The sequence below is a fragment of the Rhinopithecus roxellana genome, chromosome 3, assembly GCF_007565055.1.
Source record: "Rhinopithecus roxellana isolate Shanxi Qingling chromosome 3, ASM756505v1, whole genome shotgun sequence".
In the NCBI taxonomy this organism is placed as follows: Eukaryota; Metazoa; Chordata; class Mammalia; order Primates; family Cercopithecidae; genus Rhinopithecus; species Rhinopithecus roxellana.
This window is the reverse complement of record NC_044551.1, coordinates 63680664-63802559: the sequence shown is the minus strand read 5'-3', so window position 1 is coordinate 63802559 and position 121896 is coordinate 63680664. Positions and strand designations below refer to the sequence as shown.

Below are 121896 nucleotides of genomic sequence, written 5' to 3'. Positions count from 1 at the left end.
GCCTTGAACTTCTGGGCTCAAATGATTCTCCCGCCTTGGCCTCCCAAAGTACTGGGATCACAGGCATGTACCACCGCACCCAGCTATCCTTTTCCTTTTCTTTTCTTTTTAAGCATAATTTTAATTGTTCCTTCCCTTCGCCTCCCAGTTTCTGTCCTTAGATGCTCACATCCTCTAGGGTTTGGCTATAAAAGTTAATGAGGTAGCAGTTGCAAGTATTAGCAAGACCCTTTCAGGAGTTTGCCAAATGCCAGGGAGCCCATCTTGAAAAGCATGTAGTCAGTCCCTGCCGTCATGCCCTGACTGCCCAGCATTCTGCGTGAGTGGCAAAGCCCAACTCAGGAACACAAAGCAAAAGACAGCACAGCACACACATGAACTTTTGCCACTTTTGTATTTTATTGTGGAACTGAGTTTTTTTTTTTTCCTTTACATCAAATATCCTCAATGGAAGAGGGGATATTGCACACAAATATCATAAAAGCACTACATATTACTTTCACTGGAAACTAATTTTCTACATTAGATATGACTGGATAGGATAGAAGTGATGCAGGATTTTAAGACATAATACCATACACAGCTGCAGACTGACACAAACACCATTCAGAACAAGAGAGAGGAGTGTGAAGTGCTTCTCAGCCGGGCTCAAGACCACTTCTTTCCAGTGCTGGAAAGAGGGGCTGCATGCAGTGTAGGAAAAGCGTGTCTCTGAACTGCCACAGGGTGTTCTTGAAAGGGCAGCCCGGTCTTGATGCCACTTCTCCATGGCTCCCGTTTTGGGGAGCTCCAAACAAATGCAGAGAAGCTGCTTATTTTTTCCCTTCCTTTTCAGTTTTTGATGCTGCCTTTAAAAATCAACTTCATGAAGTCACAGATTTTTTAACAGTAAATAGTTTTAATACCAGGTGAATAACCTAATTGCTTTCAAAGAAATGCTCATCCCTAGGCTGCTTTTGGTGTATTGTTCAGTTGGTTAAAAGATAAAAGCTTACAGTTCCTTTCAAATGGAAACAGGATCTTTTCTTCTAAATCTGAAGCACAAAAAAAAAGTTATTATCCTAACTCACAATATCATTACTGAGCAGGAACCTCCTGTGACAGGTGACTAAAGAGAGGCAAGAAAAGCAATTCAGAATTGTAGAGCAGCTCCTAAGAGCTGAAATTTGGTAATAGAGGGAAAATGAAAGGTGGTAAGATTTCCATTAGCAAATGATTAAATCTTAATTAAATGAGTATTGGAAAGCTCCTAGACTGCATAAGCTATTGGAGACACTTAAAACATTCATATACACTGGGGAAACCATTCACTATGATATGTAACGTTAAGGAAAAAAAATTTTTTTGAACTCCATGGAAAATGGTGTTTAAAAGGGGGAGGAGGGGAAGTTAGTCATTGTATCCAGTCCCACCACAAGACTGAGAAAGCATGCACAGGGCTCAGGGTTTTGAGAAAGGGGACAGAACTGGTTAAAATTGAAAATGGAGGATCATCTCTAACATTTAGTCTCTGTAGAATTTTGTTTAAGAATACTACCAAAAAGGTCATGATCATGAGTGCTATCTCGATACAACCCCATTGTTTAAACAGAGTGTAAATTCCTTCCACTCAAATATTCAATCTATACAATTGGATTAAGTAATCAGTATGAACAAAGCTCCTAGAAGTCTGTGTCAATCTTTAGCTCTCACTTAGAATGTACATGGTACATTGTGATGGCTGTTACTAAACTAATCATGTATTTATGGAACTAGCAAAATTAGGTTAGTCACACAGGCAGGAAAGGTGTCTGGAAGGACAGGAGCAACCTGTAATGCGAATATTGGTTTTCTTGGTATACTCAGGCTCTGTGGTCATTATTGAGAACAATGGATGGAGAAAGGTATTGATAGATTTCATAGGAAAAAGAGCCAGCTGACTAGTGACAGTTTTTATATATTTTTCCCATTAAATCCCATAGCAAAAAAAAAAAAAAAAAGAGAGAGAGAGAAAGTGAGGGGGGTGCAGTGGTTATAACTGAAGACTGGCTATAATTCTCCTACAATGCTTATAGTTTTTAAAGCAAAATAATGTACATGTTAAATACATTTAATTTGGGAAATTGGAAAATAACTTCATCTTCTGTCAAAGAAAAATCAACCAGAGGTCTGGATTTGGCAAGAAGGCTAAAAATCTGGTTTTCTTCCCACGCATTATGTAGACCAATTCAGCTTAAGAGCTAACCATTAAATAATTATCTCGAGTATCTTAGGTTGTCTTATAAAGTTAAGTTTGAAGTAGATGAGTTTATACTCAATGAAATTCATTTGCGTCACAATGACTTTTCCATCATGTGTTAATTTCTTGTACCCTTAATATGTTATTTTTCAAGGACTTGAAAGAAATGGGGTAATAAATAAAAGCTGCATTTCTAGAGAAGCCTAACAAAAATAGAATATTAATTTTCTTTAAAAAATTAAACATTTGAAAAACGTAATTCACAGCATTAAGTAGACTGCATAGGTCCTCAGTGAAAGGACCCTGAAGAAGCATTTTTTTAAACCCTCATTGTAGTTAGCAGTGCAAAACATACACTTATCAGACAAAAATAAACTAAAATGTTAATTTTGAAATAAATAACTAACATAGAAAATAAAATGAGGTCATTGTTCTCTACTCCGTAGATCTTAGAGTCTGCAGGAAATGTAATGTGACAGAGCACAACACAGTTGTCACGGAGAAGTTTGCCGCATCTGAACACTGGGTGCATTGATCTGCAACTTGAAACTTGATGTCAGTTTTAATCATGATCTGGCTTCCCAGGTTCACAGTTCAATGATGACAATGATGGAAATTTTCTCTAAACTCTACATGAACCGTAGGAGTTGAGAATTCATTTGTTTTCAATGTACTATTTCTTTTTTTTTTTTTTTTCCAGAAAAGAAAATCCCAAAGCAAATTTGTGCTAGGGTTCTTTGAACTTGGCTCTTTTACCTCATGGTTGAAGATCTTGAAAGAAGTATGTAGGATACCACTGGGTGATGTACTTGTCAAGGCCCTGAAAAGTAGCCTACCATGCCATTCTCCCCCACTCTCAAGTAGCACTTTTATGTTATGGGAATCAAGGGGTGGGAGGTATCATTATTCCTGGTAGTTACGGGTTTTTAATAAATATCATTACTGCAATATCAGACTTCAATCTTGCCAGAACTTCAAAAAACATTATTCAATTTTTGTCTTACGAAACACTTAAAAAAAAGACTATCACTTGAGAATTTTCTTTGCAATTTCCTGTAAATGAAAACATGTGTTAAAAAGTTCATCTATGAAAAGTTCTCACATATCTTAAAAAAAAATTCTTCTGTACACTTGTTCCCATAATTATGTTGAAATTAATGGAAAATTTAAAAAGCCAATGTAAGACAAAGGTAAATACTGTACACTTGCTGAGAACCTCTTCCACCATAAGATTCACTATTTTCCCAGTTCTGATCATAGAAGCCATTTCAGTCTTGAACTTGCAGTAGTAAAGAAGCTGTGAAAGGCACAACTTGTTTGACTGAGAGGCCACAGGTGCACTGAAGGGGGATTCAACACACATGACTCAGCATCAAACTGTTGGACCAATCAGACCAGCTTCTAGTACCCCCACACGCGCTCACCCACGTGCTCCTTTAAGTATCTATAATCCTATAGGGATGTTTTATAAACTTGCTGTCTCACATTAAAAAATAAGTGCATCAAGTATCTTTGTACATTCAAGTCACTTCCTAAGGCAAATTGTCTACCATATGTACTCCCAACTGCTTTGGTATTTGCTTCAGTTAATTGGGGTGGACTTGGGTGTTGCTGCATGCAGGTTAATCGACTCAGAGTGGACTAAGTGGGTGGACAAATGCTGGGAGCATGCCTTAGATCAATCTACTTGTGTGTTTAGAGTCTGAGAGTTCTGAATGGGGCCCAAACCACTTGCATGGCCAGTCTACACTCACTACATCATGTCAGTGTGCAGCCTTCAAACTGAAGGAGCTTAATTAAGATGTGAAAATATCACATGCCCTCATAACAAGTTTTGTTCTTTTTACTTTTCTTCTAGCCAACTTGTTTTAGAAAATTAAGACTCTTTTTGATGACTCAGACTGACAAAAATGGAAAACTTTGCCTATGTAGACTAAAGAATGCCTACTGCCTGAGAAAATACAGACCTAATTGTTGGTTATTTTCTCCTCCTTACCCCACCCTGCTCTCTCTTTTTCTCTCTGGGTATCTCACCAGAACTCTCTGTCATTACATCTCCTTCTCTTGCATTCCTTTTCTTTCTCATCCTTTCTCTGTCTCTCTCCTGCGTTCTCTTTGTGCTCTCACTCTCTCTCACTCTCTCCTGCGCTCTCTCTCTCTCTAAGACAAATGCCTCTACCTAGCAGAAGTCAGTTGGGTTGGCTAGTGCATGGTTTCCAAATGGTCAGCAGAGATGAACTGGGGTAGGTAATTTTGCAGGAACTTGAACCCTATTGTGGGAATACTGTTACTTCCCTTAGCAATCAGCAAAAACTGAGAAATTTAGTGACTTGCATCACCATGACACAGTATAGCATTTGGCAGGTAATTGTTCAGCGACTTAACTAGATGAATTGACTTTTTAGAAAAGGTGATTTCAAATTGAAGAATTTCTGGAAACAAAGTTCAGATCCTGTGGTGTGGCTGGCCTTGGTTTTTACAGTTCAATCTTGCATGCAGGGAAGGATTCATCTTGCATAACCACTGTGCTGCTGCTTGCTAAAACCATGATGTTGAGGTCTTGCTGTTTCTCGTGGGTCTCCTGGTACCATTCCCTCATCACTTCTGAGTCATGAGTTGGAATCAGTGTCACCTGCAGGGAGAGACAAAAAAAATAGCTATTTAAGGGCAGAAACAGAAACCATACAAAAAAAAAAAGAAAATGAACAGCTAGGTATTAGTTAGACCACTGGAAGAAGAAGGGAAATGAGAGAAAAACTATTTTCCTCAAGAAATGCAAAGGATTTTTCAATGTATATTTTCCAGGAACCAGAATAAAGCTGCAAAGAAAAGCTATTATTTCTAAGGGAAATTGAAGGCTGGAACCAAAAGCAACTAATCACTTGTCAATTCGTTCGTCTACATTCACTGTCAGTTTCTCAGTTCTTTACTGTTAAGAAAGTGCTTCTGTTAGGGTACAATTTCTTGTATTTCCTTTAACACAACTGGTAAGTTTTGCATAAAAGATATTGCATATTTAATCCAAGGAGTTTTATCGTGCACTTCAAAGCCCTCAAAAGCCCACTCATTGTGCGTAACTAACATTTTGTCCTGAGAACAAAGATCTGCACCTTTACTTTATGTGTGTGGTTGGGGATGGAGGTATGGGGTGGGTAGGTAATGTCCTGAATAGTATAAATTCCATCTAGCATTCAGTAGGAAGCCACTGGGTGCCTCTCATTTGATTTCATATGATTAAATAACAAGTAATTCTATATAATATGATACAAGCACAATTTACTATGTAATTTTGTACAGAACCACAAATAAAACTTGATAAGCAAAGATCAGAGCTGAATTAATAATGGCTCATTCTAAGAATCATTTAAGGCCAGGAGTTCGAGACCAGCCTGGGCAACATAGAGAGACCCTGTCATTGCATAAATAAGGGATGGTTTGTGGTCAGGCATGATGTTTGGGAGTTGGGAGTGTCCTGTGAGAGACTATATTCAGCAATGCTCCTACTGTGGAATTTCACATGGACAGCTGTTTTTCTAAATGGCCCTATTCCTAGCTGCAGTCTACTCATAAAACACAAAGGAAGAAAGGCAATTCCTCAGCAGCTCTCATATGGAAATATGACCGCTTTGATTCACACACACAAGACTCTTGGCATACTGGAGGAAGGGCAATTAATCTTGGGCCCATTCTGCAGAAAAATGGTTTCTGCTTTAGTTAAGGTGGCTTTCCTCCAAGGCTGTGGTTGCTGGTGGTGCCAAGAATATTATTTCTTGTACTACCTACTGTGTGTTAAACTGACTTTGTTCTCAGGATATTTCATGTGTGACAGACACAGGAGGCTCCTCATGTGAATCCACAGCCAGTCACATGAGGCGCCTCTTTAAACATGGTTCCTTCCCATTGCCTCTGGACACAGCTCAATCTGCAGTGCAGACACTGTTGAGGAGTTCTCACCTGCATGTTGCTGCCCCACTGAGCCTTTCCTTCCAACAAAGCGTCCAGGACAGCCCGGCTGGGCTCCTCAGCAGCAGGGTCATTCCCACTCACCACGTAGTAGGAAGACCGCACTCTCTTGAAAAATTCCACATCAACATTCTTACTATTGCTGTGGTTAGGAATGTAGCACAGGTCCAAATACACAGGGAGGCCTGGGGGCACAGTGGAGGACTTGGTTGCCTTGGTATTTCCTGGTCCTTGGGTAAATAGACAAAGACAAAGCAAGGTCATAGCAAGGTGAAGAGACCATACATCAGCACATGTTCCCTACTCAATCACACCTTCCCTACTCAATCACACCTTCCCTACTCAATCACACCTTCCCTACTCAATCACACCTTCCCTACTCAATCACACCTTCCCTACTCAATCACACCTTCCCTACTCAATCACACCTTCCCTACTCAATCACACCTTTCCTACTCAATCACACCTTCCCTACTCAATCACACCTTCCCTACTCAATCACACCTTTCCTACTCAATCACACCTTCCCTACTCAATCACACCTTCCCTACTCAATCACACCTTCCCTACTCAATCACACCTTCCCTACTCAATCACACCTTTCCTACTCAATCACACCTTCCCTACTCAATCACACCTTCCCTACTCAATCACACCTTCCCTACTCAATCACAAGCAGGTCCTCTGGGACATGCAAAGTGGTGACAGCATTTCCATCTCCCTGGGAATCTGTCAAGGGCATTTGCACTAGCAGTGTGACAAAACATAACATGGTTGTTTACCATCTCAATAGGAGAAGTGAAGAATGGGATGGTTTCCCTTTGTGGACAGCCAACATTAGGAAGCAAGAAGAGTTTGAAGGCCTTTCCCAAGATGGCACTAGATATAATACCCCTCCTAAAGAAGTTGCTAATGTGCTTCTTTGTTTGATAAGTGATCTAAGAAGTAGATTTTAAAAGTCAAAAGAAAACATCTGTATTTGGCAAAACATAGCTAAGTTATCTTAGTAATCCACTTTAGCGTCTCATGGTTGCAATTTTGTCCACAGCTGGATATTATACCCTAACGTTCTACTTAGTAAAATAGTTTTGATCTTAACCCCATATGATTTCCAAGGCCCTCAGCACCTCAGTCTCACTCACAAACTGATGAAACACCATATTCTCTCCTTAGCACAGTATTCTGAAAACTGATACTTCTTTCCCTAGACAAGGCTGGATGCCGAACTTGGGCAAAGGACGGTTCAGAAAGACCAGGCTTTCTCTAACTAATCAGGACATATCAGACTGCAACCAAAACCCCCAGTCAAATCACAAAGGCCTGGGAAAACTAACTTGTTCCAGTCAGGAAGTTTAAAGCTTTTGAAACGTTAATAGAACTAGCATTTTGAGGCAGTGGTTCTTTAGCCTGACTACATAATTAGAATCACCTCGGATGCTTAATACTGACACCCAGGCCTCACTCTCTAGAGTCTGACTTAAGTAGGTTTGGGTTGGGGTCTGGCACTACTGTCTTTTAAAAGCACCCCAGGTGATTCTAACATGCAGCTGGTTTCATTGCTGTAAAGCCAATTAAAACACCAGCTAGATTTTATATGCTTAATCCTCTTTCTCCATAGGATACTTAAAGACTATCATCCCAGATTCAAAACCACCAGCTAATTCTATCAACTGTCCAGTTTTACTTTTAGAGGGGTGAGGGAGTGGTGAGAATCAGCCAGAGTAATACTTGGATAAGCTAATTCATTCTATGAATAGATCAATAGGTTATTTTAATGAATCTGAGCTGAAAGCCCTCAAAATACCCAGTGGGGGGGCCTCCTAAAGAATTCTGACTTGTAGTAGAAGTTTGTGAGTTACAGTCCTTCCAGTAATTAAACATGTCTGCAATTTCCCCCTCTACTCTAAATCACTACCATCAACATCAAATGAATATTGCTCACAGAAGCACAAACCAACAGAACCGCTGAAAGTTGGCCCAGGTTTGCTTTAAAAGTCAATTAGTACTGCAACTTTGCCTTTGTAGACATCTAAAAGCATCTCCAAAATAAATGAAAATTAACACATTTTCACTTATTACTTTGCCTTTAAATTACCTCTTTAAATGTCCAAAAAGTTTTTTTAAAAAGTCCATTGTGTGGGCTAGGATGTATATGTTCTGGCAAACTTGGGAGTAAATTTCAGTTGGTTTTGTCTGTTTAAATGGATTTCATGTTTTCTCCCTAAGTGCAGGTCAGTTGTCAACTCTTTCAGATTAAAGGGTTAATTATCTGGTGGTTTTTCATTCATTTTAAACATGAAAAAAATTCTGATTATTTTCTATGTGCATGTAAAAAGGCCAAATGTGCTGAGAACTGAGTCTTAAAATTGACACTCCACATTGTTTAAAGTAAAAACTTGTAGTTTTAACAAATCTAAATCCTAAAGTGTACTTAATTGGAGAGCTGCAAAGATTACTCTATCAGATTTTCCCTAATAAATCAGGGCAATGTTACTTAAATTATGTTGTGCCTTACATGTTTGGGTCCATTTATATTACTTTGCGAATTGTGATCTAAAATCTCTGAATAATTACCTAAAGCAAATAAACTGTATGAATGCCAATCCTTGTGATTGATGTGAAGCAACAAAATGAAGCAGTACTGCAGAGACCAGTTCCATCAAAGCCCAGGTCATTACTGAGAACATGATACATCTGGGAATCATGACCAAAACATGAATGATCAAAACTCAGGGATATCTGCTCTTGCCAAGTGGAATTTCATTTGCTTATTTATTTTTGAGAGACAGGGTCTTGCTCTGTCGCCCGGGCTTGGAGTGCAGTGATACATACAATTCTGGCTCACTGCAGCCTTGACCTCTTGGCTGAAGTGATCCTCCTGCCTCAGCCTCCAAAGTAGCTTAGCTCCAAAGTAGCTAAGACTACAAGCATATGCCACCACACCCAATTAATTAAAAAACATTTTTTTGTGGAGTTAGGGTCTTGCTATGTTGCATAGGCTGGTCTCAACCTCCTGGGCTGAAGCTAACCTCCCACCTCAGCCTCCCAAAGTGCTGAAATTACAGGCATGAGGCCATGCACCCAGCTTCCAAGTGGAATTTTAATCTGAAATAGCATTGAGTCTCTACTAATGAGGCCATGGGTAAGAGAAGGGTAAGAAAAGAGCCATCAATGTTTTTCTCTCAATTTTCACTGGATACTCACTGGTCACCTGAAATTATAGTACTTTTTGGCTGACATGAAAATGGAACACTGCCTTTAATGAGGATTTATCTCCAACCTGGTGATGTTTTAAATAAAAATGTAATAATTTTTAATTTTAAAATTTAATTTTGTTAAAAAAAAGGTCTCTAAATCTTCGGTCTAGACTGGTCAATCCAGTCTTGGTGTGAAACCTCTGGTTCTCCTTAGGCCTTTAGGAGCTCCTGGCCTGTGTTACCCTGCTGGATTCTGGGGCCAGCATGGCTGAAACCAGTCTTCCAGAAGCATGTGAAAGATACATCCTTGGTTCTGAAGATTTAGAACAGGGCTGTAGTTGCTGTGTTCCAAAATGGCACAAAATCAGGAATCCCATGTGATGAATCACAGCTGCTTTGAACCATACACTGAGCTATTTCCAAGCCTTAAGGCCACACTGGACTGAGATATATACCTTTGGGCAGAGGAGAAGAGTACAGGGAAGGTAAACCATCAATTGTGCTCTCTCATCTTCCCGGTACAAAGCCAAACAGGGAAACATAAAGGTTGTAAATTAAGTAGAATGGTTGTGGCATATATCCAATGCCCGGCCTTCTCAACCTACCTGCAGTGGCAGTCTTGGCTGACTTGGATGCAGAGGCATTGGCAGCATTCTTGGTCTCCTTGTCCTTCTCTTCCCCACGTGCAGTTTTGACCTCAGGAGTGGTGGTGGGTTTTGCTGCCTTTTCCACAGATTCTTTCTTCTTAGGAGAAGCCACCCTGGACACCTTATCTGAGGATTCTTTCAAGCCCCCTGGTTTTGGTGAAGCTGCCAAGGGCTTAGACTTCCCATCACTCTTTTTGACAGGTGAAGATGACTTGGTTTTTGTACCTGGCTTTTTGGTTTTGGTCTTCTCTTTCAGATCTTTTTTTAGAGCTTTGCCCAGGTTCTGCTCAATGGCCAAGGCCTCTGGGTCCACCATGGACACATCAGGATGGCGTGGCGAAGGGCTGCGGTCTTGCACAGGAGCTGGAGGTGGGTCCATGTGTTTGTACGTGACAGTTTTATCTGTGGGGATGGTTTCCGACTCGTCTTCAGAGTCGATATTGGCATCAGCCGTGATGGAGGGGCACTCTTCAGTCTCCGGGGGAACATCAGAGTCGGTCTGGGATGGGGCCGACTCACTGACTGAGGTGGGAGGGGTTTCATCACACTGTCGGCCCTGTTGCTTTCCTCCTGGAGGCGGTGGAGCTCCCCCTGATTGAGTGAGGGGCTTTTCAGATTCTTCAGTGGGCTCTTCACTGGCAAACCACTCAAGAGGATTGGGATTAATGAAGGAGGGCGAAAGCTCTGTCTTGGGGTGTTTGTATTCACAGGAGGACACGAGGCATAAATCGACATCCTGGCGGGCTTCTGAGGGGGACTTCTTTTCTGCAGTGTAGCATAGGTCTGAAGTCTCGTAGGAATATGTGGATGCCTGAGGGGTTCTAGTGATTTTCTCTGTAGTCTCATAACAGTATGTGGAAGTATCGGGGGTTAGCGTCGTCTTTTTAGCTGTCTCATAGGAGTAACTTTCAGACTCAGGGAAACCGGTAATTTTCTCAGTGGTCTCATAAGAGTAGCTGGGGTCCCCAAGTGTGTGGCCACCATCCTCAGAGTCATCATAGCCATTGCTGATGTCATCCAGAAGCCTTCTAGACCTCTCAGTCTTTTCATAGCTGTAACCACTCACTTCAGGGGGGCTGGTGGTCTTTTCACTTATGTCATATGAGTACCCACCCTCTTCAGGGGTCCGTGTGGTCTTCTCAATAATTTCATAGGAATAGTCACCATCTTCAGGGGTCTTGGTGGTTTTCCCAATGGTCTCATAGGAGTAGCCACTGTCACTTGGGGATTTTGTGGTTCTCTCTATCTTCTCATAGTAATAGCCGCCCACATCTGAGGTCCGGGTGGTCTTCTCATAAGATTCGTAGTCATAATCTTCTTCATCTGGGGACCTGGTTGTTTTCTCAGGCTTTTGATAGGCATAGCTAAAGTCACCAGGTGTCTTCCCTCCACTGTCCTTCTCCAGGCCAGGTGTGGCCAAATCTCTATTCAAGGCTAGATGGTGTTGCATGGTATCAAATAACACTGAGGCACGGAAGCCATAGGGCTCTGCAGATGCTGCATCTATGGGTGGAGAAGAGGAAGTGTGGCAAGCTGCTGTTTTGTCTTTGACTGCAGAGGTAGAATCTGAAAAAGCAGGTGAATATAAAGGAGAGGACTCTCGTGGGGTGAGTGGAGAGATATCAGATTTTGGAGAGAGCTTCTCTCCTTCCAGACTTTGCACTTTTTCAGAGGTGAGTGAGGCATATAAGGACATATCTCTCGGGGGAGCAACATCAGATAGAGTATCTTCTTGGAGAGGAGAAGCGATCTGAGAAGGGGTATGAGCAGAAGAGGTGGATGGGGAGGCCTCTACCTGAGATACTGAGATGAGCTCAGAAAGATCATTATCTTGGGTATAGGACGGCTCCTCCATAGGTGGTATCTTATGTGATAAACTGGAGTCCTGCATGTCAGAAGGACTGTAGTCCACTTCAGTTGGCCCATTTTCAGTGATGTGAAGCACACCTGCACCTACTGTAGGATGATCTGGAGACTGTCGACTGAAGTCCATAGCAAGGGAGTGCTCAGGAGATTCTTGGCCAAATTCAATAGACATTGAGGACTGTTCAGATCTGTGATCTTGAACGGGTGTCCTGGACTTTGCAGTTTTAGGGGAGAAGTCTGGTGGAGAAATTGACATCGGTCTTGGGCATTCTTCTTTAGATGGAGACATTTCTGTTTCCTGGAATGTGGTAGGTGTTTGCACAACAGACACTGAAAGGGAGTCATCTACTTCTGTGGAATGTGGGGAGCCAACCTCAGCATGCAGAGAAGGAGACACATCATCTGTTGTTGGCTCTGGAAATGAGCTCGTAGCCACTGAGGCTGTGGACACTGAGGCCACACCCTCCATATGAGAGTATGTGTCTTCTGCTACACCCTCATCAACAGGAGTAGCTGACTTGTCTGAGACAGTACCTTCAGAAATGGACATCTTAGTGTCTTCTTTAAAAGATCCAAACTGACTGACATCTATTTGTGTGGGAGAAACATCTCCTAATTTCCTTTCATCCAGAGCCAGTGCTGGTTGAGAACTCGTGGCTTCAACATCATCAGTTTTCTTTTCCTGGCCAAAGTCTTCTTTTATTGGTACAAAGTCTGTGCTTTTCCCTTCCTGTTTGTCTTGGTAAAGACTCGTGGAAGTCATTTCAGAAACTGGACTTACTTGGTCTGGAGAGCCTTGTTTTTCACTCTTTTCTTCAAAGGGGCTTTCGGCACCTCTGCCAGAAGCCTTGTCATCAGCACTTAGAAAACTTTCATAGGCAGACTCGGATCCAATGAGGGGCGGGCTGCGTAAAGGAGACAAAACTTTTTCAATAGGAGACTCTGAGTCAGGCACGGGCTCATCCATGGGGCTTACTGAAGCTCTTTCACTCTCATCTTTGGCATCACTGAATTCAAAACTCACTGGAACTGCTGGTGGTTTTTCGATTACTTCTGTAGGGAGGTGACTGGATTTCTCATCGGTGGGAGATTGGTAGTAAGGTGTGTGACCAGCACTGCCAGTCACGGACTGAGATGGTGACACTACTTCCAGAGTCTTGTCCTCAGGACTAGCACAATGTTCTTCAACTACTTCTTGGGTCACCTCAGGAGACACCGGGGCTACTTCTGCCTCTGCAGAGACTTTAATCTCATTGGGCGTCAGAGAGAAGTTCACACTACGTTCACCCAGGGGGGTCTTTTCTAAGGGTGATGGTGGAGATGGACTCAGGGATGGGCTCTTTGATGGGCTGAGCTTTTCACCTGAAACAGCTGAGATGGTATCTTTGATGTCCAATGTGGTGCTGGCTTTCACTTCAGAGCAGTAAGCATCACGTAGAGCAGATCTGCTGAATTTGTCTTCCTCCATGGAAGAGGGTGGTGATATGGTAGAGGCTGAAGCATTGTAATCCTTGCCATCGGTGGCATCTGTTTTTGATCCTTCAGAAAATCCGTTGAGTGGTGTAACATCAGCAGGTTTAGAGTATTCCTGAGAATACAATGAAGACTCGTATTTGGTGATATTTACGAATTCCTGAGAAGGGGACTCCGTCTCTTCATTGTTGGTCTCATCGCTCATCACATCTCGAGGGGTAGACATCTCATCCATGGGGGTGGGCTCACTGGATATCTCAATAGTAGACTGAGTGTAGCCAGAGGTGGCAGTGAATTCCTCAGGCTGGTCTTCTCGATTCTCCTCATCAGAAGCGGTGGCCTCGCTCTCTGAGCCTCCAGGTAAAGTCTCATCATGAATTGAAGATGCAGGTTCTCGGCCAGGAGACTGGGCTCCTGGTTGCTTGGTTGGTGTGGTGAGGAATCCATATTGCTCCTCGGCACCACCAGCCTCTGCAGCCTTGTCGACCACAGCCATCACATAGTCTTCAGCTTCCATTTTTTCCGGCTCATATTCCTCCTCTCTGGCATCTTCAGCTTTGTCCTCCTCATCAGCCTCCTCCTCAGATTGTTCAGCCTCTCCTTTCTCAATGGCCTCATCCATGTCTTCTTCGGCTCGGTCGTCCCCACTGGCCACAGACTCCCTCTTCTCCCTGATGTATGCATCAGCCTCTGCCTTGGCACTTTCCTCATCCTCAGTGGGGCTGTGCTTAGAGGCGCTCACACATATGTGTTCCTCCCCATCCTCTTCTGGCTCCTCAGCCTCCTCAGTTTCTGCCTTCTCTTCATAGTCTCCAGTCTCTGAGGATTCTTCAAACCCTGCTCCTTCATCTTCAAATTTTTCAATGTCGTCTACTCCCTGCTTCTCGACGGGCTCCAGCTCCTCAGGTGTCTGTTCACATTCGCCTTCCCCTTCAGTGGTGGTGATTCCCTCATCAGGGGACTCGGCAGGACCTTTGGTGACTTCTGTCTCCTTCTGGATGACGTAGGCTTCGACTGGCTCAGTTTCCTTCAGTTTCTCTTCATCTTCGATTAGCTCCAGTTGAGGCTTGATGTCCTTTGTTACATCGACCTCTTCAGCCTTTAACTCTTCAAAGTCCTTGGTTAGATCCTCAGGAGACGACATAAGGGACCTCTCAGCTTCGAGTTCTTTGGCAGGGCCAGTGGCCACTATTCCAGCTGCCGCCACCACGGCTGCTGTGGCAGCTCCAGTGCCGACAGCTGCAGCGACAGCCTCTGTGGCCTTGCCTTCCTTCTTAACGACTTTTATTTTCCCCTTCTCCTTTGGCTTCCCGGCGGCAACAGAATCTTTCTTGACAGGCTCTTCCTTCTTGGGTACTTTTGGTTTTAAAGCAGCTGGTTTTTTTGCTTCAGATAGAGGAGTAGATGATTTCTTTGCGTCTTTAGGGAGTTTCTTAATTTCTTTTTTGGGCTCCTTTTCTTCCTTTTTCACTTCCTTCTTCTCTTCCTTCTTAACTTCCTTCTTGGCTTCCTTCAGTGGTGTTTCTTTCTTAACCTCTTTCTTGGGTTCTTTTTTCTCTTCTTTCTTGATTTCTTTTTTGACTTCTTTTTTCACTTCTTCCTTTTTTGTTTTTTCCTCCTTCTTGATAGGTGTTTTGTCTTCCTTTTTAGCCACTTCTTTCTTTGGCTTTTCCTTCTCCTCTTTCTTGTCTTCAGGCTTTGCCTTTGTTTCCTTTTTCACCGTCTTCTCCTTGGCGGCTTTGGGTTTGACATCTGTGGCTTGCTTCTCAGCCACCTCGGCCTTCACTGGAGATGGCTCTTCTTTGCTGGGAACCTCCTTTTCGGTCACTGAAGGTTTGGTCTCTGTTTTTACTGGCTTATCTTTTTTCACCGTTACTTTTTCTTTGCTTTCAACTTTGGGTGGCTTTTCCACCTGATTCACTTTTGTGACCTCAGGGGTTTCTTCTTTCGACTCCTTGCGCACGGATTTGCTAGGAAGTGGTTTTGTGGCTGGCTTCAGACTTTCTCGGCTATCAGCCCTCTGTTTCAGTTTTGTTTGTTTCACCACAGGAGTGGGCACCTGGCCAGTGAGATCCTTTTGGGTAGCCAGTGGCTGCTTCAGAAAGTCTAGATGTTTGAGTTTTTCCAGTCCTTCCAGGATGTTGTATTGGGTGCTGTTCCCAGGAAACAGGACTCGGATGATTTTTTCCACAGGGTTTGCTGGATGCCACACAATCAAAGATGAGACTGAAGTTAAGTAGGAAATTGGGAGATCTACTTCTTGACCATTAGGCAGAATGAGTTCAGCCTTGTCTTTGTTGGTGCCAGTCCACTGCTGCATAAAATACTGCATTTCCTTGCTGCTCTTGACTGGATTAAGCACATACATCTCAAGTTTTCCCACTCCCATTTTTTGGAAAAGAATGACAGGATCAATAGTATTGCCTACACTTCTAAACAGAGGTTCTGGTTTCATGGACAATTTGTTTAGGTACTGGAGAGTGAAGCATGCTTCTTCTATGCTTCTCTTCATCTTGATGTTTGGCTCTGGATTTTTGAGATTTTCAGGTACATTGAGAAATACAACTCCTAAGTCAGGGGAGATGAGGTTTTTCATCCAGTCACTATTTGTGGTGGAGCCCTGGGACTGTTCTTCCTCAAGCTCTGCAATTTTCCGCTGTAGCATGCTGTTTATTCCAGGCAAATTGTCATCCCCAATGTGGGTGAGCAGGATGGAGTCCACTCGGTCTAAGTGTCGGATGAGCTTCCAGAAGCAGGATTTTCTCTCTGATCCGCCATTGATGAGCATATTGAAACCATTCACTGCAAACAAGGCAGAATCTCCCCTCCCTCCTGGAAAAATATAACAGCAGGGCTTGGAGAGCTTCAGAAATCCACCCGATGTGGGAGGTTCCAGGATGTCAAAGGGAGATGGGACTTCCACTGATTCTGAGAGATACTCAGTAAACTCAGAAAGTCCTTCCATTTCTGGCAAGATAGAAGCTGAATTGAGTTTAATATTGATGAAGTCTTGGAGATTGTGTCTGTCAAGATTGGAGTTCTTCCAGTCCCCTTCTTCAGGACAGAACAGGGTTAAGCTTGCTTTGTTGGCAGGATGGGTGGTGCTTAGTAACTCCCCGATCTGGGTTTTAAAAAAAGAAAGAAAGAAAGAAAAGGTGTAAGTGATTATCATCACTGATACATCATCTCCAGCTATAACTATGTGTTATAGGATCACAGGATGCACATAAGACCAGTTTCAGACATGCACTCATGTAGCAATGCTGGTTGCTTAAATGCTGAAATACTTCCCTACTAGAAGGTGAACAGCCCTTTGTCCTGAGCCCCACTACTACTGGCTTCTACCTCAACCAGTACCCACTCACCCTGGCACCTCTCCGAAAACCCCTCCACCATCTATTCCTGCCCAGCAGGGGAATGCCAGAACTCTGGTCCAGTTCTAAGACCAGTGACCACCTGAGCAATTGGGGATTGTGCTGCAGTGGTTATGAAATACTTTGAATATTATCCCTAGAGTAAAGGCAAAGATGCCCTTTAAAAAACATTAAACTATATTAAGAGAAAGCTGTCTGAGTCATTTCACCACGAATAAAAAATGTTTTCTTTTATTCCACTAGACTTGGCGAAAAAAAAAAAAGGCCTGATTGACACCTCAAAGAAATTCAGATTAACAGGGCACTTGTTGTGGCCTCCTTTTAGAATCTGTATGTAAAAAAGAAAAAACCTTGGTGGGTTTTTCCCCATAGGAGACAAGAAGTTATGGACTGCCTGTTACTACAAAAAATTACTGGTTTCTGGTATCAGTGCACACTGATTAAAACATGAGGGGGTCACCCAGAAGATTCTCTGCAGATACAAATGCTTGTTTATTAAAGCCATGATATTAAAGTGGTTGGATAATTATAAAAGCCAGTGGCCAAATCTGTTCCCCATTTGCTCATATTTAACTCCACAGTGAGCCACTCTGTTCTCTTACCGCTCCCCTTCTTTTCAGGGCAAGTTGGGTGTGAGCAGCTGAGATCAAATGTGGCTGAAACATTTTTCAACACATTGTTAAGTACTTCCCAAGGATGTAAACACAGAAAAGCAAATCAGGACCAAAACAGAAATTGTGGTTTAATAAAAACACTACTTTCTCTCTCACTCCATATTATGGCCACATATTTCATGGTCTTAGCCTAGCAAATTAGTGATGGAGAATCATGCCATCAACTCCAATCTTCTTTCCGTCTCAGTAAAGCTCACAAATCAGCTCAGAATTTTGACTGAAAAGGGCTCTGTGTTCTGGATGACAAATGATCAAGGGGTAAAGCCAAAGTTTCATTTGGTCCAGGCATCCCTGAGCCAGCAGGTCTGAACTCTTACTTTCTAGTATTAGATTAGTTTCCTCTGTCTCCTGGCTATCAGCATTCTGAGGCTGCTATTATGAATGTTTGTAAGAATAATTTATAGAATCTGAATTTTCCTGTATTTGACTGCAACATTGCAGTAAAATAGTCATTTATGTTTTGTTAGCATATTAGTCCTAAGCATAACATTTTATGTAGAGGGTCGCAAAATAACAAAATAATAAAATTTTGTGGTTTTTCTGTGACTTCACAATTTTCTATAAAAGGGATAAGAATCAACTCCATTTTGGGAGCTAAGAAAAGTGAAAAAGCAAATGGTAACCATCTTTGGGTAGAGGGGACAGGCATCTTTGCTCCAATGATTTGCTGGCCAATGCAAACACAGGGCATCAAATATGGCTTATTGTACAATAACTAGCAGAGACCCTCATCACAAGCACTGTAGCACAATTAAAAGTCTCTAGATTCCAATTTTCACACAGAGCACTTACAAACTCTTCATGTTTTATAATACATTTTAGGAGGCAAATTTAGGATAACTGCTGAATCTTTAATAGTGAAATTTAAAAATTAAGTTTAGTTCATTTTAATTTTTGAAATTCCACCCTAGCTGAGGGGTGTGGCAGCCAAGGGTATAATCCAGCTGTTAGTAGGGGGCATTCAATCACTAGCTCTTTTTATGTAAAGTATATAATCACTAGGTTGAAGCAGAAGGTAGAAAGACTTAAGGAATATCTTCCTACTTTTCATCTTTTCACCTCTATCCAGAGAATTTCTATGAAATGCAGGAAATGACCCCAAAACAAAACAAGACTGCACAGAATTCTGAGAAGTCAGAGGTCATGAAAGATAGCCAAGAGACACTGGTGAATGAACAACCGTGATGTACAAGGCAAAGCAGAAAAGAAAGCCAGCATTGCTTTGACAGGTTTCTTTCTGGAGATGGAAAATCTGGTCCCTCCGAAGAAACAGCAGCACACTCTGAATGATGAGACAAGAACGCAGAGACAGGACTGGACAGAGCCCTCAGTCATAAAACAGACAGATGGAATTGGGCAGAGGGAAGAGGAGGAAGAACAACTCCTACATCCTTGGAACTACACAACAGAATGAAGCCTGTGTTTTCCCCCACAGCCTCTTTCCAGACCTGTGGGCCAACAAGCAGAGTAGAGAGTTCCTCAAGGGCAAAGACAGGATCTTAAGAGTGGCCAGCCCAAGGCAGCACCCAATCAAGCTTATTCAATGAATAGATGAGAACCGTAAGGAGGATCCAACAATGTTAACAGTGGGAAGGAAGCTTGTGACTAGTTCTTAGACTTGGAAACTGAGCCTTCTTCTGAACAAATTGGGAAATCATCATCATGGTAAATGGTACCTATTATAACCCACTACTCTAAACATATCTGATAGCAGGAAATATATCTTCTGTATCTTTGTATTTTGGTTATCTTTGTTTCCTCAACACATAATCAGGCTCAGGAGATGTTTGTTGATCTGTGTGCCAAACTTGGCCGTTCAACACATGTTGTCTTCCTGGAGTGGGTGCTTCAGATGTAACCACACTGAGTGCCACCCTGGTTCTTGCAAAGTTGGATGACAGATGCAACTGGGAGGAATATGCTTTGGGACAAAGATAATCTTTTCTGTGAATTACTTTTTCTGATTAAATGCAGGCATACTGGAAGAGGAAGGAAGATATAATAAATAAATGGTTTTGCTGCAGATGATATTAATGAAACAAGATTTGAATTTCTAAACCATGGCCTGCTAACTACATTTCTTTTTTGATTAGGTTACTTGCTTGGCTGATGAGGAAATACAGTAGACAGTGTATCTCTGGGCTTTAGCAAGATATTTAATAGGATCCCTGAATAGTGTGATAGCAGAATTAGGTAGATTTCCAGCCAGCCATATAACTAGTGCTGCTTAATGTCAACCTGGAGGGAGGTCTATGATGGGCGGCCTCAAGTCTCATTACCTGGCCTGTATGCACTTGGATGAAAATGGTGAAGTCATGCGTATATCTGTGGATTGTATGAAAATGGGAGACAGCAAAATGTGGGATGGCAGAATTAAGGTATTTATAAAAGCTCTTGACATGGGGATGATGGTGGCTAAGTCAACTCTAACAGGATGGCATTTTAAAGGGATAAATGTAAGGTTCAATAAACCAGCAGGGTTAACTACAGGATTGGGAGATGTGGCTTAACAATAATATCCATGGAAAAGACTCAGGGATTTTAGTTATGGTCAAATGGATTTATCATGAAGCCAAAGAAGCTTAAACTTCAAGGTACCTCATTGGCATGGCCCTGAACTTAATTGTGTATTAACAATTGTTTCATTTTTCTTAAAAAAGAGCCCTTAAATTATATAAATTGTAGAGCCCCTCAAAGCCTGCATCTCTTCCCCGTTGACATTTAATGGTGTATGGTGATGGTCAAAAGTCACTTTTAGACTTCTTTAATAGAAGATTGTACTGAAAACTATAGACATTATCAACTGTCACAATCCTAACCTGGTCAAATGACTCCTGAAATAGGGTGTCCAGTCTGAGTCATGACATTTTAGAGAAATTAGACCAATAAGCAAAAACCTGAAATAAGTCTCCCTTACTGGCTCCTTCCTCTTGGCCTCATGACCTCTCAACACTGCACCTGGGCCCCTTTCTCTTCTGAAAATATTTCTCACTCTAGGTCACATCATGTATCTTCTGGGCTTTAAATACCTCTAATATGCTAATGGATTCCAAATTAATATCTCCAGCCCAACTCTGAGTTCCCTGAGCTCTGTTCTCATAAATCCAACTGTCTGATTTCAAGGCACTAAAACATGACCAGGACTAAACTCCTGAATTCCCCCCATACCCATCCCATCTCCTCTTCTTTTTAAATTTTAAGTAGAGTTGGATTTTTTATTTTTTTAAGAGACAGAATCTTGCTCTGTTGCCCAGGCTGGAGTGCAGTGCAGATTATAGCTCAGTGCAGCCTAGAACTCCTGGCCTCGCGTGATCCTTCCGCTTTGGCCTCCCAAAGTACTGGGATTACAGGCATGGGACACAGCACCTGGCCTTCGCCTCCCTTTCTTGACAGAGGAACAAGTTGGAAGGACAGCGAGCAGGGTTTTGAAGAACTGTGAGTAAAAACTGAAGATGATTAATCTAAAAGGGAAAAAATTGGCAGTGTGGGTGAAGGGTATCTAAGACACTGTAGGTGGGAAAGGGATCACATCACTTCCTTGAAGATACAATGAGACAAATAAGGAAAAACTTTCCAACACAGAGACTGAAAAATGCCCCCAGGAGATGATGATTTCACCATCCCTGGATTTCAGGGAGGAGTGGGGTCAGCCAGACAATAGTACTGTCTGTTAGTTCTGGTTTTGTTAGTTGATCTCCGGTGATTAAGACTCCAAAACCCTGAAGCTCAAAGTGTACTGATAGTTCTATTTTTTCAGTCTATTTATTTTTAGCTGTTCTTATATTTTTTAAAAAAGTATCATTTTTTTTGTCCCAAATTGTGGTTTTGGTTTCCCTGGAGTTAACTAGTATGTTTCAAGGACTGGATAAAAGGAACAGGGCTGGACACCAAGTGGTCTTCAAGGTCTGTTTGTTATTCAGTTACTCAACCCTTTTTCCAAGGCAACAATGGGCAATCCTAGCTCCAAAAGGCTGATAACCACTGGTCCAGTCCAGTGATTTTCAATTCACTTTAGCTGTGGCATCCTTTCTTCAAAGTTCACAATGTAAAATAGATAAAGGCCGAGTTGCTTTGGTTGGGGCAGGAGGAAGAGTGAATTTGACCCAATGTCCCTTGCCTTCCCCCACCACACTGACACCATTGATCTAGTCTGTTAGGGAAAATCCTAGAGATCCTTTTCAATATGTATTAACTGTTGCTTTTTCAAAAGTACCAGCATGGGGGTTTGTGGGTGGCAGAAGAGAACATGACATGATACCTGAGTATAATCAAAATGTGTGTCCTCCAGAACCTACCCCAATAATTATAAACCCTGGGGAATCTGCCCTTCCACAGAAGTCGAGTTCTTCAGTTAGGGCAATTTTCTTTTTCTGTAGTTAGTGGCAAAATCTGACACATGCACAGCCCATGGTGCTAAAATTTTGCTTCCATAATCTAGTAAAAATGGATAAGCAGCAATCTTCATAACAACCTTATTTAAAGAAGGGGAAGGGGAGATATTATTTGAGATGCAAATATGCCAAATTGTGTTACTTCCTTATTGAAAATCTTGGCAATGACAAACACTTTTCTTTACGTATTTCCTTTGCTTGGTTTTTCAGCAAAAAAAGACAAACCAATCACTTGGGTAGAAACCAACCACTAGAAAATAACTACAGAACTGCACAGGAATGTGGAAAGTGCCCATGTGCATGCAAATGAGCTACAAGCAGGCCACTTAACTGCTCACCATGTCATTGGGCCCCTTCCAGCCTTCTGCAGCTTTCTCTCTTCCCTGAGGCAAGATGCTAATAATGTGTGTGATCCCAGAGCTACTAGACAAATGCCCACCTACCTGCCTCTGGGTACAACATGCACATGGGGACATAATCTTGCAAAAGATTCTGACATTATAGTGATCAAACAACAACTTCAGGACAGTAGGCAGAGTGAGAACTGTAGCCATAGTTTTGGAATTTCAATGCAATCGAACAGTGGCTTACTAGGCCTTTACTACGTGCAGGTGCAATGGATACCGAGATGAATGAGGCAAGATGCATGAACTCTAGTGGCCTTGGAGGAAGACAGGGCCAAAGTTTGCATTTTGAAATGCTAAAGATGAACCAACTGGGAGTGAGCTCTGAAGCCTCTGAGAAAGGAGCTGCCTGCCTGGGGGATGCCGTCCTGGTGTGTGTTTCAAGATGCAGATGATGCCACACCTTCTGAGAGCTGGGGCTTCAAAAATGTTCCTTTTCACAGTTTTGCATTCTCCCCTCCCCAGTGGCTGGAGAGTGAACATTATTATGCCATCTGATCAGTGTTTTTAAAGAAGCCTCCAGGTGACCCAGATGAAGTTGGGCAGTGTGCTTACAGTTCTTGCCAGTGATGAAAAGTACAAACAGCTCTCTCTGAACCACAGGGCCAAGGAAGGTTAAGTGCAGAAGGACACGTGGCCCTTCACAGTACACATGAGATGGACAAGCCGCCATCTCAGGAAGACAGTTTTAAACAGACTTGGTAACTCTTCTTATCAGAACATCCCTCAGTCCCTCCATGTAGAAATCTGCTATCGGCCACAGGCAGGCTCCAACCTACTACGGTGATGGGTCTGAATTGTTTCTGTAACTGCTATAAATATATAACCTAGATAAACAAGGTGCATTACTTTGGAAAGTTTCCCGGCCAGGATAAATTCCCAAGCAGAAATAAGCACATCAAAATCTTTGATCTCATTTGACCAAATACTGCTAACTTCACACAGTTTTCAACACTTCACATGTGTCATCTTTGAATAAGACACGCATTAGAAATACGAATGACCCAGCTTCAGTCCAGCTACTTTAGCCATGTTTTTTTGGGGTCACAGACGTGCCCCATTTTCCTACGTGCCTCCTTTTGTAGAGCCTTCTCTCTTTTGTGGGCTGTTCATACAGCCCAAGTTCAAACACTGGGACCAGGCATTAAAGTAAGAAAAATATGAAGTAATTAGGCCTGGAAAAGGAGGTGCCAAAAGCCCAAGATATCTTTGGAGTATTATTTCAGAAAACAGGAAACGTAGGTTTTCTTTTGGGCTCTGACATTTCAAGTTTCTTCATCATTTTTACCATCTGTAAAGTGTTGACTGTTCCAATCCCTCCCATCTATATCTCAGGCACATTAAGAATTATTCCAATTAATTGTAAATGAGTGCTCTAAATTATTTTGGCAATGAACCACAAAAATAAAATATTTTGGATCATGCAATTTTGCTTATTTCAGGAGAGCTGTGAGTTTCCCTTCCCTTCTTCTTCTGTCTCCCCCAGTGCTCTCAAAGAGGAATCGAAGGCAACCAAGCCACTAGAAACACAGATATTCTCAGACATGAACCTACCTCTTGGTCGGTGAAAATCTCTATGAAGTTCTGGAAGGAGAAAGAGCCGGACTGGAGAATGAGCTCTCCGGTGTTTTCAAAGCACTGCCCGGTCAGCACGAGCAGTTTGTGTCGGGCAGCATCAGTGATCATTAAACGCACCTGCAATAAAGCACAGACCATAGGCCCTGAGCCGCGGGCAGTGCTGCCGTCCCACCGCCAGGACAGGGCTAGCCTTCGGGGCCATGGGAGTTTATTACCAGCAAAAAGCATTCATTCCCCAAAGGTCTAATTTCTCCTGGAGGCCAGAAGAGCACCGGAGGGTTGGATGGATCCCTGGCTGTAGGATCATCCACAAAGCCAGTAAGTATAGTTATCAGTTTGCCCATGAATGCCATTTTCAAAGTTTCTCTACAACCAAGACAGTAGCGATAGTCGACTTTCTCCCACTAGTTTCCTCCTCTTTTTCAAAGGAGGCTTCACAGCTGGTAATCATTCGTTCCACAGCTGTTAGAAATGTCTGCTAGCAGCACGTGGTCTGCGAAACCAGGGAAGACTTGGAACTGTCTCACAGGCTGAATCACCATGTATAGTCCAGGTTCCCCAGTGGCCTCCTCAGGAAGCACGGGGTTCCAAACTAGGGTCCCAAACCAACCCCTCCCATACGGCATCTCTTCCCTTCCAAGGCGTGCAGCAAGCACACAGCTCCAAGTGCAGTTTCCAACGGCATCAGTAAGGTGCTTGTCATTGAATAGAAAGCAAAGGCTGCCCCTATGTAGCAGTCTTTGAGAGAACTGCAAATGGTTTGCGCTGAAGAACTCTGTGAACTTTTAAGTGGCAGGAAGCCAGCCGTCCTTCAGCAAACACCACTCCAAAGCACCAAGGTATCTATTCTGTGCCCAGTTCATGAATGTTCAGCACATACTACTTGCCAGGCATCATGTTAGGCACTGAGGGGAGGATACAAAAGTAAACAGACCATGACCCCTTACCCAGGAACCCCACAGTCTAATCATGGAAAAAACACATATACCTAAGTAATTGTTTCAGCCCCATCTGCTCCACAGGCAAGCCTGGATTCCTTTTATAAAATTCCATATTTTTCCTTTCTCACAACTCTTCTGGGCAGTTTGCCTGGACATATATTAATCCTCCAGATTTTTTTTTTCTTTCTCCTTTTGAGACAGGGTCTCACTCTGTTGCTCAGGCTGGAGTGCAGTGGTGCCATCTCGGCTCACTGCAACCTCCGCCTCCTGGGTTCAAGCAATCCTCCCATCTCAGCCTCCTGAGTAGCTAGGATCACAGGCATGCAACACCATGCCCGACTAATTTTTTGTATTTTTGGTAGACATGGGGTTTCACCACATTGCACAGGCTGCAATTCTCCAGCTTTTTTCGAGTTGTAATTACTTCCTGACTCTGTTAGTAACAGAGATTGCTATCCCATCAGTTTCCTCAGCTTTGCACCTTCATGTATTGTCAGAGGCCCTGCTGATCTAAAGCAGGCAGAAGTAAGTCAGAACAGGTGACATCACGACAGTCAAAAAGTGGCAGCAACTCAAGTGTCCATCAACTGAGGAATGGATGCAGAGATGTGGGCTATCCATACACTGGCACTGTTCAGCCCCGAAAATGAATGCAGTCCTGACACATGCTACGACATGGATGAACCCTGAAATTGTTAGGCTAAAATAAGCCAGACACACAAGGCCACATAGTATATGATTATATTTATATGAAATGTCCAGAACTGGCAAATCAGGACAGGCAGGTTCATGGTTGTCAGCACTGGGGAAGAATGGAGAGTGACTGCCGATGAGCTCAGGGCTTTGGGGCCATGATAGACACGTTCTGGAATTAGGGGTGATGGTTGCAAAACTTTGTAAATACACTAAAGACCACCGAATTACATACTTTAAAGGGATAGATTTTATGGTCCTTGAATTATATCTCCATTTACAAAAACAAGATACAGTCACAGAGATGCTCAAAGTGTGGGTACAAGGGACACTACAAATAATGCAGGCTCCCAGGGACTTTGGCTACTTTAATGTCCAAGAAGCAACTCAATCTCAAAAGTGCTCAACTGTAATAAAGGAAGTGGAAAGTGGAGTGACAGCAACTCCTCTGGCCTGGGTCACCAGGGACTCTTGGCTTCAACCAAGTTCTTACGTCACACTGGGCTCCGAAATACCCAGTTACTCTCCACAGCAACAGTTTCATATGATGGTAATAGTAACAATCACAGCTAATATTTACATTTCAGTCATTATGTGCCATGCTCTGTTCTAAGCACTTGGTACTTCTAAGCACAACATTAAATATGAACATTAAATGTAGAAACTATTATGACCTCCATTTTACAGAGGTGCAAACTGAGACAAAGACAGTAAATAGCTTGCTTGAGGCTCCCAGCTAGTAAGAGGCAGATGTGGGATTATGAACCCAGGTGGCCTGGCGCCAGCCCATGCTTCTGACCACTATGCTAGCCTGCCTTTCCACAGCGATAGGAGTGTGCAGGAAGGCTCTGAATGGGGCTTGCACTGAGATGCCATTCTTGAGATGCCATTGTTCCCCAGGCTTGTCCTGTATGTCCCAGCCTGAGGGCTTGTGTCTGTTTCCCCTAATACATCCCTATCAGACTCCATCCCAGCAGCACTCCCCACCACCCCCCTCATAAACACCCCAAATTCATACTCCCTTGCCTGGACAAAATCTTACAGTTCCAGCTACTATCTTCCGCTTTGTCCTTATCAGGAGGAACAGTCTGGGTGGTACCGATGCAGAGAACCAACCATTAGTGGGGGGTTAAGAAAGACCTCTTAATCCAGAACTTCTCTCTGTTGTGACCCTCTCCTGCCCCCATTTGCCCAGCCCTTCTAATCCGCTGGGTCCCTAGCCAGAGCTGAATGCTTACCTCAGTGCTGACTGCTTCATCAGAAGGGTTGATCAGGACCACTGTTTCTAAAACGTCACTTCGGTGATGAAGGATCTTTTGTCCTGCAGGCACAAAAACACACACAAAAGGGGAGACCTTTAGCTTTTCCAGATGAAAACTGCCCTGCCTGCTCCTGGGACAGCACAGGAATTTCTGCCTCCGACGTGGTACACGGCTCCGAGATTCTCTACATCATTTTGGGAAACATAATTGGTGCTATTTAAAAAAAGGGTGCAGCCACTAGCAGGTTCCTCCCCGAGCTGGGTTTGTGTGGTCGGGGGCTCCTCCTGCTCTCACACTCTAACGTTTTCAGGGTCGGTCTAGGCAGCCTCCTTGTGGTAATGGCGGTTTTCATCTGAGACAAGGGTGGGTGCCAGGAAAACTCAATGGGGCTCTTGACATTTCCTTTCTCATGGTAATTGGGGATGTTTCTCCGTATCAGCCTTTCTTCTGGTGAGAACTGCACTGAGATTAATTAGGAGCCTTATTGTGAAATGAATGACATCCAGAAACTCCAGCTAACAATTAGCCCAACAATCAGAATGGCTGTCTGAGGCAGGCTTACAGTCTGTTGGAGTATTCATTAATTAATTCACTTGCTCATAGGAAACTGGAGACACTGTAAGCAAATGAAAAGTGGAGAACAACCCTCCCACGAAACAGGGTGGCCAAACTGCCCCCTAAAAATATGCACAGTGGACGGAGAACAACAAAGCAAGGTGTTGGGTGTGATGACCGCCTAAGGAAGGCTGAAACCCTGCAGGGCTGTGGCTCCATATCCCTGACTTCCCCCCACTCACAGGTCCTAGGGTCATTCGGTGGCCGAACCAGCCGTCCAGCCAAAGGGGACAGAGACCTGTGCATGACCTTCTACGAAGACTCCCCCTCCCTGGACAATGGGATGAAATGATTAGGCGGATGTACGGCCAGAGTTGGTGATACATGCTTGGGCAGCTGCTAAGGACAGGGAAGTGGGTGTTCTCTCTGAAATGTGGGAGGGAGACGCATGGTTGGGAGGGTAGACACAAACATGTCTGCTGCTTGGAAGTACAATGACGCTCAGGCAGCAGGAGGAAATGGAATAGAATCTGAGGGAGGCAGACACCAGAGGAGAGAAATACAAGAGGAAAGAATGACCAAAAGCAACTGTTTTCTAGAAAAATAGTTCGGCAGTTCTTCAAAAAGCTAAAATAGAATTACTGTATGACCCAGCAATCCCACTTCCAGGTGGACTTGAAAGCAGGAACCTGAACAGATGCTTGTATGCCAATGTTAATTGTAGCATTATTCACAATGGTAAGACAGCCCAAATGTCCATCTATGGATGATTGGGTAAAATGTGGTATATCAATACAATGGAAGATTATTCAAATATAAAGATGAATGAAGTTCTGATAATGCCAAAACATGGATGAACCTAGGAAACAGTCTGCTAAATGAAATAAGCCAGATACAAAAGGATAAATATAGTGATTCCAATTATATGAAATCTCCAGAACAGGCAACTTTATAGAGTTAGAGAGCAGATTAGAAGGTACCAGGGACTAAGAGAAGGGGAATGGTGAGTTATTGTTGAGTGGGTACAGTTTCTGTTTGCAGTGATGAAGATGTTTTTAAAATAGAGGTGATGAACGCTGGACGCAGTAGCTTTTGCCTATAATACCAGCACTTTGGGAGGCGGAGGCAGGAGGATTGCTTGAACCCAGGAGTTCAAAACTAGCCTGGGCAACAAAGTGAGACCCCATGTTAAAAAAAAAAAAAATGGCCAGGTGCAGTGGCTCATGCCTATAATCCCAGCACTTGGGGAGGCCGAGGCAGGCGGATCACGAGGTCAGGAGTTCAAGACCAGTCTGGCCAACATAGTGAAACCCCGTCTCTACTAAAAATACAAAAAATTAGCCAGCTGTGATGATGTGTGCCTGTAATTCCAGCTACTTGGGAGGCTGAGGCAAGAGGAGAATCATGTGAACCCAGGAGGCAGAGGTTGCAGTGAGCCGAGATTGCACTACTGCACTCCAGTCCCAGCAACAGTGTCAGACTCTGTCTCAAAAAAAAAAAAAAAAAAAAAAAAAAGCTAGGTGTGGTGGCACACACCTGTGGTCCCAGCAACATGGGAGGCTGAGGCAGGAGAATCAATTGAGCCCAGAAGGTCAAGGCTGCAGTGAGCCAAGAACATGCCATTGCACTTCCAGCCTGGGTAACAGAGCAGGACTCGGTCTCAAAAAACTGATAAAATTAAAAAAGGGGGATGGTTGTACAGCTTTGTGAATGTAATAAATGACACCACATTGTACATTTTAAAATAGTTAAAATGGCAAATTTTATATTTTATATATATTTTATCACGAGTTAAAAATTAATAATATACCAAAAAACATTCACTAGTACACTATAAATGGGTAAATTGTATGGTATGCAAACTAGATCTCAATAAAGCAATTAGAAAATAAAAAACATAAAGCAGTCCAGGATACACTGATTCTTTTTCCTTTATATCAAGAAGGACCAGAAGTACTACACAAACAGCAACATGTTGAAATAGTCGCCATCAACCACCATCACTGTTACCAAGCCCATTCTCCCCGACCATCTTACTTTCCCTAACAGCTAACATTTACCAACAAACCCCACATCACAGATAGAAGCCTAAACAGAACAATAATGGTGTCAGGCACTGTTCTAAGACATACGTGGCTTCATTTAATCCTCAGAAGAGCTCTGCGACATAGGTACTATGATTATTCCCCTTTACTGTCAAGAGCAATGAGTCTACAGAAGAGAATTAACCTGCCCAAAGTCACACAACTAGTAAGTGGTCAAGCCAGGATTTGGAGCCAGGTCACCTGGATCTAGAGTCCTTCTGCTTCGCTGCCCTATGGGGTTGGTTACTGGACTAAAATTTGTTAAAACAGACAAGGCACAGACACCAAATGCCAAAAGACAGTTAGGGAAAGGTTCAAAGAAATAAAATCAGAGATGAGCTTACAAAAGCCGGAAGGCAGAAAATATTAGGAGAAGAACATTGGCCAAAAAAAGGCAAAGGTAGCAGAATATCCCACATAAAAGAAGTTAAAATTAAGAGAAAATATGTGATGTCTTACTCCAAAAGCCTAAAAATAAACTCCAAAACAGAACAAAGTCCCACAGTTTGAGCAGACAAAGAACTGAGGCTTAAGAAGAATAAACCACAGGAAAGAAAGTTAATTTATTATGAATGCTAAATACTGTAATTTATTGGAATTGCTTTTTGGCGTTTTGGTTGTTTTTGGTTTTGACAACCATGTACATTTAAAGCTAAAGCAAAAGAAAATCAACTTAAATAAGCAACGGATAAAATGAAAATTGGCAAGACACATGAAACTATCCTCTTTCTAGGTCTTTCCATCAGTGGTCTTCCTGAAACAAAGGTTTCAAGAGCTTCAAAGGCACTAGGTTGAGATGAAATTAAGCAAAAGCTTAAGACCAAGGAGAAGGAATATCATTTCTTTGGTCACAATTTTGTTGTGGGCACCCAGAGCATCAGACAGCACAATGTCCGAATATGACTGTCATCATGTCTGTATTCTGCAGGAATCCATACAAGTAGACTTGAGTAAGGTACGTAAAGTGGCTCCCTCCGCAAGTGATGGTAATGAAATCAGAGCCTCTTCCTTTCTGAAGTGATCCTACACAATGCCCTCAGCCTTGCTAACCGCACCCTTCAACACCCATGTCCAGGCCACAGCAGCCTGCACAGTCCACCTGCCTCCACATCACGCTCTTCTCCAAACACACAGTGAGCTCGCCTGCTGCCGAGGTGGCCCCTGGCAGGAGGCTTCTTACCATCCACCAGCAGTCCCTTTCTTTGGCTTCATCACTTGCAAACAAAACAAATGCCACGTGACAGCTGCCATTTACCTCCAATCCTTCCAAGTCAATCTTCAGACCAGTTTGCCCAGGAATTCAACTAACGATGTTCTCTTTTGTCCATCTTTGGAAATATTGAGAGGAATGGCACAGACGTGCACCAAGATGCCATGGCTGCTCCTTCAACAAAAGCCTTTTTATAGGATCGGATTTGAATGAAGGAGGGGATTTAAAGGGAGAGAGAGAAGCTTCTAGCTCTTGTCACAGCCAGACTGTTGGCCAGATTCTTTCCCGGGACGACGTAAAGTGGGGCCGGGCCACCCCAGCATCTGGTCAAGCCTGGCAGAGGGGCCCTGACGCGCCCCCACCCCTGGCATCCCCGTGGGTGCCAGCTTTCCTGCGGCAGGCGGGTGGGTTCTCAGCGCAGGCAACTGGGATGCTCACAAAGTTGCATATTTGGGGAATGTTTCACACTGGGAAACGGGCCAGGCATTCTGAAGGGAGGCCACCACCCTGGCTTGTAAAGGTCTCATTCAGTTGCTTCAGAAAAGAAGTTCCCAGGAAAGAAAGGCAGCCGGGTTCCAGCCTCTCTCCCCACCATTGTAGTCCGCATTCTCCATTGGACACCTCACAGGGAAACCCTTAGGCAGCCCCGTGAATAGTTAACTTTCCCCGGCATCGGCATCGGTCTAAGGGCAGCAAAAGCGGGGGCTCGACCTGGAATGACTGTGTCACTTATTGCTTCATAAGAAAAAGTCTTTGAGGGCTTCCCCACAAAACTCAGCATGATTGCGAAGCCTCGACCTGGGTCGGGGGCGGGGGCAGTGAAGACTGTGTGTGACAAAAGGGGTCCGCGCCACCTCAGAATCAAAAGAGGACAGTCTGAGGACCCTCGAAGCAGCCGGGGCCTTGCAGACAATGAGACTTTTGTTTGTGTTCTCCCAAAGCTGTGTTTGGAACTCAAAAGGAAGCCTGCGTTTTTTGGTTATTGTGGGGATTTTATTCCTTTTTGAAAACGTGTCAGATTAATTGAACCTATGTGTCTTACAAGATTTGGCTTTTTTAGTAGCTTATGTTTTACTATATTCAATTGATACTGAAATCTCTTAAAGCAAAATGTTATTATCTATATATGTAAATTTCTAGGATGCTTGAGGGATCTCTTCTCCACAGAGTTTAGGATTCATCTACACACACACACACACACACACACACACACACACACCCCTCAGAGGCTTCGCCCTGGTTTTGGAAGAAGGAAATAGAAATGGTAGTTGAAGAATAAAGAAAGCTTCTGATTTCTACTCAGTATGAAAGGGAAACAATGAGGAGGGTCCTGAACTATTGGTAACCAGGACTGAGGGGCAGGGCATGGGCAGGGGCTTTAGTCAGGAGAAAAGTCGTCCTGCCCCCATCTCTGCCTCTCTGCTCTGTCAGCTCCCACTGCCGCCCTCTCTTCACCTACCAACTACTTCCAGCCCCCTGCCCAGATTCAACAATGGAATAACTTACAATGTGAAGATTCTGCAGTTAGAGAGAAAAATATGTGAGATGAAGGACTGGGTTGATTTAGCTGAAAGTAAAGTTTGGTCAATCGAGAAAGACCATAAGCACTAAATGTCTTAATTTTAAAGTCTGTTTTCAAGCCAGGCACCGTGGCTCATGCCTGTAATCCCAGGACTTTGGGAGGCTGAGGTAGGTGGATCACTTGAGGTCAGGAGTTTGAGACCAGCCTGGCCAACATGGTGAAACGCTGTCTCTACTAAAACCACAAAAATTAGCCAGGTGTGGTGGTGCATGCCTGTAATCCCAGCTACTTGGGAGGCTGAGGTATAAGGATTGCTTGAACCTGGGAGGCAGAGGTTGCAGTGAGCTAACATCACGCCACGGCACTCTAGCCTGAGCAACAGAGTGAGACTCCACCTCAAAAAATAAAAAAACAAAGTCTGTTTTCATTAGAAGGAAGAAGAGAAGGAGGGAAGGAGGAAGGAAGGAAAAAAGGGAGGGAGGAAGGGAAGGAAGAGAAAATGATAGCAGTCAGAGTTATTCAACTCAACCTCTTTACCAAAGTGAATTTCTTTGAGAGGAAACCTCTAACCTCCGACCCCTCGTGCAAAAAGCACTCCCAAGAGTAAAATGTAGCTCAACGGCTAAGAGCAAGAAACGAAAGGTGCTTGGTACAGGAACTAAGAATTAATAACTAACCAACAGGTCTCCCAGCAGCTTGTAATAGCAGCTTTTGGTGTGAAATCTTTTCCAGCTCCAGGCCTCCTTTCTGCAGAAACCCACATGGCAGGTAAAGCAAATGTGTGGTTGATTTGAAGAGAACGGGAGCTGGTGAGGCAGGAGGGGAGACGCCGGAAGCAGCAGAGTTTTGTAGTGAACCTTTTATTCCAGAGCCCCTCACAGAAGTCCTCTCTATCCCTGTCAACTAACGCTGGGGCCCAGAGGCCTGGCAGGAAGGTATCCCCAAAACTTCCTTTGTAGAGGGAGGAAAGATGCCAGCAAATAAGGAAGCCTCACGAGCAGCACAGAAGCCTGTTCCTCAGAGCCCCAGGTGGTTCTCCCTGTGCCCCTCTATCCCACCACATCATTTCTAAGCAAGAAAAACAGAGAGAAAGAGAAAGAGGCGAACATAGGTTACCCAGTAACCATGCTCTGAGAAGCTACAATGAGCAGCTCTCCATCCCAGGTGCCCCAGCTTAGAGCTCCGGAGAGGGTCCAGGAGAAGGATCGAGGCAACCCAGCCTAACAGAAGACTTCCTTGGCTCCCCTGGAGCAAGAACCCACCTCGGCCCTGAGGGAGGATATGATCCCAAGGCACGGTGAGACGCAAAACCCTCACCCCTGCCACAGAGGTACTGTTAGAAAACAAAGGTGCTAGGAGACTTGGTTCTAATGCCACGGATCCCCAAAGACCAACAGCATCAGCACAGAAAACAGAAGGCCAGCTGTTACCAGGAAATTATACAGAATCTGTCTCCAGGGAAGTAAAACTCCTAGCCCTGGAGGGAGCTGGATCTCTCAGGGGTCCTCCGCGTCAAATTAACTCCCCCAATCAACTCACTCATCTTTTCGCCTTCTTCCACTCTTGCACATCTCAGCCTGAGGCTTAGAAAAGAACGTTCTCTAGGCTGGGGGTCTCAGAGGCAACAGGGAACATGAGCAAAAAGGTGGCAAAAGCATAATTCAATATGCATGCTGGTTTTAAGGTCATGCGCACGTTGGAGCACCTTCTATGTGCCAGGTGCCATCCCACCTGGGTCCAAAAATGACTGAATACAAGGCTAATACATAGAAATGGGTAGTGACAAAATCTAATCCTTTGATCACCAGAGAGTCCATCACCAGAATACAGCAATAAAACCTTACATGTGTAGAGCGCCTTAGAGTTGCCAAAGCATTTTGTCCTTCAGGTAGTTCTTTGTTTAGTCTCACAGCATTTTTATGAAGTAGTGGGGCAAATATTATCCTCTCTTCATGGATGAAAGAGCTGAGGTTTACTGACTTGACAGTGTGGAAGAACAGGCCTGGGGACCCTTGTCACGCTCCATGAGGCCACTCAAGGCCAAGGTCAGGGCTGTGACACTATTCCTTTCTCCTTTTCCTGATCCACTGCCATCCAAAATAAAGATTTTCAAGCTGTGATGCCAAGATTCTCCTTTGTAAGAGGTAAGTGTGCAGCCAGGGCTGGCTGCTGGTCAGTCAACGCCTGCTGAATTGCCTGAGTGTGTGTGCACGCGCACGTGTGTGTGGACCCAGCAGGGCACCCTTATGGCCTCCCACACACATCCTGAGGGCAATTCCTTCTTGGTTTCTGCTGAACCATCAACCAAATTCTTTCCCACCTTCCCCCGATATTCCTAGAAATGACATTTCTTTTCTGTGGGAAATATATTTTTGTTTATGCATCTGTTTCATCTCTGATACATGTTACTGAATCTATGGCTCTCCAAATTTTGAACACTTGTTTTTTTAAGAGAATAAAAAATACTCAAATTCAGGAGACTTTGCAAATAATTTTCTTTAGTTTAAATAAAGTGATCATTGCTTGTGACTTAGACAACATTTTTTTACCTTGGATATCTTTTGTGTTACAGGGAATTTAGTTATTACCTAACTTGAGTCTGTACCTAATTTTCTCTATACTTCCTGACCTTGTGGTTGTTAGTTTTCTTTTTTGTTGTCAGTGGTTTCAGTTTGGTTTTCCATGTGCAGGATTCTCATTTGACCTGCTTTCTAAAACCTCTCTTCGGTGTTTCTCTCCTACCCAGTCCCATTCTCTTAGGTTCCCCTCTTCCTTTTTTTCTTCTCCCTCTTAAAAATTCTCAAGGCAAAGGGATGAGAATCAAGGATATGAAGGGTTAAGGTGAAAGACAGGGGAAGGAAGAAGTTTGCTCCCTTTTTCTCTGTTTTATCCTCTGGCTGAAAGAAGCAGAAATAAATAATATAGATGGTGTTGAAACTTGGGCTCCCTGGAAGGCACCTAAGTAGAACCAGCAAAGCCCAATCCTGGCTCCAGCTGTGGTTGATAAGATAGCCTAAGGGTCACATCTTCAACAAAGTACAGAAGCGACAGATTAAAAATAAAAATAAAAATAAAAAAGGCACATGGAGTAAAGGGCGATGTAGTAACCTGTCAGGGGAGCCAACTCCAGGTGTCTTTAAATACAGTGACCAGCCTGGGCAGTATGGTGAAACCCCATCTGTACAAAAAATACAAAAATTAGCCAGGCATGGTGGTGCATGCCTGTGCTCTCAGCTACTCGGGAGGCTGAGGTCAGAGGATCACTGGAGCCTGGGAGGTTGAGGCTGTAGTGAGCCAAGATCACACCACTGCACTCCAGTCTGGGCAACAGAGTGAAATCCTGTCAAAAGAAGGAAAGGGAGGAAAGAAGGAAGGAAGGAGGGAGGGAGGGAAGGGGGAAAGAGGGGAAGGGGGAAAGAGGGGAAGCGGGAAAGGGGGAAGGGGAAAAGAAGGGAAAGGGGAAAGGGAGAAGGGAGAAAGGGGGAAGGATGAAAGGAGGGAAGGAAGGTAGGAGGGAAGGAAGGAAGGAGGGAAGGAGGGAAGGAAGGAAGAAAGGAAGGAAGGAAGGAAGGAAGGAAGGAAGGAAGGAAGGAGGAGGGAGGGAGGGAAGGAGGAAGGAAGGAAGGAAGGAAGGAAGGAAGGAAGGAAGGAAGGAAGGAAGGAAGGAAGGAAGGAGAGAGAGTTCAACGTCTACTCGTGTTGGTGTTTGCTTCACCATTTCCAAAGCACTTTCTTCTGTGTCCACTTACTTAAGCTCTAATGACAGGGTTCCAAGTTTCTGATCTGGTTTCCTCTAGGCTGAGACAAGGTGGGATCTGTGAGTGCCCTGTTCTCTAAGCAAAACCTGCTGCAGACAAAGGAAAACACACATGCCCCTCATACACAAGAAAGGAGTCTCCTCTTCTGCATGTAAAATGTGAGGAGTCCAGCAGCCAAGAGGGAAATGTGCTCCCCGCAAGCCTAGCAGAAGGATTTGTTGCTCTTACAGAGTAAGACATCAGAATTTCCTCACCTCGCAGAATGGGAAGACCTGAAGGAGTCTTGGTGACAATTTCATCCCCTCTCTCTTCCTCTTGTTTTACAGAAGAGAAAACTGAATCTCAAAGACGAGGAGTGGCCTGTCACAGGCTTTTCCTATGCGTATTGTGGTCAGTTCTATTGGAGAGTGGGTACTAAAATACTAACAGTACCTTTCACTTGTGATGGACTTTATGGTTTATACAATTTTTTATTTTCATAGTACCTCATTTGCATATCACAAAGGTCAATGTTTATCATTCTTCCTATTTTATAGATGGACAAATAGAAGCTGTTGGGACAGGTTCCTTAATAAGGGTTAGCTGTCTTGTCCAGCATCAGAGAGACAAAATAAGCTACTGAACTAAGATTTATCTGTTTATTTATTTATTTATTTTGAGACAAGGTTTCTCTCTCTGTCACCCAGGCTGGAGTGCAGTGGTACACGGCTCACTGTAGCCTTGACCTCCTGGGCTCCAGTGATTCTTCCACCTCAGCTTCCTGAATAGCTGGGACCACAGGCACAGGCCGCCATGGCTGGCTAATTTTTTGTACTTTTTGTAGAGATGGGGCTTTGCCATGTTGCCCAGACTGGCCTCGAACTCCTGGGCTCAAGCAATCCTCCTGCCTTGGCCTCCCAAAGTGCTGGGATTATAGCTTGAGCCACCATGCCCAGCTGGAACTAGGTTTTAAATCCAGTCCACAGGACTCCTGATCCCTACTCTCTTTTCACTGTCCCTGACTGCTTCTCAGATTGTTTTAAGTGTCTACAAGTTCCAGATCCTTAATTTTTAAGAATAAGATCTGAGATACATTATCCTCAGAATGTTATAGAATAATCCCAGCATTTGGGATATGGATCTGGGAATTATTTTTGTTTTGAAGAAACCCTGCGGTGTGCCAGGTGCCCTGTGCAGTATTAGGTAAAACCAAAAGATTACCTATATCAGCTATTTTTACCACAAAAAAGCCACTTTCACATGGTTCATCAATTAGACCTGACTTTCCTGTGACTAGAGTAGGTTTCAGACACCTTTTTAAAAAAAATCTTAATGGTCTTCTCCTGCTTTTGTATTCTGCATTTGTTAAAACAATGTGAATTGTTTTAGAAGACACAGTTTTCTGGAGGTTAGTTCAGGCAAATTCGTGCTATGTTCATAAACTGAGCACTGAGATTAAAACATGAATGAGATGCTCCCCGTATCCTGAAGAGATACGGTTTAAAGAGGAGACAGTGTTTTGACAGTTTCTAAATCAGGAATCATAAGTCATAAGCAGGGTCTGATACACAGCAGATGCGCAATCAATATTTCAGAAAGGAATGAATAAGAACAATGGCTAAGGTATATTCAAGACCTGCCCTGGGTCAAGACCTGACCTAAGCTCTTTATGTCTGTGATCTGATGTAATGTGCACATTAATGCTATGAGGAAGCCACTCTTGCCATTTCACAGAGGAGGAAAAGGCAGCACAGGGCAGTGGAGCAACAGTGCAACAGTCTGCATTAGTTCGTAGTGGAACTGGGATGGAGACCGGGTGTTCAGTATCCAAAGTCCAGGCTTTCAACTAATAAGCTATCCTAAAGGAAAGCAGGAAGACAGATGACGGAGAGTTTGCTTGGGGGCATGCTGAGTTTGAGGTCCCTGTAGGATCTCCAGATGGCTCTGTCCAATAAGAGGCAGAAACGTGGCTCTCATGCTTGGCACTAGGCTTGGCCAGAAACACAGATGATGAATACTTTATTGATCAATAACAACATAATAAGTGACCTCCTTTAAAATCATCCTCACATGATTTTTATGTATTTCTATCCTAATACCTGAACACACTGCTGGCATTATTTCCCCTGGGAGCAAATGTAATCATTAAAGGCTCAAACAACTTTTCCTAGGAAATACTGATTCTTGGAGTCATTTGATAGGTTTATCAGACATTTAATTTGCCATCAGACTCCTGACATTGATCAAATCCAGGGAAATGGTTGCCCTTTCACCCTCATCTGTTACTATCAAACCAAATCATCAAACTACTATTGGGTCTCAAAGTCAGCTGCCTTTTAAAAAGAAAAATCAAATTAGTCTTTTCTGGTATTTGGCTATTGAAAAGAAAACCAAAAAAAAAAAAAAAAAAAGAAAACATGCAAATGGCTGACATAACACATATTACACCTAGAATCTACTGATTTCCATCCCTCAGAAAGTTGTTAGCTCTAGGCCAAGGAGAAATAGTATGAGTTGATTTTTCCCTGGTAAAACTGTGAGGGGGACAATACCATTGGTAGTGGCAGCATCAGGCTGGGCCACAGCAACCAGCTTGGTGATCGGCCAGGAAGGGATTTCTTAAGGTCAAGATCCTGACCAAAAAGGATGAGGCTCAAGACCGGAGCTCTGGTCTTGGCTAAAGTGGTACCTCGGCTGCCACCATCTGTAATAAGTAATGTACAGGTGGACACTCAGGTCCTGCACCCCAGCCAGGATGAATAAATCTGGTCATGTCGTTATGGGATTTGACATATAGCCTTAGCCCAACCCAAGGGACCTGTGATTTTTGTTGTTTGTATGAATCGTGTTTATTCCTCCACTGCATCATTTCAAAGGGTGAGGTGGAGATGGCTCGTTCGTAAGTGCCGACAGAAGCAGCACCTATGTACTTCCTCTTTCCACTGGTGCCTGTGATGTTGAGTCATGGCTGCATGCCTGGCTGCCCAGAACAGCACACCCAGTTCCCAATGACCTTGGTTCTTCCCTCTTCCAGACCTGAAGGGTGATTCTCGGCACACCAGGGGCACAGTCCTGATTCTGCTTTCCTGTTCTTTACCCTCAGTTACAGGCCCTGTCTGGGAAACCAAAATGATGTCTCACTTAAAGCCTAGTTCTCAACTTCTCCCATTTGGGTTTGATTGAATCCCAAACACGTTTCTTCCACTTAAAAAAAAATTTTTTTTTTGAGAGAGGGTCTCACTCTGTCACCCAGGCTGGAGTGCAGTGGCATGAATATGGCCCCCTGCAGCCTCGACCTCCTGGGCTCAAGCAATCCTCCCAACTCAGCATCCCCAAGTAGCTCACACTACAGGTGTGTGCCACCATGCCCAGCTAATTTCTTTTGTTTTTTTGTAGAGATGGGGTCTCACTCTGTTGTCCAGGCTAGTCTCAAACTCTTGGGCTCAAGTGATCCTCCCACCTCAGCCTCCCAAAGTGCTGGGATTACAAGTGTGAGCCACTGCAGCTGTCCTTCTTACACTGTTAAATGCCTTTTCTTTAGACTCTTGGGCCACAGATGGTCTTTCAAGACCTCTACTGCATCTTCAGGCACTATCCTTTGCTATGTTAATTTCAAAAATAGCCCCCGAAAAGCCATCATATTTGCTTATGTTTTCCTCTTTACTATACTCCTTTTCCTTACTCTGAGCAGGAAAGACTTAAGTCTTTTCCTCCTTTCACTTTAACCTTTCCTGCTTTCTTTATGTTGTCCTGACACGCAGCAGCAAGAGAAGGGTGTCACTTTTGAAGACTTTGATAAGCTACGTGAACATAAAGCTTTGGGTAGATGTTTTAGTTCTATATATTACATTTTATTTTATTATTTTATTTTATTTTATTTTATTTATTTTTGAGATGGAGTTTTTCTCTTGTTGCCCAGGCTGGAGTGCAGTGGCACAGTCTCAGCTTACTGCAACCTCTGGCTCCTGGGTTCAAGCTATTTTCCTGCCTCAGCCTCCCAACTACCTGGGATTACAGGCACCTGCCACCACACCTGGATAATTTTTTGTATTTTTAGTAGAAACAGGGTTTCAACACGTTGGCCAGGCTGGTCTCAAACTCCTGATCTCAGGTGATCCACCCACCTCAGCCTCCCAGGGTGCTGGGATTACAGGTGTGAACAACCACTGTCTGGCTATATTAAACATTAAAGAGGACCATGCAACAAGGTCTTGGCAGGTAAACTGTTCTGACCACCTCTTCACAGGCTCTGCCACAGGGGATACTGAGCCACTGTGTATGGGATAGTCCCAGCTCCTCTCGGTGGGCAGAAGCAGGAGAAATTTAATAGAACTTTCTCCAACTAAACTCTTCACCACTTCTCCCTCAACCAAATCCAAACCCTATATTTCAGCAGTAAAATATTTATTAAAAGGCTAAAAAAAAAATTTAGTAAAGGGTAAATACTTGCACGAACTATTGAGTACTCTCTTGGAAACATCACACAGAATTGACCTTCTTGTAAGCTTCCCTTCATATCATTGTTTTTACAGCAGATAAAGAGATGTGAAACCCAGCTTGCTGCTGACTCAGGCCTATGGAGAATCATACCTTGACCGGTAGGATGCAGGCCCTTGGGTTTTAAATTAGCCATTGAGTTTTTCATTTCATCTAATAGCATTCAACTTAAAGAGCCATACTGCTAAAGCTTACATGAAATAAACCGGTAATTTACAATGCTGATGTGTTCATTTAATTTCCACTAACAGGAATCTAAATTTTTAGTAAATCGGATATTCATGCCAGTTGGTGACTGCATTCATTTTTTGCCCTACTGGGATACTTTGCTTGAAGGTTGTTTTAAATAGTGTTGTTTGGTGACAGAATTTACTGTGCCATAAAATAAGGCATCATGCCCACTTAAATCTAGTCCATTTCTTACATGTCCAGCTCATAATTTTATTTCCTCTGGGAATATCTCTCTGTCCACTTCAATTCCCAGAGTTGTCTCTTACCCCCAATTTCTGGGATAGCAGTTAAGAGTCTCTATACTATATAGCTCAATTAGAGGAAGTACATAGTATTTATACGAGCTATTGCCTCCAACCAACTTATAAGACTCTAGTTAACGAAATGCTTTCACATACTTTCATGTATCTCTCATTGAACTTCTTGTGAAGCTGGCAATTTCTATGTAAATCTTACAGGGCTTAGATCCGAGCCTTCCACCTATAGGGATTCAGGTGATGACAATCTTTTGCAAAACAGGAGAACTAAAAATACACATACCCATAGTTACACACAAACACTCACTCCATTTCTGAGTGGGATTTAACTTAATAGTGTGGATTGAAATGTGTGTGTGATTCAGTCCACACTATTACGTTAAATCCCACTCAGAGGGATTTAACAAGCCAAGTAAGCAATCAAAGTGTGATTTGCTTACTTTGTCTTTAGAAGTAAGCAAATCAGGTGATCTACCTTCAGGATCTGAAAAATATACACCCAGGCCACCATTAGCAGAAAGCCCACTGCTGTGCATAAATAATTCAAAAGAAGACACTGCCTAGCTCTTTCCAAGTGATTAGGGCCAAAAACTGCCCCAAAGTTTCAGGAGTTGCGTGTTTGGTTTTCTCACACTCCCATTGGATTTTGCCTGTGGTCATTCTGCCACCCCGTAAGATCTCTTCAGGAATTAAAATTAGGCATCACTGGAAAGATTTCATTTTGATTTTATATTCAACTACAAGGTCTTCACAAGGTCACTATTAAAGGGGTGCCAGAGCATGTCCCCAAACCACATTTTTTGCTGAAGGTTAATTTCTTACCTTAACAATGTAGTTTTTATTTATTTTAAGATGAATACCATTGACCTCTGGGAGATTATAACTGAAAGAATACATCTGCTTATTTAGGAAAACGTGATGTAGTAAACCAAAGGAATTAAGTTCTGGGCCATATATTTAATCAATGGTTTACTTAACAAACAGACATTTGTTTCTGAGGCAATTCAACCAAATCTGACCAATGGGCATTTTCAAGGCATTGATAAACGTACTCTGAACCAACAGACGTAACTCTCCTGAGAAACAGGTGTGAAACCCTTGACAAAGAGCAAGTCAAACAAGGTAGTCAAATAAATTCTATCCTCTTCTATCTTCTTTTTAAAAAGACTGAAATTTTAGTTTAAAATGAGTTCAAGGAGGGAGGGAAATAATCTGGAGACTCTGAGGAAACTTGCCCTTGAGCAAATCCCCAGATTTTAATTTACATGAGAAGTAACAAGTTCTCATAAGAAAGGCAGTATGCATAAAATCACTTTCTACACTCCTGTCTTGCATTATTCTCCATTGGGTATTTTGTATGTATTCATATACACTTGGAATATATGCAGTGATCCATATGTATGCTAATCAAAGTTCTTACAATGTATTACTCTTTGCTCTTTCACAAATAAAATAGTATAAATTGGGAGCACATTTTGTCCCTGTAAAAATGCCAACAGGTAAGCCGGCCCTAGAGAAAAATGGACCAAATCAAGCTCTGCCAGAGCTCTGGAGTATAACTGAAAGAACATAGGATTTCTGCCCAGAAAGCAACACCGAACACCTCATTTATTTTGAGGTAGAGGCTGTCGCTGGAGAAGCTGGAAGGTGAGATGGAGCACCCTAAGGTTGCAGAGGGCACCACTGCTCAGCGTAAACTCAGATATCTGGAAAATGCAAGTCTTCAAAGTTAAGGATCGGAAAGGCAGGAGCTGAGCAAGCCTGAGGCCCTCCTCAGCTCAGGGCCTTGGCCAAGTGACAGGAGCTGGACAGGGGCAGGAGCCAAGTGGAGGAGCAGTGCTTTCTGTGAGGGTCAGCTATCCCTCCAGAGTAGAGCCAAACCACATTCCCGACTCCAGTTCACTTTTTTCTCATAGTTCTTAAACAACAGAAGATGACGCCTTAATGTGTTATCTATATCGCCCTGAAAAATAACTGCATTTCCTTCTGTCATATCAAATCAAAATCATTATAAAATTTCCTGTTTCATATCTACAAAATTGCTCTAAAGAATGTTACATTTTTGTTTAAAAAAAGTAAGGGTTATTGGGGGAAAGAAAGTCTACTTATCAATACTTCTTTTGATTCCAATGACAAAGTAAAAATATATTTCTCATTTCTGGTCCGTTCTCTTTCAATATAAAATGTCTGTGCACTCTTGCTTCGTTAGACAAAGCATTCCTTTAATATCTTGGTCTGTTTTTATGTGATTTAAAGAATGACAGTTGCAAAAGGATATCTAACAGAACACTACAGGTACACAGCTTGGCACATACAAAATATTCTGAATGAGTCTTTCCCTTATAGATGGATGATTCTTTTAAGTGGGCTCAGTTGTGTGCTTTCCCCAGTTTGCATCTGACTCTTGTGGTCAACTGAGAAGTGTCCTGTTCAGAAAAGTAGTAGAGAGAGAACCAGCTCATACTGTATTATTAATATTTTCCGGAAGCTCTGATAATTACTTTGCAGTTTCATCTTAACTTGCTAACTTTCTAGTCCTTGGGGGTAAAATTTTTGCTTCTTGTTTTAAAAAAATCCAATTAACAAATTGCAAACTATGAGACAGATGTAGTGAAAATCAACCCAAATAGGAAATTCTGCTCACTTATTTTCCATACGACTTGCGTGGACCAGGAAGGTGGTAATTTAGCAGAACCATGATGTAAATTTGGATCCCCTGTTTCCCTTTGTTCCTCCTCTCTCTTTTGTAATGTCTGCATTTTGGCATTTCTGCATTGCCTCTTTGGTTTCAGAGCTTTCTCACCGAGCCATTTCCCGTGGAAAAAAAAAAAAAAAAAAAAGAAGAAAAAGGAGGAATATAGCAATTAGCATACATTATGTGGCTGTACCAAAAGCTATACTCACAAACATGTCTGCATGACAGACAAGTGGGCTGTGTTTCGTCTTGTTTCCTGAACTGCCCCGTCCGGCCCACAGTCTGCCATTTGCCAACAGAAGATGCCACCCCTTCCCTTCCTCCGCCATCAGCTTTCCCAGCACTGCGCAGCCAGTCAGCTTGCTGGCTCAAAGTACTACTTAATGAGTTTTTAATTCAGTTTTGACTCTGGAACCCAGCCAGCTACTGCTGCCTGGGGCTTGCATTTCCCTTTACACATCCTCAGCGAATAGTCATAAAGACAAGACGCTTCACTGTTGGATTTCTACAGGGAGGATTAGCTAGGCCTCGGGCCTCACACTATCGCCAGGTCTTGCTGGCTGCAGACAAAAAAAGGGCTAAAGGGAGTTATCTCACAGAGCCAGGGAAGAATCAGGGAGACACCTCTGAGTGCTGGGAAGCTGCTGTCTCAGCCTCTCTAGGGAGTGAACACTGCTCTGTTATCAGTGGGCCACAGTTCAGTGAGAACTAAACTTCATGGAATATTTTGGAGGCCAAATTCACATGCATTTTTACAAACAGATGCCCATTGTGTACCGGGATCCTGGAATACTCCTCTCCACCAAGATTCCAGTGGCCACTTCTTTCTCTCCCCAGAGGCTGGAAAGGGGTCTGCACGCTGTCCTTACCTCTCTGGATTCTGCTGACTATCATGAAAAAGTCAATGCTGCTTGGGGAGGCTCTGTATAAGCCACAGAAGCTACTACTCTAGGAGAAAATGTTGAAGAAACTCTCTGAGGCTTAAAGTGCTGGGATATACCTTGTACATGATGTAGTTTCTCCCACATTTGCCAAACCACAGCTAGCATATTACAGTGTAAAATTTCAGGGCCTGGGACTTGCAGCCCGAAGACCTGGGTTTAAGTCTTCTTACCACTAGTGTCACTTGGAGCAAGTGACACTGAGCCCTGTCTATTAAATGGGGATAATAATAATGCCTACTCTAAGAGTTGTCGTGAGGGTAGGACATGATGGGATCTCAGAGCTACTGAAATGTTTGCTATCACTAGGATTTCTCCCTTCTAGTCTATCTGGTTCTACAGTTAGGCTTTGCAGCTTGCTCTATCATAGCACGTAGAATGCTCTATCAGGGTGTCTCCCAACATGCAGTACAGGTTCTACTGGCAGTATGCAAGATTGGGGTGATACCCTGATGAGCTTTTCACATTTTAATAGTAATGTATATTTTGTATATAATGAATATGTTTATGGTTATATGGCACTGCTTTTTCATCTAGGATAGTGATATAGTCCTGTTCAATAAATGGCTAAGTGAACTAATGATCATTACATCCTATCCTCTTATGTAGTGGATGGGAAAACTGAGCCCAAGAGGTCATGTGGACTTGCTTGAGGTCCTGTTTCTGGTTTTTGGCCAGGAACAGGACTGTTGGTTGTTCTTGGTTCTTCCTCCTGGCCACAGACTTCTTCGGGATCATTGAATCGTGTAAGTAACATCTCTATTAGCGTTTTAACCAACTGATGTACAACATTTTAAATTCTGATTTATTTTAGATTCTGGGTCTGCGGACTTGACTATATTGTATGACTTAAGTATCTATTCAGTCATTTATTTATTCATTCATTCAACAAATATACATTAGGAACTTCCTATATCCCAGGTCCTGGAGATATAGTGCTCAGCAAGACTTACATTCTAGTAGGGGCAGAGGAGCAAAAATAAACAAATAATTAAGACAATTATCAGACAGTGATTGGCAAAGAATTAAAATATGGACATGTGAAAAAAACAAACTGGGTGACTATATTTTGACCAGGGGACCGAGAAAGATTAAGGTCAAGAAATCCACTACAAATTAGCTGACAAACTTACCTTTTATTTCTAAAGCGTAGGCTTCAGTGGGTCCTGTACTTTGGTTTTAGCTTTTCAAGGTTCTCATGGTATTAAAATAGCAACAGTAGGACAGTGTATCATACAAGACATACATGTCCAATTGCTAACAGGTGAACCCAATTGAAAAGAGGGAAAAAACAAACAAGGAAGAAAGGAAAGAGACTCTTCCAAGAAAAATACTCATTCATGGGTAAATATCACTTATGAATATCACCTATGAATAGAGAGAGAGAAAACTCCCTAACAAATAAATACTAAAATTGTTTGAACAAAATACGCTTGCAAGCAAAAACACGCAGGGAAAGCAATGTTCACCCAACAGACTGAGAGCTCTTCTGTTTAAGACCACACAGGCCTTACCTTGTCCCTGAAGATAGGCAGAGGAGCTGGAACTGAGGTCCCACCCACCTCAGAATGGATGTCTTAGTTAATTACTGAAGACAACTGTATTGGTTCCCTGGTTACCCTGCATGTGATTTCTATGATCCATTACCACTGTCATATCAGGCATGAGCTCTACGACTCATACAAGAAAGTTGGCACCAGCAAAGAGATGACCTTGCAACATTACCAGGGAAACAGTTCCCATCCAGCCCATCCTCAGCCCCTTTTTAAACTATAAGAAGAGACCCAGAGAAAAGCCAAATTAGTATCATTCAATGAAGGAACCACTGCTCTTCAACTCGAGATGCCCCCAAAATTCTGATGCTAAAAATAAATTTCATACCACAGATGATGTCACCCTTGTCACAGTCCTGGCCTAGATTATCAACACCCTCACCTTAACTAGGAAACAATGCCTCCTACCTTGTGAAAACCCTGGGAACCAGGTCTCTGGGATGAAATGATGCAGTCCAATTAGAAGTCTTATAGCAGGCTGGGAGTGGCAGCTCATGCCTGTAATCCCAGCAGTTTGGGAGGCCAAGACAGGAGGATCACCTGAACCCAGGAGTTCAAGACCAGCCTGGGCAACATAACAAGACTCTGTCTCTACAAAAAATTAGCCAGATGTGGTGGTACATGTCGCAAGTACTCATCCTAGCTACTTGGGATGTTGATGTGGGAGGATCACTTGAGCCTGGGAGGTCAAGGCTGCGGTTTGCCATGACTGCACCACTGCACTCCAGCCAGGGCAACAGAGCAAGACCCTGTCTCAAAAACAAAAAATAAAAAAATTAAAAAAAGAGAGAGAGAAAGAAAGAAAAGAAAAAAGAAAAAAGTCCTATAGCCTGTAACACAGGGTTATAGAAATATGAATTTATATGGATCTATTCCAAACATCTGTTTCACAGATGAAGACATTAAGGTTCAGAAAGGCTAAGTGACTTGTCCAAAGTCACATAGCAAGATAATGGCAGAGCCAGGAGTAATGTGCAGGTTATCCACACACCCATCCTCCCCAAAGCAAGAGACTGAGGTTGCTCCCACAGGACCTCGTGCCCTTGCAGCTGTATGATCCCGACACCTCCTTCCTACATCTATACTTTATCCCACACCAAATGGAAGCATTCTATTAAGTGATCTCATCTAAAGTGGCAAAAAAAAAAGTATCTGATTCCTAATCTAGACATGACTCAGATTCCTTATTGAAAGCACAGATGGGCTGCAAGAGAAGCAGTTTAAGCTCAACTCTTAGGTTGCCTGTTTGGGTCAATGATGGTAAAAGCATGGAATCTCATCCAGTTGGCTACAAACATTGGGCTAGAGGCGATCACACATCCTCCCTTCTTTTGGAAAAGAAATAGACTAGGAAACATAACTGCCTTATTTACAAAGCTATTTAGGATCAGAAAACTCTTCACACAGAATGTCCAGTAAGTCTCCTCTCCTTAGGCTGCTCTATATTTTTCTTTCTTTTTTTTTTTTTTTTTTTTTTTTTGAGATGGAGTCTCATTCGCTCACCCAGGCTGGAGTGCAGCGGCTTGATCTTGGCTCATTACAACCTCCACCTCCCGGGTTCAAGCAATTCTCCTGCCTCAGCCTCCCAAGTAGCTGGGACTACAGGCATGCACCACCATGCTCAGCTAATTTTTGTATTTTTAGGAAAGACAGGGTGTCACCATGTTGGCTAGACTGGTCTCGATTGCCTGACCTCATGATCCACCCACCTCGGCCTCCCAAAGTGCTGGGATTACAGGCGTGAGCCACTGCACCCAGCCTAGGCTCCTCTATATTTTTCTGTCACAGAGACCCCTCATGACAAACTCTAAATGATGAATGAAATGAAAATCCCCATACAGTGCACTGGAAGGCTTCAAGCCAGGTGGCATAATCACTCCTGAGCAACACTCAGTGTGCTGGAGTTAATATTCTACCCACATGCATTCATAAAACTCAAAGGACTCAAAGAGGAAGGGGAAGTGTTTTTTAATGATGATGGTTTAACATTTACTAAGTCCCTACTATGTTGGGTCCCGCACAATGCGTATAAGCAGCAAAGACCCTGGACTCTACCGAGGTGACAGAATTTAAGCAAGGAAGCAAAAATCAAGTGAACATCCTTATATATTTTTTAGAAATATTTCATAAGCACTAACATAAAATGATACCTGTAACTGCAGGAGCAGGTAGTAAGCTTTTTATAAGGAGCTTTTTCCTTTTGTGTTTTTGTTAACTTTCTTTTTTCAGATGTCTTTCTTTTTCTTAAAAACATTTTATTTCATCTTTCCTCCAAAAAGTAAGAGAAGAAGGAGAAAAAAAAGAGAAAAGATGTCTCCCTGCCCCCCATAAGTCATATTACGGCCCTTACGTCAAAGATTTTTCAAGTAAATCACTTTGAAAATATCTCAGAGGGAATGAAAAGGTCTTTCAATTGTCACACTGACAAAGACTTTTACTTTTATAGGATAAAAATATTTCTGCCATTGGCCGGGCGCAGTGGCTCAAGCCTGTAATCCCAGCACTTTGGGAGGCCGAGACGGGTGGATCACGAGGTCAGGAGATCGAGACCATCCTGGCTAACACAGTGAAACCCCGTCTCTACTAAAAAATACAAAAAACTAGCCGGGCGAGGTGGCGGGCGCCTGTAGTCCCAGCTACTCGGGAGGCTGAGGCAGGAGAATGGCATAAACCCGGGAGGCAGAGCTTGCAGTGAGCTGAGATCCGGCCACTGCACTCCAGCCTGGGCGATAGAGCGAGACTCCGTCTCAAAAAAAAAAAAAAAATTTCTGCCACTATTTTGGTTCTTTCCTTTCTCCCCAGCTCAGACACTCATCTCTCGCCAATCACACCCACTTTGCTAGTGGCATGACTTAATCCTTCATCACAGAATGTTAGGTTGCACGCAGCACTGAGTTCAGTCCCCTGCCTTGCATGGCCTGATGTGTCTAACAGTGCTGTCTTGGACCTGAAGGTCCTTTTCACTTTCTGGTGATGATAACTTAGTACTAGCTCATCATAAGGTTTCTGAACTGGCTGTCAATTCTGTTTTTTTTCTTTTCTATCTTTTTTTTTTTTTTTTTGAGATGGAAGTAGTGACACGATCTCGGCTCACTGCAACCTCTGCCTCCTGGGTTCAAGCAATTCTCCTGCCTCAGCCTCCAGAGTGTCTGGGATTACATACACTCACCACTATGCCTGGCTAATTTTTATATTTTTAGTAGAGGTGAGGTTTCATCATGTTGGCCAGGCTGGTCTGGAACTCCTGACCTCAAGTGATCTGCCCGCCTCAGCCTCCCAAAGTGCTGGGATTACAGGTGTGAGCCACCGTGCTGAGCCAACTCTGCTTTTTTCAACACCTATGGCTTCAGCACACCATCAGCAGAACCTAAGTATGAGCTGAGGGAGCAGAAGTCCCTTGGGGTAGAAAAGACGGGCAGAGGAAGTCAGGAATGCCACCATGACTCTTCACCAACTGCAACTTCCCTGTCCACCTGTCTGCAGAATCCTGGCCATGGGGGACAAGATGCCTTTTGGGTTGAAAACAGTCTCACAGAGAGTAGTATTTTTCATTTGTTCATCCTTTCATTGGCACAACAGCACTAGTACTATTATTCACATGAGCCACAACAGCCAGCATGTATTGACTGTTTATTATGTATTGTTTGAGTATTATTATGACATTGATTCCATTTCTCAATGACAGCTGTAGGATTGACTTCATTGTACACATGGAAAACCAGGGTACAGAGAGATTAAGTGATTGATCCAAAGCCAGGTGGCTTGTGAGTGCCAAAGCTGCAACTCAAACCCACATGCATCTGGCATGGAAGCTCATCTTCTCTCTCCGTCCCCTGAGTACCACTGAGTCAAACACCCTGGCTGACTTGGGGTTGCACTCTTCTCAGTCCCCTGGCCTGGGATCCTTGAAGGTGGATGTACCAGAATCTTAAGGAGAAACAACACGTTCTCCCCAGGTCCAGAGGTACCATTCACTGGTCATATGATATAAATGGTGTACACTGGAGTTAGGCAACTGAATTGTACTATGTTCTGGGATCTTTCTGGCCTATGAAATCCCCAGCTCTCTCTGGGTCTAAGTCTAGACCCACTCATTCATCCAGGTAACATTTTGAGGCCCAGGACCAATGAACTGTCACTTATTTCCACGGTCAGTCTAGCTTTCTCTTGAAGCTCTCCAGAGACAAAGAAGCCTGTAGCAAATCACAATGAGGATTCTGGTCCCTGAGGTGGAGAGGGTGGGAGCCCCACTGTTTGCCCTAGTCTCTGCTTTCTGTAGATTAGGAGATTTCAAAAACTAATCAGAGATTAGTCTTCTTTGATGTTGCCTATATATCTGTCTCTAGGAATAGAACTAGCTCTGTTCATTCTTCAGTAGGCTTAAAATGATATATGATAGAATAAAATGATGACATCACGAGGCTACTGAATTAATATAAACAGAAGACACCATGGAACAACCAACCGCAGGAACATTCATGAACCCTCCCACCTAAAGGGACTGCAAAAAATAAGGCTCATTTCTAAACAATGTAATCAGCGAGGCTATTTCCAGCCTACACTCATTTCCTAGACAATAGTCACAGTTGTTTAAATAACATCAGCTATTTCAAGCCTGGCAAAATAAATACAGGCTCACAGAAAAGTATAACTTGTAGTAAAAGACCTAATACCATTGCTCTTGATTAAAAATGTGATTCCTTTTTCAGAGACTTTTCCAAAATGGAATGAATACAGAAAGATTTTTCGGTTTGGATTTTTTTTTTTTTTAAGTTTCCAACATACAGCTGAAAGCCACCCTTTATTCTCAGTTCCTGATCCATAATAACATCCTCCCTCCTGCCTTCCGAATCCCATTTATGCTCAAAGTGAAAATGGAAATACACAAAAAGGGGAAGAAGATAAAGGAATGGCTGAAACGTCTTCCCTTGCTCAGTTCGGAAACACATTTTTACCCACCTCCATAAAAACTAAAAGAGTCATCACATTTTAGCTCTACAAGACACCGGAGGGAGACAAGGCATAGAGAAGGAGCTATTTGGGTGTGATTCTGATGAAGCCCCCATTCTCTACCAGGTGAACACATTATTTCATGTGGCTGGAGGCTGCATGTACTCAACAACCATGAGTAAGGCCTGGATCTCACACTAATCCGTCATGGAAAGTCGTTTCCTTTAAAATTGAACTCAGACTCAAATGTGAACTTGGTATGAAGCTCCTGGTTCCTGGAGGGCCTCTGAAATCTTCATTGAATTTTCACAAATGTTTCTTTCTTTATTTTCGTCATCGAATGCCTTGAAGGCGGCCTGCCTCTAAAATCTATCAATGCCAATGTTTTATGGCCATTAAGAGAGTCTAGAAGGCACTTCTTCCTTCGGGGCATAAGTTAAATCACTGGTGTAATGGTGTTTATCAACAATACAACAGCAGATGGTCAACTTAAACAGATATTTGTACATACACAGCCATGCTTGAAGATGTTCCAGTGTTAACTGCTTGCTAGTCCACAGGAAGCAGGCACCTAGTGATATTTTTCATTATATTAACATACACTATCTGCCTTTTTAGTAGCTTCCAGACACCAGGCATTTTTGTTCTCTTCAGAGAAATTCCAAAGAATCTCCAAGGACTCCTAAGAAATAAGTCCAAACGTAGGGACAACAGAGTAGTAACATATTGTACTAATCTAAACACTCTTCTTCAAAGAAAAGTCACCTTTCTACAGTCTTTTTTTTAGTAACCCTCTGTGAGTGCCAAAAGCAGCCTTTTTACAATCTTTCATCTAGGACTGTTTTGCTTCCTTCCAGTCTTGATTGCACAAGGTTCCTTCTCTTCTAGAGGCTCCAAAAGAGGCTTTGGAGACTGGCAAGCTTGAGTTCAAATCCCAGCCCTGCACTTGCTAGCTATGACCTTGGGTGGATTATTTAATCTCTCTGACCCTCAGGTTCCTCACTGGGACAAGGGAATAACAGCACTCACGCCCCATAGGGCTGCTGTGAGGATTAAGTGAGGTCTTACAGGTAAGAAGCATAGCATTATAGACGCTCAATAAATGGGTGTTGCTATAATCACTCTAGTTATTAGGCCCTGTTGCCCGAATCTCTAACTTTCTGCCTAAGTGAACCCTTTCAACATCAAATAATATACATTTATATAAAACATCTCTGGGCCCAGATTCTTGTCTCTAGTTATGCTCCATTCAAATGTCTTCTGCCCATCAGCACTTATACCCAAACTGCCTCACCACATACAAGTCCTAGAACAGTACAAGCACCAGCTTTTTATCACATCAATCCTACCTGTTGCCTTCCATATTCATTTCCACTGAGTCCAGGATTTGGGTCTCATTAGGAAATCACCAAAATTTCAAGTTGTCATTACTTTACCAATCAATACATCAGTGGTCCTCTCCAAATTAGTCATACTCAAATCACATAACTCAAACGCCATTGAAAACCTCCTTCCCCTTCAACCATAGGGCAGCTCCCTTGTGCTGTGTTTAAAGGAATCCATTCACATTTTCCCAAACACCTCTCCTCTTTCTTTTTTCCAATTGCTTTAATCACCTAAATCGTTGTATGAAGTGAGACAAGATTTAAGGTTCACTGAGGTTTGCATCATTTACAGTTTCCCACTATCTCTTACTTATACATCAGATTATAAGGGCTATCATAAGAACTGGGGGAGACGCCGGGCGTGGTGGCTCACACCTGTAATCCCAGCACTTTGGGAGGCCGAGCTGGGAGGATCACAAGGTCAGGATTTCGGGACCACCCTGGACAATATAGTGAAACCCCATCTCTACTAAAAATACAAAAATTAGTCAGGTGTGGTGGCAGATGCCTGTAATTCCAGTTACTTGGGAGGCTGAGGCAGGAGAATCGCTTGAACCCGGGAGGCTGAGGTTGCAGTGAGCCAAGATCGTGCCACCGCACTCCAGCCTGGGCGACAGAGTGAGACTCTGTCTTAAAAGAAAGAAAAGAAAAGAAAGAAATGGGGGAGAAAGAGTGATAATAGCTAGCATTTAGTAACTGCTTTCTATGCGCAAGGCATTAGTGAAACTGCCTTGCCTGTATTATTTCCTTCAGTACTGTCATTTCCCATAGTCCAGAAGCAATTACTGGAAGGTTTAGAGCTTTGCTTTTACAGCAAGAATCTATTAGGGGATGGTCATGAATCTTATCAGGAAGGTACAGACTGTCTAGTCATTTTTCTCCACTTCCAGGGACTGAGATCAATCATTCCTTTTAGATTCTGCTGCCCACTTGCCCCCAAGACCCTCCCCCATCCCTGTAATCAAAGGTGTCCTCCCCAGCAGTCCTCAGGGAGGGTGGGGAAGCCCATGGCTCACTGTCTCTGGGAATCCCATCTCCATCTTGTCCCTTGGCTCTCACTGTCTGCATCCCACAGCTGCAGCTGTTGACCTGTGTTTGCTGCTATTTGCATTTCAAATAAGTTAATAAAAGCGACGAACTAAATAATAAATTGGAGATTTGTGTTTAAAACAACAATGACAAAGGCCTTTGATTAACCCACAGTACCATAGAAAAGCAACTCAATAATACCACTAATGGTACTTTATGCACTTACAGGGCCTCTCAGCTGATTGTCTTGGGATTTCTACAAACATTACCCTCTCATTCCAAACTGAGTGAAAAACAACATCTTTGGGTAGGAAAAGTAGGTCAAGACAGAGATAAAAGAAATGCACTGATTTGCATACGGTTACAATTAAAGTCAGTGAATCATTCATCCATCTGTTTAACACACATTTTCTAAGCACCAAGTGCTGGTCACTGGCCACTTGGGCTGCTGTGAGGAGTTGACTTATAATTTATTGCCTTCTACAAATAAACCTACGAGGATTAGGAACTGGGAAGGCTTAACATCTTCCAGCCCGTAATGATGCTACCACTCAGTTCTGACTCGTGACTTAAAAGGTCTTTGTGAATCTGTTTCCTCATCTGTAAAAGGGCAGTGGGGAATGGGGAGTGAGTTTGAACTGGCTACTCTTGAGAGCTCTTTTCTACTCTGATACTCAGTTGGACCTCTGGGGCACTCTGGTCTTGCTCTGTGTCCTTGTGTGAGTCAGAGGAAACACTGTTTCCCATACTGTGCACGGCAACAGAAGCTGGAACCAGAAGAACCATGTTTGAGTCCCTAAATCTTACCAAGTCCTGGTTTGCAAAATGGGAACAATGACAATTCTTATCTCAGGGTTGCTCTGAGATTCAAATGAGATAACATGTGGGAACTGCATTGGAAAACACTGTCTAAATCTGAGTTATCACAAACATCCATGAAATTTGAGGTCAGAAGTGGATAGCTCATCTTTCTACTGTCCTTAAGCATCTCTAACATATCTCACGCTTTTACTGCTCAGTTTGCACACCATAGCTCTTATCTTGTGGCCATGCGATTTCATTTTCAAGTTGCCTTGTTTTCGTTTTTGTTTTAAGAGGATGAGATCTTAAAATTTCCTGCCTTCACCTATCGTCTTCTTGCTCACTTAGTCAGACAGATTTCTATTTTTTGCTGCTATGTTTAATGTTTATCCCAAGAGAGGGATTAAGAAATTCGGCACATAAGCAAGTGAGGTTGAGAAGCAGGGGTGGTCAGTACACAGGCGTAGGGTACCAGGCTGGGCTTTCCTGTTGCCTTCACGCAGCAGCCGCCAGGAGTAGCAAGTGTGGTGGTGGATGCCATAAAGGAAAACCAGTGTTTCCGAAGGAGAGGAGGTGAGAAGCAGGAGGGGAGGGCAGGGATGCAAGCTTGGGGGGCCATATGCGTGTTCAAAATGAAAATCCAGCCGGGCGTGGAGGCTCACACCTGTAATCCCAGCACTTTGGGAGGCCAAGGCAGGTGGATCACCTGAGGTCAGGAGTTCAAGACCAGCCTGACCAACACGGTGAAACCCCATCTCTACTAAAAATACAAAAATTAGCCAGGCGTGGTGGCAGGCCCCTGTAATCCCAGCTACTTGGGAGGCTGAGGCAGGAGAATCACTGAATCTGAAAGGCAGAGATTGCAATGGGACAAGATTGTGCCACTGCACTCCAACCTGGGCAACAGAGTGAGACTCCATCTCAAAAAGAAAAGAAAAGAAAAGAAAATCAATTACCTCTTGTACTCTTTCAGATTTTCTACAGAAAGGCTACTCAAAAGTAGGGAGGAAACTGTTAACAAATGAAGAGATTTTAGAAAATATTTCAAAAACAGCCCCTATCAGTAAGAACATCACCACTCTCCTGATTCCACTGATGCTGGGAACATGGTGTAGACAGGCTCCAAATACGGTTGTATGTGCAAAACTGCATATTCTCACAATGAAGGACATTACCTTTGTGTAGACTTAAACATCCTGCTGTATTTTTTCATTTAATCTGTCACATATTCTTATTATTAGTATAACTATCAGAAACTTCCAGGGACAGGAATACATAAAACTATACCTCCATTTCTGTGCCAGCACACTCTTGAGAAATCGCATTCTCAATTACTGTTTTTGTTAAGTTGGTCCATAGCTCAAGAACCACCAATGGCTCCTCAGTTCCCTCAGGATTAAATCCCAGCTCCTTGACCTATAATGTAATCCATTTCACCAGTTAGCTCTTTGCTATACAGTACTCTGGGGGGAGCAAAATGTACAAAACACAGGATCACTACACTTGAAGAGTTTAACAATTTTGTTGATGAGGCGAGACTCTGTAGATAAAAAGTTTAGAAAATAATATATGCTGTTACAATCACGTGCTAAACCAGTGAAGGGACACAGTACATAAGGACACAGTAAGGATGTACCTCCAACTCACCAGAATGTCTGGGCTTCCCTTCGCAGGATATGCTCTCCTCAGAAAAATACCTAAGCCATTGTTCAATCTGGAGTCTAGAATAATCTAGCTTCTGGGCCACCCTAATGACATTCAATAATTTGCAGTGCACCAGCATTTACCAGGGCAAAAGTTCCCCAGATAAAGGAGTCCTGGTTTAGAAGACACTCTGAAGAAGTGCAGAGATTAACAGGAACGACTAGGATGCTGGTTCACAGCACAAGGAAAAATGCTCACAGAGGAACCAGTGAGATGCTCAGTGCCTACTGGAATCTCCAGAACTAGCAGATCTGGGGGAAAAGGCCCCAGCAAATAAGACGTAGCTTCTAAATTGGCCAAGCCTGGTCACAAAGGGTGGCACAATCGCTAGGCCTGGCAGCCTGGTTCTATTAAGCACCTCTCCATCTGGTAGGGGACATGTGTTTGTTTATTCAGGAAAACTCTGGTTGGCAAAGGTCATGAGCTCAGCGGGGCAGGAAGCCGGGGACCGCTGAATGATAAACCTCAGTGCTCCAACACTTTGTTCTGACTCTCACCTGCCCATGGCCATCTGTAGTGGCTAAATTAGCTAAAAGTTGTCAAACGTCCCTTTGTGTCACATAGATACTACTTCTGCATCTGTTCACAAATAGATGAGGCTGTTAATAGTAAACTGGAATGGGACCAAAAACATTCCATAGGTCCCAAAATATGCCAGCCCGACATCCACTTGGAGGAAAGTCACTCAGTCTATGTGGCATTATACATGGGCACAGAGCAAGTCCATCCTAATTCCTTGGCCCTAAATCCTATTCCCTCTGGGAACACTTCAGATACTCACTATTTCTAGAAATCTGAGGGTGTCTACAGCATCTTCACTGTGATAGACACACGAGAATGAGCTAGGAATAAAAGACAAGTAATAAAGAAAATGAACACCCGATGGAATTTTAGCAAAATAAAAAGATAGTATTACTTTACAATTTAGTATCATTTTGTTTTGGTTTTACTTTTGTTCAATATGTGAAAGATCAAATGCAAGGTATTTTAATCAAGAACTGCCTCCTAACTATAGTTACAATCTGCAGATTTTAGTAAGAAATTATATGTTGAAGGTCATCTTCCCAACCTAGGGAAAAGAGATTTTTTTTTAAATGAACATCATAAACGTAACAGTAGCAGGCTTTGGGGGAAACGTCTTTGTGCAACACTCTGCTCCTGAGGTCCCACAGCTGAGACCTGGAGATGTTTTTGTCATTTCTATTCTCATTTGTTATTCAAAGTTGACCAATGTTCTCTAACCAAAGGGAAAGGGATCTTTCCAAAAAGGACTTGATTGAAGACTAACAGAAGGGAACCCAGAGAATCAAGAAGGGAAAGTAGACTAAATCTGACATGTTCAAGGGTTTGTATTCTTAAAAACCCATCTTCTTCACCACCATCACCACCACAAGCCACGTATCACCCAGCTCTGTAATGTCCTACCAGGATTCAATTCCAACTTGTCATTTACAAATCACCCCCACACTGACTCCAGGCCTCACTTCTGCTTGTCTTCGATTAACTTTGAGTAAGACTATATGGAAGATGGGTACCCACAGCAATGGCCAGAGACCACTGCTTCCAACACACAGTTCATATTTTAGCTAATTAAAAGACTTTCTGGCCGGGCGCGGTGGCTCAAGCCTGTAATCCCAGCACTTTGGGAGGCCGAGACGGGCGGATCACGAGGTCAGGAAATCGAGATCATCCTGGCGAACATGGTGAAACCCTGTCTCTACTAAAAAAACACAAAAAAACTAGCCGGGCCAGGTGGCGGGCGCCTGTAATCCCAGCTACTCGGGAGGCTGAGGCAGGAGAATGGCGTAAACCCGGGAGGCGGAGCTTGCAGTGAGCTGAGATCCGGCCACTGCACTCCAGTCTGGGCGACAGAGCGAGACTCTGTCTCAAAAAAAAAAAAAAAGACTTTCTGCCTTTACATGAGTGGTTCTTGTCCAATCCATTGTGGTCCCTGCATATGTGAGGTAGAGTTCCCAGCAGGAAGATGGCATGGGTGTGGCACGTCCACCCTCCCTCCCTGCTCTCTCGTATGAGTGAGATCTCTGCCCATGGTGGACACCACCACCTGCCGCTGTGTAACCAAGCACAGCTAACCCGCTGCCTCCTGTTTTTGATGGGAAGGAAAGAAAAGACAGATCTGTGCAAAAAGCAGCAGCAAACACAGATCTGAAGCAAATACGAGGTGGATCGGCAAATACATGACTACAGTCGGGTCGGAATTTATAGAACCTGACACCAGACATTTCCATAGTGCAATTTCCTGACTAAATTTTGTCTTCTTATTTTCACTCCTGTGACCCTAGACAGGCTTTCTTCTCAGACTTCAGTCGGCCTTGGTTTCCCTGTGGTTCCTCTGGTGGAATCGCATTGCTGCTTCTTGTTCCAGCAGACCCAGCAGGCCCAGCAAGCCCGAGAGCAGCCCGGGGCCCATGCTGCAGCCACTGTACATCCACAGGATGAGCTGCACAGTGTTCTCCTCACTCACAACAGTATTTCTGAACAAAAATTATAGTTTTCAAGAAACTTGGTTGATTTATAAGAAATGCTATAAAAATATCATGGGGTCAGGCATGGTGGCTCATGCCTATAATCCCAGCATTTTGGGTGAATCACTTGAGGTCAGGAGTTCAAGACTATCCTGGCCAACATGGTAAAACCCTGTCTCTACCAAAAATACAGGAATTGACCAGGCGTGTTGGCGGGCGCCTGTAATCCCAGCTACTCAGGAGGCCGAGGCAGGAGAATTGCTTGAACCCAGGAGGCAGAGGTTGCAGTGGGCCAAGATCACACCACTGCACTCCAGCCTGAGTGACAGAGTGAGACTCTGTCTAAAAAAATAAAATAAAATAAAACAACCACAGGATTTTCCAAATGCTTTCTTTATTCTTCAGTTTTTCCTTCACAGATCTGGTGTCGGTCTACATAATGCTCAGGGTAGGAAGGGGAGTGAACGGGGTCTGACCCCAGGTTTTGCAGAACAAGGAATCCCATTTATTTCAGAAAGCTAGAGGCCAGTTGCTTCACTGTGTACCTCTCTCCTCTCCTGGAGGAAAAAACATCTACTTTTTACGTAAATAAAACATATCCACAGATAGGATAATTTAGGAACACACCCTGCTAGAATGCTGTTTTGGTGTGTACCTTTAGGGAGAACCACCGTCTAAAAATGTGGGATCCTGCACTGGATCATGGCATGGTAAAAGGACATTCAGGGGAAAACCTGGAGAAATTGGGGGAAAAAATCTGCCATGTAGTTTAACAGGATGTTAATTTCTTAGTTTCGATAAAAAGTAGCACGGTTATGTAAGTTGCTAATAGGGGAAGCAGGGTGAAGGGGAAACAAGAACTCTCTGTACTATCTCTGCAACTGGTCTGTAAATCTAAAATTATCTAAAAATAAAAATGTGATTAGAAAAAGGAATCACTGTGAGATGTCGAAAGTGATTAAAAACACAACCCAGTGATGACATAGTGAGTATTTACTATCTAAAGAACAGGGAGGCAGTTGTAAAAACCACAGAGGGAGAGGTTGGCCTCCGGGTCAGCCCAGCTCAGCACTGCCAGTTTGGGACCACACCTATTTCAGTCTCACAGAGACAGTTTTTCTTCAAAACTCTCTAAAAAATTATGAAAACAAATCCACACCCATTGTGGACAATATGGATGCCACAAATGAAGAAGTAGCAAGCAGAGGTGTCTAATCACTTTACCCAGGGACAATCATCCTTGTTCATCTTTGACCATGTTTCCTTCCAGCACTTTATCCACACAGCCATTTTTTTACATAGTTGAGGGCACAGTGGAAACACAATATTTTGGTCCTGTTTTCTTCACTTTATGTTCTACGATCAATGACTTACCCACTGCATTGCTTTGGACATGATTTGTTTGTTCCTCCCAAATCTCATGTTGAAATTTGATTCCCAATGTCAGGGTGTCAGAGGCGGGGCCTAGTGGGAGGGGTCTGGGTCACAGGGGCAGATCCCTCATGAATGGCTTGGTGCTGTTCTCATGAAGTGAGTGAGTTCTGGTTTTGGTGAGATGGGGTTAGTTCCCAGGAGAGAGTTGTTATAAAGCAAGTTTCCTCCTCCTGTTTGGTCCCTCTTCAAATATGCCTGCTTTCACTTTGACCTTTTCCTCCATGTCTTGATGAAGCACAAAAGGCAGGAAGCACAAAAGTCCTCACCAGAAGCCAAGCAGATGCCAATGCCATGCTTCTTGTATAGCACGTAGACCCATGAGTCAAACACACCCCTTTTTTTAAATAAACAATCCAGTCTCAGGTATTCCTTTATAGCAACACAAAATAGACCAAGACACTCCCATTTATCCAAAGCTTTGTAAACATGGCACTCAAAGTTGCCCACTAACTCCACTCTGCATCACCTCCACAGCTGACCTACCCAGACACCAACTGCTGCACTATTAGGATGCAAGAAAACTAAGGCTGCTTCATAAAAAGGAATGAGATCATGTTCTTTGCAGGGACACGGATGGAGCTGGAGGCCATTATCCTTAGCAAACTAATGCAGGAACAGAAAACCAAATACTGTATGTTCTCACTTATAAATAAGCGGGAGCTATATGATAAAAACACATGGACACATCGAGGGGAATAACACACACTGGGGCCTATCGAAGGGTGGAGGGTGGAAGATGGGAGGAGGGAGAGGATCAGGAAAAATAACTAATGGGTACTAGGCTTAATACCTAGGTGATGAAATAATCCATACAACAAACCCCCATGACACACATTTAGCTGTGTAACAAACATGCACATGTACCCTGAACTTAAAATGAAAGTTAATAAAAGAAAGTTATGGGTGCTTAAGGAAAAAAATCTGTCCTATATCCAGTCCTCTCTGGGCTTAAGTTATCTCTCACCGGCAAATTAGGCAGAAAAGCTAGTTCCAGAATGTTTGGGGCCATTTCAGCTTGCAGCCAGTCAGTGATGCATAAAATATTAGTACACGCCAGTCACCACCAGAGAAAAAATTAAAACATGCGAGACAAGAATGTAAATTAGGTTTTCTGAGTAATAACGGCATAAAATATTAAATGGATTCTGAGTCAGTATTACATATATAATAAAGTAAAAACAGCAGACATCAAGACCTAGGAAACTATGGTGCTGTTTTAAATGGGCCAATCTGTTTATATGGAACATCAAGTCAACATATTTATTTTTGTAAAAGCTAAATGGGACTTAGTATCAGCCCAATTTCAAAAAATGGGTAAAAACCTAGGTATGCAAAAGATGCAGAAACGGCCTAGGCCTAGCTCTTATTCTAGAAAATGAGATCCCACATGATATACCCACTCAGACACATACACACAGCCAAATCCTAAAATAAACTTAATCCCGCTAAGGATTTTCCTCCCCGTGGCGCACTCAAGTGGCTACATCAATATTCAGGAAGAAAAACCAAACATGCATAGAGAAGCCAGCATTGAGGAATACACTTAAATTCTTTTTTTTTTTTTGAGACGGAGTCTCGCTCTGCCGCCCAGGCTGGAGTGCTGTGGCCAGATCTCAGCTCACTGCAAGCTCTGCCTCCCGGGTTCACGCCATTCTCCTGCCTCAGCCTCCCGAGTAGCTGGGACTACAGGCGCCCGCCACCTCGCCCGGCTAAGTTTTTTTTTTGTATTTTTTAGTAGAGACGGGGTTTCACCGTGTTAGCCAGGATGGTCTCGATCTCCTGACCTCGTGATCCGCCTGTCTCGGCCTCCCAAAGTGCTGGGATTACAGGCTTGAGCCACCGCACCCGGCCTACACTTAAATTCTTATTTCTATTTCAATTGTCCCACTTCCTCCCTTCTGGATATAGGGTGTATCTGGAAGTAGAAAATGCAGAGAAGTTCTTCCCTTTTGCCCTCACCCCCATCCCATTTTCTCCTCCAATCCATCAGCTCACTATCCCCATGGTTCTGAATAAAAACACAGAGGGGTGACAGAAGAGGGCAGCAGTATCCCCACTGGGCAAACAGACTGTCCAGAGGGTGTCCTGGAGACGCTCAACAAACTGTTTAAAAATCAAGTTCTTCTACAGCCTTACAAGGCTGGGCCAGAGTCTTACTAATGAGCTAGCAATCTTTTCAATAAAGCCAGCAAATCACCAAACGAGTCTTGTAAAATTCAGTACTCATCTGATAGATGATGAGAGCATACAGTGAAACAAATGTCTATTGTGAAAAAAGAAAAACTGGAGATTTTGCTTACCACCCCTCCTAAGTTTAAACAGGCTTAATTAGTACATTTTTCCAAAAGGGAATAAATCATTTAGTTAGAAATAGGAAATTTCTTTCCAAGTTAGTCTGAGGGAACAGTGAGGCTTAAGACCTCAGAGGTGGTCTACTACATTACTTTTATTGGCAAAAACCACAATTACTTTTGTGCCAACCTAATAGCTTTCCAAAATCTAGAAAGAGCAGAAAACTGTGCAGGGATTTACATGAGAATACTATATTCAATTTTTTTTAAATAAAATAATATTTAATGGGCACCCACTATGTGCCAGCATTGTGCTAGGTGCTAGTGGATACAGTAATGAGTAAGATAGGGTCTCTGCCCTCATGGAGGGTGAGGTAGTAAGCAGATCATCAGAAGTTGCAGGGTACATAACAGGGGACCTAAATTAACCCAGGTGAAGGGGAAAGCTGGGTCCTGAAGAAGGAGTAGTAACTCTTAGCTAAGTGAAACTAGCGGGGAAGAACTTCGGTAAGTTCAAGGAGAAAGATCAGCCATGTGAATGCTCCAAGTTGGAGACAGACGGAGAGGTAGACACAGAGGCTGCCATCTCCTAACTCCTCTCCCTCAGTACACCGCAGTGTGGCTGCTCCCTTTGTACACAGTCCAAACACATGGCCTGGGCTATTTTGAAGAGCATTACAGAGCAAGGGGTCTTTTCCTGCATTATGCAACACACCTCCTTCCCGTTTCTGTTTCCTTTTCCCACCTCAACATCTCCTCAGTGTGTGGCAAGTGGATCCACATTCTAGGGCAGTGGCTCTCCAAGTCTGATGAACAGAAAAACCATCTTGTAAGCTTGTTCAAAATGCAGATTGCCAGGTCCTACCCTGGAAGACCCTCTGGAAACTGTACATTCATAAACGCACCCCCTGCCCTGCCAAGTGGTTCTGATGAATGTTTTAACTAGCCTGGTCTTTCTGCAATTAATTTGAAAAGAAGAATATTCAAAACTGGCAGGATAACATCAAGGACAGGTGGCTGATTTCCTAGATGATCTCAGCAAAAATCTCCCTGTGTATGGGCCTTCTGTGGGTCTCAGCTGGTCTCCATGAACGGAGGGGCTGAGGGACTATCCCCCGAATTCTCAGAAGACAGGAAGGAGAGGGGATACTAAGGAGCCCTGTGTACCCTCAGGGTGAAATTCTCATGGAAGAAAGTTTCAGAAGTGGCTTGACTAAACTGTTTTTTGGTTCCATAAGTGCATTGCAAAAGATGTGTTTTTAAAAGTAAGTATTTTATAAAATAATTTCCATTTTTGAAATCTTCGTATCTCTCATAACTATCATAAAATTTATACTTAATCAATGTAGATAATTGGCTATAAACTGAGTAACACCTTATAATTGATTGTTCTGACATTTAGAGAAACTTACCATTCCCCTAGTTTGGGTGATTTTCTTTCCTGTGTAAGTAAAAGAAATTTTAGAAACCACTGTCCTGAATTCTGCTTTGCATAGACTCCTTTTAATTTTCATGTTAACTTGGATCTGGTAAGAAGGCTTTGTTTTTCTGTCTGTAGATCTGTCAGTGCAGACAGCAAACTGGATCCTCCTCTGGTTCATTTTATAGTCAGCAAGTTTCCCAGGCAACAAGCCACCAAGCCCAGTCCATCAAATAGTAACCAATTTTCTCCCCTGACATGTCTCCCAAGTCCTCCCTCCCAGCTGGCCATCAGCACACCGCTCACCTCCTGTCTGTACTGGAGGAGAGGATGGGTAGTCCCTGGGAGGGCACAGGAATACTGGCCACTTGATCGCCCAGCAGATGCACAGCTGGGGTGTGTCCTCGCAGGCCTCGCCCTGGGCTTCCAGGGACCAAGCTTCTGTGCCAGGCACTTGCCTTGCTTTTTCTGCATTTTGTGATTATCTGCTTCATGCTCACCACCCCATAAGGGTAGAGACTACCTTTCTTTTTTTAAAATCACTAAAAAGGATTCATCCAGTGATGCATATTACCTGGAATACAAATAGTTACAGAGCAAGTGATGAGGCACAGGTAATCTTCAAGATATTGGCCTTTCTGATTCAGCTTTACTGAGAAGGGTGACATCTTGGTTCTAGGCTTTGCCTTTTTATTTATTTTTGTTTTTGTTTTTAAGAAGATTTTGGACCAGGCACGGTGGCTCACTCCTATAATCCCAGCACTTTGGGAGGCCACGGTGAGTGGATCACTCGAGGTCAGGAGTTTGAGACCAGCCTGGCCAACAGGGTGAAACCTTGTCTATACTAAAAATACAAAAATTAGCCAGTCGTGGTGGCACAGGCCTATAGTCCCACAGTCCCAGCTATTCAGGAGGCTGAAGCAGGAGAATCGCTTGAACCTGGGACTCACAGGTTGCAGTAAGCCGAGATCATGCCACTGCACTCCAGCCTGGGTGAGACAGCAAGATCTGTCTCAAAATAAAAAAAAAAAAATAAGATTTTTGATAAAATGTATTTTTCCATCAGACATGAATAACACTATCCTTGCACCCCATAGTCAAGGAGGTGCTGCTTTTGAAAAAGGTTTCAGTTGCCCCAGAAAGAGGCTGATGCTCTGTGTCAAAAGCACATACTTGCTGTACGTGGAATGCATTTGCCCCAAGCCTATAAGGTTCTTAGGAGCCCTGCCTTGGAAAACAGAAGTTCTTGAGTTAAAGAACTTCCCAGTGGTATTTGAGGGTCTTCAGAATCGAGCAGTAAGCTCTGGGGACCAGATTGCTGGGATCTGAACCCCATCTCCATTACTCACTGGCTGTGTGACCTTGGGCATGCTGTTTAACCAAGCTGTGCCTCAGGTTCCTTGTGGTGGCATGAGGATAATAATAGGGCCTCCCTCTGGGAAGGCTATGAGGATTATACTGGCACATACACGAAAGTGCTTAGAGCAGCACCTGGCACACGGGAAGCATTTAGTAAATGTTATCTATGATTACTGTTTACTCCCCTCACGAAGATCAACGCAGGCTGCCTTCACAAAGAAAAGGGGAACAAACCCGGACTCAAATGACACTGGCTCTGTCTGAGAAAGGCAAGGCCTCCTGCACAGAAATCACTAGAAAAGTGGCCTGCCTGACTTTATTTTTAGCTTTAATGAAAAAAGCAATCTAGTCCAAATTAGATGAGCTGGGTGACTGTAAGATCCAGCCCTGGGGCATCGTTCAGATTTTTTGGTTCTGGTGTCAAGCTGGGCTGGAATAATTGATTTAAAAGACTTAATAAAAAATTCAGTCTCCCTCCTTCCAACTGGTATTGCAGAGCTCCCTAAAACATCTCAACTAACACGTTACTTTCTCGTAAAAGAGACTCTCTTTTAAAAAAGAGTGTAAATTAAACCTACCTAGCGTTCCAAAATCACTCCCAACGCGTCTCTTCTTTGACCTATCTCTTTATGTGACTTCAGCCATCCTGGGGTTATTCCTCTCAAATTGTGCACATTTCTGGGTCTTACTTCACTCCTCAATGAAATTTAATGGGTTTGGCTGGTGGTTCATTACTGAATCCATGTGGAACAATATGTCATGCTTCATGCATAATAAATAAATCACATTTCTAAAACAATAGGGATGAATATAAACTGAGATCTAGAGCAAGAACCTCCAAGTGACCACTGGGCATACCATAATTAACTAGTGATTTAGGACAACTCAATTTCCCATCATCATTGTATGGGGCCTTAAGGAAATCCAGCAACACTTCACTGCTTCTTGAAGGAGATGCTTGGAGTCTGAATGGAATATTGTCAGGTGAAATTAGGCTACTTCTGAGTTGTGCAACATTCCCCTTCAAAATCTTGCTGATTATGCAAACACTGAATAATTACACTGATTCATGTATTATTCTCCATCAGAATGACAAAGCATTAGCACTGGCACCCCATTTCACTTTGCTAATGAAAAACAGCAAGCTTTTAAGACCACCATCCATCAAGAGAGAAAAAGAACTCATTCAGTGTAATGACAGGTGCATGACAATGGAAACACGGTTCTCTCTCCTTTTTTTTAAGCATATGGGTTGCTGCCAAAGATTAAAATCATTCTGTGCTTAATATTATTCTCTTTCTTTGTGTTCCTCTGAGGTTTCGTATTTTCTTTTGGCAGAGAAATAAAAAGGTTGAAGCAAGAGATCCCAAATTCCCCGAGAGTATCTTTCTATCATTTCATACTGTGTTGGTGAGCATTTTCCACTAGGGTTTCTATCACTCTCTTTAGAGACTAGTACCCTCCCCTTCAACAGTCCAGGGAACAAGTCTGCACAAAGGTAGTTCTTAAAAAATATTAACAAGCTCAACTGAGAAGGGAATTTGTCCCATACAGTGCTCCCCACAGCTGGACAGAGCGTGATTTTCACCAAAACAGAGTATAATTCACAGGCAGCACCAGAGATAGGCAGGGATGGGGCCCTCTAGAATCTCACACAAGCAGCAACAGTCTCCCACAACTCAGATGGCCAGGGGAAGAGAAGGATCTGTGTTTCAGTTATAAGAAGGAGTGTATTCTAGTACCTCTCCCACGCAGCCCCTTCTCGTGCATTTCTAGTCATGGCCCAGACTATCTCTCAGAAGCATTACTTAATTTTCTCCCCAGCACTCTAAAAAACTGTTTAAAAGACCCAAGCGTAACACTTCATGTGTCAGAAGTTCTTTATCCAGCAGCATCAGCTGTGAGAAATTCAACGTGGGCCTGGCATGGTGGCTCATGCCTGTAATCCCATTACTTTTGGGAAGCTGAGGTGGGGGATCGCTCGAGGCTAGGAGTTCAAGACCAGCCTGGGAAACACAGCAAGACCTCATCTCTACAAAAACAATTTAAAAATTAGCTGGGTGTGATGATGGACACCTGTGGTCCTAGCTACTTGGGAGGCTAAGGAGGGAGGATCTCTTGAGCCCAGGAATTCAAGACTCAGTGAGCTATGATTGTGTCCTTGCACTATCCTGTCTCTGAAAAGAAAAATTTAAAAATTTAGCATCGAATTCAGTAATAAAACATTAAAAGGTAGAGTGAGGGAAAGCCTCTGAGCAAGCAAAATAGACACTACTAAGTCAAAGTACTTACAGCTCAAAGACTTTATACCACAGAAGACTCCTTAGGGAAGATTTGGGATCAAGTCTCTCTCTCTCTCTCTTTTTCTTCTTTAGACAGGAGGTCTAACAAGCTTAGTTACTAGGTTTTCCAATCCACAGCAGATTCAGAAGAACAAAATAGAAGGAAGGTATACTGGATTGAACAGCATTTCCCCCAGATGTCCACCTGGAAACCTCAGAATGTGACCTCATTTGGAAAAAGGGTCTTTATAGAAGTCATTAGTTAAAATGAGGTCATGCTGGATTAGGGTGGGAATCTTATTCAATGACTGAATAAGAAGAGAAAACACAGAGACAAACAGGGAGAACATGCCATGTGACACTGGAAGCAGATAATAGAATGATACATCTACAAGCCAAAGACGCCAAATATTGAGCCTAGGAGTTCAAGACCAACCTGGGCAATATAACACGACCTTGTCTTTACAAAAAAATAAATACATTAGCTGGGCATGATGGTGCACACCTGCGGTTCTAGCTACTTGGGAGACTAAGGAGAGAGGATGGCAGAAACCACTAGAAACGAGGAGAAAGGCATGGAACAGATTCTCCCTCAGTGCCCCCAGAAGGAACTAGCCTTCAGCCTCTCGGAATGTAAGATAATAAATTTCTGTTACTTACGCCACCCAGTTGGTAATACTTTGTTATGGCAGCCCCAGGGAACTAATATAGAAGAGTACTTAGAAACAAGCACACTGAAGGTAGTTTAGAAAAAAAACTACTGGCAGTGTGATATCAAGGGAGGATACCAAGACAGATATGCTTTTTAAAAGACATATGAATTGAAAAATCAGAGCTGGCATCATTCTGTCTGGTGGCAAACCGATAGGTCCTCTCCAAGAAGACACTGCAAACATAAAGACATAATTCAATTGTGGATAATGGTCATAATGATGACCTTGAATTGGTTTTTAAAAGGCTGGATTCTGTTCAGGGTACTTAAACAAGGCCTCACTGTACTGCCTCACCCCATAGCCCTAAAAAGGAAATGTATTTGTTTGCCACTTGGATTGCACTAAATATTATCTTTTCTATTTGGCATCTCAACACGGCAGTGTATTCTTTTGTTACTAAATTATCGGGACTAACATTTCACGTTTTCTTCTCTGGGAATCCTGATGAAATTATACAGCTTATCAATGATACGTGCAAAGATGTTTCTACATTTAGTTGGTATTTGTCTTTCTATAGCAACTGCACACACACACAAGGGAACACAACAGAAGAATACATGATTAGAACTCTAGCATATGGACACCTATGCAATCAGACTTTTCACTATGGATTTCACACAACTAGAAAATCTTATTTTTGGAGAATGAACTATGAAGCTGGGCCAAGAATGATTATATCTTGACTTCAAATCACTTAAAAACTCTATGCCTCGATGCCATCCCTTATCTATTAAGAAACATAATAAAAACCACAGTCGAAAATGTTTACAGACTACGGCCCATATAAAAATGACCCATAACAGTTCTGCTTTACTCTTTAATTATTTAGCCCCACACCATGTGTCAGAGTCAATTTACTTTTTTTCTTTTTAATTGAAACTTATGCTGCAGAATTTTTCCTGTTCTACTTGGGGAGTAGTTTTTTTCCTGAAAACATCCTTTTTTTCTTTTATTTCATGTCTCCTTACTTAGTCCTAAATCTCCTTAAATTACCTTTTAAAATGAGAAGTATGTAACTTTATGTAAATATATTTTAAATTGTCTTTTTAAGGTTTGACTTTAAATTTGTTTCCATGTAATTCTTCCGCGAGCTCCGGTCTCCTGGCTTAGAAACGCCTAGGTACAGTTTCCCCATCTCTTCCCTGGTGATCAAGGAGGTTTCAGGTCTTCACTGTGTTAAACCACATGGTGGAGTTTTACAGACTGCCTGCCCCTCCTCCTTGCCTGATGAAATGAGGTGGATGTAGAAACACAGTCTCTCTCCGCAGGCAGAGCAGATCCCATAGCACATTCCAGTCTGCACAATAAGCGACCGCCCAGGACTCCAACTCACAGGAAGATCTTAAATCACTCTCTTCCACTCTGGCTTTGAATGAGCTCCAATTCGCCTTCCACTCCCAGCCACCTTGGAGTAAGTAGGAAGACTGAGGGTCACAGGGTGGGCACCAAGCCCAGATGGGGAGGGCCACCAAACTATCACTGGGTGGGGCTCCACAGGTCTCCTTTGCTTTTGCTTTGTCAGCGTATTAGGATTTGGGGCTGGGGGCTGTGTTCCAGAAATAATAAAAACCACCCATTTGGAGAAACACGTGGCAGGGCTTTATAGCCTCTGGGCCTCTCTGCAGTGCTGTGCTGAGAGAAACAGGCAGACAGTAAGAGTTCCCTGCTCCAAGATGCAGGGAAGGTCAGCCAGAACCAGTGAAATGGGATTTGCTGTCGTCCCCAGTGTAATCCAGAATTAGTGTGGAAACGTTTGAAGGAGTATTTTCTCTTTCTTTTTTAACCAAGCCTCTAAGTAATATGATATCATTGCCTTAGGCTTTTTTTTTCTTTTTTCAAAGTATGATCCTCTTGCAAACCAAACATACAATCGTCTCAGAACCTCTCCATATAAGGAGTTTCCAGACAGACTGAGATTCTATGTAATATTTCTTGGGCTTAATGAAGAAAGTCATTCTAGGGCATTGTCCAGCTTTCTGAGTCATGCCATCGGGGTACTGAGAGGCTGGCTTGCTCAGGACAAGGCCTGACCTTTCTGGGCCTCAGGAAAGCTATGAGTGAGAAAGGTTACTCCAAGGCTATTGATCCCTAAGCAATGCATTTATGATTTCAAGAGACCCATTCAGCCCAGAGACAGGGCTGGTCTGACTATAAAATACCCTGCACGAAGGCTCTGAATTCAGGACTTTCCATCTGTTTTCCAACGTGCATCAAAGGCCATTAAAAACCTGCTGAAGAAATTAAAGACTTGTAGCTACTATTAAGCTCCAACCAGTTAAATCCTGCACTGGGTGACCACTGGTCAGCCCCACCAGCCATGCTCAGATGTGTGTCATGGCACCAGTGTCTCTGCAGAGCAAAGGCAAAATGGAGCAGAAGAGAGGAGAAATGGGAGGAAAGAAAGAAAGAAGCTGGAGGGCAGGAGAGGAGTAAAGTGTGGAAATGTACCCCAGGGGGTAAAAGAGTTTGAGGTGGGAGTGAAACTCTGGGTGCAGGGAATGGCACCCTACAGTGGCCTGGCCAATGCTCCAGAAGACACAGACACCAGAAAAAGCAGGTGGAGTTGTGTGAACATGGGAGGCTGGTGGGTAGCCATGGGCAATGAGTGGTCTGGAAGCTGTAGAAGAGGTGGATGGTGCGCTCCCAACCCCAAAAGGTTTCTGTCTAGAATGGTTTTATCGAGCGGTCATCCTTTGATTCATAATGACTCATACCCTGAGATGGGGATTCAGACAAAAAAAGAAAGATCCAAGATGGACGCTAGAAATAAAACCAAGCCCACTTTGATCTTGGCCCTTTTATTTTTTCATGCTGCCTAAAGTTGGTGATTTCATTCATCTGCATAGGTGTAATAGGATTGCTTCAATAATCACAGTTTTACCTCTTTCTGATGCATTCTTCTTGCTGGAAAACATTAGATATGTGTAAGTCTCCTCTTTTAACATGTTTCTCCCCTGTTATTTTTGTCCCAGTTTCTGTCACAATTAACTTAATAAAGAAAGGATCTATTTTCTTTTCCCATGTTGCTGAAAATAAATTTATGAGTGATACTTAATAGTTGTCAGGATGTGCAGTTGTTTTTCTCTTCCTTATGCGTACCTCTTCAAAAATCTCTATACCAGTGTTCTTTAAACGAAGGCTGCAATACTTTACTGTGGCATGAAATGGAAGTGGTGGGTCAAGACCAGTATTTTTTAATAGCATAGAATAAAACAGACTAGAAAATGTCACAATGCATTGTAGATAATAAGGATAGGCATTGTTTTGTTAAACTTTTGTTTCAATTTTATATGTATGCATGGATCACCCTGTATTTTCTATACCGTGGTAAAAGATGTTTGTAGGCTAGGTCTGGGGGCTCTTGCCTATAATTCCAGCACTTTGGGAGGCTGAGGAGGGCAGATCACTTGATCCCAGGAGTTCAAGACCAGCCTGGGCAACATGGGAAAACCTCGTCTCTACAAAAAATACAAAATACAAAAATACAAAATACAAAAAAATACAAAAATTAGCTGGGCATGCTGGCATGCACCTGTAGTCTCAGCTACTTAGGAGGCTGAGGCAGGGGCAGGAGGATTGCTTGAGCCTCTGGAGGCAGAGGTTGCAGTGAGCTGACACCACACCACTGCACTCCAGCCTGGGTGACAGAACAAGACCCTGTCTCGAAAAAAAAAAAAAGTTTGTAAAACATTCTTATACAATATATGTCTGAATATGTTTGTCTTTAAGGTTAAAAACTAAAGTCCTCTGAACTGGGCTTTTCTTATGTATCAGGTGTATAGGATAAAGATCTGCTGCCTCTAAAGTCTCAATTTTAAAACCGTCTCTATCACAGATGGGATGAAATTTAGTCTGATGGTAATTTCAAACTTAGATTTTTATGTAAGAAAAAGAATTGTTAAACTGTATACGGGGTTTCTTCATATTCAGGGACAGATCTCTACTTTCATTTTGTGACATCCAAGAGAGAATCAAACTGCCTTTCTTACCCTCAATTGTAGTCCTTTCCAAGAGCTTATGTCACAGTAACTTATTATTAAAAAAATGACAGAACCAAGATGACTTCAGACACCTCTGATCCAAGGGTGGGCCCAAAAGGAGCCTCAATCTGCTTCAGCATTGGCCAGACACCCCCAGACACTTGCATCTTACCTTGCAGGGCTAGAAACTGCATCAGAATGCCAAACTCCAAAAATGAATAACGATCCAGCCCTGGAAGAAAACTATCAGTTCAGAGAGTTTGGGGACTTGCCCAAGGTTAAGTACAAAATATATTTGCAGAGCAGCCAGAATGAGAACCCAGGCTTCCAAGTTGCAGCAGCCCCAGTACAATGCACTGTGATAAAGGCTTGATATGGAGGCACAGACCGACCCTAGAGGTTACCAGAACTGGAGATCATAGATTAGTACATTTTTTTCTCTTATGACTGTTGTATGTATCTACTCTAACCTTAACTCAGACTGACATCCGTGGCTTTTCGTGCCATGTCATTATTCTACCACATACTATTTTGAGGTTTCTGAGGTTAGTATTCATAAGAGCTTTCCAACCTCTGACTCAAATGAGCTCTATTTTCCCCAGACACATAACTTACTATTGAATCTCATTTCCATGAGAAATACAAAAGCAATAGTGATTCATGTCTCCAATGCTAGGCTTACCATTTTTGAAAATGTGTATACTTTTTCCTGACCGTAAAATACTATGTGCCTGCTGCATAAAATGTAAAAAACACAGAAAAAGATAAGGAAGAAAATTAAAATAACCTCTTCACCTACTGCTCAGTGATAACCCGTATTACGGTTTGGGTATCATTGAAATTGGGTGTCTATGAAAAGACAAAAATTATTTTGGTATTAAATTGTGATCAAATTGAAAAATACCTTCATGAACCCTTCCCTTGTCACTCAACATTACACATCAGTAAAGATTCTTCAAAGATATGGTTTATAATAATGTAGGCCAAATATTGAATTCTATTGATTGTTATTGATTATACATGCCCTATTGTTGAGAACTTCAGTGTTTTTTTTCCAGTTTTTCACATAGAGAAATAATATAGCAATAAGCATTTTTTTACATAACATTTTTGTGTACATCTCTGCATATTTCCACAGAATAAATTCCTGGTAGGGAATTACTGGGTGAAGTACGTGAGCATTTCTATGACTCTTGATATATATTGAAAAATTTCATTTCAGAAAGGTTGTTTATATCCAAATAGAAGAATATGAAGGTGCCTATCTTGTCCTCTTTGCCAGTGATCAGTGGTGTTATTTGTTAAAACCTTGCAACTTTGAAGTATAAATGTGTATCTTCCTGTGTTCCTTTGTATTCCTTAATTTATAAAGAGGTTGAACATTTTTTGTATGTTTATTGACCATTTGGCATGTGTATATGTGTGTCTTTCTCTACCCACCTCCCATGTGTATGTAAATTGAATGTTCATATCCTGTATCTGTTTTTCTACTGAAATGTTGAAGTTTTACTTATTTATTTGTAAGAACTCTTTATATCATAAGGATGTTAAACTTTCAACTTTTATATTTGGGGCAAGTACTTTAGGAATCTCTTTTAATTATCTAACAATTTAAAGTAATAGGATGGGTTGGGTTTTATATTGTCACCAGCAGAGCAACAAGTCATGCCACCTGCTGGTAAAGAAACAGAATAGTTCATAATTCTTCATGTTTCCAAGATATGATGCATATTAATACTTTTTCCATGTCAACTATTTTAAAACTTTGGAAATGAAAAATGAGAAATTGATTGAAGCTATTTATGACATTTCATACACAAGAATCCTATGATCAAGATCCTTTGACCACATTTAAATATTTTTAGGGTTACTTCTCTGCTTAAATGGGGAGAAAAAGCTTTGATTCATATTGGACGTTAATAGGAGAAAGTATAGTTCTGAATCATCTCAAAGTCATTTCTGTTGTCAATTCTGGGCATACGAGCCTATACTTCGTTTTAAGAAATCATAATTATTGACAAAATTTAACAATCAGATAAACAGGGAGAAGTAACTTTATTATTTATTTTCACAAAAGGCATTTTGAAAGAGACAACTTCAAATCAGAGCTTCAGACCTATACAGATCATTTAAAATCAATATTTGCTTGATTTGGCCAGGTAAATTAAGCGAAGCTGCTGCCATTTAATTCTGGATAAAGACGGATCTGAGCAGTTAAAGATCACAAGCTTTTTATATAATTCAACTAGAAAACATGATTTAATTTGTGGCTTACATAAAACAATAGTCAAGGAACATATTTATTGCCTATCATCCCTTATAGACTATTCTAAGAAAATAATACACTCAAGGCTCCATAGAAACTTAGGCTGTCAAGATGATCAACTAACTAAAGCAATAGGGCCAATAGGTCATTGAATTCACTCATATACGTGAAGGTCAACACCAGTCTAGAGGATCTATCAGCAAATGGTCTGACATGCCGAGGAAGATAAAAATGGAATTACTGCTTTGTAATAAGCCATCCTTATGAATAAACTGAACTGACGTTTTTGTACTGTGAATTATTACTCAGCCTAGAGTTCTGATGTAAACAAAAATGCAAATCATGCTAATAACCTAGCCAATTTCATGTGCCATAAACAAGCCTTCAGTAGCAGTGAAGGGCACTTGGCCCATAGGGTGGAAGAAGATGCAGAAATCCGAATCTCCCTGCAACTCGAAATAACCAAATGTAAAATACTCAAAACCAAATTCACACATTTTTAATAATAATATTAGCACCCTTTGGACAAGATTTTCCTTGTAGTTTGGCTTGGGCTCAGTAGTCAAAATGTTTATGTTTATAGTTTATAACCAGAAGAGGATACAAAACAACTCAAGGACACACCCTAATTGGAGGGAAACGGAGTGGCTGGCCAACAATTGAGTCAAGGTTCAAAACATTAGGCTAGGTGAGACTTGGAGCAGGATCTGACAGAGGGTAGTAGTAAAATGATTATGAAAAATAACTGAGAATGTCCCCCTTTTCCTACCATCTAGGTTATGAGGTCTTGGGGAAAAGGAGGTAGGTTTTAAATTATCCCAGAGAACCGAACCCACAGATGAGGACAAGTCTTGGATGACAGCACCATACTGAGAGCTTGGAGAGGACACAATTGAGGCACTGGGAAGATGACCTGACTGCCCCTTCAGCCACCCAGGAAAAGAGCATCTGGTCATTTCCAGACAGCAATTTCAGCTTCCATAGTCAATTGCTGATTTCCTGTTTGTAATGTCCTTCCTTTGAATTACATTTATATTCAGGTAGCTTGTGGTAAGAGAGCTGTCCTGTATGTCGGATAGTTCAAGGAGTGCTGGGGGTGGGAACGGAGGAAGCGAGGGCAATATTCCATCAGTTCAGGAGAAACTCAGGGGAGAGCACATGTCCATGGGTATGTTTAGTACAGTAACTAGCACTATACTTAGTACCTAGGTGCTCAGCAAACCTAAGTGCTCAGCACATGGCAGTGCCTTCTCCCTTCTCATTCCACACAAGGGCATCAGGACAGGTGATTCAGATAGTCCAGTTCTTTCTAGAACACTCCAAAGTTTCCTTCCAACCAGATGACCAAATGCACTGACCTTGAAGAACTGTAAATGGAGACTTCTGGTCAAATCCAGTTGGGCTACACCTCAAAACCCAGTGTTTTTCAGAATTCTTTCTAAAATATCAGTCTTACAGGAGCAATAATCATCTAGGTAACTGGACATGAAAAGTCCGATGTGGAAAAAGAAATAGCTCACCAGCTGCCTTTCCAGGCAAAACAAGAATACAAATGGAAAGGTCCCAGGGAAATCTGGATGGAAAATTATCACCTCACAAGAGGGTCTGATCTGGATTGGATTCATCCTTCTTCACAGGATGACTCTGTTCCAGGGAAACTAGATGCTACGAAAATTCTGGGATCCAAATATGGAGAACTGAGAACTATTGTAAGGGTTCCTAAAACCTCCCCCAAAAAATTCATGACGACTCTTTTTCTTCCAGTGCTTTGGGAAAATTCAAAAAAACCTAAAATTCCAAAGCCAGTCTAATCCAGGTGACCCTCAATCTCATAGCTACTGGGTCTACTCCACAAGGAGGAAATCAAGAATGGCAAGAGTTGGCTACCTGACCTGTACCTGCAAAACACTGACAGAAATGAGAGAGAGAAAAAAGGAAAACCACCACCTTTACTCACTCGAGTAATAAGCTCACCTCAGAACACTAGCCCATGTTTTGAAAGGAAATCATTTTTAGAGGTGAAAAACAATGGTTGATAGGTACCAGGCATAACCCTTTGAGATGCAGGTACTGTTGCCAATTAATGCCATTGGACAGATGAGAAAGTTAAGGCTCGGCGCAATCCCATAAGCTGCCCACAGTTACATAGCCCAGTAAAAACCAGAGCTGGTATTTGAACCGAGAGTTTCTGACTCAGAATTACTGTTAGATTGCTTGAAATGAGGCCACGACTCCCTACCAAGTCTGACCATGATTTTCTTCCTATGTTTATTTTTGTGGGAGGGGCTGGAAATGACTGATAAAAATTATATTCTTCCACCAACTCAGCTCTGGGCTCAAAGTGTCTGAAGCATCAGGATTCCACCTCGCTCCTGATTAATTTTTTCATATGGGAAGGGAACTAAGAGTTCCCTGGGACATAAGGAATGAGACTTTAAGACATACTCGATCAATGCCATCACGAAAAAGCAAAACATTTCAGAGGTCTGATGGGACCAGCCGCCTGCCTTCCTTTTCCACTCAGGAGTGGCCAAGTCTCTGCTTTCCTTTTTCAGGAACATTTTCTGCAGCAGGGCCCAGGCCATTGTGAGCTTTGAGAAGAATGATATTCTGCTTTTGTAAGAAAAGGAGGAGATTTCCCAGGCATGCTTTGTGTCCCAGACGCTTTCACTAATTGATAGAGTGCCACTACAGAGTATATTTTTATTCATGTAGTCAGCACAGGCCCGCTTCTACGTTTTCAAGTTTTCTTAAAAAAAAAAAAAAAAATCATCCTATGTGGTAAGACAACAGCTTTCGTTAACAAAATGAAGCAAAACCAAATTCTTCTTAATGAAAATGAAAATGTCAATAGGACTTCTCTCTTCATGCTAATCCCCTGTTTGACATGCAATGACATCATCCTATAGAAGTTAGAGACAAATGTAATGTCTGCTGTAATTACAAGGCTTACTCTGCAGAAGAAGGGAGGTGGCTGTGAGATGCAGGCAAGCCCTCCTCACTGGGCCCTCCTTGGGAATACAATGGAACCCACTAATGCAGTGGAGGAGTCTTGCTGTGACAATACTAAAAGGAGCAGAAATCAAAGGACTTCACTGACCATGGATTCAGGCTTGATGTTCTGATGCAAAGTTTATATCCCCAAGTAGCAATTTAAATAAAATTGCATTTTTCTTATTCAATCAAATCAAACTGTGGTGTCACAAAAGACAACATGTACACACACAAAACTCTCACAAACACGTAAGAACTAAAGTTAAAAAAGAAAGCCCTCATTCATAAGGTATTCACATAGTGACGATAAGAATGCATGTGGCACTTCTGGCGGAAGCTGGAGGTTGCAGGAAGGGATTTTCCACAATATCCATTAAGAAGAAAGGGATTAATATAAAGTTTTGAAATGTGAAAGATTCTGATTAGATAAAGAAAAATGGAAATGTTTGGCTCTTGGGAACTTCAAGTATAGAGAACTGATAATGCTGTAATGAAACCATAATCCTGAACCAATTATGCCTGAATAATACTGTAGACTTTATAGAGTGGCAAATGGTACAGTTGGTTTGAACAATGAGTCAAGATGAATCAGCTTTTCCTGCTTTACCAACATTTCTTATTCATTTCCTTGAATGGCAAGTTAAAAGCATTAATCATTAATAAAGACTATTTGTTTTTTGTAACAGTGTTGTTATTTAAACATCTCTTAAAAATGTATTTGGTAAACTGTTGGTTTATAGTACAAAATAGCTACGTATTACTTAGAGTAAGAATAATGTGCTGTTTATCATGAATCCAATCAATCGTATCAGAGAATTTTTAAAAACAAATGATGTGTAAATCTCTCTTAAAAATATGACTTTGAATGTATCAAAATCAAAAAGTGTACCACATTCCCTAAGTATTACAGATTTTTACAGATGAAGATTATATCATTTAATGATTGCTTTAGGTCAGAATTAGGAAGGCTGGTGGGTTAACAAGGTGGCAGAGCAGAAGAGCCTAACATAGTCTTATCCAAATTTATGGCTTTTTGAAAAATTCAGGAAAATACAAATAACAAAAAAATTCACCATGGTGATTTAAAGTAAACAGTTGACTAAATGCTGAAAGGTTGTGGGGAAGGTTCAGGGGTGAAGAAAAACTGCACCAAAGGGAATGGAATTACACGTTTTCAAATACATGTTCTGCCTCCAAGAAAACAGTAGCTGTATTAACAATAGGTGACATTTATGGAGCACTTAATATGTTCCAGCCACTATTTCTACACTTTACATGCCTTATACCTACTGCATTTTCATAAATCCTCTGTAAAGTAGATTCATAGATGAGGAAACTGAGGCACAGAGAACTTAGACATGAGGTGAAGCTCATGTTTGAACTTGGCCACTGTAGCTCCTGGGCCCCCATGCTTAACCATTCTGCTGGACTCAAAGAAAGCTGGAAAGTTTGACACACTCTTCAAATACCTGCCCCTAATCCTAGGATGCAAGACAGGAAAAAGAAGCTTACTGCAGAGTATCTGATACCTCCTTTCCCACCACTCTCCACGCCTCCTCCAGCACCTCACCTCAGAGCCCAACAGAGCTGGGGGTAGAGGAGAGAGCTGTTCTGCATTACAGCCTGAGCTGGATGGTTGTCTCAGGAAAAACACCTGTAAGTACAAGCAGAGGCAGGAGGATCCTGGAGAGGAGTACATGCTGGTCATGGTCTGTAATAGTTGTACAAAGAAGAAATGCAAGTTCTATCTAATTCTCCAGGATTAGAGGCAGAAGCTTGGACAGTAAAGACAGACTATTTCTTCTCAGGCTAGCATCCCACGCCAGATGCATGCCTGCTCAGGGACCATGGACCCAGGGTGGAGGGTATACACCTGAATCTGACTTCCAGGTTCCAGATGAGAGAGTGAAATTGCCAGCTCCCAAGTGGGCAGCAAGACTTGCTAAGGAGTCCCCACAACCCTCTGCTGGCAAATGTTGAACCTGGACAGGGAGTTTCAGGGACTCCTGAACCTCCTTCTTATACAGGAAGGAGGAAACAAATAGAACTCTAAGTGGGACCTTAGAAAAGAGTCTGCAGCACAAGGAAAAATGAGCGCTGTCTCGAGATTTGGTGGAAAAAAATCTATCTCTAAAAATGACTTTCCATAGGAACAAAATAAAATTTGAGAAAATGACACTTGGCTCCTATAAAAGATGGCAGATATCGTCTTTATGAAACAACAGAGAACAATAAAAACAGGGTGGGCTGAATGACAGGCAGAGATTTAGAAAGAAGTCCCCAGTGGAACGAACAAAAGAATTCAAGGAAACACAAAATGCAATAGCAGAATTTAAATCTGCATTTAAGACACTCAAGAGCCGAACAAATCCTGCAGAATACTGACTCAGTGATGTACAGGACGAAAGTGAAATGTTCTCCTAAAACACACAGAAGAAGATCCAAGAGGAAATAATGAGCTGGAGGATGAGATCTAAGAAGAAGTTCCATTTTAAGAATTATACATATTCTTAAGGCTGAAATCAGAACAGGAAGAGAAACAATGATAAGAGTATATGGGAAAGAACTCTGCTACTTGAGAAAGTCTTCAGGCTGAAAGGGTTCAGAGCATTTCAGAAAAAAAATTAATGAAAAATACTTGTGTCTCAACATTTCCTGACACCATATTTTAATTTCAGATAGATTCAGATCAGCTGAGATTTGTGCAAGCAAAACTGAGAAAATTACTTTGCAACTGAATTATGAACACCTTCAAGTAAAATACTACATAGAACAAGAAAATCTGTTCTTCATTAGATTTAATGGTAAAGGCAGGCTTTATTTTTTCCAATAAGGGCCAATGGTTCTAAATAACATACAGGTTATTTGCTTTAGTAATATCCTCCAAGTAATAGAAGTATCTTTATATGCAAAAGTTGAAATTTTAGATACGTCATCACATAGGACCAAGAGACATCAATCAACATGGTAGAGAAGAAGTGGACATTTCAACCAAAAAGTAAATGGCATATGAAAGATGATCAGATGTGATGTGAGAAAGCTGCGTACCGTTGGCCTGAAGAAAGCAAACACTCTGAGAGATGACTGGCCTAACAATGAGCAGGTGAGGAACCCATAAACAAGTACAGAGAAGACACTGGGAGGAAGGTACTAAATTAACCGCTAAGTACCATGGACATGAGCTACGATTCTATTGGGACTCTGGAGCCCAGATTATGTTACAACACAAACCTTTCCATTCTCATCTCAGAAATTTTGGTTGCTTTCCTTTCTCTATTTATCATTAGAATTTTTGCAGCCCAGCAAACTTGTAATCAATCCCATGTTTTTAAGAGGCCAATGAATATTCAGATAGTTTTCTTTTACTTGATTCTTAACTTAGAGCAGAGTAGTGTAATCCTTACAAGAATATTTTATGAAAATATTTTAAAATCACTTCTATTTAATTATTCCTATTTCCTCAGAAATGTGCTATTATAACCTCACATTGATCCATATGAAGTCCAGGATAAATCTGCATACTCTATACCTATAAAACTTGGCTGAACTGCTAATGTTTTATTAAAAGGGAAACATAAGGGAAAAATAAAATAAATTTTTAAAAAGGGAAAAATGTAGTGTCCAATGTCTTAAATGTAAAATAAAAAGCACTCTTCATAAATCTCAGCTCTAAAGTTTACTTACCCCGTACTACATCAGTTTCTCCTTTTACATATTTAGATAGCACCATATTATTTTCCCTCCTACTTAGCACAGCTTGTAATACATATTTGTGTTACTATTTCATCAACGTCTGTCTTCTCACCTTGACTGAGAGCTCCATGAGAGACCATATAGGGACTGTGTCTTCATTTACTTATTTTGTTTATTTTTATTAACCTTAGTATTGACACAGTACCAGATCCCATCAGACAAACAATATATTTGTGGAATGAATATATTCAGCCAAGCAAGTAATTGTGTCCTAAGAATCTCAAAAAACTTTCTGGAAAACCACACATCTTGGTTTATACATCAGTTATGTTTGCCAACTTTACATGTAAACTATTTTTAAAATAAAACATGATTTGAATGACTTTTTTCACTTGCATCAGAGAATATTAATATAAATAGGACCTTAGAGATAATAAAACTGAAGTTCATAAATGCTAGGCAATTTGTCCACAACGGCACAAATCTACTTTGCAGTAGAACTGGGATTAAAGCTCAAATTTTCTGCCCCCAGTTCCATTCCTTAAGGGTTCTGTCCATGCAGTTTCAAGACACTGGCTCTTTACCAGAGCTTTGAGACTGCCAAGTCTCTGAAAAGTACTTCATAGATTTTGTAAATAAACACTTTACCACATCTCATCTTAATGTTTAAAGGAAATCTGCAACAAAGAAATCATTTGCAATACAGATAATTATAAAAATGGTGAGATTTCTTATGCAGTTTATTTTTCAAACCTAAGAGCTAACTTTAGTTTCTCAAGCCCATGACACCTCATCACTCATTGTCATACACATACTAAGCCGACATGCCTGGCACTATTCTAAGGCTCTTTATCAAGGGCCATTAGCCTAAGACCTCCTTATTTCAATGGTTAAAAGATAATTGCATTCCTTTTTTCTTATGATTCAGTTGCCATTGGGAAAAAGCCATTTCTGAAAAGTTAGAATTCTGAAAGATTAAACAATGTATCCCTGTGATTATTTAATTTAAGCTCTTTCATCTTTTTGTTCTTTTTCTTTTTTTCACTTTTCCTCTTTTTAAATTGTAAGTTGGGATTTTTTTTTAATTTTTTATTTATTTTTATTTTTTTTGTAACTAGCTTCAAATTTGTGATGAATTTGCTTACCAAGCATAGAAAAATCCATTTGCTGGCTAAAGGACTCTAGCAATAGAATTTCTATCTGATGACAGAATCATATTTCTAAATGACCCCTGGAGACAGTTAATTTGCCAAACTATTTCATTTATATTTATACACTGGAATGTTATTCCAAAGGCTCCAAATAGTCTCTGTTCTATGTTTAAAACAATAAAATAAAGATAAGACATTGTCTAATAATTTGTATAACTAATACATAATGTAATGCTTCTTTAAGAAGCAGGCACTGATCTCATGTTAGATGTTTTAAAATAACCCCAAACCAGCATTATTTGTAGACCACAAGCCAGTGATTGGTGGCGGGGAGGACACAGTAGGAAAAAGAAGAAGGAAAGAAGAAAAACAAGTGGGAAATAGGTGACTGCAGTAGAGAGGGGAAAACGCGTGAGGGATACCAAAGAGAAGACAACGGAAGGAAAGGACGTAAACCCAAAGGAAGTGTCAGTTTTTTCATCAACAGATATTTACTTGGACTTTTTTTTTTTTTTTTTTTTTTTTTTGAGATGGAGTCTTGCTCTGTCACCCAGGCTGGAGTGCAGTGGCACAATCTCGGCTAACTGCAACCTCTGCCTCCTAGGTTCAAGCAATTTTCCTCCCTCAGCCTCCCGAATAGCTGGGACTACAGGTGCCTGCCACCACGGCCGGCTAATTTTTTGTATTTTTAGTACAGACAGGGTTTCACCATGTTGGCCAGGCTGGTCTTGAACTCCTGATCTCAAGTGATCTGCCCACCTTGGCTTCCCAAAGTGTGGGACAGGCATGAGCCACCACACCCGGCCCTATTTACTTAGATCTTCTAATGCTTCTTGAAAAGGGAAATATATTTTGATATAATAAAAAACAAAGCCATACACATACACACACACATGCAATTACATATGTACATGTAAATGGTTACACAATTAGATAGACAACCTTGTCTCTTCCCAGGATCTAAAGATATTCCAGATAAATCTTAAAGCACAACTGATTAAGCCTTTAAAAATAATCCCACTTCTCATCTCTTTTACCTTTTGGTTGGATTTTGTGTTTATTAGCTTATTTGGAGGGAGATGGTGCAATGCAGAAGGCAATTGTCTATTTTAAAAATCATGTTTTCAGCCAAATGCAGTAGTTCACACTGTAATCCCAGCACTTTGGGAGGCCAAGGCAGGAGGACTGCTTGAGGCCAGGAGATTGAGACCAGCCTGGGCAACACAGCAGGGCCCTGTCTCTACAAAAATTAAAAGATGAAAATACAAAATTAGCTGTTTGCCTTGGCATGTGCCTACAGCCCTAGCTACTTGAGAAGCTGAGGCGGGAAGATTACTGGAGCCCAGGAGTTCAAGGCTGCAGTGACCCATGACGGTGCCACTGCACTCCAGCCTGGACGCAGAGTGAGACCCTGTCTCAAAAAATAAAATAAAATAAAAATTATGTTTTCATAGGCAAGGGGATACAGGAAGTAGAAAGAAAAAAATGGTTGGGACTTAGAGGTGGGTGCACCCCACTGTATGTACATAAGAACAGTGCAAATGCAGTGGGCTATTGCATATTTGCAAACTGAGATATTTTCTTCAAATAATCTAGAAGATTGCCATGGTCTCTTTTTTCACACTTTCTTTTTTCTCTGTAGCAGTTTTGAGTGTTTTTTTTTTTTTTTAAACAAGATCTGCAATCAATGACTCTTATTCAGAAGCACTATAACATCCAGGGATATTCCTTGTTCTATATTGAAGCACAATCATATTAGTATTGAGGACACCACCTCAAAACAAATAGTTTGCTCACTAATGTTTCAGTAATAAGAAATCGCTACTAATCCGCACACCCTCATGTTTACAATATAATTACCAACAGGGTTCATCATGAGGACCCTGAGGCACAGGGAGATGATCTTCCTCCTGAGTCTTCCAAGGAAGATTCAATTCCATTGTTCTGAGTTTGGATTCCAAGCAGGTAGCAAGGTGTGCACTCATCTTGCCTGAATGTATGTCTCTTGGCCTATCTTTCAATAAAATGCCAGTATCTGCCTAAGGGGAACAATCTCTCTTTTTTTTTTTTAAGCCTCTCTTTGAAAATATTATTCTATTTGGGTGGGAGAAGAAATAACAGATTTGTAAGTTCATGTCTTCTATAAATAATTTAAGTATATCTTGGGCTAATGTATAAATTTGGTTTAGGAAATTCTAAGTTAATTCTAGATAAATTTGAGGTGTTTGTATAAAAGAAATGACTGTATTATTGGATTCTACAACTTTGAAAAATAATAATCCCATAAGGGATTACTGGCAACTCTCAATTAGCTAGAATATTTGATTAACCAATACATATTACCTATAGAGATATTATCATTATGTTGTTATTGTACATAAATTATTTCTTTCTGTTATTTTAGAATACTTGGTAAGGTTTGCTGTAAACGCATAATATCACACCTAGGTTTTTTAACTTTTTTTTTTTTTTATCATACTTTAAGTTCTGGGATACATGTGCAGAACGTCCAGGTTTGTTACACAGGTATACACGTGCTATGGTGGTTTGTTGTACCCGTCAGACGCCTAGGTTTTAATGAGTGAATTAACACTTTTTTGCAAATATGATCAAATTCGGGATGGAACAAATTGAAGTTTTTACCTTAAAGGTATTAAAAATCAATAGCCATTCATAAGATATAGTACCACAAAAATCACTTTTCCTTCTGGATAATCATGACTTTCTGATAATGATTACCTGCATGTAAATTGTACACTGTCAGTAATAATTTGATTTGAAAATTGCTTACTTCCCAAGGGTGTTCATATCTGCATGTACTAACTTGTTAAATTATGGTGTGCTAATTGATAGTTCACATGACAAGATATGCACAGTTGACCATGCTTATTAAAATGCAGGCCATCCGCAGTTAGCGATAACAAACGATGTGCCCGGGACTTTCAACAGTTAGCGATAACAAAGGATGTGCCTGGGACTTTTAACAGTTAGCGATAACAAACAATGTGCCTGGGACTTTTAACACCCTCGACCGGCAGACAATCCCTAGAACTCTTGAGGTTCCATCTTCAGCCTCCTTCCAAAGATCTGTGAATAAGCAGCTAACCTGAGGCTCAGTGCAACACCAGACACCAACATGGAAATTCTCCTTTTAATGGGAAACATATGTAGCTATTTCCTATTTGGCATTGCGAAGATAAAAAACCCATGAGTTGACTTTGGGGATAGTCTCTATGCAAGTGTTTGACATTATGCAAACATGATTAAGTTTTGTCTTGTTTGGTTTGTCTGTAAGGTAAAAACAGATGGGAAAAGCCAAGGGCCAAGATCCCCCAAAACTGAGAAATCAGCCTGCGTGTCATAGAGCTGTGCATCTTTCCTAAACTTAAGAATCCTCATGGATGGAACAGGCAGCTTTTTCTAAATGAAATTCTTTCATTGATGGCTTAAAGCCTGGATTAAAAGCCATTGTAAGCTGAATGAAGTAGGACAAGCTCCCATCTACATATGAGTGATGAGGCAATTTAGCAAAAAAATTCACAGAATAATGGAAAAAAAATAAAAACTGGAAGGGACTCAGCAATCATTTAATCCATCCTTTCCCAAATTGTGTTCTATAGGAATCTAGATACATGGGAGAGAGTGGTGATAGAAGTGACTAGTCAAATAGGCTAAGGAAATGTATGGTTAGACAAAATTGAACAAGTTATGCACATATAATTTATGCCTCCTCAAAAAATTAGATTGAACATGTCACAGTTTTCAAATTTATGCCACTATGAAATTATTTTCCACTGACTATTAATGTTTTGCAGAACTACTGGCTGGCAGAACAAAGTTAAGATGACCTGATCTAGCCTAATCCCTTTACAGAAAAGGAAAAGACTGACAGCGACTTTCAGGGAGCACCACGGGCAACAGTGGTCTCAGGTGTGGCCCAGAGCTGCGGCACTAGGTCAGGCTTCCTGGTCTCTCTGGAGCAGGGAGGGTCCTGGAAAGCAGTTTGCAATTGGTGTCCCCGCCCTGCTTCCCCTGACACAGGGACAGCTGAATCAGACATTGTCCAAAGTGCCCATTCTAGCCTCAGGGCAGTGAAACAATTATTTCACATTTATTTCCTTAAAATATTTCACTTTCACAATCTCTTCCCTAGTGACTTTAGAGTCTGCCAATGGACAATTTTCCAGCACTCAAAGATGAAGACAGCCTTGAAATTAAGCTTATACATCCAGGTCAGGAGTTTTGTTCTCACATGATTTCAGAAGGGTGAATTCTTACATTATCAATTCTAACTCTTCATCATTGAATTAATGGGCTTAATCTAAAATGTAGCTCCAAACTAGGAAATATTTCAATTCAGGCTGGATTCAAAATTCCCTGGTCACAAAGAGAATTCAGTGCATTAGGATCTGTTGCATTTATGCCCCAATTTGCATGGATAATATTATTTTAATGCTTTTTTATGCACACAGATTTTTTAAAATAGCCTGAACAAACAGAATTTACAGAAGGACCTCCTTGAAAAATTCTCATTTGGCACTTATGATAGACTGGCTTGTTTCATTAGTTATCTTATTTCCATACTCAATTGTAAACAACTGAAGACAGAATTTACTTACAAGTCTTCTTATGGCCTACAGAGCTAGGAACTGAACTGTGTCTTGCTGCAGGAACATAAATATTTAATGACAGACTGGCTGATAATAGGACACTTTCTAAAAGGAGATACCATATAGAATGAAGGGATTGTCTCCTTTACAATAGATGTGAACATGATAAGGTACTCTCTCTCCCTCCTTCTCTCATGTATGCAAGCACACACACACAAACACATACGCACATTATACTAAACTAACCACAAGGCACTTGAGACTCTTGTGGGGCTGCTGGAACTTCACACCAAATACCACTTTCGATTGAATTGCACCGCCAAAAACTCCTAGTATTTGAGCTGAGAAACTATCTGGAATTCTAGATAAAAGAGCAATTGCTACACCATCCCTAAACAGGCATCGAGCTCCATTAAAAAGAGGAAGAATTCTCTTAGGTAGTTTTCACATCTTTCACATATCAAAACTTCCAAGTGAGAGGTTTTTTTTTTTTTTTTTTTTAGACGGAGTCTCGCTCTGTCCCCCGGGCTGGAGTGCAGTGGCCAGATCTCAGCTCACTGCAAGCTCCGCCTCCCGGGTTTACGCCATTCTCCTGCCTCAGCCTCCCGAGTAGCTGGGACTACAGGCGCCAGCCACCTCGCCCGGCTAGCTTTTTGTATTTTTTTAGTAGAGACGGGGTTTCACCGTGTTAGCCAGGATGGTCTCGAACTCCTGACCTCGTGATCCGCCCGTCTCGGCCTCCCAAAGTGCTGGGATTACAGGCTTGAGCCACCGCGCCCGGCCTGAGAGGTTTTTAAAAGGCACAAGAGACAACTGCTCAAAATGGCTCTGCACTAAGAAAGCATTGTTCACCTGGGTTCCAGAACTTATTTGATCTTTAATTTTATTGCAATAAGGATAACTTTTCCAAATGTGACATTCCCATTGATGGATACTTCAGGATCCAAAAAGCCACATCTATGTAGAGCAGTGTTCCTGGGGCCGGGTGCACTAAAAACGTGTTGCTCCCTCAGGGGAATAGCTGTTCTTTCCTCGCACTATCCGTGTGAGATGCTAACAAGAAATCTGAATTTGAGCCACAATGCTCAACAGTGGCTTGTATACTCACAGTTCCTACTGAAAACCTGTTTTACTGAGAAACAAACGGCCAGATTAATGGTAAAGTGCATGTGTAGAGGACTTTTCTCTATGACAACAAAGGCAGTCCTCAGGATGTTCATATTTCGTCTTAACTCCTCAGGAATGCAAGGCAGTAATTTTGAGAGGCAGCCTCAGCTTGAGTGTTTCAAATGAGGTGCAGTACAACTGCAGAGAGGAGCCACATTCAATAAACACTACCCTAGCTTTTCAATGTTCATTCCTAATTACATACTTTTATTTTTAAATCATAGGTAGACACTCTTGTTGCAGTTTCTATAAGCATCCATTTCACCAGTCCTGACTATAGGCAATCCTTTAACCTAGAAGAGTTTACTAAAATAACATTATTATTGTCTTGTATTTATGTTAATTTCTCCAGTCCCTGCAGCGCACTAAGTGCACTTCCCCAGAGTACCTCTTACTTTCTCACATTTCTCTCAAACCAAGGAAATCTGACTTCACATGCAATAGAAATTACCCTTAGATCACAGCCGAGAAAACAAAAGGGGTAAGCCCTGGAGTATGATGTTTGGGGATATTTGATCGTTGCCTAGGTAGCATTTAATTAGTCCTGGGCTGCAGCTGGGAGTGGGGTGCTGGTACCTGGGTAACCTTTGTCATTGTGACTAAACCCATGGTTGAACAATCAAAATGCGATGCTTATTATACTCTCCATTCTCACCCCTTTCTTCTTTAGGAATTAGACACACACACACACTCTCTCTCTTTCTCTCTCTCTTTCTCTGACATATATACACAGTTTGCAAATTAAGAGAACTCTCATGCTGGGCAGGGTGACTCACACCTGTAATCTCAACACTTTGGGAAGCGGGGGCAGGAGGATTACTTGAGACCAGGAGTTCAAGACCAGACTGGGCAAAGAGCGAGACTCCTTCTGTACAAAATAATCAAAAAATTAGCTGGGCATAGTGGAAGGCTTGTAGTCTCAGCTATTTCAGAGGCTGAGACAAGAGGGTAGCTTCGTCCCAGGAGGCAGAGGCTGCAGTGAGCTATAATTGCACCCCTGCACTCCAGCCTGGATGACAGAGGGAGACCCTGTGTCAAAAACAAAAAGAGATGAAAAAAAATAAAAAGAAACTCTCTTTCTTTGTTGAACAACACAGTGAATTTTAAAGCTGTGAATGACTTATTTTCCCAACAAAATATTATAAACAGTGGGAAATACTTCATTCTTCCAAATATTCCCTTACAGTTGCTTTCTTGTTAATAAGCACTCAAAAACATTACTTGGCACTTTTAAAGTGATCTATTAGTTTATGCTTTATTCTTCATCTTCTACCATTATTTCTAGTACGCTGCCATAGGTGCTAAACAAACTGCCCCAGAAGACCAAAAAGCAGGCAGAAGAAGCAAAGGGACTGTGCTTGCTTGATGGTTTGCTGTTGTTGCATACTTAAAAAAAAAAAACCTTTTTTTAAAAAACTCTACTAACAAAAATCATGAGCTCTCTTTGGTCTCTAGAGATGAAGACAAAAGCAGTGACACTCAGCATGAGGTGCTGTCCTTGGTTAGCAGCTGTCGTGGAACGCACTTAGTTGGGTTTAATGGAGGGGTTATTGACATCTCCTAAAATGGCTCCTGGGCCCAGGCAGCCAATTTTCTGCTACCTTCCTGCCTATGCCTGTCTATGCTGAGTGGTTTCACAGTACCCATTAGGAACTGCGTGAGAGCCATTACAGTCAGCAGAGTAAAACATCCTTTCCACTCTTAAAAAAAAAAGTGAGTTCAATAGGTATTTCTACGGTGGTCTGAATGAGCCATTATTAACTACCCTGAGGAATGAGGAAGCCTGAACACGGCAGTGAAACGCCATTTTATTCCTTTCTGCTGGCCACACCTGCACCGAGGGAAAAAAGTCACTGTGTATGTGAGGATCTGGATATAAAGAATCCTGAAATTTGAAAGTTGACCAAGATGTAAAGCTCACAGGAATTATGCCTTATGCTGCGTACACTATAAAATCCTAATCTCCTCGGAAGGTCTTTCACTGCTACGAAAGGATGCAGGTGGGGGTGACTGGACAGTCTGCTGCTCAGGTGGCAAAGTCTCAATGGGAACACTGGGGTGAGAGCGGATAGCATGAGGAGCTGCCGATCACTCTGTCCCCTGTAACTGGGCCAGGAGGGCTCAGGGCATGGGGCAAGTGGGAGAAACGCTAGGGATTTGCATTAAAATGGGAGTCTCCTTCCCAGGCAGGCAGCAATCACCTCAAGGAATATTAAACAGAGATCTGGTTACCTTAACGAAAATAATGCTATTTGTCATTTTCTTCAAACACACCATGATTCCTCCTATAACCTAGTATGATGTGCAATGAGGAAAGATGAGCAGAGCCTCATGGGCATGGGGACATGTACCTAGACCTGTGGGTGTGCGCAAACAACACAGAAAACATGAGGATAAAGAATCGGCTTTCCCTCTGAAATTGCAGGTTCCCTGAGGGTGAGTCAGCCCCTTGAATGCCACTGGAACATATATTTGTGTGCCTTATTGTTTAAAGGTTGGAGCAGGGCTGAAAACACATTCATTACTCCCTGTCATACAGCAGTTGATGTATTCTAGGCACATACAATTAAGCTATAATTCTACACACGACAGACTAAACACACAAGTCTAGACAGAGAAAGATGACTTAAAATATTCTTAGACCTTTTATAAGAGTATTTTCTCATTTTCTTATCACTCAACTGGTAAATATTAGTTGTAACCCGTGCCTCATTAATGTCAAAGGGAGAAGATTCGCATGACTGAAATTCAAAGGGCTGATTCTAATTCTCCATCAAAAACCAATCTCCAGGCAAGGTATTTTTAGCAATCACTCAGCACAAATCTAAAGATGCTCAACTGTGGTTTGTTTATCTTCTAGGAAAAAGGCATCGGTTCTTAAAACAAAACTGCCATATACACCATCCATCACATTTGATGATGATTTTTGTGAATGTGATCTAGATGTTATAAAACTAGTGACAAAATGTAAATATATCAAGGTCTTACTGTGTATTCCGCTAAGAAAATAAACCACAAGAAATCTGTTTCTTAAACCTGACAACGTCTGTAGTCACCTGTTGATTGGTGGGAGCAGAAGAGAAAAGCGAGCGTAGAACGGCGTGGAGGGAGTGACCATGGATGGGTTATCATAGCAAGAAAGCAGGCCAGCCCTCAGACTGTGCACATGTTCCCTGACAGCCCTTGCGTGGGTACCCACAGGACCGTTTTGCAAATGCTCTCCAACTCCCCTCTCAGGCTCTGCTTTACCAGCCAGCACTTTAAAGCATTGCTGGCTTTTTGCTCTCAAGCCCAAAGGACCTTAGAAGCTCAGTCATAGAATGTTGCCACCCTTTACACATCAGCAGCAGCTCTGTGCCTCCTGAGAATGCTGAAAGCAATCATTTCTCTGAGAAACGTCTTGAATACCAATTTAAAATTCCTACAAAAAGGAAACCAGCCAAATATCAATACCCAGCATTTCCCACAGATAATAACAATCGCCAAATATACAAGTCAAATAGATTCTCCACAAGGGAGACAGCACTTGTTCACATTTGTTTCCATGTGACAAGCCCTGTCTTAAGAGCTTTACACACTTTAATTCATTTGATCTGCATCAAAACTATGAGGTGGGGCCGGGCACAGTGGCTCACGCCTGTAAACCCAACACTTTGGGAGGCCGAGGCGGGCAGATCACGAGGTCAGGAGATCGAGAACATCCTGGCTAACACAGTGAAACCCTGTCTCTATTAAAAATACAAAAAAAAAATTAGCCAGGCGTGGTGGCAGGCGCCTGTAGTCCCAGCTACTAGGGAGGCTGAGGGAGGAAAATGGCGTGAACCCGGGAGATGGAGCTTGCAGTGAGCCCAGATTGTGCCACTGCACTCCAGCCTGGGTGACACAGCGAGACTCGATCGCAAAAAAAAAAAAAAAAAAAAGAAAGAAAAGAAAGAAAAAAAAAACTCTGAGGCGGAAGTTTTCATCCTTGTTTTAGGTAACTTGTCCAAGATGACACAGCAAATAAACCACGGGGTTACGATCAAATAAGGTAGTTTGACTCCAGAATCTGCACTCTTCATCATTATGCTAGGCTGCTGCTGGTGAGGAGTCAGATGATCAAAATGTTTTAATTATTTCAATAGGTAGATAAAAGTGGCAAAATGATGGGAAAAAATAAAAATTGAAACTGATTTTCAGTCTGATGTCACTTGTCCTGAGAATAGCTTTTATTTGTTTGCTTGTTTTGAAATGGTGTCTGTCTACCACAGGTAATTATGGGGCACTTCTTACAACCCCTGGGAGATATCCTTCTTTACTACTATACATAGACAGTCCTAAAGTCAAATTTGGGAAAGAAGCAAATGGCAACGGAAAAGGAAATAAACCCTGTACAGCATGGTAAGTCTAGCTTTCCTTCTGTGGTCCAAGATGATGCTCATTCAACATGATTAGGGTACAAAAAACATATGATATAACAGGTAAATCAAAATGTTATGATAGTATTTAAAATCATAAATATAAAGAAATATAAGACCGTTGTTCTGGCCTGGCACAGTGGCTCACACCTATAATCCCAGCAGTTTGGGAGGCCAAGGCAGACACATCGCTTGAGCTCAGGAGTTTGAGACCAGCCTGGGCAACATGGGGAAATCCAATCTCTACAAAACATACAAAAAATTAACTGGCTGTGATGGTGCACACCTATGGTCCCAGCTACTCGGGAGGCTGAGGTGGGGGGATCACTTGAGCACAGCAGATTGAGGTTGCAGTGAATCCAGACTGCGCCACCGCACTCCAGCCTGGGCGATGACATAGCTAAGACTGTTTCAAAACAACAACAAAAGACTGTTGCTCTATTTTGAAAAGACTCAACTACTGAACTTTCCTTTGAGTGTAAGATTAGAGAGTGTTCATAAAAGAACACCTAACCTTTTCTTTCAAGATGACTGTTCTCACTTGAGCCAGCTTAGATGTGGCCAGGAATGGCTTTACATCAAGGCAAATCAGCAGAGACCTGCCCTGGGCACACAGCAAATGTTTGTTGAGTGATCTTTAGGCAAGGCAATGCTACAATAGTAAGGCAAAGTAATAGTAAGATGAACCCAGATGACTGACCACTCCAAGAATTACAGTATGCCAGAGTTGGACAGGGCTTAAAGATCACAGGACTAACATTCTTGGTAACTAAAGCACCTACCACCCACCTTGTGTAGAGAAAGCACTCATATTCCAGATTCCTGCTCAAAGGATATTATTCAAGATGACTAAGTCTTTCAGAGTGGTCTTGAGTGAGACTTACGATCCTGAAGAAATAGTCAAATCAAATCTCAAAACCATATTTAAAAACTAGTATAAGGGGTAAACTAGTACAAAGGAATCAATCTTGTGCCATTTGCACAATCTGTTAGCTGCAATTTGAGGCTATCTTCAGTCTTTACAAGTGATCTCTAACTATTAAAAAACAACAAAAGCTATCATAACCAACAGGAATGTAAGACAGATATATGGGTGACCTGAGCCTTAATTTACTTATGTCATAGAAGGCAATAAATATTTTACTATAACTCTGCTGGCCTTAAAACAAAACAAAACCATGGCTCGGCATTGTGACTCATGCCTATAATCCTAGCACTTTGGGAGGCTAAGGCAGGTGGACTGATAGAGCTGAGGAGTTTAAGACCAGCCTGGGCAACATAGTGAGATCCCGTCTCTGTGTTTCTTTAAACCCAAATCCCCTCAAAATCTGTTAGAAGCCTGGATTTGATGCAGGGGGCTAGATTTTATGTTGGTCTGTATACGATTGTTAAATGCCTTCTCCTCTCACAAGACTATAAGTGTAATAAAGGTAATGACTGTATTTGTTTTGTTCTTCACAGTGTCCTTGCTCACCAAGCACCCTGTAATGCCTGGTATATTATAGGCGCTATTTAACAATGTTTTATCTGGCTGAAAACTGGCTCTATTTTTTTTAGGGGATTCATCCTTCATCTTGCTCTTTAAGTTAATTTAAGATTCTTGAAATTAGGCAGGTGTGGTGGCATGCACCTATAATCCCAGCTACTTGGGAGGCTGAGGTGGGAGGGTCATTTGAGCCCAGGAGTTTGAGAGCAGCCTGGGCAACATAGTGAGACCCTGTCTCAAAAAACAATGACAGATTATTGAAACTCTAAAGGAAAAGGTTCCACTAATTCCATTTCAGGAGAACTGAAGTACATGAGTTAGCTTTCACATTATTTCAAGTGAGAGAGGAAGAGACCACTAGACTTGGACCTACTTAAAAACAGACTTCAAATTTTCCCATAAAACCTTTCCAGTTTGTTCAGGAAAAGCTAAAGGCTTCGCTGGGCCCAATCCAGTGATTATCCTGTGATCTCCATGTCTTCTTATCCTCTAACATCTCTTCTCTTTAAAACACACTTATCTGAAAGTGAATCTGACATGTGTTTTTATCACCTTACAGTCTTGGTTGGAAATCTTTATGCTCCCCACACAGCAGCATTACTAAAATGCCTCTATTCTAGATGCTTAATTCCCAGAGGGGAGCTTTGGCCTGTGCAGTGTACTCATAGGCTTGAGAGGGAAAGTCATAATATTAGTCCTTTCCAGCGTTGGCAAGAATGGTAAAGATGCTGTGTTTCCAAAGGTCAATCTCCAAACACAGCATCTAGCATAACACTATAAAACTCGGTAGGTAGCCAATCCTTACTGAAGGTGATAGCAAGAGAAAGGAGAGGAGAACAGTTTGGGGGAACTTGTTCTTCCTACTCAACAAGAGCAATGCTAGGTCTTGGGTATAGAAATGGTTAATTCTTCAGCAATGCTTGCAGCCTTTCATTTTGCAATACGCAGTTGTCACTCTATAAAGTCAATCCAAACATGAATGAACACAATGAGAACCACATGACTTGTACACCAAAAAAAAAAAAAGTAGTCTTACAAACAATCCTTATAAGAAAGCCAGAACAATCGACAGAGAAAAAATAAAAGCTTGTAGTTTTTACATTTTGAAATAATCATACTTGTTGGAAAACAGCACTTCCCCTATTTTTTTGTGAGATGGTTTTAAAAGATATGGAGATATTTCAAGATGAAAATACAATAAAATGACAACAAGAGAAACAACCTTATACTGTACCTTTCCTTCAGCAAATCATATGCTGTCTGACAGTTTCTGGACTCCTTTTTTCTCAAAGCAAAGTTACTTAAAAACTGATTTTTCATGTGGCTTTCCAGCAAGTTTAACTTTTAATAAACCATTTCTTGCTAAGCTTTTCTTAGCACATTTACTCAATTCCATACTTGAAAGCTACAATGCATTTCAATAACTGAAATGTATGGGATATTATTCTAATATTACACTCAAAAGGAAGAACTGAGACAGTCCTGTGGGCATATTACTGCAGCCAAACGTGATTCATGAAGGCACTGATACTCTATAAAAGTGGTTTCAAATATCAATGTATACAAGACTAATGGAATATTATCTAACCAGTCAAAATAGGTTGAACCTCATTCCTGATGTTATATCAATGCCAATAAAATTAGGAGTCATATAACAAAAGCATATGGACAGAAAATAGCTTTCTCTTACGTAAAATTCAAGTGATGATCAAGAAGTAAGATGCAATACAGTATTTCTGATGGGTCAATGGCAAAGGTCTGGAGAAATATATTCCAGGTTTGAAGTCTTTATGGGCCAGAAACTCTGTCTCATAATTCCCAAATGTGACCAAATGGGAGGAATATAGGTTATTGCTCACAAGAAGAAGACGAGCTGGGTCAGCATGAATACATCGCCAGCGCCAGAGGCATGGGTCAGAGCATAGCCCCAGGGAGGTGGCTGCTTAGTGGGAACATCTTCACATATGACAAATTTTTGCATCCTTACCTTTAATTATTCTTTGGTATTCTTTTTCATCTCTGAAAAAAAGGCTATTTTAACAGCAGTTTGTAATATGAGATTCTTTTACCCACACTAAGAAAGATAAGTGGTAATGCAATGGCAGGTGATAATGCAATTATGAAATGATGATGTATATTTCATTTTGAAATGCAGTATACGTTTCCTTTTTCTTTTGCAGGAAGACGGTTCTGGGATCCTAGGAGCATTCAATTTGTATTCATAATTTCATTTGAGTAAGAGTAACATTTAACATTAAATAGTTTGTAGTCCCTTGAGCTCAGAGTACAGTTGAGATACACACATACACACACACACTCTACTATCTCTCACTGTCTCTTCTCTCTCTTTCTCAAGCCCTGGATATCAATTCAAAATTTGAATATATATATAAAATATATATTGTATGTGTGTATGTATATGTATTTTATACATACATACACACACACACAACCCTAGAACTTAAAAACTCATTAAGAATCCACAAAATAGCCACACAGCGATAACCTAGAGAGACTTCCTTAACTGTGGCTGCTGGCTAACCCAGTTGATAATAACAAATACAAAGTATCCTTTTAGCAATAAGAGAGTCTTTTTGCTGCCCCAGACAAAGCTTTCCAGCTTGCTCCTTGTCCTTTGGAATTCTAGGCTGACCAACACTGAGCGGAAGCCTCACCTGGGACTTCAGGAGAGAATCTTGCAGAGTGTCGAGATACAAAAAGTTTGAGTTCTTGGTCCAAGTTGCATTCAATCAGGTTTGTGTCCCATGATCGGATTCCTAGGGAGGGAAAGAGAGTTGAGAGACTTCCAGTTAGTCATTTCAGAGTGGTTTGGACAACATCACTGTAACATTTCTCAGGCTTTCAGGGAGGATGTGGGAACTCCTTTTCTGAAGAGCTCGGTGGCTTAGCAGTGGATGCCCACAAAATGGGAGGGCCAGGGAGGTCTCTCCACCAGGCCACAAGGGAGGGATAATTAGCAGTGTGGACTGAACTTCTGCCCTTCATAAAATGTAAATGCACCTCTTCTGGAAGAGTCAAAGAAAACAGTTATTAGGAAAATGACAGGCTGTACTCCAGGGAGGGGCTAGAAAGGGCAGGAAGAAGGTTAGTTCTTAAGAGGCTAAGAGGCCAACAGACTAACTCTAGCTTGTAGACAGACTATCTCCACTTGTAGTTGGTAAGAAAATGTAGAATGAAGGCAAAGAAAATATATGGGGGCTGCCATTCAAGCACGGGCCTTTGCTTCTAAAATGATGTAATGGTAGTATACACATATAATTTCTTTCCTTTACCCATCCCGTTTTTGATTTTGGTTTATCAAGCCCTGGATATTAATCCAAGATTTGTGTGATCTTTGATAAACAGGGTGGATCCACTCAATCTTCAAGACTTGGCCTGTTTGTCCTTCCAGGCATTTTTCTGTTACCTGAGTAGCTTGGCAGGCAGCTCTTTTATTCACAATTGTTCTTTGTATTCAATTTTCTTATCCAGAGGCAAAGAAAAATGGCAACTTTTTATACTTTATAAAACATTTATGAAGTTGGGGGCATGAATCAGCTGTTTCTACAAAAGTTCAGACTTCCTTTCCCTAGGATGAAAGGAATATCCGGGGTGAGAGGAACAGGAGGGCAAGAGGTGGGATGAGGGCAGCTTCCTGTGCTCATGCCCTACTCTCTAGCCTCTTCCTTCCTCCTCTTGCTGTCCTCCTCTCTCCTGCCATCCCAAAGGGGATGGCCCAGGGGGAAACCCAGAGAGCATCATAGAAGGGAGGTCTGGAGAGTAAGCCAGGGAAAGTTGGGTAACCCCAGAACTCTGGTTTGTGTGTGTGTGTGTGTGTGTGTGTGTTACATGTTTACATATTATATATTAGATTTCTCCTAACAGATTACTCATGGTGGAGCCAGTGTGTGGTATCCATCATTGTACCTTTGTACAGAGCATTCTCAATTGTCAGGAACAAATCTCTAGAACAACAAACATTTATTGCATACCTCCTAAAGGTAAGGGCTTGAACCTCTAGGTATAACACAACAGGTGAACTATCTCTAAATTAACACCCAGTCATTTAATCATTTTTGTTGGACATTAGTCATGTATACAGACTTGGGGGAATAAATAGCAGTGTGCTACTTAAATACATACTGGATCCTTAAGGCATATTTGTATTTACCCTAGGTTATGTTGTATTCAGTCTTCCTATCTTGTAAAGAATCAAGGTGGATTATACATATACATTACAAAAAAAAAAGATTCTGGAAACTCAGTTCACTGCACATCTAAAATATCTTTAGATGACACACCACAGGCCCTTTCAACCATGAGGAATATTTTCAAATAGATGTGTGTCCACTAAATAAAGGCAGAAATTTCTCATATGATCAATGGGAAGAATTCAGGTGTGGAAGAGTTAACATGCTTAAGGAGAGGTTAAATTATAAGGGAGAATTTTATGGCTCTCCCTGGAAACATTAATAGCCTCAGTTTGCATTTGGGCTAATGGAGTATTTAAATTTTAACAAGAAAGGCATGTTGAGATTTCACAGATGTTTTTAGTGCAGAAATGATAAATGGGTTCTTTTTGTTTCACAGAGAGCCTGACAGGTTGAGAGGGCTGAATTCATTAGAATATTTTACTTCAACATATACACTATATACTAATCTAGTGTAAAAAAAAATCGAGTTCCTGTCTGAGCTGCTTAATTGGTATTGTTGACTGAATTCTCTGTGTTCCAGGTCTGAGCTCCACTTTGTATTCTACCCTGTCAAGCTGAGTCAATAAGTTAATAATGAGACATATGCATTTAAATTAAATTCATACAATTTTTTTGTCTTTGTTCTAAGTAATATCTAAATTGGTACATTATTTGAAGGACTTCATCCAAGGTTATCTGCAGACTTGCTCTTACATTGTTACTTGCCATTTTCCCTTGGCTTGGGTTAACTTGTCATGACACACACAATTAAATGTTTGCTTTATATTTTCATACATATTTTATTTTTGATATATTTGTAATTTAGCAATAGAAAAAGTACTAAATGATAAATCCACTTAGTAATTTTTAAATTATACTAGTAAATGGCTGATAAAAATATTTCTCATTTTTACACTCCCAATGAAACTAAAAATGTAGGGTTCTTTTTTCAAGAGAGCAATTTCCACCCAAATTGTTCCTTAGCAATGCACAACCACTACTACCACTTATAAAATAAAGGTTACGATGGATTTGCCAGCTATTTTAGTTGGAAAGGAAAATTTTGGAATCAGGCCACTTTCCATACCAATTTTAGAAATAATTTGTAATTACTTTGTATCTCCTGCTGGATAATATCGGTAAAGGCAAACAGTAGTTGTCAGCGAAGGTTCATATTGCATTTAGTAGATTTAGGTAGCTCCCCTTTGTGCCTAACAAGGAGCCAGCAGCAAGCCCTCTAAAGTTCATAGGACAGAAAAATATCTCTTTGGCCCTTCCCATTTTCTCCCCTCTCTGAATCTGGCTGGAGGGCATCCTAGGGCATTGGTGAAGAGGTTCTGAAGAGGCTTTCAGAAGCAGGTCATCCTGGCCTCTGTTGGAGAGGAGGGAAGCCCTCTTTCTGATTTCACCCCAATATGCCCCAAGTCAAGCTCTTCCCAGAGGCTTTGTTTCTCCAGCATTCTAAGACTGTACCCCTTCTGGGCTTACCCAGGTGGGGACAGAATAACTCCAGGCAGGTGGAGGCAGTGAACTCCATTCTTTCAATGTCTGGAGCCAAAAGGCATCCGTCATCTCTGAGAACAATCTGGGCCTGCTCTGTGGCTATTGCCTAGCCCTGAAAGTGAGCTCCTTGGGACCAGGGAGCAACAAAAGATCTTTCCTTCTCAGTTCTCTGACCCCAGGTGGTAGCAGTGCACACAAGGGAGGCTAACATGCACATGATATACACAGATGAGAAAAGGAGAAAAGAATAGGTTATGGGGCAGGGAGCCAGGGAGGAGTCATCACAGAACAAGTCAGGGTAAAAAATGAGTAACAGTCAGGTACTCTTGGTGTATCTAGGCTAGATCGCTCCAAGTTTACCAATCATGTAAGCATTTTGCAGGATTGTTTAATGAAACCAACAATTTTAAAAAGCACTTCCCATTTAAAGGCTAAAATTCATATTTCTAAAGGTGACAGTGGATTGAGGAAAGCAAAATGAAATGACTATGCATTGCGTGTTGATGGCACGTGGGTTCTATCTGACAGTTATTTGGGCCCTTGGCAAGTTGAGTTTCCTTCATGGGCTTTAGTTGCTCCCTCTGAAAAACAGGCTTTTGGATATTTTTTCCAAGTACCTAAATGATTAACCTATAATCATAAGATGACATTTGTAAAACTATGCTAAAAGTGGTCTGAAATCAGATTGAAATCATAAACTACATAAATAAACTAAAGGAAATGCTACATTTAGGAATGCTTTATTTCTTAGAGGAAAAAAATTCTTATTTTTTTCCCTTGAACTCGTCTTTAATTTGCTCTTTTTTCTTTTTTTAAAGCCAGCAACTTGATGTTCATAACATATGTATGTAATGAAGATATATCTTACATACAGAGCTCATAGTTTCAAAGCATTGATAATAAATAATTTAGGTCCAAGATAACATCTTACAATAGAAGCAAATGAGAAGGGACTTATAATTATTTGCTTGTCTAAAAAGTTAGAACTTATTTTTTAAAGTAAGCCCTTAGAAAAGGTGAATAATTTAATGACCTTAAATTTGGGGACTAGCTTGTTTTTCAGCATGGATCACAGAGCCCGTCATAGATAATACCAATTAAGCAGTACAAGCAGAAATCCATCTGTCTTTGAATTTGAAAAGTATAAAGGCAAATATAGTAAATTTAAGACTCTCTAACATTTAATTCTCACCACATATGGTATTGGTTTCTTATTTCCCCTGCTAAAAGAAAAGGAAAACTAAAACCCAAATCTTTCCTGGGTTTTAAATTCTCTTACCATCTTAGACTGAATACATTCAATTAAATGACATCAGAATGTTACAATGTAATCAGCTAAACTTTTATCTAAAAATGCAGAGCAGTAGATGTTACATTCATCTATCTTTTCTGGAACAAATCTTGCTGATTCCCAATGTTAACTAAAGGAAAAGTTACAATCTAATGGTAATTGAAAACATTAAACAGACACGTAGTATTCCTTATATGTTTTAGTTTCTTAAAAAAAATAAAATGAAACAATGAAAACTTTCACAAGGTTCTACAATTCAGTTTGCAAGGCATGGATGTATGTACTCTATGTATTAAAATAAAACCAAGAAGCAGGACTTTGCTGAAAATGAGAACCACTATCTAAATCCATGCTGGGGGCTAATTAGGGAGGAGAAAAAGGAGGTGCCAAAGAGTAGTAGTTGGTGGTAGCAAAAACGATTTGGAATAAAGTCCTGCATAACTAAATAAATGAAGCTAGCCTAGTCGCAGGAAACACTATTGTTCCAAACTCTCGAGGAGACAAGTCCAAAGCCTTCATTATGCTTTCCGAATATAGTTGAGAAAACAAGAGGGACCATCTCTCTTCCCTGGATTCAAGAAGCATTTACGAAGCATCCACACTGGGACGTTCCAGGCCTGTTGATTTATTGCATTACCACCATGTCTTTACAGATTTAGAGATTATTTTCTAGGCTTCCCAGAGAGCCCTCAGTAATCAGATGGCAAGAATCCAAGTCACAGGGTCTCCAAACCCAGAGTCTTAGTTAAGGCAGGAGAGGAAATAGGAAGAAAGAGTAACAGATGAAGAAGTGCTTTCCCAGCCTGCAACACACAATCATCAGAGCTGGCTCCCCTGGAGTAGCTCCATCTTGCTTCACACAACACGGCCCAAAGGCACCAAGCAAAAACAGCAGTGGCCTCTGGAGGAGGCCCAGCTGAGACCTGGCGGCTGAAGCAGCAGCTTGTCGTGTACAGGAAAACAGGACCAGCCTGCTCTGTTGCTAAGTCATCTCAGACTGTCTGAAAAGCTATGGGAGCAGGATTTTCACTTAGCACTGCAAGGGCCTGCATCTTGAGCTGCAGCCAAGACCCCAGGACGCAGGGGAGCCATCTCTTTACACTGCTAGAAATGGCTCTGCTCACTCACTTGGTTGATTCTTAATGGGATCAATACAGTCATTTCGGAGTTCCATGCAAAAACCTGACCAAATTAGGGAATTAAAAATCAGGAAGCCATGATGATGACTGCAAAGGGAACACAAGGGGGCTTCTGGGGTTCCAGTAATGTCTGTTTCTTGATCTGGGTAACCCAGGCGTATCGGTTTTGTGAAAATTCGTTGAGCTGCTCATCTTTGATTTGCGCCCTTTCCTCTCTATATAATGCTTCAATCGAATTTTTAAAAAAATTAATGTCAAAAAGACAAATCTGAATTTCGTTACTAAGTGCTAGTAGTGTAAAAACGGGTAAAGGCAGGGAAGTCCTACTTCATGGCAGTAGGTGGATGCGTCTGTTTTCTCCGTAAATAGATGCAGCTTGAATAAACCCTCTGAGGAATAGGGCACTGAAAGGATGATCAGCTGAGTAACAAAGCAGGACGATAATTACAGCCCGAAGGTGATTGCGGAACCATCTCCCAGCACGGGGCGCTGCCCACAAGTGGATGGCCATACAAAGGCAAGCCCTGAAAACTGTTGTGCTGAAACCTTCCTCCCATCATACGATGTTAGCCGACCCTGCACTAACATCATGACAGGGTCAGAAAACAGTGACGCTGCAGCACTGGTACTTCTGTCACTTATGAGTGCTGTGACCTTGAGCCGGTTCTCTTACCTTTCTCGCCTCTATGGGCCCCCAGCTCTAAAACGGGGTTGATGATCCTTCTCCTAGCACCACTACATCGAATGGTTATGAAGATTTTGTAGATAGAAAAAGCACCTCCTAATATATTCCTATTTCCCAGAAATGCCATTTACAAATAATTTTTTAAAGAAAAAAATCCAGTCATTGATTCCCACAATAGCCACACCCAAAATCAGTAAGTGTAAAATTTTTCAAGGAGAAAATTGTGGAAATAAACTAAATTAGAACAGATTAGACCAAAGGCCTACAGTCTGAAAATAAAGGGTTATTGAGATGCTCAAATAAGACATTTCACTATTGAAATATCTCTTGTTCTTGAATTTTTTGGAATAAAATACCATGACTTTCTGCTCACATTTTTTTTCTTTTTCTTTTTTCTTTTTTTTTTTAAGCTGAAAGGGAAAAATCAAGTGCTTTAAAGTTAAACAAAAGAACCAGGTCCGCAACTCCAGTCCCCACCCTGCAGCCTTTTGTTCTGGGGACAAGTGGCCGTTTCCAACTGCAGAGGCAGATGACAAGCATTTATTTTTTCATCTAAAACAAGGTTTTTCTTTCGTCTTTTATTGGGGAGGGGGAGCGGGGAACGAGGGCTGTGTGAACGCCCTTTGTCCGCCTCGGGCTGCCGTAGAGACCGCAGTGCGGACTGCACCACGCCCACCAACCGCTGTCTCCCGGAGAAACGCTTCAGCACCACCCCAGGAGAATAGAGCGCGGGCTGGGGCTGCAGAGAGACCCGGCGACCTCTGTCAGGGGCGAGGGGAGGGCCGGGACGCCGGGGATAAAGGGAAAGGCAGAGACCAGAGCTGCCCACCCAGGGACTCCCGGCGCAACAAAGCCAGGCAAAGTGAGAGGTGGGGGCGCGCGGCGCCTTCCAGCCCGAGGCCCGGGCGGAGCGCACACCCAGCCAGCCGTGCCCGACGGGGGCGCCGCAGTGTGGCGGGGGGCGGGTGAGGCGGGCGGTCCGGGGGCACTGCGGCAGCTCGGGTGGGGCTGGGGGCGGGTCTCTCTGTGCGCCCGAGGCTGTGCCCGCCGGACCCTCACGGCCCCGCCCAGGGTAACCCGCGTACCGCTATTCGGCCTCCGCAGAGCGCGCCACTGCTACAAGCACCGGGCAAGGAGCTGACCCTACCCACTGATGTCTCCCCCACCGACCCCCTTCAAGCTACCAGTCCCGGGGTGGGACTTCTAAAAGCAGCAGCCCCACCCCACAACTTGGGGTCCCATTGTCCTTTCTGAGAGCTGCAGCCAAGGCCCCAGGGGCGGTAGCGAGGCGGGCTCTGTCTGGTGGCGAAGCGCAGGCGGTTCTGCATCCCAGCATCTGGGCGGGGGGGCGGGGGGAGAGCGGGCGTGGCCCTAGGACTAGCCTAGTCATTCTCAGGAAAGAAAGGATCGGGATGTTTGAAATCAGGAAAGGCGTCTCTCAGGGGCTGCGTTAGCTGTGGTGAGAATGAATCTCACGCGGGCCCTGGCACATGGGGCTTCGGCCCCAGGTCTGCAGTTGGGGGGGGTCCCAGCCTTTTCCTGAGGCCAGAAGGGGACTGAAAGGAGTGGTTGCGTCAGGTCTCCCCCACCCTTCTGCCTCCTGCGGTTGCGGCTTTATTGTGGCCTCTGCTCCCCTGACACCTGCATTTCACTTAGCGGGAGAGGCGGTGGCCAACTCAGCAGAGGCTGCGGACCCAGCGTGGTGACAGATCCCTCAAGGTTACTGGAGACTCTCCCTCTGGGTCTCATATCTAATGATACGACATTATTCTTAATTAGCCCAGAAAAGAGTCTGGACCAAGTATGAGACGTGGCGGGGAGAGGCATGGGTGCGGGGCGCGCGGAAGGTGCGCGGTGGCCGTCGCGCCCTGGGTGGGGTCGTGTTTGCGCGTCTCCCAGCGCGCGTCCTAGGGGCGCGGGGCCACTTACCGAGCTCTATGTTGCCGATGGCGCGCCGCAGGTGCTCCTCGGTCACGATCTCGCCGACGACCACCAGCAAGTAGAACTTGCTGTCAAGGAAGCGGTGCGACAGGCTGGGCGAGGTGGACGCCGCCGGGTTGGCGATGCTGCCGGACGGCTCCGGCTCGGTGGCTTCCACCACCACGGTCGCCATCCTGCCGGCTGCTGTGCCTGGGCGAAGTGTCTCGCTCCGGCCGCTCCTCTCCTCTGCGGCAGGAGAAAGGATTATCTCCGAAGGTGCTGTCTCCGCTCCGCCCCCTGCGTCCCCCCTCCTCTGGCGCCGCGCGCCGCCCCCCCCCTCCGCCCTCTCCTAGCGCCGCGGAGAGTGCGCGGCGGAGAGGAGCGGGGAGTGAGAGAGGGCGGGGAGGCGGCGCTGCTTTTATATGGAGACTAGGCAGGGAGCCGGGGAGGAGGAGGAAGAGGAGGAGGAAAGGACCACCCGGCACATCCTCACGCGGTGGCTGCCTCCGCTCTTCCAGCCGTTGGCCCGAGGCTGATGTCATCTGCAGCAAATCATCTCGCCCGCGGCCCGGAAGCTGGAGGGAAGAGGTGTGCGGACAATGGTCGGGGCAGGGCCGCGAGCCAAGGGGCTTGGGAACCCGCTGAGCTCCTGCTGCAGCCTAGAAGGGGGAAGACGCTCTCAACCTACACCACTCACCACGTACACACCCACTGCCCACTCCTCACCCTCACCCTGTCTGTGCATGGGAATGGAATGAGTTTCCATTTTCATAGTAGGGTCTTTCTGTTATCCGAGTTGCACTAGTCAGGCCTCTGGCTTGTGTGCCGTCTATGATGTAGCCAGGTTCTCAGGAACTGGGATAGCCACAGTGGGCAGACGCGGGGCTGTGGGTACCCCGCCTAGGAAGATGGAACCTGTCTTTTCTTTGACCTTGCGGCTTTCAGAAGACAATTTACTGATATTTACCAATGTCAATATTTACTACCTTCACTTAAAGAATACATCAAAAATGCAAAACTTAAGCCTACTATTGTTCAAGCCTTGGATTCTACTCTGGCAGGGCCAAAGGTGAAAAAGTACTGGCTCATGGTACTCATGGGAAATGAGAGAAATGTGGATGTATTATATTAGATACCGATTTCTTTCCTTAATATGCTGAACAGATAGTATCAGTAATAACAAAGAATAAAAAGAAGATATTGTCTCTACCCAGCAGGGTTACCGTGACTATAATGTACTTTTCAGTTCCTTGGGGAACACACAAGCAAAATTATCTCAAGTGACAATGATGTCTTTTAAAATATATGTAGCATTGGGAGTTTTTATTGCCTTTGTTTATGTTTATAAGAACTCATAAAAATGTGTGTGTGTGTGTGTGTTTTTAAGGCAGCCTATTTACAACCATTTCTCACAAACATTGAATATCGGTTCTGTCCCAGAAAAGGGGAGGACGGTGAGGAAAGAGCAAAATGTGCAAATGATATGGTATCATCATAGAAGTCTGGGGAATTCGAGCTTTAAGGAAGAGGAATAGATAAAAATTAGTCAACATAGCTTTAATCCTAGAATGCCTGTTACTAAAATATAGATAGGTAGATAGATAGATAGTCACCTAGATATTCTTAAGATTTCTAAAATAACCCAGTGTCTTAGGTGTTAGCTGCCATGACTTATTGGTTATGTACTCTTTTTTCTTATATCTTTCCTGACACCCTGGCATGGGAAACATACTGGGCAACCAAGGGCTAGGGGGTCCCATCCAACATGTCAATCTGATCAATGCAGAATAAAAATACCGTCTGGCCCGCAGTATTTGGGGTCTGTGACAGGCTCATAGAGAGTTACATTCACCTCCCAACTAGCTGCATTCACCAGTAACTAGATGAAGTGTTTCCAGATCATATTTTGGTTAAGATATTCAATTGCTGTCCGAGAAGTAAGGCCGGCACCAAAGCCCATAATTGGGGTGAGGGGCAGGAAATATGGTGAAGAGCCCTGTTTTCCAAAGGTCATCCATTGGATTCCAGCCTCATCTAGTTTGTTTGTTTTTCCTTTCTTTGAACCACTGTTACTTTTATGTATGTAATAGTTTTCTTTTACTCAGTTTATTTATTTTACTTAAATTTATTTTTAAATGAAATTCTATGTTGCTGTATAAATGGAAACCCTAATATCACTTATTAATAGAAAGTATCCCTAAAAATATACACAATGAAGATAAGATGTGATCAGATTCCTGCTACATACTGTTATGATTTGCTCAAGACTCTGAGTCCAAGGCTCTCCTTTCTTGGTTGAAAACAGAGATTGGCCAAGTGTTAGAGAGGTGTTAAAGAGATACTAACACCTGACTGAGTTGTTCTCCACGTTATAACAGAAGGTTGGATGAAAATTATAACAGAGCCCTTTCTTACTGTGTGTGTCTGTGCAATTAAACACCATGACCATGACCACCTAAGTCATCACCCACACTTTGAAAAATAGAGGCATAATGGAAGAACACAGACTAGGGATGCAGACTGCTCCTTTACAGCTTGGTAACTTTGGCAAGTGACTTTCTTTTTTATCTTCCATCTCCTTATTTAGTGAGAAGAATAACATCTTTATAATTGTTTAAGTAACTGTAAGAAAGAAGGAAATGATAGAATGTGTAAGCACCTAATACAGTGGCTGGGCATAGTAAGCAGTCAAGGGATGGTTGATTAATTGACCTGTTTTCTCCCAGTTACTAAGACAATGGAGTAAAAGCAGTCTTACAAAATGTGCAAGTGATATTGCTACAACACCTCTGAAACAAGAACAGAATAGTACATTATTATACTTCAATACTAGAAAAGTAGCCCCTTCCCCTCTTCATCTCAAGAAAATGTATACAGTTCTAAGGAGGAGAAAGGGGGAAAACTAACATATAGGAGCCCCAGTATTGCCAGCTGCTCAACTGGCATCACCTGGATATACCAAATACATGTGAATCTTGACATGCTCCAAACCCAAATCATCTTTTCCCTCCAAACCTGGTACAGTCTCACTCGTTATTTCAATGAACCGTAACACCATGTATCCCATGATGCAAGCCAAAACCTCACAAATATTTTGGGACTGTCCCCTGACCCTTAGCTTCGTGTGCAATCCAGCATGGAGTCTGGTCAATTTCACCTTCAGTATCTCTTCAGTCCATCCACTTTTCTCCATTATCACCAACCTAGTCCAAGCTAGCATCATTGTGATAGGTACTAGTGTACCAGTTAGAAAATGGGTTCCAGAGTCAGACTGCCTGGTTTTGAATCCTAATACCATAGTTTATTAGCTGTGTGGCCTTAAGCAAGGTGCTTAACCACTCTATACTTGGTTTTCTCATTTGTATAATAGAGTACCAACCTTATGGACAGGAGGACAGTTTAAATATGTAAATTACTTAAAACAGTGCCTTGTATATAATGAGCACTAAATAGGGGTTAGTTGTTTTTGGGTGTTATTAACATTTTACTATGGAAAATTTCAAACAGAGATTAAAGAGAATAAATAAGTAACACACACATACACATTATCCCCAATCCATAGATTTTTATAGTCTGCTTCTTTAAATCAAGATTGAAATAATGTCTATATATTTCAACTGATTGATCAGTCTTAAACTCCTTTGATCTATGTGATCCTACTATTTTTTTCCTTGTAATTTTCTATTGAATAGTGGCAACATTGTTCAGCAGAGTTTCACAAAGCATACATTTTGCTGATTGCATCCCCTGTTGTGTTATTTAACATGTTCTTCTAGCTTCTGAATTTTCTGATAGACCTAAAGGCTTGATCAGATGCAGATTTGATATTTTTTACAAGTATACTTCATAGGTAATATTGTGGTCTTCCATCAGAAGGCAGCTAAAGACTGGTTAACCCTCATTCTGTGATTTTAGCAGCTATTAATGATCATTACCTAGATCCATTATTTCACTATGGATTGGAAAAAAATGATAATATTCTAATTTTGTTATTATTTATTTGACGGCTAGAAGAGTTCTGTTAGGAGAAGTGTTATCCTGTCAGTTGATTACCCTGAGGTACAGTATGTACAGGAAAAGAAGGATAAACACATGATTTTTTCTCTTTATTTACTAATTTTCAAAATAATTAATTTATTCCAAATCATTCTCTAAAGGGTGACTAATTTTTTGTATCGTTACAAGTATAACTTACATTATTCATATTGATGCTTTCATTTTTTCATCTTTGGCCAGTAGTATGGTAAGGTATCCCCACCTTACCTTGCACATATCTGGCCTCAGAACCTGGAATTAGCAGTTTCTCTATGGAATCCAAGTTCCTTAAGTGGGTAACGGTATTTGGAGACCCCTGTATACCAGGTGTTACTACTATTTTGATCATTGTGTCTAGACATTTTCAGTGGACAGAAGTATGAAATAAATTGTTTTACAGATATGAATTCATACTTATACCTCTAACTCAGTATCAGGACTACGGGGATTTTGTTAAATGTTTTATCTTGCATCTTTATTTCCTTTGTCCTATGCCTAGAATTCCAGTTTTCAAAGACTCCAAGGGCGACAGAATTAGAACAGCAGATAGCTTCTCATTTTTCTTGTGAAACAATATATACAAATTACCCTCATGGTAGTTTTAGATACAAATGCAACACTTTTGCCAACAATGTGATTACTAAAATCATTTTAAAGTATATAGTTTGGTTGGTTGGTTGGTTTTTTTTTTTTTTTTTTTTTTTTTTTTTTTTTTTTTGAGACAGATTCTCATTCTTGTCGTCCAGGCTGGAGTGCAGTGGTGCGATCTCGGCTCACTGCAACCTCCGCCTCCCAGGTTCAAGCGATTCTCCTGCCTCAGCCTCCTCAGTAGCTGGGATTACAGGCACCTGCCACCATGCCCAGCTATTTTTTGTACTTTTAGTAGAGACGGGGTTTCGCCATGTTGGCCAGGCTGGTCTCAAACTCCTGACCTCAGGTGACCCACCTGCCTCAGCCTCCCAAAGTGCTGGGATTACAGGTATGTGCCACTGTGCCCAGCCTAAGGTATACAGTTTTAAAGTGTAATTAATTCTGTTATATGTGATTATGCCAGTAACTCAATGCATAGTTATGTTCATTTGTTTCATTTTGTTTTCAGTTTTTATGAATTTATTTTTATAATTTAACATTGCTTTATAATAATGTAAAATATTTACATGGTTCCAAGGTGAAATCTACAAAACGATTTGTATTTGGAGAACTTTAGCCTCTATCCCTGTCCCCTCCACCTTTCTCCCTGTCTCTTCCTGTGAGTAACACTTTTTAACCTTGATTTAGCCTTTCACTTTAAAAGTGAAGTAGCAGCATATACATACAATTTTCTCCACTTCGCTTTTTTCATCAAACACTGTTCCTGACTATAACTCTACAATAATATATGTTAATATTCCTCATTTTTATTTATAGCTGCATAGTAACCCATTATGTTTATTTAGTATAATTTACTCAACCAGTCCATTGTTGGTGAACATTTGAGCTATTTCAAGTTTAATTTATATTGTAAACAGTAGGTCTAGCTATTGTTTTATCCCTGTGCAACCTCAATAGTCACCTTCCTGGCATCTGTATATCCACAATGACTCACCCAATCCATGCTTCACACCATATGGAAAATGATCTTTTCTGATCTGGTTATGTTGCCCCATCTCCACTTAAAACACAAATGGCTTCTCATTTTAGGATAAAAACCAAACTTCTCAGTGTCACCTACAAGTCTGGTCCCCATTTATCTCTACAGCTTCATCTGGCCCCTCCACTTGCCCTTACTTTCCAGCACCAGCCACAATGACTTTGTGCCAGACCATCCTTCCCTCCAACATGGCCTTTCCCTTGCTTTTCCCCCTGACGAGAGCCCTACTTTTGTCCATTTTCTGTTGCTGTAACAGAGTACCGCAGACTGGGTAATTTATAAAGAAAACACATTTATTCTGGAGGCTGGGAAGTCCAAGGTGGAGGGACTGAATCTGGTGAGGGACTTCTTGCTGTATCCTCCCATGGCAGAAGGCAGAAGGGCAAGAGAGGGCGGGAGTGAGAGAGCAGGAGAGCAGAGAAGGCTGAACTCACTTTTATAACGAAGCCACTCTCTGGATAGCTAACCCACTCCAGAGATAACAACATTAATCCATTCATGAGGCAGATCTCTCATGACCCAGTCACCTCTTATCAGGCCCCACCTCCCAGGACCGTGGCAATGGGAATTAAGTTTCCAACGCATGAACCTTGGAGGACACATTTAAACCATAGCAAACACTGACTAGTTAACTTCACCTCATTAGTATCTTCTCATTTCATAGATAGCATCTCAGCTATCCCTTTCTTAGGGAAGCCCACTCTGACCTTCCTCACTAAATTAACCTTTTTAAATGCACTTTTAGTTCCATGCCCCACTGATGTTTTTCAACTTTGTAATTTTGCATTTATAGCTGCAATTTAAAACATTTGTCTCAGCCTTCACCGTGGAACTCTATGCTCTACAGGAGCAAAGAACATGTCTATCCCCACCCCCCACACACCCTCTTCACACCTACCCAGCCACCCACATACCTTAGTATTCCTGTGGCTCAGCATAGGGCATATGCTCAGTCAAAGCATATTCAATGACTAAATGAATGGCTTCTATGAGCCATGGTAGTGTGCTAGGTGCTTAAAGTACTTCAGTGAATTCCCACAAACTTTGTAAGAAATTGGTATTATTTATATTTTTGATGGCTTAAAGTCTGTATTGATGTCTCTTTCTAGTTTCTGATCTCAATAATTTGTATTTTCTTTGTGTTTTTCTTGATCAGTCTAGCTAGGGGTTTATCAATTTTGTTAATCTTTACAAAAACCTACATTTGACATTACTGATAGTTTTCTATTTTATGTACATGTATATATGTTTTCATTGAAGCTGTTTTTATCTATGCTGGGTTTTTTTTTTAGTCCTAATTTCTTTGGGTTTTATCTTAATTCGTATTTTAGGTGCTTGAGAAGCTTAAGTAATTGATTGTAAATTTTCCTTCTTTCTGACAAATACATTTAAGGCTAAATATTTCTAACTCCTGCTTTAGCTGCCCTGTATACATTTTGATGTGTTGTATCTTTATTATCATTCATTTCATAATATTTTCTAATGTCATTGTGATTTCTTTTTTGTCATTGTTATTATTATTGCTGTTTGACAGGTGAAAAACTGACATGGAGAAAAGTTAGACAATTCCTCCAAATCACAAAGATAGTAAGTTGAAAACTTGTGAAAAGAACTCTGCTATGTCATATTTCAAAGTCTGTGACCTCCCCTTTATGGTATCTTCCCTGATGCTATAGGGATTAAAGCAAATAAAGGAAACAAAGCACAGCCTGAGTGTTGTTTGGTAGGAAGAATAAAAGAGTCAGAGTAAATGAATGAGCCTCCAGTGTTGTTGTGTTGTTAGTTAGAGTTAAAGTGATTCTCTAGAGTGTAACTGAAGATGGTATGTCATTTAAGGGTCAAGAAATAGTCTGTTTACTCAGCATTCATCAGTCCTTTCTTTCCAAACGTTAAGCTAGCTATAGAAAAATTACAGAGAGCCTGGAGAAATAAACAAAAGGAAAATTAGGGAAAAGACTTAAAAGGTATGAAGTATTAGAGAACATATAAAAAGGATAATCTATACACTATATCATTGATGGCTGCAGCCATTCTCTATGCCCATAAAATAAATGGGCCTAACTCTTAACAGTGGCTATTAGGTTAGTTAGAAGAGGGATGTTTCTGAAAATTCCATAGTGAGCCTCATAGCCAGAGGAAAATATCTTATACCTCTTTCTATTCAATCATCCTTGACTCCGAAAGTGCCTCTTATTTTCTTTTGGTGGAACAGTGGGAAAAAATGTCACACTGGAAGGCCAATTGACTGAGATCAAGTCCCTTTTCCTAACTGTGTGAACTGGGTCCTTCCCATCACTATCCTTCAACAACAAGAAAAACAAAACACATCCTATAAATGTATAAAGCAGAAAATAAAAGTTCCTTCTTTGCTACCCCTAGTTCTATTCCCCTTCCTAGAGGCTAAACTGTTTTGCATGTGTGTGTGTGTGTGTGTGTGTGTGTGTAGAATGTACACATATATGTAGGGGAATGGTTCTAGGACTCCCCTGTGAATACCAAAATTCAGGGACGCTTAAGTTCCATATATAAAATGATGCTTATAACCTATGCACATCCTCCTATATACTTTAAATAATCTCAATTACTTATAATACCTAAAACAGTATAAATGCTATGTAAATAGTTGTTATACTGTATTGTTTAGGAAATAATAAGGAAAAAGTCTGCACGTGGTCAGAACAGATTCAACCATTCTTTTTTAATATATATTTTTCTGAATAATTACAATCCATGGTTTGTTGAATCCACAGATACAGAACTGGTGGATATGGAGGGCTGACTGTATACATGTATCTTCTCCACATAAATAGAATAATATTTTATATACTGTGTTGTGCAAATGGCATTTTCCCTTTGGAGCTCTTTTCAAATATTTAAAAATGTATTTTAAAAAACTGCTACACAGTAGCTCATAGACTGAATCTACCGTAGTTCATTTACTCTTTCCCCTCTTGATGGTCCTTTAGGAGGTGTTTGGTTTTTTTCTATTATAAATAGTGTGCAATGACCATGCTTGTAAGTGCTTCTATACTTTTTCTTATATGTTTCTCTGAGCACAGATGCCTAGATCTAGAAGCCAAACAGATGGGTTGAAGGTGATACCTAATTTTAACATTTGATGACTCCTGCCAAATTACCCTCTGAAAAGAATTTAACAATTTATACTCCTGCCGCATCATTGCCTCTTTCCTCACATCATAAGGTAAGCCTTCTTATTTTTTACTCATCAAAGGGAGATAAATATTTACTGTTTAAAACTAAGCACCTTTTAAACTGCTTTTCTTTCTTTATTGGTTTAACTCTTTAAGATGTGTCTTTTTTCCTATTGGACTATTGTTTTTGTCTTTACTGGCTTTTAGAAGCTCTTTATATAATCTGGATAATAAGCTTTTGTCATCAATATATGTTGCAGATATTACCTCTCAGTGTGTTAGATTTTGTATTTATGTCTATTTATTATGTCTGTGACCATACAAATGATTAAATTTCTTATAAGGTTAGACCAAGCTTCTTTCTTTATGAGTTAATGGGGGTTGTCTGTCTCAGAAAGGATCTCTCATCCTGAACCTTAAAACTATTCTCCTAATAATTTTAGATTTGTTCAATTGAGAGAGTGCTTAACTCAGGAGATCAATAAAGGTTCATAAAGGAGGAAATATTTGAAATTGTCCTGGAAGAACTATATTTTTCAACAGGCAGAGATGGAGAAAGCACAATCTACGTGAAGAGAACAGCATGAGCAAAAAGAACCGGTAGAAATATATTGAGCTTGTTCTTGAAAATAGCTAGCAGTTTACTCCTCCTTTCTTTTGTATACTAATGGCAGCACACTGAACAAACTGTCATCTTGCTTTTATCACTTAGCATATCTTTGAAATATTTCCATAATCATTATAAGGAGTACCCCTATTGCTTTTTGAGCAATGCATAGAATTCCATTTTGTGTGAATATCATAATTTATCACTCTTCTATTTTTATCACTCCTCTGTCAATGATGACTTCCAGTCTTTTGATAATATAAACAGTGCTGTAGTAAATAGAGTTCTATATATGTCATTTCCCACAGGTTAGAGACCATCCATAGGATAAATTTCTAGCAAATTGCTGAGTCCAGGACATGCATGTTTGTAATTTTGGAAGATCTTAAAAACTTACCTCCCACAGGTGTTGTACCAGTATGTGCTTCTGCCAGTACTAGATGGGTGGGCTGCTGATTCCTCAAAACGTAAGTATTTTCAAACTTTTAAATTTTAACCCATTTAATGTAATTTAAAAATTACGTCTCTGTGTGGTTTTAGTTCCATGTCCCTTATTATATGTAAGGCTGAACATCTTGGCGTATGTTTAAGGGCCATCTGCATTTCCTTTTCTGTGCACTGTCAGCTTATATGCTTTGCCCATTTTTTCTAGTAGATGGTTAGTGTTTTTCTTATTGATTTGTATGTATTCTGTATTACTCCTTTATCACAATGCTACAAAGAAATGCCTGAGACTGTCATTTATATAGAGAAAAAAGGTTTTATTGGCTCACAGTTTCAGGCTGTACAGGAAGCATGGCTGGGGAGGCCTCAGGAAACTTACAATCATGGAAGAAGGTGAAGGGGAAGCAGGCACATCTACACATGGGCGGAGGAGGAAGAGAGATAAGGAAGAGGTGCTACATGCTTTTAAGCAACAAGATCTCATGAGATCTCACTATCATGAGAATAGCAAGGAGGAAATCTTCCCCCATGATTCAGTCACCTCCCGCCAGACCCCTCCTCCAACATTGGGGATTACAATTTGACATGAGATTGCTGGTGGGACACAAATCCAAACCATATCATATTCTTTATACATTTGGGAAATTAACTTTTTTCTGTAATATGATTTACAAATATTTTTCTCAGATAGGCATTTGGTTTTTGACTTTTCATATTGTACATTTTACCATGGGAACGTTTTTTGTCATTAAATTTACCTCTTCTTTCATTCATATGGTTTCTGCATCCTATATTATACTTAGAAAGACCATTACCATTCTGAAATGATATAAGAAAAATTCTCTCAGGGTTTTTTTTCTGGTAATTTTAAGACTTTACTTACAATATTTTGGATTTATCCAGATGTAGACTATAAGAAAAGGATCCACATTTTTTCCCCAGCTCTACATTTTGCTTCTAGAAGATTTTACAAAATTTTGCAATTACTTAGTAACTTATATTTCTTCCCAAATGATTTTGAAATCTGTAAGAGCAGAAACTTTGATTTCTCATTTTTATTCTTTCACATGCCTGCCCTTTAATGCACTTCAACCCCAGCCCCAAGTCTTGCCTAGTACTTGGCAGTTAGATAGTTGTACTTCTGCATTTCTCTACTGCTGGGGAGGAAAGATTCCACCTGAGTTAAGGCAAGTCCTACCCAGGATGTGGCTGCAAATGAGATTGCAAAGTTCTCAACCGGTGTCTTTTCATTAAACTCTGGCTTTTACCAAGTACAAGTACCAAGTGAGTCATGCCGACACATGTAGAGGATGGCATCCTGAGGGGAAAAGAATTATAGTGTAAATAGTCAAGGCTGCTTGGAGATAAGCTTCTCAGCTGGCACTGCAGAACAGCAGCCACTGCCACAGCAAACAGCAAAACAATAACAAGCTTGCTTGCAGAAGGTGGGAAGCTGCAGACATAAATGCCGGCTCCTTTCCCAGGGTACCAGCAGTCCCTGGGGATGAAGTATTCTAAATGGGCAGCAGTTGTGGAGTCCTCCCAGCTCACAGGAATGGAAGATGCCACTCACTAGCAGAAGTGCTCTGAGGTGGCAGTGAGGAGTGCTGTCTTTGGACTCTAAGAGGAACGTCTGTATGGCACCAGGCTCAGGGAGACATGTCTTGTGTGTCCTGCTAAGCACTAACAGCAATAATTGAGCACAGCAATCTGCCTCACATCATTCTAGGCCCTAGGAGGGCACAAAGTTGGTTCTTGGCTCAGCTTATCAGGAAAGTAACATATGCACATACGAATATAGTGTCCAACAGCAGAAGGGGATGCCCTGAACAATCCAGGTTGCACAAAGGAGTGTGGACAAACAAGTAGTTGCATCCAGCTGGGAACACCAGGAAAGCTCAGAAGGAGGATGCCTCCAGCAACCAGTGAGTGTACTCTGTCACCAGGTGCCTTGGAGAGTGGAGGATCTGCAGGGCACTTTTTGAGGCTGATAGGAAGAAAGCAGACAGGTGGGGTGGTAGACAGAATGACACTCTTACCCTCTGCAATGTTCACATTCTAATCCCTGGGATATGTGAATATGTTACTTTAGTTGACAAAAGAGACTTTGCAGGTGTGATTAAGGATTTTGAGCTGGGGAGGTGACTCAGAATTATGTGAATGGGCCCAATATAATCACAAGGGTCCTTATAATAGGGAGACAGGAGTGTCAGAGTCAGAGATGAGATGTGATGATGGAAGCAGTGGTGAGAGAGAGATGTGAAGATGGAAGGAGAGGGCCATGGGCCAAGGAATGTGGGTGGCCTCTAGAAGCTGGAAAAGGCAAGGAAATGGATCCTCCCCTAAAGACTTCAGCAGAAACAAAACCCTGCTAACACCTTGACTATAGGACTTCCGACCTCCAGAACTATAAAATAATAAATTCATGTTGTTTTAAACCACTAAGATTATGTTAATTTGTTACAACAGTCATGGGAAATGAGCACAGGTGGATTAGACACTTCAAGAGATGTAATTTCTTTGTGTAATTCCTTCTGGGAAGCTCCATGAAGCCTGACATTTAGTACAGATGTGCCCCAATCCTGCTCCATGTTACGAACTAGAATATGGTAGAATTGGGTGGGAACAGACCAAAAGATCAGAGCTGCCATGAAGCCCCCTGCCTTGGCACCTCTCGTCTTTATGCTTCTCATTTGCAGCATGGTCAGCATACGCAGCATTCACCCTCTCATCAGTAGGAGCTGGGCAAGAGCATCTGAAAACCACTGGGTTTTAAAATAGTGATACAATCGAAGTTGTGCTTTGGGCAACTGTGGGAAGTTTTTCTCAAATCCCATGGTCAGCAAGTATCTGATTTCCCCTTAGATGGCATTTCAATTTGCCATTTCTGAACAGAACTTGGTTCTTTAGAATTCTATAGTTGCTTATGGATTAGTTACTGCAGAGGTGAAGTCTTTCCATATGTGTGTGAACTTTTAAAAAGTAAAGTCATATACGGATACCAGATGAAAAACAAAGTTTTCATATTGTGATATCTGGGCCCAAAGGGATAGCCATTTATTTGGTAGTTCAGACATTCATTCAATCAGCACATCTTTAGCAAGCATCTGCCATGTAGCAGATACTGCTGGAGTCGCTGGAGATGCAATGATGAGAAAAACATACTTGGTCCCTCCCCTCAAAGGCCTTACTCTCCAGGGAGGAAGAAGTGCAAATATGGGAAACCAGAGAAAGGGTATTTTCAACGTCTTTTTCCCCAGCTTTATTGAGGTGTAAATGACAAATAAAATTTTACATATTCAAGGTATACAATGTGATGATTTGATATACATATACATTGTGAAATGATTACCACAATCAAATGAATCAATATCTCCAGCCCCACACATAACTACCATCTGTATGTGTGTATGGTGATAACTTAACATTCTTTAGAGGAGAATAAAGGAAAGTTCACTGGCCAAAATGTAGCACAAAAGATTGTGAAGTGTCACAGATTCCATGTGGAATCAGATGGCATATCTTTTTGTTTGTTTTCTTTTGTTTTGTTTGAGACAGAGTCTTGCTCTGTTGTCCAGCTGGAGCGCAATGGCTCAATCTTGGCTCACTGCAACCTCTGCCTCCCTGTTCAAGTGATTCTCCTGCCTCAGTCTCCAGAGTAGCTGGAACAATAGGCACATGCCACTATGCTCGGCTAATTTTTGTATTTTTAGTAGAGATGGGTTTCACAGTGTTGGCGAGCCTGGTCTCGAACTCCTGACCTCAGGTGATCCTCCCGCCTCAGCCTCCCAAAGTGCTGGGATTACAGGCATGAGCCACCACGCCCAGCCTGACACAGCTTCTTGAATACCCCAGAACCACGGTTTCTTCATCCACACTAGGGAGCGAGAATCTGGCCACTCTAGTGGCCATAGGATCAGAAAGATTCCACTGGCGGTACAGTGGAAACAGTACAGTACAGCACAAACAGAAACAGCATGGGATGATACCCAGACTTGTCACAGCCCCCATGTGCCCAATGTTAGTTCAGCCTTCCCTGGGTGCAGTAGGCCTCAGAAACAGCATGCCTCTGAGCGCTCATGCTTGTGCACTCCAGAACACAAAACAGGCACAGGAAGGTTGTGATGACTGTCACTCACGGAGAGTATCACAACCTGGAGAAAACGTGACAAAACTGTCATTTCTTAACCTTTTAAACCAGATGCCCTCCTGTGGTAAATATAAAAATCTACTTCCTTTTAAGTATTTGAAACTTTATAATATGTTAATCATCATGACTGAAAGCAAACCAAAGTGAAACAAAGGGTAATTGTAAAAGACAATTTTGCATTTGATCCGGAAAGGTATTTTACTTTCATAATGATAGCAGCATTAAGTAGTGGCACGCAGGGTGGGAGTGTGGAAGAGGGGCTACTGAGGTCCTTGGAACATGAGGACTCCTGTGCTTGTCTTCCACATGTGCAAAGTGTCCTCTGAGAGCTTGACGGTCACTTGTGAAATTATCCCAGTAAGTGATTCTTGACAGCAAGGAAGTTACACTAATATTTGTGTATCTGATTTCTTTCCATACTGAAAAACAATTATTAAATATTCAACCAATATATTTGATGGGAAAATGACACACTACCTAAATATAAATAATCTCCAAAAATTGTCACTAGTATAATGTTGTGGTATGTGTAGTATGATGCGAGGTTAATTAAGTGAGCTTATAGTCAGGTTACCCAACTTTAAACCCAGTCCTATTTATTAGCTATTGAACAAGGACAAGCTACTTCACTGCATTGTGTCTCAATTTTCTCATTTGTAAAATGTGGATATCTAGCATCTCTATGTCATAGAATTGTGACTCTTTCATTTACTCATTCAGCATTTATTGTGTACCCAGTGGGTTTCAGACACAATGCTAGTTGCAGGGGAGATACAGCATATTTAAATATCTACTGTTTTAGAAATGTGTTGGGAGATATGGGCAGTGTCTACAGTTTCAGAGTCGATTTTATTTTCAAACTAGTTTTATTTGCTTTGACATGTTTTTGATGCCCTATTTTTTTTTTTTTTTTTTTTGCTAATGCCTTAACATAAAATATGATAGACTATAAAAACTGTCATACAGCCAGATGCGGTGGCTCATGCCTGTAATCCCAGCACTTTGAGAGGCCAAGGGGGGTGGCTAACGAGGTCAGGAGATCAAGACCATCCTGGCTAACATGGTGAAACCCTGTGTCTACTAGAAACACAAAAATTAGGTGGGTGTGGTGGCACATGACTGTAGTCCCAGCAACTTGGGAGGCTGAGGCAGGAGCATCTCTTGAACCTGGGAGGTGGAAGTTGCAGTGAGCCGAGATTGCACCACTGCATTCCAGCCTGGTGACAAAGAGAGACTCCATCTCAAAGAAAAACAAAACAAAACAAAGAACAACATCAGAAATCCCTGTCACATTATTATCCACCCATGGTTGTATAATTTTGCCCTTCAGAGTTCTCAGGAGCCACAAAATATATAGATAAATAAATCAACAGATAATAGCAAAGATATACTGGCAAAGCAACATGTATGCAGACTTACAAACAAGTTAACAGAAATAATCCTTGGCAAAATATTCTCTGGAGTACCTTACTTACAAACAACATTTACAAATCAAATAGAGCCCCTCAGAAAAGGCTTGTAAAATGTAGCAATGTGGCTTTGGCCACTGCGTTTTCCTGACAGTGAGTCCTAATTCATAACACATAACAGCAGCCTGTCATCCAAAGGTTGCAGTGATGTGATTGTAGGTGGCTTTCTGTTCCAAGATACCAATAATACCAGATCTAACCTCTGAGTAAGAAATATCTATTTCTGCTTCTTTTGAACTCCCACCCAAAAGAGAAAAATCACTCTCAGAAGCCATGTTCCAGCTCAGGAATGCCCATAGAATAAGCCAGGGGCTTTGCGTGCAGACATGCCCCTAACATTGCTGGTTACCTGGCCTCATCTGCAGAGGGTATGCCTACCTTGAAATCTGCCAACACAGCACTCTTGGTGGAGGTTTTGGGGTCATTTGATTGAAAGATTTTTCATAGTCTGGAAGGACAAATACACTATTAAAACAGAACAAAAATGGAAACTCAGGAAACTAGCCATATGCCAAAGATGACAAAGAGGCCACCGAGACGTGGCAAAGTCCATCTTACAATCCATGCCACTTTTACAGAAAATCACTGTTGGCCATGACCCGAAGTCATGAGATAAATTCCACTGATCTGGGTGAAAGTAAAGTATTTATAAAGAATATGGGCTTTAAATGTATGCCTGTATTGTTTCCAATTCAAGTGTCAAACTTTAAATATCTCATTAGAATTCCTTTAAATATATATATGTGTGTGTGTGTGTGTGTGTGTGTGTGTGTGTGTGTGTATATATATAAACTTTAAAGACAGTCTAAAGTTTGGCTTCTATTTAGATATCATGGAATATAGATCACAACTTCCAATTATGTATTTCTGTCAACTTATTAAGGTGGCCCTTTTAAACTTTATATAAATGGATATAACATACCAGAGATCAGGTCCAGCTTATTTTTTTTCTTCTTATTAATGTTATGTATACTTGAGACCAGAGTCTATTCTTAACCCTTCATTATACAGATATGCTTATTTTATTGAAACAATGATATAATCTGCTCAACCTAGGTTATTACAAACTGTTTTCTAGCTTTACCACATAACTTTTATTTTCATGAATGAGCCATATTCTTTCTTTTCTCCAGGACTTTGCAGAAGCTCTTCCTTCTGATTTGGATGTTCCATCCCTCTTAGCATGCTAACTTCTCATCTATCAAATTCTAGCTTAAAGATAGCCTCCTCTAGGGAGCCTTCCTTGACTCTCCAAGACTGAACTAGGTATCCCCCCGTGTTATCCTGTGCTTCTTCCTATCACAGCCCTTATTGTAGTAGGTTAGAATTAGTATACTTATTTATAGGTCTAGCTATGTCCTCTTAGACTGATAGTTCTCAAACGTTTTGGTCTCAGGACATTTTGAATTCTTAAAAATTACTGGGGACTGGGTGCGGTGCCTGTAATCCCAACATTTTGGAAGGCCAAGGTGGGTGGATCTCTTGAGCCCAGAAGTTTGAGACCAGCCTGGGCAACATGGCAAAACCTTATCTCTACAGAAAATACAAATTAGCCAGGCAAGGTGGCTTATGCCTGTAGTCCCAGCTACTTGGGAGGCTGAGATGGGAGAATTGCTTCAGCCCAGGGTAGCTGAGGCTGCATGAGCCATGATCGTGCCGTTACACTCCAGCTCAGGTGACAGAGTGAGACCCTGTCTCAAAAAAAAAAAAAAAAAAAAATATTTCTATTGAGAACCCTGAAGAGTTTTTCTTTATGTAGATATTTACTGTACTAGAAATTTAAATTGAGAAATTCTTAAAATTGTTTATTAATTCATTTAAAAATAACAAACCTATTTATTGCATGTTAGCATGTAAGAACATATTTGTAGGAAAATACCAATTTTTAAAAGTAAGAATTCCAGAAAGAAAAGTGGCATTGTTTTACGTATTTACAGTAGACTTCCATATCTACCTCTACATTCAATATGTTGCAATAAATTGTTTTGGGTTGAAGTATATGAGGAAAATTCAGTCATTCATACACATACACACAGTTGGAAAGGATATTTTAATAATCTTTTAAGGTAATTGTAGATACTCCTCTTTGATACTATGCTGAAACTTGACAGGTGTAG

At 41.8% G+C, this 121896-nt stretch overlaps 1 protein-coding gene across 1 annotated transcript; it reads right to left on the bottom strand.

The window, feature by feature from the left end:
* Nucleotides 1-377: 377 nt before the first annotated feature.
* On the bottom strand, nt 378-104727 carry MAP1B (microtubule associated protein 1B). The gene is made up of 7 exons (XM_010380261.2): nt 104302-104727; nt 96237-96338; nt 26658-26740; nt 23762-23902; nt 9984-16485; nt 6173-6411; nt 378-4850 (listed from the first exon to the last, which is right to left on the bottom strand). Exons 1-7 carry the CDS (start codon nt 104483-104485, stop codon nt 4695-4697), a joined length of 7407 nt encoding a protein of 2468 aa, XP_010378563.1. The 5' UTR covers nt 104486-104727; the 3' UTR covers nt 378-4694.
* Between the last annotated feature and the right edge of the window lie 17169 nt (nt 104728-121896).

Bases quoted from the DNA above. Each gene is read 5' to 3' on its own strand.
- MAP1B (XM_010380261.2), bottom strand. From the start codon at position 104,485: ATGGCGACCGTGGTGGTGGAAGCCACCGAGCCGGAGCCGTCCGGCAGC. The intron at 6,412-9,983 runs GTAGGTTGAGAA...TATTTACCCAAG, and splicing joins AGCCAAGACTGCCACTGCAG to GACCAGGAAATACCAAGGCA. The intron at 4,851-6,172 runs GTGAGAACTCCT...CTCTCCCTGCAG, and splicing joins AGTGGGGCAGCAACATGCAG to GTGACACTGATTCCAACTCA.